The sequence below is a fragment of the Salarias fasciatus genome, chromosome 20 (assembly GCF_902148845.1).
Source record: "Salarias fasciatus chromosome 20, fSalaFa1.1, whole genome shotgun sequence".
NCBI lineage: Eukaryota > Metazoa > Chordata > Actinopteri > Blenniiformes > Blenniidae > Salarias > Salarias fasciatus.
This window is the reverse complement of record NC_043764.1, coordinates 10,712,349-10,856,527: the sequence shown is the minus strand read 5'-3', so window position 1 is coordinate 10,856,527 and position 144,179 is coordinate 10,712,349. Positions and strand designations below refer to the sequence as shown.

Here is a 144,179-nt window from a genome sequence, read left to right as displayed (position 1 = left end):
CAGCAGTTGTGCCGCTCTAACTAATGATAATCATTAGCAGGAGTGTTAGTAAACTGATGCTTTAAGGCTGAGATGATGCACTATTTGCATCACTGTTAATAAACCTCTTCTCTTGAGACTTTATGTAACCACAGTAGTGCCTGTTGTTTAAAATTGATGTGCAGCAAGCGTAATATTTACTAAAGTCACTCGTCCGGTTTATTGGGTTAGTGTGTTAAAGTTTGTTGATGCCCCACTCAATAAATAATTCACTGCACACAAGTCCTAAATAGTCATGTCTGTTAATGGTTCCTCAAATTCAATAAACTTTCTGCATCAGCCTCAAAACCCTCGGCTATCTGCACCAAATAAAACATAGGCAGGTATAAATAATGTTAATCCCACTTGTACATGGCCATAAACAAATTAAATGGACAGATTTAAAGTAATTCTCTCAACTACAATGAAAGGGAAAAGCTTATGAAAGCAGAAATGTGGCCCTTAAGGTTGCACCCACTGGTTCGTTGGTACCATGAAAGTCCATATAAAGGTTTGCACATCTAATCAGTGGTTCCTGGAACATTTCAGCTAGAACCAAAGTGGTGCGCTGCCTGCTAATCCGACATCGCCGTTTGTTATGCCATTAGCACGGCTAAACACGCCGTTAGTCCTGCCCTATCTCTCATCTCCGACTACTTCCTGACGTATTGTGTGTTATTTCCTGTCCAGACTGCGCTTAGCCGGGGCTGATTAACTACACGGGCCGTAAACTATGCGGAGGTCTTGAAGGAATGTACCGTATTTCAGCAATGTCACCTTCTGTAAACATTAAAAAACAATGCTGTGGAGGAGTGCGAGTCACAATGCCCATTAAACAGTCACACCTACCCCGGCGGCTGCTCTCAACCTGTCCCGCTCCTCCTTATAAGTCAATGTTGATGTTAATGCTGGGCAGACCACCAAGTGTCACATGCACTCATGCAGCCTTATATAGAAGCTATTAGAGGTTTATGATCGGGGAGTTCGTCATATCAGTTGGTGTGAACGTTGTCCTGTCATCTCTTGAATGTTCGAGGCACACGAAGGGAGCGTCTCATGGTGGTCTTCGATTAAAGGGGAGTTCCTCTTTAGAAAGGTCTTGAGAAATAATTGAAGTTATTTTTTTTTTTTTTTTTTTTTTTTTTTGGGAGGGGTCAAGACTAATGAGGAATTCAGAGGAAACATGGCACATGACAGGTCCGGTATCTGGATTGAGTTACATCCCAAACAAACCAACGCAAACAGAGTTGAGGGAAAGCAAAGTGTCCTCTAATGAAAGGATGCAAGGTCAGGAACATTATTTTTTGCTCCAACTGCTGTTTTTTTCCCCTCCACTTGAAACCATTGCTGAAGTTTGTGTTTAATATAGCCACTAAATTTTCCACCTGCTCCCTGAGTATATTTTTCTAACATTATGAAAAACCTATAAATAAAGGATCTGTTGATTCAAGCAGTAGATCAGTGAACTACAATAAGTAAATATAGAACGAAAAGCATGGAAAGACGTGCTCGGTATGTTATGTCTCTGCTGTAATGCCATTTCTTGTCAACAAAAGTTAAGAGCTATTGTTTGGATTGTGATGATCTTGCATTTTCAGTCATATCTTATTGTTGTGATTAGTTAATACGTTTTCAGTTACTCTTCTCCTCTAGGCCACTTTCTATTGGTAGAAATCCAACATTTCTGTTGGCCAAACTACCACGACACAACTGCACACAACTGGTGTCGCCTTTATTTCCATTCTCTTCTGTCTTGCTGTGTCCTGACTGTCCCTCGTCTCTCTCCACTCACAACACAACCAGATTGTGTTATGTCTATCTGTCCAGTTTTGTATATGTAGGTAACGTTCCTGCGCTCTGCGTTGTTTTGTCTTCTGTCTTCTGCTCACGAAAGACTCCACTGAACGTCACTTTTTGTTCTGAAATATGTGAAACTGAGACGTCTGAAAAAGCAGGGTGAAAGTGTTTCAAAATCTCTGTTCAGGTTCATGTTGTGTTTCCACCTTTACTATCACTTCTCCTTCACCTTCATTGTTTCCACCGGTGTCTCATTAAGTCCGCGTTCCCGCAGAAAAAGTGTTGCACTCGGTCTTGTCTGTATCCACTTCAGTGGTAATTAAGTCAACCTCCAGTCTTTTCAAAGTCCGTTTGTCAGGTTTATTTTGATTGTTTTCCATTTGCTTGTTCTCGTTGTGCCTTTGCTTGTTTGTCTCACATCTACGGTGCAGCCTGACTGCACAGCATCAGGAGAAATTCAAGCCTGAGTTGTTTGAAAAGCCTACACATAAAAGGTAAGAAGGACCTTTAAAAAGGAAACAACAGGTCTTTAAACTTTATTAGCAAAGATTTTTAAAAAATATATTTTTTAATCATTAGTAAAGGTTCAGGGCAAATCAATGAAAATCTTTTCAAAACTCTTTTCAGGAGGCATTTGAGATAATCTGCAAAACTTAAATCTCCCAGAAGATAAGAATAAGATTTTATTTATCTCAAATGGAGAGATTCAGTCATCTTACCAGTTCCCCACTGCCCAAAAACAACAAGACAAGACTACTCATGAATACATATTGCATTAGTATCAATATTTCATTTAAGTATATACAATGACAAACGCAACAATGCGAAATGTGTTTTCACAACATTAATAAAATACAATTGTTTCCTCAGATTGAAGGACTCCATCAGTCAAACAAGGCGCTGTACAGTAAAAATGGTTCTTTTGTTTTGCTGTCTGAAGACAGATTTATTTGAACATGTCTCTGATTTGTGGCAGCCACATTGTTTCAGTGCTCTTGGCATATTCTACCTCATGCTGCATTAACAGGAGAGTACCATGCTGCCACAGCCCGACTTTGTGACCAAACAACCCCGTTCTTCCTGCGTTTGTGTTGAGGAATGCTGTGTTGTGCTGCTCATGGATCTCCTGTTCTTAAAAGCAAAGCCGTTTTGTTTTTCACAGCTTTTTTAACGTCACATGTTGTTGAGGTGTTTATCCCTCCGTGTGAAATTGTATCCATTAAGAAGGCCGCTTTGTTTTCTGCCACTGGAAAAACATCATAATTAGACCCCCATTACTTGAAATCCAACATTACGTAACAGCGCTGTAATTATATTAATTGTGTTACATCTACAGCGCTGACAAAATGCTTTTCCTGACCGCACATATCAGACACTACTGGTAATGTAATATAACACAGCCTGGGACTTAGTGAAGACCACCTACACACTGCAGCAGCACGTTCCTGTTCCATACGGAGAAAATGACATTTATTTATTTTTAACCATTAGAGCCTCAGCACTTATTTTACTTAAAAGTAATTTAAATGAACACCCAAGAAGAAAACAGGAGACTTTTAATGCCATTAGTGATTTTCTCATGAAACAAACAGATTTAAGATGTATGTGACGATGGGAAACTATACACAATAATAGCTGGGAGAGAGACGAACACAGATGACATGAAGATCCAGGCGATCTGAAGTCTATGGAGGGACAGGTGAGAATAAATATTCTGAATCTACAGGTTCATCTCAAAAATGGTGAATATGAAGCTCAGCTATAATAAACAAATTAAAAGTCTATTCTGCTAATTGTAGTTAAGATAATAGGGAAATCTTCAGATGTTATTGCAGTTTCTAATATTATAAGATACTCTAATCTAGAATTGTGTGACTTATGGACTTAAATTTAAAGGAAAAAATGAAATTTTACGCAAATTAAATTCATCAAAAAAGTCACTTTTCTACTGTGTTCTAATGGAGGTGAGTCTCGCAGTGCGTCTGAGGACATTAACAACCTCCAGTGATAATCAGTTCTCACACCCACCGCTTTCAAGAACAGAGAATGATAAGTAATGCCTCTCCCCATGAAAAAAATGGGTTTCCCTACAAATGCTGCTTTGCTCGGGAATGAACAAAAGACAATATGGAATAAAAACATTAATTCAATACAACAAAAGATATTACTGAAAGACTTGATTTCAGCAAAGTGTGACGAGTAAATCCTGAAGTCCTGTTAAACATCTGTGGCAAATATGGAGCAAACCGTTCAGGCTTTCTTGTTATAAAACACTGAAGGCGTCACCTGAGCGCCTCGAGAAAGAACGCACCAGATAAATATTGAACAAAAATTGAATAATAAAATGAAGTACAATGTCTCAAAGCCATCATAATAAATGCTGTTATTTCCTAAATAGATCAGATTGTTCTGGTTCAAGCTTATGAAGATCTATGCTGAAGTCTTTGATTTTTTTTCACATGGTCCTCTTAAAATGTTGATATTTGAGAATGAGAAAAGCTCACAGCCCATAATATCTCAAGCTGATGGTGAAGAAAAATACAGCAGTCAAAGTAAATGCATGATTTTCATGAAGAAAACAACAATACCAAACTGCTTTTGACAAAAATAGACTAAAAGTTGACTCGTCTCAAATCCATCGGGGGGAAGTGGAAGCATTTTTCACAGAGCTGATTCATTTCCTCTAACCTGGAAATGTCTCACACCAGGAAGGAATTGACCATTCATGGAAATAAATACCTGCTTGGTTTGAAGCCCCCTGAGCACAAACAGCAGCACCTCACGTCGGTGCTAAAACGCTGATTCATTCCCTCTAATGAGTTCCTCTGGGAGGGTCCCTGCTCCCGATGTCTTATGACTCAAACCGTCTTCAGACTGCAGCTCTAAATAAGGCAGTGTACTCCTGCCGTAGTGTTTATCAGTTCCATACCCGCTCGTACTCACTGTCTGTGCTTATGACCTGATGGGGAGTACAAGCGGGCTGAAGTGGAGCCTCTGTTCTTGGTAGCCAGATGTCTCACACATGACCAGCGTAGAGTTTACGCAGTCGAAGAGACAGAAAGACGATAGAAACATGACGCAACAAAACCGAGAAAAGAAGAGTTATTTCTTGTTATTGGTTCAAACCAAACAAAAAGACACTGTTCAGCAGTTTGCAATGCGAAGTGAACACAGGATTAGTTTAATATAAGTTTCTCTAATAAAAGACAACGTAGAGAAAACAGAAACAGAAAGACATCCAAAGACACACAATGAAAACTAAGAGGGGAGACGTAATCCCATGCTCCGGTTGATGTTACTCAGAATGATACCGCTTGTAAAACCATTTCATTTAGTGGGTTCATGCAACTGAGAACTCAGTGAGGAAATTCTGCTTTAGTGGTGGGAGTGTTCATACAACAAAAAGAGTCAAAATCATAAGAAAACCATTATCATCATCATGCTTTTATACACTAACTCTTATAAGAAATAAAGCATGTAATCTCAATGCGCCTCTCTTCTCCCTAAGAACCACTTTCTCTCCATGACATGAAGACATTTAAAGACCGATATATTGGGTCAGTGATACGCCGATTTCAGAAACAAGAGGAACATGCTGGATGCGGTGCTGCAAACAGCTGACTAAATCAATCAAAAGAGACGGCCAAGCAATGTACAGAGACAGGATTCTACGTTCTTTTAAGAAGTCATTCAAAATCTGTATTAAAATGCTGAACATGAAAAGCTTTGGATGGCAGCATTAATGATGGGCTTTTGGAGAAGAAGGTGAAACTGCAGCATCAGAACAATGACAGCTAAAACCGAACAATCGAGGCAAGACATCTGCGTAAAGACACTGGAGTCTGTAAACTGCACATAAAACTATCAGTCAACCCTATTTTATCTGGCTCGAGCCACACAATAACATGTTTCACTTAGTGCTTCACGTGATGAAAACAGCCCCTCACATCCCCAACAGAAACAGAAGTAAATTAGTAATTTAAAGAATAAAAAGGGGTTGAAAACCGAATTTAAAGAGATCGGGGTTTGAGCCTGTGTTCGAAAAGTGTCAACATTCTTTATATGTGAGGAAAACTGAATCTAAGGAGGGAATATCTGAGAAGTTTAGTAAAGGTGCCCAGTGAAGCATGTGTGCACACCGAGGTGTTCATGCGGGTATTTAAAAATATTAACAGTTGTTTAAATGTTTTTTTCCCTTTTTTTTAGTCTCTGCATTTGAAAATATAAATGTGTAATTCAATCAGTTATGAATGTCTTCATTTAAAAACGCTAAACCGTTTTCCAAATATGAGCCTTTTAAAAGTGGGGTAGTCGTCTCTTAATGAGGGTCCTCATATATTCAAACCAATACAGCATGAAGAAAAACTGGTTTTATTAAGCTACTTAATGAAGTAGGCTTGGCTAAGAAAATCTGCTTTCACTTTTATCGTGATGAGGTGGATTTACTGGAGTGCTTCATTAGAAAATACTGTGTAAATGCACAAAAAGCCCGGCAGATGGATGTCACATTAGCTTCTCTTGAAGTTCCTAAAGTTCCCAGTTTGATAATGTTTACTATCAAACCACACAACCACACTGAAATCCTAATTTGGAGTCTCAAAGGGAGCGGCTCTTTGACTCCTTTCACTCCTCAGAAATGAAAACAACTCAGTATCGCACTTCGGTCTCGGACAAAGAGGTGAAGGCGGGTTATGAATTTCACAGCTTGAGGACAGAAGCTGTTTTATCAGCCTGAGTTTTTTTAAATTCGGCTGCCTTCTACAGACCAGCAGGAAAAAAAGTGATGGTTGAGGAGAGGTAAGGATGTCGTAATGAGGGGAAGGGGTCTGGTGGGCTTGAGCAAACATCTGATTCACAAAATTATGCCGATGAATCATCTGATCCAACATCCAAAATAACACAACTTCTTCCCCCTCTAATCCCACATCAAACACAGACTGTCCCTTTAAAAAAAGAGCAAAAAACACCATAACACAATTTTTTTTTTTTTTTACATTTTCTCAGCTCATGCTTATCTTCTGACAAGCTGCTGGATGGATTTCAGAAATCTGTCAGTGAGTTCGAAGTTGAAGCTGGGTGGTTATCAGTATCCGTGCATGTGGTTGCACTTAGCTACCTTATCTGCTAAGCCAAATCAATAAGATGTCAAATGGTAGAGTTTACAGCAGTTTTAACTTTAATTTTTTTTTTTTATCTCAGTTTAGTGTTGCGCTGACTTTCCTTATCAGTCAGATGTTCTCATCGTGGAAGCAAACGGAGGAATCTCAGATGGAAACGGACTTAATGCTCCCATCCCGGCCTGCCTCCGTGGGCAATTTAAGGTTAGAGGTCTGCTATCTGCCCACCGTTATGTGTGTGTGTTTTATGCTCCTCCTCCTCCTCCTCCCTCGTCACTCCTCCAGCGCAGTTAAAGCCTCACTCCTCGTGCGCCATGTGTCTGGTTTCCATTAACGATTTGGCATCGGCCTCCATGTGCATTCTGACGAGGTACGGGAGCTGTTAAGGCAGAAATTTCCCTTTTTACAAGACGGCCCCCATTCCCCCGGCTCGTCTCTCACTCACGCACATTCTGGATGAAGACTGCAGCAACACAAAATAGTCGCTCCAACATCGTCCCACCGCGGGAGGCGGGGGACGGGGACAACCCCAGGACATTTCAGCCTCCTACTCATGTTGTGTGTATGAACATGTTGGTTTCCATGAGTAACAGCGGGGTGCGGGGGGCTGGAGTCCCTGAGGAGATGCTGTCATGGGCGCGTCCGGTTTTTGTGGACTGACCCGACTCAGCTCATCATGATCTGGCCCAAACCACCGCCAGCTGAGGACTCCGCTCTGGAAGGAACACTGCTGCCTTTGTAATAAACCTATGTGAATGATAATGACCTGCGTCTGGGTGGAGGGACGGAAGAGGGGGGGAGCACTGCTCAGAGGTAAAGATACGAGGACAACCTGTTTTTTTAATTATCATCATCTGAATTCTCAAATAATTAATTACACAGAATTTATGAGAGAATAAAAGCAGCTCCCATGGGTCTAAGTAAGTGATTTTAAGGACCATATCACAAAACTCAGAAGCATCACTCTTCCATGACTCCATTAATTATGAAATGAATATATTTCATATGAATGCTGGTCACTTCCCCAATGTAAGATTGATGAGATTTTCTTATCGTAGCATGATTGAAATATAAACACATTATTCAAGTCAACACGTTGCTGTTTGACTGTGCAAACATTGGGAAATATTTGCTGGAAACCAGGTTTGGATGTTTATTCAAAGTTGCTCAAGATGTCATCTGTGTACCACAACTAAGATGATATCATCGAAGGAGGCCGAGTAAAGAAGTTGTACAGTCTGTGAATGTGAAACTGTGAAGGACTGACCATGGAAAACAAAATAAATCAACCCCCAGGAGTCTCCTCAAATGTACACCACCTTGGTCGATGGTAGTCTCCTGAGGTGAACTTTGACCTGAGCTTAGTTTACCGTGACCTGAGGAAAGGCCACACAAGGTAACCTCAACTCGAATGATATCCTCCAGTTGGTCTAATCCATCCTGACCATTTTCTAGTCCTGTCTGTCATGAGTGTAACCTAATGGAGTCTGATCAAATTTTCTTTATTCGCTATGTTTAACTTCATTTACCTTGACCAGAGTCAAGTACGTAGAGTCTATTTGGACCTTCGTCACGTTCAGTCAGGCTTCATTAACCCAAGCCTAGTGTAGACTATCTTGACCAGGATCTGATCTGATTCAGTCTACTAATCTAGTTTATCTTACCTTGACCTGAGTCAAGAGCAGCCTGTCCTTTCATCGTCTCTCGTTTATTCAGGTCGAGCCTGTCTTGGCCCAAGCCACGTCTCGTATAGTCCTTCTTGAACCTAATCAAGTCAAGCCTTCCCTTCCAAAGCCTGAGTGTCGCCTCTCTTCATCGAGATCTTAAGTCGATCTCAAAAACACGAGTCTTACATGAACCCAAACAGACAGCAACTTTCATTTGACACATTAAATATTCAGGATATTTTGAATACCCATGGCTCTAATCAGTACAAGACTTCTCTTATGAAAAATGTAAAGTCACTAAGACAGAATTCCCCTCATTTTCTGGTCCAAGATAAATAATAAAAGTCCAAGATTTTCGTCTTATGATACCACTCATCCCAATACCCTCATGATCAGTGGTTTAAAAGACTAAAACTGAGCCCCAGCTTGGATTTTCTTTATTTGTTCCTCTCAGCCTATACGCTGTGTTCCCGTGCCTGCTGCTGCTGCTATAATTGCTTCCATGTCTCTTGTGGTGCGGGCCATGCCGATGATGTTAGCGAGAGGTGGGGAGGCAGGTTTTGGATGAGGACGGCAGGGACCAGCTGGGTGGGGTCATTTACTGGCTGTGGAGGGCTCAGTCGCTCAGCTGAGCGAGCTGCACGTCGATGACACAGCTCCGGCGACTGCCCTGTGTGAGTCAGCTTTTCCTCTGCTCATAACGGGCTATTTCCACTGCAGTAATGTCAGGCATCCTTACGTCTCTCGCCACAACCTCCCACAGCAGGCGAAAAAATTACACGCGCTTAGCAAAATTAAAAGCGTGTAAACTTTTTTTAGCTTTCTGAAATGTAAAAACAGGCTGTCAAATCTGAAGTTGGTATTTTTTCATAGAAAACACATTGGAAACCATTCACAAAGCTTAAGTTTCTCAGTTAAATAAATAAAAATGGTTGAGTAAAGCCATCGAAAGATGAGCTATATTCCCTCTTATGAACATATCTCAGAATAATGAACCCTCAAACAGTGAAAGGTGGCTAAGACAACTGAATGAACTCAGCGACTACATCCAGGTGTTCTGTTGCTCCATAAATTGGCGGCTGGAGATGGAGCTGAAATCTACAGGTGTTATCTGGTTTGTCCGACCTCTGTCTGCCAGGTGTTTGCATGTCTATGCATTTGCTTAAAATATCTTTATTCAGGAAAAAACAAGTTACATCTCAATTAACTGATCTCATCTTACATCCCAACCAAACTCAAACAGGCTGCGTTAGTAACTCAGTGGGAACAACCACCTATTGTTCCCCTCGCTGAAGATGTGCTGCATTTTAATTCAGAACATTACCATTAATCTGAGGGTGGTCGGCAGTTTCTTTGCTGACATTAAACCACATGAAACGGTGGTACGTTTAGATGATCTGCTGCTGCATGTATTGTTGAATAGGATGAGGTTATATTACAAGAAAAGAAAAGAATATAAAGCTGTCCAGTTGATGAAGTGCTGCTGTTCAGGGAGGCAGAACTCGGTCTATGACTCTCCTGCTACTCACTTCCACTGTCTGAGCATTGAGCTCAGGGACGTCTGTTCAGCGAGGAGACTCCAGTGAGTCGCACACACCCGTGATGCAACACAAACATGCTGTGGTTTCACACAGGATTATACGCTGGAACTTATTCTGAATGGGCGACGGACCTCACAGGTACGTCACGACTGCTGACTCCTGCTGCGCCGGTCTTTCATACATACTTGACAGCGTGAATAACAAGGATAAATATAAAGCTTCCTCATGGGCTTACAAGTGGAGAAATGTTACGGAAAAGACTCATATGACTGCAGAGTTTTCCCTCACATGACAGACTGCACAGCCGCGATACAAAGCATCCACTATTTCTACATGTGACAGAGGAGCAGGCATCTTTTCATCAGTACATGTACACAGATTAGTTGAAAGGAGATTGACATGTGGTGAAACGCAGATATCAGCTGTGCTGTCTAGATATGATGAGAAGATCAATACAGCCCCCATACCTGTGATGCAGGAATGAGTTCAACGTTTTCAGGCTTTTCCTGAAAACAAACAAAGGAGAGCACCTAAATCATCACAGCAGGTAAAGTGCCAAGGCTAGGCTCATGTCTGGTTACTTTAACCCATGCTAAGGTATGAAGTTGCTTGTAAATCAAGCAATTATAAAGTAAGGTGTTCATAATAAATTAATCCTTCAAAAAATAAATACTTGTAGATAACTCATAAATGTGCAAGTGCTGTCCTGTGCAGTGGCATCAAATACGCTTCTCACACGACTCTAAAATTTCCACTTTTCAGGGAGTGGCGTTTGAACATGCCGAGTTGTGTTTTTTCCTCATCAGACAATAGGTAAATCTCTTTTCCAGTTACACTAGTATACACCATAACTACCTGCCAACTGCAGCGTTATATTCATCTTACATGATTAACAGAAGACATTTCATTTCACGATCAGCAAGAAAGTTTAGACTCACATTTGGAAGATGCAGATTTTTCCATTTACCGGTAATTAATTTATTCATCTGCAAGGGATTATATAGTGGTTATATAGCCAGTGTTTACCAACAACAGCTCAATGGATTGTGGATATTGTTTTTATGATGCAGAGAGGAATGCAAGAGCTGAGAAACAAGAGAAGTCAAATTCAATTCCAGGTACTTTTTATTTGGAGTTTGCAAGAAATCCCCGTGAATGTGTGTGTGGCTTTCCTTTCACAAACCTTAAACAAGCTTGTTGGAATAATTGGCGACTGAATTGCCCATGGGTGTGATTGTTCCTCTGTGGTACAGGGTGCAGCCAGGCTTTAGCCTACTGTCAGCTGGGATCAGTTCCTACTGATGAGCTAATTCAGATCTGAAGATAGAAGAGTTAACTATTTTTAGATCCGTCTATGAGAATTGACCATTGAGTTCTTTCAGGAATACCTTGATCACATGTAAACCACAACATTAAAAGAAAATAAAAAAAACTTTCATTCCACAACATACGCTGTATGACCATAATACTATGAAAAACAACAACTAAAAATCGGGGTGTATTTCATTTTCTCGTGTCCTCAAGGAAAGGTCACATTCGAGTGACCTTTTTCTCACAACTTGCTTGGTCACTAGCGATTGGTTTTGGGGAAGTTGTGGGTGGAAAACCTTTCTGGAGTTCTTTTGTTATGACAACATACAGCGCAAACAAGTGAGACCTGCCCAGAAACATTGGGCCACACAGCTAGTCATTTTTGGTCCCAGTCAAATAGAAGAAAGTTACCCAATTGTTTTGAATATTTTCCATCAGTTGGAGAATGACAGACAAAAGCAGTCAAAGAACATCTTTTGAAGGATTAACAAGTTTCATGCATCATAACAAGGCCAGTGCAACAAAGACGAGACAAAGTAAAGATACCTGAAGTATCATGGAAGCATTTTAAGACGTGCCTTGGAGCAGATACGCAGACATTTCTTCACAACAATAGTGGACACCAGCTATTTACACCTCGGTTAGATAAGTAGCAAACAGCGCAGTTGGGGTCACAATCAGGTCACACATTCTGCAGTCTAACCTACTTACACGTTAGTTTGTTTATTTAATCTGTAGAAAAACCAATCAGTGTTACTTATTGAGCTTTAGAATTGATTTTTTTACCTGCTGAGATAACCTTATTACCTCTCATTCCAGCCTTCGAGCTTAGCGAAGCCGACCAGCTGCAGGCTTCAAAGCTCTGAGGTTTGAAACTGTTTGATGACTCCAACATCCATTAGACGCACATACATGTGTCATGCCTCAAACGTTCCTCTTATTAACCTTCTTTTTTTCCAAAGGTGGAACTTTTTTCTTTTCCTTCAGTTTCCGCCCAGATCCTGCAGCCGTCTTCTCTCTCTGCTTCAGTTTTCCCGCACCTTCCTCCACGTGACGAAGCCTTCGAGCTAGCTCCAGGCCCCGGGTATCCTCATTAGCAAAACCTGGGGCTTTTAAATTCCCGTCTCCTCTGGTATGGACACGCCCTGCTCTCACCGTGATTTAAAGCCAACGAGCCAGGCAATAACTGTAAGGGTTCCCAAACCTATCACGTACATATATTACCTCTGTCATTGTTCTCCACTCATCATCGTCCTTCCCCCAGCTTCCACTCCCCGAGCAGCTCCACATTTACCCCTCTACCATTACCTGATAAGTAATTTTATTCATAACAGCATGACTCCATTTTGACCTCCAACACCACTTTGCCGGAATAGGAAAATCGAATTGTTTGGTCGGGTTAAAAGACGTGACACATTTCCACCTAAATCCAAGAATGTGTCGTGCACATCCTCAATAATGACGAAGAAAACACAAAGCTAATGAACGAGAAGCAGCTGTTAGTTAAAACCCAACAAAGGTAGTTCTGAGTCATCGGCTTTTACCCCGTAATCAGCTACAAAAAAAAAAAAAAAAAAGGATGCGGCGGGAGAAAACAGACCTTCAGGTGGTTTGACAAAGAGTGCGTTGATTCACCTGCCAGCTGCTGCGGACGAGGTCCGTCCGCCCAGGAGGGGAGGCGGTGATTAGTGAGCGGCTGGGAGATGACCTCCCCTCCCTGGGTGAGTGGCCACACTCTGTGGGAGCCTAATGAAGGGGCCTGGGTGCGCAGAAAAGCCCCGCGGGGTCACGAGGCTGATGTCAGTGAGAAACTACAGAACCCTCTAATCTGGTGACACCCAACACAGAGCAGCGAGGCGGCCCGGACACGTGTGTGAGAGCACATGTGGGAGCGTATGATTCAGCGGCTGTGTGTTTGAACCATCCGCTCACGACGCATACAGAAGGTGTAGGCTCACCCTCGTCTCCATTCTGCAGACTTTGTGAGAGGGTTCAGAAGTATATACAAAAGGATTTTGAGGATTTCTGGTCCAAAACAGGCCTCCAAGCACAGACTCAAACAAACAATAGTGCTCTGTTTGAGAATAATCTATCGCTATATTAACAACACTCTGTTTTACTGAGTCGTCAGCAATGCACTTCTCACCAGTTTCTCAGTAAATCGTCAATCCTCACCAACCCCAGTGCTACCACATCATGCCGACTGCCCTGCAGCGGGGCTGAATGGGAATGTTTGTGCTTAATTTGGGCGAACTGACCTTGAATAAAGCTCTCATAATAAACTGAGTCTTTTTAAGAGGAAAAGCATTTAGTCGTGGAACATTGAAAGAAGAAAAAAAAAAGTTGGCCAAGGATTTGAAATATGAAGTGCAGGGTTCACCCATCACTCATGGGGATGTCAGCCGTGGCGTCTGCTCAGAAAACAGTAGACATTGACCGTATGCACAGACACACACACATTAGTGGAAATATCCCTGAGAAATCTGTACTCGCCACACAGATTTTACTTTATTGCTCCATCAGATCAAAAAGAACTTCACTAACTGATTCTACTTGTGGTCACAGCATGCAATTAAGTGTTGTAGTGAAATCCTGAGGGAAAAAGTGACGGTCTGTGAGAAACTCCAGCAGAAAGTGAAAGAGGGCGGATCTGGACGTATTCATTAACCGGCTAACGGCTCGAGTTCACTTTAGTACACCGAGAATTTATGACGGTTTGACCCTCTCATCTCTTTTCAGAAGGCCCACGCTCTTTTCCCTGGAGTTTAATCTCAGGGAGGGGCGTTTTGGGTTTCCACTGAAATATTTTATCATCTCCCAGGATGCTATCTGACAAGAGAGTCAAGTAAAAATGCACGGAGATCCCGGCTACGTCCTCTGATGTTTTTCAGGAACGCCTCATCTGTCTCCGGTAACTCTTCGAGACCCAGACAGATGAGTAATCTGGTAATCAGATTACTTTGTGAATTCCTCTGGGGGCTTGGTGGGAAAGCCATCACATCTCATGAAGTGCTGAACCAGAACCTTTTTTTTTTTAACCCCCCTGGAGAGCAGCTGGGAGTGTCTGGTCATTAAAGGAAGAAGAAGGAGATCAAATTGACATTGGGCGGTGTGGTGACCCTCTTAAATCTGCCCTTTTGGTGCCGCTTAATCCGTCTTCTCTGCCAGGTTACAAAGCTCAGGTGACTCTCTGGACTACCTTAAAAATATCCCAGAAAAAAAAAAAAAAAGCCAAAAGCTTAGTTTTTTTGCGATTTGTGTTCAAAATGAAGTCAGACAAAGAAACAAGAGCATGGACACAAACCGAGTCAGCATTCCAGAGCATTACCCAGCTTAACCCCCTGTTCATTTGGCTGAACTTATCTGTTATCTATTACTGATTGCTCACACTTAAAACCTGACATCAGCTCACAGATGCAGAGCAGGTATTTTAAAAGAGCCAAACTCCACATGACCTCGCGCTGCCTTCGCTCGGTCCGCAAGTCAAAGGGATGTTCGCCAGTATGCGGGCGAGCAGTTTACTGATACTTCCACTCTCTCTGAGGGGATCTTCTTTCCACTGAAAGCCCCATGGCGGGGCTATAAATAATCTTCTGAACTCGTCCCTGATGTGTAATTAATTTTCAGCAGTGGGTCCCCCAGTGATGGAGCTCTGCGGTGTTATGACAGGCCCCTCCATCAAACCCATCACCTGTTGGACTCACGCTATGCTTGTTTTCCCAGCAGTAACTGGAGATCAAACCCCATTTCCAAGCACTTGGGTACAAGAAAGGCAGCCAGTAGAACATCTAGATGTGTGCCGGATGCAAATTTTCTTGTCAATAAACTGAGCACTTACATAATATATGCATTTATAATGATTACAGGGAACTAACCAATGAACGTAGAGAACAGCTCCCTTCAAATCATTTAAGATACATCCCATTTTACTGATTTTACTGATTCCTTTTAGGTCTCGTTTAAGTTCTGCAACACAATACATATCAGACATCCCAACCCCTCTCGTTCTGTGGTTTTTCATCCTCTGGTTGGTCCTTTTGGTCCTGAAGGTAAGAAAACCTCGCAGGTCCCACTGACAGTGCTAAACACTTGAGGACTGTGAACTCGCTCACTACTTTTGACATTAATAGCTGTTCAGGCTTTCCATCAACATTATAATTCTAAAGCTAAAATACACCTCAAACTATCAATTTGGCAAACAGCCAATCTTTTAAATTATTCCACAAAGGAAAAAAGCCTCTCCACCCTCTATTGCCCCGACACTAAACACACTTGGAGCCCCTTTCTTTTCAGCATATATAAAAAGCCCGGCACCGGCATCATGGAAAGTCTCACCAACAGAGAGCATTGTTTTCACAGGTACTCCAGAGAAGCCCTTTGCCACAGGAAATGAGGTCACTTCAAACTGTCAATATACAAAAACAAGGACTGAAAAGAGAACAAAACGTTAGCACAGCCTTTCCTACTGGGAGTGAGTACCACAGTTTTGTTTTTTTTTTTGAAGGGAGAAGAGCTAAAAGACGTGTTGCAATATGGTTTTAACTGGGGTGAAACGATTTGTCAGCTATGATGAGGGGGGGTCAAACGTTTACCACAAACTGGGATTTTTACATGATTCACATAATTGTCCGTAAGGGAAAAGGGCACACGAACAGGAAGTGAGTCCACATCCTTTCCCAGATTTTCCAAAACACAAATCTCTCTTCTTCCCACAACTTGTAGGATATGAAAGATGATATTCTCACACTACATACTGCAGATCAAATGCATCAGCAATATGTTGCTTCTTTCTATTTTCATGCTCAGAGTTTGTTGCGCTACACAACAAATATTCAGTTTCAGCTGCTCATCTGTTACCATCAACTCTCACAACAGAGCTGTCATTTTTCTAAAACATGATGATTTTTCCAACAGAGCATTCATCACTTCTGAGAAAAAAGATGCTCCACCTTGTGAAGTCAACCAGTTTCATCCAATCCATCAAATAACTGATGGCAATTTTTTTTTTATTATGAAAAACAGAGACAAGCAAGCCTTTTGCCATCACTCAGAGAAGTGGCACACTGCAGCTTGAATGAGGAATGACGAGAACAAATCTGATCTCCATCATCATGTTTGACTGAAAAAACATTTTTCAGTGATTGATACCAGAACAAAATGAGAACGCCACGTATAGTTGACAATTGTGTTCTTCTTGCCAGTGTTTTATCACAACCAACTGTGGTTTAACAGGTTCAATACATAACAATGTAGTTTGATGTGAATCAATATAACCTCAAGTATTGGTTGATGATAAAAATCAGTGAGAACTGCCGACTCAAAGACATTTAAGAGCTCAAAGAGTCAACTTGTTTTCCAACTTGCAATAGTTAGACTTGCAATACAAGTTCGAGCACCACTGTCACGTAACACAGTGCTGTCTGTGAGTTGATGGTTCAATGCCCCGTGCAGTGGTGTACGAGCACGTCTCGCAGCAGCCTTTTTTACACAGGTTTCAGAACGGCCGTGCGTGTGAACGCCACTGGTCACGTAAAAGTGCGTTGAGACTGCAATATGCTGTAATGAGCTATTAAAAGTAAAAGTCCATTTACCACAGAGGCAGTAAAAATGTATGCGCAAGTTACAAATCAACCAAATCCAATTTGTCGAAGCAATGTGTGTTCACATAAATTAAAAGCATCCTTCCAGCTGCGAGAGTGAAGCAGATTCCTTTTTTTACGGATACCTTCGATATGAAGTCACCTCTTTTTTTCTCTCCACGGGTAAGATCGAAAACATTCAGTTGAGGTTACCCACTGTTTTTTGTTAAAAGGCTAAGCAGGCATTTAGATATTTAATCCTCCACCTTGAGGAATATGGGCACACTGCCAGTTTCTTAGCTAATGGGATGGTTTTTATGACCCTAGCGAGAGGAAGGAAGAACATGTCAAGTTCCAGAAAAACCACAAGAAAACATAAAGAGAATCAAAGCTACATGCTGCTGTGTTTTTCCTTTCTCCCGTTTTCTGCTAAAATGTATGATGTTCTGGCGAGGTTGTTGTTGAGGAGCTTGGATAGCTGTGACGGACATGTCCTTGGGGACCAGCAGGCAGGACAAGACGCACCATAATTCACACAGCTGTGTGTCCACAGCTGTTTTTCTGGTTCTGTCGGGAGTTGCTCCGACTGCGCTGCCATGCTCTGCTTCACTTCTAATTATTTTAGTTTACTTTCAGGAAGTGCCATCTTGTACCCAAAGGGATATGACATAACAAAACACTTCTGATTTTAACTGGAGTGTTTCTTAAATGTCTGGATCAATGTTACAGTTGGCTGATCAAATCAAATAAAATGCAATGCTTTTACTTTGTCAGAAGAAAAGGTGAGTTATCTGTCGTGCTCTAAGAGTTAGTTCTTGTAAAGCAGGATTTCATGGATGATTGAGGTAATCAGTCCATTAAAACTACAGTTAATACAATATAATCACAACTAGTAAAAGCATTGCAAAAATATCCCTTTATAGAATCACATTAATAACACGAAACGGTTATACATTAGAGTAATTGCACTGAAGAACAACAAAATCAGATGTTTTAGTAAAAAAATATCACTCTGTCACAAATTATTTACATCTAAGAAATCCATAAAGTTCCACACAATACAAGCAGTATACTGTTTCTCCTCACAGGTGGAGTAATGCCAAACTGAATGAAGCTGAACACAGACCTCTGTTCATTTATAGGAAAAAAAGAAAGAAAAGACTACAGTGAAAGAGTGTCCTCTGACTGCACATGCAGTGGAAATGTGTGTTTCACACACCAGAACACCCACACACTCTTTACACAGTGGCATATACACATAGTGCAAGGATTCATCCATCCATCCTTTCACACACAATTTAAAGTGGAAATCATGATATACTGAGAAAAATCATGTCCTAGTTTAATTGTCATCTTTCCTGTCACAATGATAGCTCAACACTTTATCAAATATAATTAACTTATGACATTTTGATTAGAAGATCAAAGATCTTCGGTCAATGCGACCATTTTACTGCATACAATAAACACTTGACTGCAACCCATTTCCCTTCAGATCGTTCCATATGAAGGAATTTTTCATCCATTCTTCCTCCAACAATCATATATGATGATGTGTTCCCAGCCCTCGTCAGAGGTTTGAGCCTGTCCCAGCTGACTCTGGACGTCAGTCCTGATTTTCTCTCCTTCAGACGAACTTCATGGTTTCTTGTTTCAGTCAGAAGCACCAAGCTCAAGCTGAGTTACGCTTCATGGAACGACGGAAAGAAGCACAAATGAAACACCAAGTTATGGTTGTATGTTTTTGAGGGTTTATTTCTGTTGTTTTTTTATAAAATAAAATCTCATTGTTGAAAAAGCTGTAAATGACACAATTCCCAACTGCCAAGACCTCAATTAAGAGTCAAGTATGAGTGTGAGACTGTGAGAGGGAGCTGAAGCACTTTGTTCCTTTTTTATTCCTCATTTCATTCAGTGGTAGTTTCCAAAAATAATATCTGAATAAAACTCAACTGTAAATTCCAGTGATATAACAGAGAATCCATTGTTTACATGCTGACACCAAATATTAAATAGAGAAGTCATGTGTTTCACACACAAGCTTACAGATGGCCTGACACAGGAAGAGGAGAGAGCTGGCCTCACAGCTTCCTCCTTCCCGCTTTCACTTTGGATCCTCTGAATCCAGAACACCGTTCGAACTGGACTACAGGACCTGGTTTTCCCTCTCCAGCTGAGCCCGCATGTAAAGTGCAGGAGGAGACTATGAAAATACCACGAGCCGGTTTTATGAATAGTGCCATTTAAAGGAGATTGGTTTCGGTGAAGGCCTAATGATGCCATCGCCCTGGCGTCACAGAGAGACGGAGAGGGGGAAAGAAAAAGCATTCTTTCCAGGCGCTGGAGCGGCGCTTTCAGACGGGGGAGGCTGGAGCGAGGCGGTGTGGCACTTTTCCATCTCACATACGTCACTCCTAACGCCCGGCCGCTCTCCATGCCTCCGTCCAGTCACAACACTTAAATGAAAACTCTGTTGGGGCTGGTGATTTGGCGCATCTGTCGGCACACTCCGGGACAAGTGTGGGAGCAATTCCCCCTGATTATGATGTTTTTATAATGTCTTCTTGAAATATCTTTCCACGGGCTCATGATGGGCTCCGTCACGAGCTGCGAAGCTATCAGGGAGAGCTGGCTTCTTCCGGCCATTGGAGAAGCAAAACAATAGGGAGCCAGAGACAGGAAAGGTTGCACAGACGATAGCTTAGTCCGAAAAGCTGTGGACTTCTGCCGTGATTGTTCCAGAGGTTTCAAAAGCTAATCTGTTTTTAGTAGGTTTGTGGTTGTCCTGCAGTCTGAGGGACATTTTAACTGACCCCCACGGGGGAAAGACACTCCAGTGATTTACATTGTGCTTCTGTGATGTAGGTAAGATAGTTCAACAGTTTCCACTTCAAGCATCATAGAGCTGGGTGCTTCCTGTTTGTCCTCACCTGTAATCCTTTCCATTATTATTGCAAACAAAAAGGGGCTCTGGCTGATCCCAGAACAGTCTCACAATAACTCTACTGGCACCCAGTAGGTATAAATATACAGCATTACAAAGTGCTTGCAGTACTCAGAGAGATGGATTATACAGTCTGATGGCCACAGGCAGGAATGACTTCCTGCTGTCTCTGAGGATGTAAACCACTCTCCAGTCTCTCGCTTCACTATTTACTTTTTGTGTCAAAGACAGAAAACGATCTCAAGGGTTGGGAAAACAACAAATCAAACATTTGACACCAAGAGTTTTTCATCTTACCTGTTGAATCTTAAAAAAGGTTTAAAGCTGATGGGAAGTGGATTTCACTGATATAGCACTCTTCCAAGGAGAGGTGGCCGCCATGCAAAGCATTCAATCCATCCATCAGGAGTGATAGAGACGCCGGCAAAGGATGTAGAGGAAGACGAGAGCGTCACACCCGCCATGTTGGACAACTACAGCAAGAAACTCAAGCATGAGGTGACGAAATCGGTAATGAATTTCAGAGGAAATTTTGCAGTTTCCTCTTACGATTACTGGAAAGAAGCTGGAGATGACGCATGAGGAGAATATTGGTAATTCTGCCTGATGCAGTTCAGATTTCAGACCTTTGGGTGATCAGTCTTTTTGAATGATTTGGATTTTTTTTTTGCTCAAGGACACTTGGACACTCGGACAATTGAACCATCAAATTTGCAGTTAAAATATGACCGCGTCCACCAGCCGAGCCACAGAAGCCCCCAATAACGATCTTGCTGGTAATGAAACCCAATAACAGTGGAAGAGAAAATGGTATTCATCAATTCATTTTTTTCAACCAAAACTCAAGTAAAATAAATTCTAATAATGAAGTAATGTTAATAAAAAGGTAAACTGGCAAGCCTAACATTATTTGTTTTCCTGTTCTAACACACAAGATTCAACTCAACAAATGGACGAGGCTCTGCAGAAGCCTGCTAATCATTCTTTCATTTAGATCAGGTGTGCTGGAAAAGGGAAACAAGAATACGGTGTGAAACACTGCTTTAAAGTCACTTTTCTTTACTGTAACCATTCCCCCCTTTCAGAATTTGTGCTGAAGTCAAGATTACTTTTTTACAGTTGCTCACATTCAAAGAATAATGTCCAGAACAGTTTTTTTGGGAGCGGTACAAAGCTTCATGCATAAAATCTGAGTGGCCTGTCCAACCAGCTTCTGGCAGATCGTCGCCGTCTTTCAGGGAGCCACTCAATCACTGAGAGACTTGTTGTTTGAAGCAGACTTATCAGTATCTGGTTTGCTCAGCTACTAGGAGGAAACTGAATGCCAGAGCAGTGAGACAGCATCCTGCATCTCACAGCTACGACCTTCAGATGTCTGGGTCACCGTGTGGAGGCATTCATTCATTCATCCATCCATCTTCTACAGCCACTTCATCCAACTTACAATCTGGTGTGCCTGAGCTGACCCCAGCGAACAATGGCTGAAATTGAGAGTACGAACTGCAGAGTTGCACAACACAAAGAGAAAGAGAATGTGCAAGTTTTTATAAAGGCAAGACCGGAAAGATCATTTGTTCATATTATTCAAGAAGAAAACTGAATCCTCAAAAGAGATTTTGTGATTCTACTAAAGGTTCACAAAAAGGATAAAGAAACTAAACCGAATCAGATTTATGAGCTGCTACTTTAATATCTCCAGTAGTACTCTCACTGTTCACGTGCAGAATGTCAGATGTCTCCAACAGCTGCAGTGAACAGGCTGAGTCTATGCTGCCATCTAGCGGTCACAGTGCGCACCGCAATCAATTTGATGAAAAGTTTTCCAATTTGTATGCTTCTGTTTCTTTGTGTTAACACTTAATACACACATTTCTGTTATGAAACTGCATGATATTCTGGAAAAAATAATTAAACACCCCATAATTACAAAATTACTTCATATTACTTTATATATAATTTTCATTCCGTCATTTATGCTGCCCTCTGAAGTGATTTCTGTTTTTCCTTTCTTTTTTCCTGTAAATAAAAATATTTTGTGTTATTATTTCAGCAATTGCACTAGTAGATTCTTTAAAAATACATGTTTATACGACTGATATATAAATGTATTCATTTACACTATTGTTCCATCACAGGAAACAGTCTCTGAGCTTCCACCTGTCAGTAATGCGACCCCTTGTTGCAGGGGCGGACCTAGAAAAAATATTTATGGGGTGGTGAGAGGGTGGGGGGGGGCAGGCATTTTTGAGTGGTGGCAACATGTGGCAGATGAATACATACCGTATCTACTCACAGTTATCACAGTTTGATGATGAATAGAATGTACAAACTAGGGCACAGGCTGCCATTTACAAACCTCTTCATACAAAATCAATCCCATGCAATGGGGACAATATTTGCAGGCGGCAGTGCGCCAATTAACTATCATTTTTCATCAAATGTGATCAGTGGCTCAAGCTTATCACGCAAAAGCACAATGACAAGCACACGCCTCATTCTTCATCCATTCATTCATGATGACAAAGGGCTAAATGCTAAATACAAATGCAAAATCCAAAAGAACTGAAAAAGACATGAAAACAAACAATAGGATACTGGTTACATACCTCTCTAGTCACAAACACGGACGGAGGTTGGATGTGTTTATTCACCAAGAAAACAGACGAACAAACACAAATCTCCATCCTCAGTTTTCCAAACCAATCAGTCACGTGCGGCTCTGGAATCACCTCGTGCTGCATTCGCTGCAGTCGGACATTAGAGCTTCACTTTCGAAAATGTTTAATTTATCACAATTTTTTCTTTTAATTCATTGCTGCTAAAGGAGGTGACAGCAGAATAAAGCCTGGGTGTCAGGGGATCTCTTTTCCCAGCATGAGATTAACAGGTTACACTATTAATCATTTTATTAAAACATATTATTATGACTGAATATATTGATACAGTAATGGAGTCTAATTGAAATGAATTACAGCCAAATGAAAAAGCATCTTCATAATAAGACATTTTATTTCAAGACTTACATTTGTGATTTTGTAAAGTATAAATAGAGATATTTTTACAATTTGAAGATTTAAATTTCTCTACATGGGATAAAGTTAAATTTAGTTTCCGCCACAGTTATACATCCCTCAATCTATGTTATCTGCCTGGTGTTGTGGAGCACTGGAGCAAATCCCAAATGTAAATATGTGTGAAGGCGGAGTACACTGTTTATGCAAGGTTATGCACTTCTTTAATAATATTACCTCATGTTAAATTCTGATCTGCCATTTGGACCAATGCGATGCATATGCTTGACAAATGCAGTGATTTGCAACACTTTAATGTTTGAAGTGTATTTGAAGCTATGATGTGCAAAACAGAAGTATCATGGATCACTATTGTCTTACAAATCCAACATAAGCAGCATATTTTATCCCCTTATATTGTGAGAAACCACAGGTATATCTTATTTCACTCTATAAAACAACAAATCAGACACAAAAGCAATTTTCCTTTTTCGGAATGAGTGTTTTATTGTCTTTAATTTTGTATAAAAACCTTTTTTGTCCACTTTAGGCAACAGTTAGCATGAGAGTAGTTCTCACAGCTTTTAGATGACGTCTAAACTTAGTCTTCTTCTCAACAGTCTCTCGCGCACGCACACACACACACGCACACGCGCGCACACACACACAATCACAGAGTGTACTGGAGTTAATTTGGCGCAGTGGTCCCAAACCTAAGTCTATTAGTATAAAGCCGAGGACAAAAGCTCAACAATAGGCAGCTTGTAATCATCATCACTTCAAAGATGGTACTACTGTCAAGGCAACTCACACGAACACAAAGAGCCACGATAGATCTGCAGCCTCACAGGAACTACAAGAGGCCGCTTTGTTCAAAATCTGATGGATGAACGCATCAATTCATGAGGTTTGAAACCACTGCTTTGGTGCAACTCTTAAGCAGGTTTATATTAAGACAATAATAATAATTAGAATAATAATTAAAAAAAAAAGGCAAAGAAATACATCAGACAGCTCATACACAGCAGCACATCCTGTGTTAGGCGAGCCGTTGCAGCAACGGCAACAGCTGTCGGTTTCAGCAACAAAACAAAGGACTGGTTCTGTGTAAGGAGCGTCGGCACGATTACGCATTATCAGTATTAATCAGACATAGCGTTAAAAAGACATTTAGAGACGAGAAATGTTACACGATTGCATCGACATACTCAGTCACAAAACACCTCAGTCCGTGAGTCGCCACGTTCATGATTTGCAGTGCAGTAGCTATTGCGTTTCCTACAAGAGGCTCTCCGATAACTCCACTTCCTACGCCAGTCGCTGGAAATAAAACCGTCTCCAATGTAACCACGGCAGGGAGACAAATCTGTAAATTGTAAATCTGTAACATCAGCACCTTTCTGGAATAAAATATGTTTCCTCGCTAATAACACCCCCACCTCCCCCCTCCCCCCATTCCTAATACAGTACATACTCAGGTGCTTCAACACCTTTCTCTCACATACAAATGTAAAGAATACACACACACACACACACACACACACACACACACACACACACGCTCACATGATAAAACTGAACAAACAAACAACAAACAAAAAAGACAAATTCAGGTTGTTGTCCATCTGATCCATAAATTACAAACATCACATAGTTTCATATGACTACTTCCACCTGCTCAGGTCTTTTAATGCTATTCTTCTTCATATGTAATCTGACAGAGTCACCACCTTCTCACAGAGCAACATACATTTAAAAAAAAAAAAAAGAGAGACTAGGAAGATCTATTGTGGCCTTTTTCTTCACAACATGATGACATGACTGACTACATGGCGTTACAGTGTAGCAGCATGAAAGAAATACCGTTTGCTCTCATTCAAAAGAAGCGAAAAACAGACGGAAAAGGACTTCAATAACCGACAGCATCTAGTCCACAACAGACACATCACTCAAAGGAATATTATAGGCATTGCAACTACAGATTAACTTTTTTTTTTTTGTTAGTGTTTTTTAGTTTTTTTTTTTTTGTTCATTTTGATCATTTGAACTGCATTCGTACAGGCAGTCCAGAGTGAGCGACAGCAGCAACTCAGGCAAGTCCTAATCCGCCGCCGCCGTGTGTCGGTTTACCTTCATGCTTCCTTAACAGCAACGACACCTGCTGCCCCCCCTCCCGCCTCCGTTCACAACGTGCATACAGATGCAATAAGCAGCAACCTCAGCTCTGTCTTACACATTGCAAATGCATATACAGTACACAAAAAAAACCAAGTATTTCCAGGATTATTAGGTCTATTTTCAGCAGAGGATACTATCAGACGCCCTCATTTGGCTTGACTTACAGCACAGGTTCGCTGTAATAGAAAGTGAGCTGGAACGTAACACCAGTTTCTCACGCACTGCAAAACTATGTGTGTATGTAGTGTTATTAGATTTATACAACACCAGACAAAAGGCTTAAATCAGCACTCACGCTGCTGTTTTTTTTTTTCTTTTTTCTTTTTCGCCTTGTGTGTTGGGAATTCAGCCGTTCTGGTCGTCAGCTCCTACGTACAAGTGTTTTCATGTTGTTGTTTTCGTTCCATTAAGGCCGCATTCGTCACGCCCCGAACAGAGTAATGTACAACGTTGCCTTTTTAAACTGCATCCATATTACTTCCGGGGAGTGATCTGTATGTGCTTTCAGCATCTCTTCTCCCTTTGTGTGTGTTGTAACGTTCCAGATCATTCTGCAGTGTCAAGTCACTTTAAGAACCCGCGACCTGCAGTCGTTCTTGATAGTAGCAGTAATACATGTAAAATGTGTCATTTACTCATCTTAGATGAAGCTATTGTGCAAAATATCTGCAGAGAAGCCAGTATTAAACTTCAGGAGGCAGTGGATTGAATTCTTTTCCCGAGCAGGGCTCCTCGCAGCGCTGTGCTTCCAGGATGTTTTGCTGAAGACTGGAGGGCCCCTCCTCCACCGCCGCCGCCACACATTCCTCTGAGCACAGGATCACATCGGTCAAAGACTTGCCCAGGCTCTGTCTGCAGGCCGGGTTTTCATGCTTATGGTCACTGGGCTCCTCTCCGGCTTCTCGTTTGCTCGCCACGAGCTCCTCCCTCGCTGTCTCCTGCTCGCCGTCCTCCGCTCTGGGCAGCGTCTCAAACGCCCCGGGCTCGATGGAGCTCAGCTGATAGTAGAGCAGGGAGGTGGAGTCTTTGAGGAGGTCCGAGGGGCTCTCCTCCTGGTTATCTGTGATGCACAGGACGGTGGCCCCGGTGGGGAAAGGCCCCTGCAGGAGGACCTGCTCCACGCCCGGCACCTCCGCCTGCTCGGGCAGGAGGCAGAGCGGCTGCTCCGCCAGGCCCCCGGCGCCCAGCTCCGGCTCCGCCTCCTCCCGCTCCCTCCTCTCCTGCTCCTCCGCGCTCTGCAGGTGCAGCACGGCCGTCTCGTTCTCCTGCTCCAGGATGTCCTGCTCCGCCAGGAGGTCGTGGACCTCCACCACCGAGTGCACCTCGGTCTCCTCCAGCTCGGAGTCCAGGCCGGCCACGGAGGACAGGTCGGGCGAAGTGGGGCAGGTCGAGGAGGGGGAAGACAAAGGGTCGGCTTCCGCGTACTGGTCCCCGGCCCCCTGGATGAGCATCCTCCTCTTTTCCAGGTCCAGCTTCATGATGGTGTGCAGGTAGTGAGTCCTGACGCGCAGGGGGTTGAACTCGATGCGTCCGGCTACGTTACCGCAGCCGTCTCTGGAGCAGCCACACGGGAAAGACATTCGATCCACCTGCAGGACAAAAACACACAGGTTCACCGAATTTCGCTTTCATCATATACAGGATTAAACACCTTAAAATTACCCTGTAGTTGCAGCACAAACCAATCGATAACGGCAGACGGTAGCCAATCACATTAATACTGCATCATGCAAACACTGCTATCAGATTAGACTGGCTCTGTCTAAATGAAATTACAACTGGATCAGAAGAGGTGATGTAACCCTGTTTATGATCCCATCGGAGTCAGGAAATCAAAACTGATTCTGTGAGCATGTCTGTCATGTGACAGGTGGGGTTTTGAGGAAAAACAGCAGTGGAAAAAAGAAATATCCTGCTCAATTCATCAGACAGCGCTGCTCTGAAAATTCTGAATACCCGGAGTTAAAAAGCCTCCTTCCTTCTTCTTCCTGATCACATTCTGAACAAGGACATTTCTTTGCTGCTGACAGTGTGATGATTAAACGGCATGTAGACTAGTAGCACCCTCAAAACAAAGTCAGCCAGTGTTCTTCATCTGAATGTTTTATTCCGTCCTGTCACATGTCTGAAAAACTCCTCTGAGCAGAAAAAACAAATATGTTCAACAGAGGAGGCAGTTTTGAGCCAACTGAGCAGCAGATCTCCGCACTAAACCGAAGCCAACTCCTACCTGGCACTTAATCCCGGCCTGGCTGCAGCCGCAGTGGCGGGGGTCGCAGTACAGGCGGCAGTCGCAGCCGCACTCCTCCCGGGAGAGGCGGATGGCTCTGAGCTCGGCTTTCTCGCGCGCGTCGATGCGGGCGATGCCGGAGGCCCGCAGGAGGGCGCGCCGGCGCTTGGTGGGCAGCGGCTGGAGGAAGAAGCAGTCGTCCACCTCCACGCCGTCGACGTCGAGGTCCTCGTCGGACACGTCCTCCAGAGTCAGCAGGTCGGCCTGGGCGCACTCGACCGTCCCGTTCCTGGTCAGCTGCAGATGACAGTCAGTGTGGATCTGTGAGAGGTGGACAATAATAGACTGTTTCGCTGTTTGCAAGATCAAGGGGTTGAGAAGTATCTCAAGAGCGGATACTTCACAAACAGCTTCATTTAAAAACATTCTCATGTCAACTTACTCCTTTAAACACAGGTACATACAATGTCAGGATCAAAAACCAGACCTTGCGAATGTAAATGACACCAATATTTGATACCAATGCATCAATTTTCAAGTAATACTTTTCAGTTGATTCTGGTCTGCACAGATTTTTCTATTTCTGCAGTCTAGTCTTGTGGTTCCCAGGCTGCAGGCTGACCCTTCAAGGGTCACCACATAAATCTGAGGTGACAACGGCATGATTAATAGGATGCAAAAAGTAAACACAAATATTTACTCATCATTTAGGCTGCTATCTCATCAGTGTATCACCGAGAGTTTTAACTTCTTTGAATTACAAAATTAAACAGAACTACAATTTGTCAGCTTATCTTCAAGTATAATGCAGAAGATCTGAATTCTGTTCAAATTTGCAATGATTAAAAGAAGAGGGACATTAAAAGCCTGTATAATTCAAATTATATTTATAAATAACACCAAGACAATATTCATTTTTTATTGTTATTCCACTTATTTTGCAGCTGGGATAGTTCTTATTGATTTTTTTTTTCAAATATTACTTTAATATTATTAAATAAAAAAAAAATAAATAAATAAACTGCTATAAACAGTGGAAGAGCCAGCCTGTGAGGAAGAGATCCTCGGCTTAGTAATGCTCTTCTGTTATGGCAGATTGCATCAGAAGCGAATCAGGGCAGAGAACTCATTAGAAAGTCATATTGATCGGTCAGTTGTATGACATTTCTAAAACATGTCTGTGATTAACTGAGAACGACTTACACCTCAGCTGCACCGTACGTTAAAAAAAAAAACGTTCTGTGCTCACCTTCATCTTCCGGGCGTTGAGCTTCTCCTGGCGCAGGTGCTGACGCAGAGTGTGCCGGTGGCTGGTCTCCTGCTCGCGGGCGAACTCGCCCAGCGTGTAGTGTCTGATGGAGGAGTGGTGCCGGGCCATGCCCAGGGAGCTGCCGCCCTGGCTGGGCACGCTGGTGAAGCCCTGCCGCCGGGGGAAGTAGTAGACCGTCACCACATCGAAGCGCACCCGCTTCCCCCCCGGCGACGGCTTGTGCTGCCTGAGGATGGAGGTGGCTGGCGGAGTTGGAGAAGAGTAGAGAAAGATCAGAAGAGAGAACGTTTGCACTACTTGTTAACTTTTGATCCTAATGAGCGGCGTCTGCGGTTTCTTACGGGTGAAAGCGGAGCTGGAGGGGGGGGTTGAGGCTGTCGCAGCTGTCGGCGCTGTCGCTGCTGGAGATGTCATCGTCGGAGTCTTTAGGTGTGGAGAATGGGGAGCTGTTGTCCACCTCTTCATATCTTCGTTTGAGACTCAGGGACGCACCTGCCTCCATGGAAACCTGGTGTCTGCGACACAGAAGCACAGAAATCCCGGCACAGTGAGCAGAAAAAAGAAGTGCTGCAAAGCAACTTTCTCAACTCAGTGAGAGACTCAAAAATCCAAGAGAAAAAAACACAACAAAACAGCAAAAATTTGAACTCAGACTTAATTTTGATTTTGTTTTTTTTACACTGTTGCAACTGTTGTTTGAAGTTCTTGGAAGAACAGAGGTCAATTTTCACCAGGACACTCGCTCAACACTCATTTGAAACTGTCTCGTAAGATCTGTAGGAATGCAACGTTTCGCAAGACAATAGAGAATTTTTGATCAAATAAATGTAGCCTTTCTCCAGTCCAGCTAGTTATTTTGACAAATCAAACAAAAAAAAAAAAAAAAAATGGAAACAGCTGGATGAGAAGACCAGGCTGAAGATCCATCCCTCACACCGCCAGACATGTGCAACCACTACAAGACTATTTGGGAGAAAAACGTTGCGTAAGTTCTTTGTACATATTTATAATTTAAGTAACATGTTGGTGAAGCCTTGTGACTCAATGTGAGGCAAAGTACCATCGCTTGCTATTTTGGGATATTTCAGGAAGTCCGACATGAATTCTGTTTAAAATTTATCCCCAGTGAGATTGGAGCTTGGAGGGTTATGGAGTGTTTTCTTTACCTCCATTAAGAACCAGTGGTAAAGATAAGATAAGATAAGATAAGATAAGATAAGATAAGACTGTGAAAATGAGAACAATGAAGTTGAGCCAAGGGCAGTGCATAAAAAAGGCCCCCCCATATCCCACTCAACAACTTCCATTGTCCCTTTAATTTAGTGTTTTGTGCGTTCATGGTGCAAAGGTTGGGTTGACACACACAATCCCAGTTAGGGACAAAAGATTCACCTCTATTCAAATCATGAAAGTGATAGATTTCAATCCCAAAATGAAACCCCAGGAGCCCATCCGCCAGGGAACATTACCCCCACCCAGGCCCCCCTGGAGTTCCGCCTGTGACTCCAGAGACAACAGGGTGTAGTTGTTTTTTCAGAGAACTGGATATGCTGTACCAAATGATTTCTGTGTGAGGTCAGTTCCCACCGGCGACACAGAAAACAAAGCCGGCAAAAAGAGAGAGTGGCATCTGTTGTCCGTCTCCTTTCATCTGTATTCCAGCTCCATCATTCTGTTTCCGTGTGCCTCGACATCTCACATGAAATCCTACTTTGAAATGATCAAGTCTGGTAACGTCACCATGGCAACTAGACAAGCATGGTTTATACGAACAGCCTTGAAGCAAATGATCTCTGTGGCTCCGCGATCTTTCCCCACCACTACCAATTCTGCTGTAAACAGTGCGAAGGGGGAGCAATCGATAGGAGTGAATGTGAAAGATGGAGCAGATCAATCAATCTGTAGGAGAGGTCGAGCAAGGTGAACAAAGGCAGCTACAGATCCAACATAAAGTCCCTGTGGGTCTGCATCGCTAAAACTTTTGAATTTCTTGAATAAAATCCTTATATATTTACTTAAAAATCCACCGGAAGTATGAATTAATGATCTGGGCATTTACTGTGGTTTGAATTGGATTTCTATAGGGGGAGCAGAGTATATACTGTGCAGAAGACTGAGGTTCTGACGGGTCTCCAGACTAGACAAAGATATCTGAATACAATCCACTTCTTTACTGGGGAAAAAAAAAGACCCATCGACTGTAGAAAATACATACCGTCAAACGAAGCAATAACAATAAAACACTTTTTGCCAGTGATACACACAATTGACACTTTATCTGAAGCTAGGAAAACTTCATTAATCAAGCCATAAAACTACAGGCCCGCACCCGAAAAGAACTTGAATAGAGTGGGTCAACATTGTGAAGCTTCACTGATGGGTAGATCCAATCTTTGTTGCCACTGGTAATTGATCTTCTGTATCTGAAAAGCCTGTTTAGTTTCCTTTTCGATGGTGCCAAATTTGGAGGGTTATATGCAATTGCAGGTTGAGCAGCAAACGAGCAGAATTACTTGTTTAGCATTTAGACAGAGAAAACACATACTCAGCTCCAACGCTCATCCCACAAATGCATCATTCCTCCGTTAGGGGCATCATTGGAAAGGAAAATGTTTTACATGAGAGAAACAATCTAACAAGCACTCGTTACTCTTAAACTGTACTATTTCAAGCCTGTTTTATAGTATTATTCATCACTCAAACTTATAAGGCCTAATATAAAAAAAAACAGTAGAATATTTAAAAATAAAAGATGTTCCTGTTAACTTGAGGTTAGTTATTACATTTTTAATCCCTCAAATGTTTTAGTGTATGATTCGAATGAAGAAATGCATGACTAAAGTGTTACCTCTCCAATCAGCATATTTTTTTCAGATGTACCTGAATGTTAAAGTCTCCAGATGCTCCAGATGTCCCCCCCCCCCCACTCCCCCCCCCCCCCCCCCCCCCCCCCCCCCTGACAATGACATGTGATTACCACCACTGGGCATCATCATTCCTGAGTGAAACGGCTCATCCTTTCAGGTTCTCAAAGAAAAAGAAGTTCCCATGTAACATTTCTGTTTTGTTACGTTGCAGTTTGTCCTTCAGCTAAATAAAGATATGATGGTGAGATGATGTCATACAGAGACAGATCCTGGAGCTGCTCTATGAATAACTAAACAACTGCAGTCATGGTGACTCCACCAGGGACTTTTTTTAAAAAAATTGTTATGGCATGATTATGAGGACTAATGACTTCTTTCCTTGATGCTTGGGAAGATGCTGCAATCGCCTGCGATTGCGGCGTTAAAGTAAAGACATAGCGTTGATCCCTGCGCATGAGATTCTCACCTATTTTGGCACACTTGAGGATCCTGACAGTGCCTGGTGATGGAGGTTGTGTAGAAATGCTGATGTGGTTGTAACAGCGCAGGGCTCCAATGCATGCATTTTTTGTGGGGGGGTAATATATTCACTGTCATTGTACGAGTGGGACCACTACCCTCGGAACTGTCTGTGGATGGTAGTTTGATGCAGGTCTGCAGGATGCATTCATTCAGTTTTACTGTCATACTGGGCCAACTGTGGAAGGATATGCTGGACACTATCAGTCTGACTTGCAAAAGCTCGACTACCCTGTGTGTGTAGTAGGCAACCCTCCCCATCTTTATACACACACACACACACACACACACAATGGCAAACCGCCCAGTTAATGAAACACTAAACCCTCTTACCTGGGGCAGAAACAGAGACCCTTATTCCAACCACCTGGTAGGTCGTTCCTTTTTCCAGCCCGAGCTGCACATCAATCTTTGCACACCCAACCAGAAGCTTTTTTTTTTTCGGGTGGGGGGGTGCCAAAGCCTGATAATCCTGCACTGAGTACCTCAGACTGCAAAGCGTGGAGCGATGGGCTGACCCAAAAAAGTGATCTGACTAAAAGCTTGCTTGATTGTCAATTTGCAACACTTGACGTCTGGGCAGAATTAGGCTGTTTCGGCTCCATGTTCATTGTTCTGCACAGTGAGAGATCGCAGAGAAACCCGGGGCTGCCTCATTACACCGGCGGGTTTCATTTAAATGTTGCATGCCTAATCTATTTAAAGGACGGACGAGAGGAAGAGGGGCGTCATAATAGCGGCGATTTATCCCCCAAAAATTTCGGAGCAGCATGAATAATGTAAATAGCTGGATGCCTTATCTTCTGGACGTAAGCCTTTAAATGCTTGTAATGGAGAAATCCGCTGACATCTGTGTTCGTTTATCCCTTTTTTCTCGCCGGGGCGGGTTCAGTCGGCTTGGCTCGCACTTCGCTGTCTTCTCGTAGCTTTGTTTCTTTTCTTTTTTTTTTTTTTCTTTTTGCTTTTTTGTTACAGACGCGGACCGGCCTCTCTCGGTTCGGCGTCTGAACGTTGCAGGGTTTCTAAAGAGAAGACGCCTTTTTCTTCCCCCCTCTCGCCCCGGCCCCGTTTGTTACAATGTAACAATGGAGGAAGAAATTCTTCCACGGAGCCGTATTTATACTCCCAGTGACGTCACCGGCATGCACCGCGCCGAGGCATGCTGGGAAATGCGGTCTTTTTTTCGGCTTCTTTGTTCATTTTGTGCTGAAACAGATGTGAAAAATGTAGCATGGAGGCCACCGGCTTCATGAGGCAGACAGCATTTCCGTGTTAGCCCATTGTGACCCGTAAAATCTACAGCTTCAATAGAGAGAAAATAGACTTTAGTCTATTATGCAACAATTTGCAATCTTAAGATGTCATTTGATCATGTTTTTCCATGCACTCACATCACTGTGAGAAAGCCCTGGGTTCAAATACACACTCCATCTCGTTCATTTTAGTTTTATTAACCATTTTCTATCTTACCAGCTTTTACAGGGTCACTTTATCCGACTGTTTAAGGGGTTGTTTTGGCCTGTCGTATTAATTTGGATGCTTACATTTGTTTTGGATGAACGCGTGCATGTACATCCACACACACATACTGTATGTGCTGGTGTGTACGTTTCCTAAAAAAAAAACCTTTTTAATGTTAAAGAAAGACAATGTATACATAAAGACAGATTTGGTTCAAGTCTTCATATACAGTTTGCACACTGAAGCTGATTAAAATATTCCAATTTGAAACGTGACTATGAAGCTCTCTGGCATCAGTTTTATAAACTATATGACACTAAAACTCAGTTATTTTTGTCACATGATGCAAATGATTTATTAATTAGAGTAAAGGGTCTTCAAAGTCATGGAGAATGAGCCACGCCTCACAACATCTTGTGCAAACCTCCAAATCTTTTGCAGAGTATTTACATTATATTAATGGCCGTTGGGATCCATAGGAGCGAAAGTTCGACTTTTCTCCTGATTCCAGTTTGATGTTTTTTAGTCAAAATATCTAGTAAGTAACAGAGCCTATTCTATCGTTTCAATTCAACACCAAAACATGCAAGAATTCTGAAAATCGGTGTTTTAATGAATTAAATATTGTTTTCACCACCCATTTGTTTTTCTACAAAACAGGAAATACAAATCATGCTGGAAAAAACATCCCTCAACCCCATATTTTTCCTTCTTTTATGACCCACCCAAAAAGTCTTGTGCCCTTCAGGGGAGGCCCGCTGAACAGTTTGAAAACTACGAGTTAGGAATATTGTTTTATTAATTTATATATATATATATAAATTGTTAAGAAAACAGACAGCAGCCATCAGCAGCTGTGTGGGTAAGTACTTTAATAATGCTAATGAGACGGGGTGAAGGTCGCTTCCTAAAATATCAAGCTATAAATTTCATGTACAAAGGACTGAACTTAAAACTAATCATATATTTTTACATGCAACAACCCCATGACACTTTTTAGCATTTTGAAGTGGTAAACTCCTCAAAAAAAAAAAAAAAAAAAAAAGAGTAGGGGATGTCAGTATGTTAAAAACATTATTTAAAAAAGAAAACACTGTCAAAGTAATGCATGATTTCTCTCAAAAAAAAAAAAAACAAGAAAAAAAACATCTTAAAAGACTAAACTACTTAAAAACAAATCTGGAAAATGGCAAAGAAACAAACAAATTGCTGGTGTACTAAAGAGGAGGATCAGGACAGAAAGCACATGAAGACAGATTGCTGGTGTTGCCCCTATGATCAATAACTTGTGTTTAAGTAACAATCACACGTGGTCTCCACAAACAACACGGACAAGAAAAAGTATATGAACCTTGTGTCTTAGTTTTCTGCATTAAACAGCCATAAAATTTGATCAGCTCCACATTTTGCTTAATGTAACGCTGCACTGTCAGCAACTGCTTTTTTGACTATGGGAGAAAACTCAAGCATCCACAGACAATCCTTGCATGCACACGCAAACTCCACAAACTAAAGCTCCCACTAATGAATCCATCAAACAGGTTAAGGTTAGGAAAGGTTAGAAAGTCACATCAAAGACTTTAGATTCATCAATCCACAATAATTTTAAACTCTAAATAAATAAAAATGTAGAACTGCAGCTCTACTTTTACTAGAAGCGGGCTGCCTGCCGAGATGCTGCAGGAGGCCCAGTGGGGCAAAAGACAAGCCAGAAACAACAGCTTAAGACTTAAAGGAAAATATAATCTGTTCATGAGCTTATGGTGCCCAAAACATGGAACACACTTCGTCTCCATGACGACACACCGCAAATAAAGCCGCTGCTTTTGCAAAGAACCCTCATACTCCAAAACATCCACCCACCCCGTTCAGGGCAGCGGAGGGCTGGGATCGATCCCAGCCGAGTGCAGGACACGCCCTGGACAGGTCAACAGTCCACTCTCCAACACCACGGAGACAAGCCTTCTTGATGAACATTGTGGGCGTTTTTGCCATGTAGTGGATGGCACAGCTGTCATTTTTCCAGATACAGATTAATCAGCACTCTGCCATTGATGGTTTATTTACATTATCCTAACACATTGGATATGCTCTTGGATTTATTACAATTAAACTGGTCAAAATTGTAAAATCGACAAGCATTACATTATATAGGCCATTATTACACAACTGGTTGAGTCATCAGTGATGAAAACAACCTGGGATGGACGAGTGGAGCCGTTCTGAGAGGGGAAGCAGGCCAGACGAGCTGCAGAGCGCCGTGCAGGTCTGATCAGAAGCATTTGAAGTTATTTCTGCTAAAAGAATATATTTCACTAGTTCAACTAGTTAAATCAGAAGATTCACTTACGTTTGCATGTTCACTGGATATGCTTAATAAAAACACAAATTACGAAAATAGTGTGGTATTAGATCAGGCACTTTTAACTACAAATCTTATGTGTGATTAACGTTGAAAACTAAGAAATTCCCTCAGGTTCACATACTTTTCCTGCCTCTGTGTGTTGGGTGAGTCTGGAAAACTTCTTGTTTTCCTTTTGAGTAACAGACTTTTGTTTTGAACGATTCCCTTCAGATCCCGGTGGCTGATTTTGATGCACCAGGTGTTTAGGACTGATTGAACTGTGTGACTGTGCTAGCTTTAGCGTGATTCCGGTGGATTTAAAAAAAAAAAGCAACCCAGCACGAGGGCTAAAAAAAAAAAAAAAAAAAAAAAAAAAATCACGCTCAACTGCACAGTGAAAATCAAGTCCTGTCTTTCCAATTGTCGCTGTTTTTCGAGAGAGAAAAACTGTTAAAACTGTTTAAAATGTTTGGTTGTTGGTTTTCAAAGAGACCACAGACGGTTGATGCTGAAGCGCGGGGCTCTGGCGCGCCAGGTGCTCAGCTTCACCGACAAAACGACGGCAGCTGTGGTGCCAGGAGACGCAAGCGACGGAGGAAAAACGCAACCACTTGAGGGAAACGATGGCAGAACGGCGGGGAGAACGAACGCCGTCGCTCCCGCGAAAGTAAGACAGCAAGGTATAGCGAGGAAGAGGGCTTCAGTCACACGTTCCTCCTGACGCCCGGCCTGGAGAAGCCGACTGGTTCGGGTCTGGAGAGGAGAGGAGAGAAGAGGAAAGGCTGTTCTCCCGCAGAGGATTCACTTTAAGATGATGTGGTAGCCATCATTTGTGTCATCTGGGGAAAAAAAGAGAGAAAGACAAGAGAAAGGCAGGGAATTTAAAATTAAACTGAAACTTTAATGGATCATTAAGAGAAAAAAAAAATCCCACTGGGACTCGGTACCTTTCATTGTGTCCAAAATAAAACAAACTTCATCTTGAAAGTTTTGAATCATCTGTGAGGGGAAAGAGTGAGAGCGAGTGAGCGTCCACTGCTCTGAAAACATCTGTTCAGCTGAGAGCAGGGCGGGAATTCTAAAGAGCGCCGTACCTCATCGCTAACCAGCACGTGGATGCCGGTGGGACCCTGTTTAAAGATCTGATTTATCTGTCTGGGCGAGATGCTGAAGAGCTGAGCAATCTTCTCTGTCAGCTCGCCAGCTGTGAGCTCCTCCAGGTAAATGGCATGATAAACTGCAGAGGGGAAAAAAAAAAAGCAGATGAAATAAGAACAGGGGGAAGCTGGAAGATCACAAAAGAAAGAGAGGCAGATTTTTGAGTAAGACGACTCTTGGAGATTTTATTCCAGTTTTATCCCAGAAATCATGTCCATCATGATGGAGGACTGACCGAAGAACGTGCTGGCAGAAGCATCTCCGTTCTCGTGTTTCAGCTGCTGCTCGCGCGCCTGCTGAGACTCCTGACAAACGTAGATGGTCAGCCTCGGACGAACCACCCTGAATTCAAAAATCAGGGGAAAAAAAAAAAAAGTAATTCAAATAAATTTAATGTTTGTTGATATAAATTACATTTCCTGAAGCTGTCACACGATGAAGTGCAACCCACCGTCCTTTCAGTGCATTAAAGAGTCGGATACCATCAGCTGGCCCGCAGATCTGAATGACGTCTTCTCTGGTCAGCTTCAGCAGGTCTGCCCCTGAACACACAAACACAAGCTTTCATTACTAATCAAACTTTTCATGTGTAAATGAGTCTTTACGCCCAAAAACACCTATCCTGCTCTTCATTTCTATTTTGTCTGCACCGGCTGGTATTGTGTCGTCTAACAATCAGGCCTCAAACATCCACTTCACACTGGATTCACTAAGAGCAGCTCGTCATTGAGCCCTACAGGAACTTGATAATGACTCATTCATTTCAGATGTGGCCAGAGTGTGGAGATTTATGAAGCGCTGCACACTTTCACTGTTCTGCTGCATTCATTTCTTTTCTAAAACTTTCAAAAACTCATCTTTAAGGAATAATCTCAAAATGAGACAACGGCCGTCTACAAGGATAATGGAATTGTAGCAAACACAAAGAAAACTACAAAGAGCGTCGAGCTGACCTGAGAAGTTGGTGAAGAGTCGACAGAAGGGTGAGAAGCGATTTCTGTGAAGCCACTGTTGCGCGTCCTGCGGCGTCGCGGCTGGTAACAAGTTCTAAAAAAAACAGAAAAACAAGACTTGAGGCGTTTATTCCGCTGCTCCCTTTTACAGCGGCTGCTACAACATGAAGCTGATTTATACTGAGTTTGTTTTCATATTGATATTTCTATTTTTTTCCCCCACAAAAGCTTCACGAACTCATCATAACACTCTAGTCTCTTATCTAAAGACAGATCAAATCTGAGAGAAAAACCCCTTTTGAGCCATTTCCACACGTTTTAAAGGATTACAGTGACCAAAATCACAGGCTGAAAGATACCTCACTGGATTTTCAATAAAGAAGGGGTTGCATGATACCGAGCATCACTGTCCTAAAATACAATGTATTACTATTTCTATGCACCTTAAATATGAATTTCTCAAAGCACGTTTCAGAGTATGCATTAGTTTTATTTGCTGACAAACTGTATTTCAAAGATTAATTCTTAGATTTCCAAATTAAATGCATCAATCAAGCAAAACTGACTAAAGGGAAAAGATGCTGTGAATGCTCACAGTGTTGGATTATTCATAAAACTAATGGACAAAAAAAACCAAACAGAACTCCTCTGAAATATTAGGAGCCTCAAACGAAAACATTTACCAGACTGGATGGAAAGATAAATCATTTCAACTCTGAAATTGTAGCAGGATTCATTAAAACATTTGCCTGATCTTCTCTTGTGCTTCAGCGCTGCCAGGCTGAATGCATTTCAGATGCATCGTGGTAAATCCAGGCAGCCTGCTGCTCGGATTTGTCTGATCCTGGAGAAATACGGCGAAAGCCAGAAAATCGCGGCGGGCTTTCTCTGCGAACAACTGTAATCCTGCTGCACAAACACACCATCGACATTAATTCACAAAACCAGTTCTGTCACAGTGTTTCAGAACCTGTAACGAATGAAGCCGACAGTGTGTGTTTGTTTCCACAATGGCTGGATTTCTTTATTTACTTTCCACTGTTTGATTCTCTCCATTTTGAAGTGCCGTGGAATGAATCGAGCAGTGAGAGAACATACTTACATCTGCCACCTGAACCACCGGCTCCGGCTGGTGGTTTGGTGACCCGTTCCTAGAAAGAATGAAAAAAAAAAAAAAAAAAAACGACTTTAACATGGAAATCCTCACTATTCAAACACAGACACGCCGTTTTCACGCTAGACAACATCCGAGCTGCAATATCTGCTCGTTTCTGGGAGAAGTGCGGAGACGCTCCTACCCTTCAGCTACTGGGAAGCTGTTGTGGGAGCTGTTGAAGCCCGGAGACGGCGAGTTGTTCACGTACGTGACCTCAGGCCAGGGCGAGCACTGCACGAGACAAACCACTGTCACTGGGACGGCTAAATAACGTGCAACAGCTTTGTTTTTCATTTAAACGGCTTTAATGAGCCAGGCCAGTGAACTGGTCATTTTGTGTTTGTGAAAAGAGCGACAAGCTGAACCGCTGACCTCCGTCAGGATGGTGGTTTCATAGGAGGGCTGGTACTTCTCCTTCTCCTGCGGCGCTCTCTTCTCCATCTTCTCCCGGTCCGTCTTCTGCTTTCTGTCGGCACCTTTGGGCTGAAACAGGTAATGTGGAGAAGATCAAGCTGATGGACGAGAACGCCGCCGCCAGAGGGGCCAATAAAGCAGAAAAAAGCCCTTTACTGTTTCCGGGTCTGCCCTCTTTTTTTTTTTTTGCTTTTTTTCCTCTCACCTTGAAGACCTTGACCTGGCAGGAGGCGGAGTGGAGATGCTCCGTGTACTCTCCGCCTTCGTTTTCTTTAAACGTGTCGATCTGGATGCGAAACGGGACGCCTTTCTCTCCTCCGTGCTTGCGCATGGTGAATTCTGTGCTGATGCAGTGAACCTAAAAAACAGAAACAGCAACTTACACGAGCTACATAATTCGCTTCACTAAAATCAATAGATCAACATATCTTAGCAAAACTGCTATTTACTTTAAGATAAATAGATTTCACAGAAAGCTGAAAGAGAAGCGTCGCCGGCCGTCATGCTACCTGAATAAAAACCGAGGTTCTTTTCGACGGGTCCCACAGGAACTCCACGGTGTTGAGCTGCGTCGGGTTGGCCCTGGGGTCGATGATGCCGACTGACATGGGGATATCTGCGTCAGGATCAACGCAAAACAAGCGGTTAGCAAACGAGCTTTTAGATCGCCCAAATGAAGAGATTTTCAGTTTCCTGCTCACCGAGGTCGAGGATGCGATCGCCGGGCCGGTTCCAGCGCCAGCCCTCCAGCTGCTGGTGCTCCGTGTACTGAAGCCTCCGGTCGTGAAACACCACACGGATGATGCTCTGGAACCGGGACCCAAATCAGGAGCCGTTTGTCAAAGTTCACTCGGACTGGTCGTTGAAAACACACAGCCGAATATATCCCTACCTTCACCATTTTACCAGTGATTTCAGGAAGTTCCCCAATTTTCCGATTGTCAAGCATTCTTATTTCATAGGACTGTCCTGCAATCACAGAGGAAAAATAAAACTAGCAGTGCAACCTGTATTGACATGCCCCACACTGTAACAACACCAGGAACCAGGAAGCCACACACACACGGTGAGATTATAGAGCTAGAGGTTAATATTTCATGTGAATAATTTCATCACACAGTGACCGAGTGAAAAACAAACGCATCACAGGCAGAATGCTGTAGCAATTATTATTCATCAATAAACTGTATATTATTTATCATCCCTTTTCTAAGAATTCACAGAGGCCCCCTCTGATACTATGGATTTCATCCTAATTTAATTTCAGCGAAACGATTTAAAGAGCAAGATGACATTTTATTACATGATCCGGTGTCTGAAATAGAGAGACACTTTATTGAATTTTGGCATTTTTGGTTATTACTTCTGAACTTTTCAAGCTGGAGGTTTGACATTTGAAGAGAAGCTTTAACCCTTTCCTACGCCGACATTTCAACTGAATATTCTTCACACAGAGGACTATGGCAAAAGCAGAGACGACACTTTGGGAGCCATCTTTTCTGAAGTTAATACACCAAATACATTATATTCTACACAGAATAAACATGCTTTATTAATTTAATGCTCTAGATCTCTGAAAGTCTGACACTTTTTACACTGTAACACTTCAGAGATAATGTTTAATGATTGAGTGTAAAACTGCATTAAGAGGAGACACAGATCCAGTTCATTTTATCATTCAATCTATTAAACTGTCCTTGCATGAATACGTAGCTTTACATCCTAACCAAAAACAAGCTGAAACATATCTACTTTTTAAATCCCCACCTCTGATCGCAACTGAATTTAAGCATTTGACATTAGTAGCCGTGACTCTTAAAGGCTTCACACCAAGTGGAAAGTGTCTGGGATCCGGATGCTGACCTTGGTTGAGGTAGGTGAGTGTTTCGTCATGCAGTTTAACGGCCGGCGAGGTAGCTGCGCACAGAACATACTGAAAGGGAAGGATCTTGTTGTCGGAGTCTGGAGGCAGGTTGGACTCCTCCTGTTTGAAGATGGGGAGGGCGAGCACGTCGCTGGAGAACAGAGGCAGGACAAAAAGCACCGATCACCTCATGAACTCATGTCATTAAGGAATCACAGGAAACTCTGAAAACCTGATTTACTACTGCAGTAGTAAAAGGAAGATGCATTTGTGGGATAAGCAGCAGAGCTGAGTTTAAAGCTTGTGTCTATAGAAATTTGTAAAAATCTTAGTTTAACAGCTCATTCTGCTTCTGACTCTTATTTCCCGGATTCAGCAATTCAATTTCTGAAAATAAAACACAACATATTTGTAATTTGGAAAGGGATTTGTTGAGCAAACAGGAATCTGTAGCACACAGGAGAAGCGCACAGACGACAGCTGCTGCTCATGCTGCTCGGCAGCCGGCTCACACGCGGCTCTGCGCTGCCATCTCAATCTGCAATCAGCATTTGTCACTCACATATATTCAAATCCAGGGAGATTCTCCTCCCGGTTTGTGCCACGGTGAGGCTGTTCTTGGTGCATCGTTGGCGATTTAGAGATTGGTGGACAGATTTTACTTGTTCGCTCATTTGTTTTACTTTAAATCTAGCTTGTTTGTATTTTTTAGAAACCACATTCACAAGATCAAGAACAAACAAATCCGCATGAAATAGAAAACAACTTACAAACACATGGATTGAGGATGTGTTGCACAATGATAAGATAAACCTAATTTCCAGAGTAAATCTATTCCCTAAAGATAAAACTGAGTCTTACTGTCGACATGTGGAAGCAACAGTGAGAGCTTTCATCTGCATGCGGTGATTAATTTGCTTCCTGCTATCTCTCATTACAAGGCTTCACATGCTCATGCACAGATTTAAAGCGTGACACTTTTCTCTGCTCAGACTGGGTCCACTGGTGCAGACACAAAGGCCCCCGCAGTCAGGAAATGTGAAGCACTCTGTTAAGTAATCACACCCATAAACATTTAAACTGTGCTGAAACCTTTCATTTAGTAACGCTTAGTCACACGCCAGTTCAGGCTAAATTAGGGAATAAAGAATATTTTAGGAAAACAGCATGACCTACAAACAACAAAAGCAAACCACATGTTCATAAAATTACAAGGTGCTGAGAGAAAAGAAAGCTCACATACACACACACACTCACAGCTCAAGGTGATCCAGTTTCACCAACTTTAGAAAGTAAAAGGTACAAAAGCCTCTGCTTTCTCTACTGCACTCTTCTGCAGTCACAGTCCGCGAATAAAACAAATTCAGTCTTGATATAATGTAACTGTCTTTTGAATTAAAACATAGAATTGGTTAATATTTCCTATTACCCACCCCTACAAGTGAAGCCCTCACAGACTCAAATCAAGCTGAGCTGGAGTTTTAAATCCGTACTGTACCTCATGCTGTAGGCCCCCGCCCCGAGCTCCTGGCCGATGCCAGAGAGGCTGGCGTCGAAGTCCTGCACCAGCCCAGACTCGATCACCTCGTCCGTCAGAGGCAGCTTGAGAGCCCACGCCATGGCGCCCAGGTGGAGATTTGACGGAGAGCAGTCTCGGATTCAACTTTCACCTTTTCCACAAAACCTTTTCAGAATTCAAAAGAGAAATAATTTAGACCAAAAAAAAAAAAAAAAGGGGGATTTTATGTCAAGGAAGTCTGATTCTAACAATCATTTAAAAAATACAAAACATAATAACATATAAAAGACACAATTTTGTATCATTCAAAAACTGTGACTAAAGAGGCAAAGCAAAAACATAATGATATGATATAAAATTCCTCTTAAAAGTACTCAAATGAAATTACTTTTACTGAATATACTATTTTCTTTTAAACTACATTCACCGTCAGTGCAGACAGCAGACATTTCACTGAACTTACTTTTATGCTAAAAACACATTTCTGAGATAATTAGGAAAACATAAATTAGGCAACAGCTGAAGGTGTTTGCGTTTGATAGATGACAAACTGACTCTTTTTAAAACTGTGCCACATTTGTACGGAACATGCATTTATAAGATGAGCAGTACAGTTAGACAAACAGGAGCTTTAGTGGTGTGCAGAAGAGCTGCACATAGCTACAACCACCTGGCGTCTCCGCCTCACGGTCCCATTCTTTACCAGCATTTGTCACAAATCAGTCACACAGTTATGTTGGCCACTCTGGCATGAACACCAAGCTCAAGTTGATCCAACAAGTGTCGAACGGAGCTGTGGTCAGGACTACTGGCGGGCCATTCCATCCTCTCCACTCCCAGATTCTGGAGGAGGTCTAACCCTCTGCAGGAGCCAGAAATGCCATTTCGGAGGATAAAGTTTGGTCTCAGATTGCAGGGATGTGGAATATTACACTGGTTGTATGATCTTATGCTGATGTCTCCACCAACAGAAACAGTAAACACATGTTCTTTTCAAATTAAACACTTTAAAAAGGGGAATAAAAAGGCTTTTAAAAAAAAATGTACAAGATTTATTGCCAAGGGGTACTATCACAACGATACAACCTCCCAAATATACTTTTTTTTTTAACTTAATATCCATAAAAAATATATGCTGATGAAATATTACACCCTATAATACCTGTTTTATGAATGAATCTTATGGCGTCTGCACACATCTCCAGTAAAAATCACATTGGTGATACATCACGAACAGGCAATAATAAATAGGCAGACCAAATGAGCTGCATCAAGAATGGAAGAGAAGCAAGAATCAGTGTGTAAAGTAACTGTCCCTGACATAAACTCAACAAAGCAGATCCTCTACTGTTCGCTGTTTCGTTGCTTCTTAAGCATCATCCTCCACTTCTCTGTAGGAGGAAGGCCTCGAGGCCAGACTGTTATCTGCTCCTCATTGGCAGGATCACTGACTGCTTCCCTTCTCTGACCAGGAGCTTTTTACAGTCAACCCTGACTCCACAGAGGAGCAGGAGACCAAACACCTGATAGCAACATGTGTGTGAATGATAGTCTCAACAATCTGTACTATCAAGGTTGATTCTGAGGGAAGTCTGGTAAAATAACTACATGGACAGTGGGATCGTAGCCTCAGAAGTGGAGTGACATTCACTTTCATGCCATGCTTCTTCTCTGGATGTCGTATTGATTCTAACAAACATCCCTACCGAACACATCTGTCCTCCAGCTCGTCAGTCTGTCTCCACAGCAGCAGCTCACACATGTCCACGCCGAGTTCAGAACTTTCTCCTTATCTGGCTAGCATGACGGAATCCAAACTGAAATGCAAAGCTTACCTAACGGAGAAACGTGTAGCAGCTGGCTGACACACTGCGATAGTTTCACGCCATCATGTCGCGCTGCTCCGTCCAGGCACTAAAATAAACATGTCGAGCTAACGAGTTAGCCTGACGCTCCAGTGAGCGACGATGATGCTGGAGCTTCTTTCTCTGCTCTGTCGGGCCTTCACCGCACCTGTCCGTCTCTGGTAAGCACATCTATACGCCAAACCGCATCAAAATCCCGGTAGTTTTAATAAATATAGGGTAAATAATGTCCTGCTTTTGTTTGTTTATCTAGCTTCGTCGGGTGAAAGAGCTGCCGTAATTTCCGCTTCTTCTTCTTCGTGTGTTTTAACTTACAGGACTCGTTACCGCCACCTACCGGCGAGTTTCTGTATGTGCGTGCATGTTTGTGTGTCAACAAACCAACATTTTTTTTTAAAAATAAGAATGAAAAAAAAACCAACATCTAACTGGTATATGGTAAATTGTGTGTGTTTACACTGCAGTGCACATCACATTCCTGGTTTTCTAATACAATGTTGTTAACTTTAGAGATTGTGGATGTCCCATTATTACTCCTGAAAAGCTCAGCTTCACCTGGGAGACCTAAAGCAATTTTAAATAGCTGAATGAAAGATGGACGGATTTGACACGACAACACAGAGTGATTAATAAAGACAAGGTTTATTTCATTTATCTTACAGAAAATGACAAATAAAAAGCATTCGCCTGTTATTCTTCTCTCTTTCAACTGAGAACTGTTTTGTAGAGTCAAATGAATATTTGCCTTTATCTTGTTAAACTAAATTATCTTCAGCTTTATTGGGTGACCAAGTACACTAAGTAGTATTATATATTATCTGCCCATGATAAAAATGAAGGTAAAGATGTTGCAATGTTATTTTGATATTAAGGTACATCTCATAATATAGGCCTATCGTTCAAAAGGCAATAACAAAGTGGATCATATGTATCGTACAAGCGATATGTACCGGAGCGTAACTCAGTAACACAAAGACATTGTTAAATTTATGATTAATGTATATTAGCACTTATATTCTGCAGTATTTTACATTATAGCTGCATAAAAAGTCAGATAATTTGTTGCTTGTCAGGTTGATAATTGTGATTTTTCTTGTGCTGCTACATTTTGCAAAGTTCCTTTTGCTCAGAAATGTAAAATACAAATATTCAACTTTCAGACAAAACTGAAAATTCAACTTCATGTAAACCAGCTGTAATAAAACCTTCACTTTCCCTCCTTTCAATAAAGTGCAAACGACCCTTGAAATATTGACAGCTTTATAAGATTTTGTCTTCAGAAAGTAACTTCATACTGCAAATGCAAACTTTTTCTTAAAATGATTCGGGATTACATTCATAAAATAGTAATCCACAAATCTCCTTCCTTAGCTCAACACTTGATACATTTTTAATGTCGTTCATTAGATTTTTCAACTCAGAGAGTGAATCTTAAAACATTGACAATGTTTCAGGCAATAACTGACTTCATAAAAGGCCTTTCAGGCTCCTGTCTTTCAAACTTTAACTGAAGAAGAAAAAAAAATGGCAGCAGAAGTATTGTCAGGCCATTGAGGGTACAGTCAAAGCAGCAAACAAAGACAACAACAACAACAAAACAAAAAATACTCTCAGAGTAACACAGAGTAGCACATGAATAAGAGAATGTATAAAACCGAACAGACTGTAGGGGATTCACATGTGTCAGTTTTTCAAATAAACCGATCTTTATAAAAATCTCAAATAGTTGCACGAATGCAGCACCAAAGTCAATAGCTGAAGCTATTTCAGTTTTCTCTTGTCCATATTTTAAATGACTCCTTTTCAAACGGGTGACGGTCAGTCCGTCAGCGGGTGGATTTTATCCTGCACTTCTGACCGTTTCTACTCTTTAATGAACTGGAACTGAATCACCTTATTAAGACTAAAGTCTGGACTTCCAGCGAAAGCAGGTTCTTCTCCACAGTAAAGCTAGAAGTGGGTAAGAATCGGGGTGTCAAACACATACTGGATCGAAACTCAGTCGGACAAATCCAATGATGGCATAACAACCTTTAAATAATCTCAACTCCAGTTTTTCCTCTTGGTTTTCCGCAAACGGTAACGTTTTATTCAACTTCAACTGGATCGATACAGTATCTGTCTTTCATATATATCTATCTGTGAACAGCAGTCGCTTTCATTGATAAATTCCAGCTCATACCGTCTTTGTAAATGACTCTGCAGGCCAGTTTCAGCCCACGGGCCACGTGTTTGACACCCCGATGCTACAATGTTTATACTCAGCTTCACGATTATCAACTAATAAATATAACTTTAACGATTGTCCCTCAATTCTTAAGCTTGTAGTCAGTGAAATAAAAATGAATGCTTGTTATACAGATGACTCACTTGATAATGAATGTGTGTTTTTCTTGTAATCATTATAATTTTTTTAAACAGATTCCAGGTTATCAGAATCATCAGTATGCAGAGCTTCTCATGCAGGACAAATTTCTATGCACATTAAAAAAAGAACAGCTTTAAATCACACTGTCTTGTCTGGTCAAAGCACACGATTCAATTTTCAGCCGTTGTCACAAAGTAAAATTAATGTGACTTAATCTGCAACCATTTCTCATATAAAACCTCTTGTATAAAAGTTAAAATGTGTTTAAATATGACATGTTATGACTGTATTATTATCACTGGTATTAGGAGGATTGAGCAGTTTTAGTACTCTCTCATTTCAGTAATTTCCTTCATTTTCCTCATAAAAGTTTTTTTTTTAAGTCTTAATGAAGTCACTTTTACAACAATCCTCATTTATGCTGCTGTATTATATGTCCCAATTCTGATAAGAAACAAATAAAAAAACATTGTAATGAGAAACAAAAAGTTATATGTTAATTCTTCCTTAATGAAATTGCTACTAAACCTGGAAGACATTGATCTTGCTTGTGTTCTTCAGCGTCTGCCGCCGGTTGCAGAACCAAACTCTCACCACCTCCCGGTCGTAGTTCAGCTCCCGGGCGATCTCCGTGATCTCCTGGCCCGTCGGCAGAGCGTTCTTCTCAAAGTAGGAGTTGAGGACCTCGATGGCCTGCGGCGTGAAACTGGTGCGCCGCTTGCGTTTCTTCGACGGCTCGCCGCCGACGAACTCCATCAGATTCTGCTGACCTTTCTGGTTCCAGTGTTCCGCTTCGGCCAGCCACTTCTCCAGCACCGGCTTCAGCTTCTGAGCACTCTTCGGGGTAATATCCAGCTTCTCAAACCTGCCGTAAAAAAAAAGACAGAGAGTTCTTAATATTGCTCCCCGAGCTTCACTTCAGTGATACAATAAATCAGCTCCACTCCTCAGACTTCACATCCCATCACGTTATAACAGACAACGCAGTTTTTACTGCATGGGGTCTGATTCTGTTTTGGTATTAAATACTCCTAAAGTCCTCCAGTGTTGATTAAAATGCCCCCAAACCACTCAGTTCTGACACAATGAGGTTTTTCAGAGTGTGTTTGGTTAAACTCCAGCTGTAAACACTTGAAAATGATGGAAGTGTTTAACAAAACATAAACCAGAGTGACTGTGTCATCAGAATGTCTCCCCATTACATTTTGTCTCTCTTTCTTCTCAGAGTGGCCTGGGCTTGTAAGTTCCGCAGGCAGAGCGAAGCGAAGCGGACAAATGTAAATATGCTGATGTTTACAAGCTTCAACTTCTTATCTTAGCATGTTTGGTGCTAAATGGAAAGTGCAGCTTGAGGCTGACAGGAAGAGAATTACCTTTCATCATTACTCAGAAAAATGAAATTGTTTTGAAGGTGTTTATCACACCATTATCAGCACCGAGAGTCGGTGGCAGCCGGCAAACATGCACCAATATGAAGAGAATCAGATAAAACTCCTCTTCAGCTTCACTTTCAATTAAAAACTGTGATTGAAAAATCACTTCTTTTATTTCATAATTCGAGCAGCTTCCATTTCTGTATTTTATGTTTGCAATGTAAAGTCAGGTCTGTTATTTTTCTGTTTAATTTTACCTTTGCATTTCTTTTTTTTAATAACTTAACTTTTTATTAGATTGTTTTTCCACTTTGCAGTCTGCAGAGTGTAAATGCGCAGTGCTTGGAATCGTTTGTGTTTTGTGACGTTGCATACTGTGCATTTTGACACTGTTATCACAATCTGTGATACATTATCTCCCACTCTATTTTTTTCCAGAATTTTGTGAAATACACTCATTAATTCTACAATAGGGACGCCTGAATATTTCAGTCATCACGGCTTTTGAACCAGGTCGTGACACAGGGGAGGAAGACACAGAAGAAGACTGGATCAGAGAAAAGGACAATTTCACATCATGTACAATTTCATTTTATGACAAACTATTAACAAAAACATCTACGATCCAAATTCTGAAATAGATAGTCCACTATCACATCTCTCTGAAGTTTAACTGATGTTAAAAGTGGGATATAATACCAATGCACTTCTTATGGGTGAATAAATGAAGCTTTGCACGATACAATGGTGTCAAAAAATAAAGTTCCATATGGCGGGAAGCTGCAGCGGGGGAATAGTTTACCTGCAGATAGCTGACTGGCTGTAGGCCGGGCCCTCAGTCGCAGTCAGAGCCTGCCCTACTTGCGTCTGGGTAAGCCCCAAGGACAGCCGTCGGATCTTGAAATTCTTGGCGAACTCTCGAATTTCCTCCAGATTAATGCCTTCCTCGCTGCTGACTGGCTGCTGCGGCTCTACAACGGAGCGGCATCTGGTTAAAAATATCTGCCCAACATGAAACAAACAGGACTCGGACCGGAGAGGAAGCGGGTGTACGCACTGCTGACGAGCTGGCCCACTTTGGCGAGGTCGCCACAGGTGATGGGCACCGCGGAGGCCAGCGTGGTGGCGGTCTTCAGCACCGACGGCTGCGGCGCAATGACAACGGGAGACTGGGTGACATTTGTTAACGCCGCCTGGAAGAAATACATCATTTTTCAGTTGAACTAACAAAAAAAAACTAAAGCTAAACAACATACTTTGTTTCTGAACTCAAGGTAAAGACTGGGATCGTGGTTTACCGGCGGAGCGGGCTTGGAGGGGGTCGAAGGCGCCGTGGCTTTAGGCAGGACTGCGGCGGAAGACGCCACGGCAGCGGGCCCGTTGCCCACCGTGGCGATGAGCTGACCCTGGGTGTTGAGCAGCAGCTGCGGGGCGACCGCCTGCACCTGCAGACCCTGGAGGGGCAGGGTGGGCGTGGCGGCCCCCCCGGCCAGCGAGGCCGGGTTCACCAGGAGCGGGAGGGTTCCTATGACCTGGAGAAGCCACACAAATGTGACCATCTACCTACCAAACTGTGTCTTTCTTATGAGCATGACTACAAGTGGGGAAAACAACACGCAACAGCGTTTCACTATATTTTGGTCGTTTTTCTTTTAGCTCTATTATAGGCGGAGAGAAGGACGGGGTGACGGAGGCCTGGAGGTTAGAGAAGCTCACTTGACTGAGCGCTCGTTACTGTGAATCCCATTTTCTGGGTAATGACTGCAACAAGGGAGAAGGCACATGAGGATATTTCATTATCCGTCATGATCTGCGGGGAGTCCCCGACTCTGAACTCCAAACTGCGGCACCTCGCCGGTGTGTGAGCGGCCATTAGCGGGGCACTCTCTGTACTTTCTGAGGAACGTTGAAGGTGGAATCATAAAGCACAGCCAGTGAAAAATAAGAAGAGAGAAGGAGGCCTAAAGCCTCCAGTAACCGGTGTTGTGTTCCACCCACCTGTCCCTGTGCGTTGGTGATGATCTGGCTGGTGATGCCAGCCATGCTGGACATGGCGCTGCTGATGATGGGAGTGGACGTAAGGGAACTGAGGAACTGGGGCTGCGCTCCCAAAGACGCGGCGTTGATCTGATCAGAAAACCACAACATGATTTTAGAAAAAAAAATACTGGCTTCTAAATCAGGTGAAACAAACAAACAAACAAAGCGACTCTCTTACAATAGCGGGGTTGATGGACAGTCCTGCAGTCTGCAGCGCTGCCAGGGGTATGTTGGTCTGCGAGGCGGAGGTGGTGACACACGTTGCCTGGGTTGCCGCCACCTGGCCGGCGATCTGGCCGGCGGTCTGCGCGGCGGTGCTGCCGACCTGCGCCGGCTGAGTCTGCACCTGCTGCACGGCGGCCGCCTGCACCGGCTGCAGCACCGTCTGCGCGCTGGTCTGGAGTTGAGGCTGGACCGAGTTCAGGAAGGTTGCAGCTGAAGGAGAGAGTCGCTGTTATTCAACAGGATTTATAAAGTAACACCAACAGAAAAAACAATGAAAGAGGACAAAAAAAAAAAAATCTATAATTCTGATAGAAGCTCAGAGCATTCAGGCACAGTGCTGTGCAGGATTCATTCAGCACTGTAAAATGTAAAGCTGGTGCAATATCTGGCTTGATGTTGCTGAATGAAATCTGAGTGATTCACAGCATTGAGGGGGGGGGGGCGTCCGCTGTTTGGAAATTCCCCTTGATAGTACTACTGTCAAACTCATCACAGCGCTGAAGGAAACAAGGAAAGGAAACAAAACAGGGCATATCAGAGTGACTAACAGCGTCAGTATTCAGGGAGAGCGCTTCTTTGGGTATTAAAGCCTGGACCGGTGTGATGGACGGTATTATTCACGTATCAACCCCACAGCCATGAATAATAGATGCATGTTGGCAGGTGTCTTTGTGAGGCTTCAATAGGAGATGATGATATAAGCATGTCGTGCTTTAAAGCGTCGCCTGGAGGTTAGTCCAGCTGTTTCCAAAAGCGCCGCCGGTTTACCTCTTCAACATAAACCTGTTGCCTCTGATTAACTAAAACACCGCAGCGAAGGGAAGCACCGGGTTTTTCATACACTGCACTCATGAGTAACTTAGAAATGATGTGTTTCACCTTGAAGGCCAGCAAAAGGCAGTTTGAGGAGGCTGCCCGCGGGGTTAGCAGCCGCCGCCAGACCGGGGAGAGTCGCCACGTTGGTGGTGGGAAGGGTGAGGACCGCCAAGCCGCCCTGGCCGCCGATGGAGCCCGCCATGCTGAGCGGGATGAGCAGCGGCTGGCCGAGCGAGCCGGTCTGGGCCATCATCCCGGTCATCAGGGTGGCCAGGCTCTCCTGGGTCAGTACCTACGTCAGAAAAACAGCGAGTTTTATCATCATTCATGCTTGTGATGTATAATCTTTTTAACCTGAACTGCAGAATTGTCCCATAATTCACCTCACTATCCTCTCCGAGGTTTTGTTTTTTTTCCCCCACTGTGTTAAAAGGTTTTGCTGTTTGTGAAAATGTTCTGCCAGCATTTCCTCCAGCCTCAGGCTATGCATCCATATGTTTGGGAGCAACTTTGCTTACTTTTTCACATCCACTGACAATTGGCAATCAGATTGCCGCTTCAATAATTCACCCGCGACAGCCTGAGGGTCGGACTGGACCGCACAAAATTTAGCAAACTTAAGCGAAACAGCTGTGAAACCTTCCATAGTGTCTGAATTTTTTACCCCCTAAATTCTAGTTTTCATAGCGAAGCCCGTTAATTCCCTGTAAAGAAAATACACCTTGACACTTGTGCTAATTCGTGCCATTATTTTCAAGCCTGGAAACACTAAAAGCACAGCTACGGCATTCTTCCACTCAGACTGAAGTGACAAATCCAGAAAAAACCCCGGTCGTACCTGCGGACAGCCCTGCACAGTGATTGGCATGGCCGCCTGGGGCTGGGGCAGGGAAACACTGATGGGAACAGCTGGAGTCAGCGTTTGGACGGCGGGCGCCGGAGCCTCCACAGACACCACCTGCTGCTCGCCCTGCACTGCGGGAGCACAGCCAGGACAGTACTCAGTCGCGCTGGAAATGTACTCACAGCAGACGGCTACCATTCACCACAACTGTGTGAGACGTGAGGATGTGAAGAATCCACTGTTTTACACCATGAGAGGAAAGGCCATTCAGATTCTTGATGTTCACATTAACATTAACTTTAACCGAGGTGTCAAATAAAAAAGGAAAAAAAACTACACTTAAAGGATTTTTGTTTGGAGGAAGAGTTAAAGACAGAACATTAGAAGGTAAACTTTTTGCTTCGTCCTTTCCTTTCTGGAACAAATGCTGAGTTCCAGATTTATGACTAAGGAGGGGATTGTTAATCAACCTGTGGCAACGTCACAAGATGATTATCACTGCGCTAATTTATCGAGAAGTGAACCGTGGAACTGTGGTTTTGACAAATAGAATTCAAGCAGTAAGTTAGAGCAGTTTCTCGACTCTGTTCTGCTGCATTAATCTCCGTGAATCACAGACACACACACTTATTCCACCTACATTACTTGTTGAAGGCTTCTGGAGGGCCTGATGATCAGCGGCTCATTCAGATCTTATGAAATGTCCGATCATTTAAAATTCATGTGAATAACCCCTTAAGACCGAACAAAAGCTCTGAGAATCTTTAGTTTTAAATCTGCCAAACTCTTGACATTTCACGCGCACCCACCCACCCACACACACACACACACACACACACACACACAGAGCCTACAGCTACTAAGACTGATTGACGGTTCAGACTTGTGAATGATACTGTAGAATCTGGTATAACATGTTCTTTTCTTGGCCGTGCTTCATTTGTAAAGAGCTTCTTCAGATATGACAGTAAGTGGTCGTTCTCTGCAGAATGACCTTGTTACTGCGGGAACCTATTAATATTAGAAGCAACCTGCATAAGATTATCATGCAGCTTGCTCGCTCTCAAAGTACAAACACAACTAGTCCTTGCAGTATTGTTTCTGTAACGCGCAGGAACAGTGAAAGTGGAGACATCAGAATACAATATAAGACACTATGCACCGTTTGTGCTGTCATTTACAGACTACCTGCATTTAGGAGCACTTTCATTGTGTTGTTTGTTTGTTTGTTTTCTACAATGCAGGTTAAAAAAAAATGTGTAATTGCACATGCAAAACAGCATGCATGAGAACAGTGACGGCGCAGGGCTCTGATTTACCTGCTGCCCCCGTGTCGGGTGGCGCGGCGGGGCTGTCCTGGGCGCTGCCGGCGTCGGGCCGCTCTGCGGTCTGAGCCACGCCCTCACCTGCCTTGCCTTCGCTCTTCACGTCGGGCACGGACGCCGGCAGGGACGCGTCGACCTCCACCTCCAGCACACGAATGGTCTCATGGCCGGACATCACAATGACCTGCAACGACCGCGGATGAGATCTGAGAGGACTCAAAAGGACAAGGGCTTGAAATCAGGAAAGGAATTCTCTATTATTTCAGATTGCTTTAGAATTAATAACTGTAATATAAAATATATAGCGCACAGTTCACTTGTGAAACTCACAAGACAAGATAAAAACTGTTATTTTCGCCGTGAGCGTCGTACATCTCAACCTTATAAATTCCCCTAATGACAATATGCCCGAAACCTGATATTGATTTTTCAGATGATTCATGGTATGCAATAATGAGAGACTCAGCGGAGGGGCAGCAAGACAACCTGGAAGGGACAAGGTGAAGAGAGGAAGAGCGAGAGAGAGAGAGAGAGAGAGAGAGAGAGAGAGAGAGGAGGATGCATACCTGGTTGTCTTTGGCAGGGAATTTCAAAGTGCAGGTTTTAAATGGCTGAAAAAAGACTTCTGCAGTCAGACAGTGAATGGCTAAGGAGAACAGAGAAGCCGAGCACATGTTAGGACACAATGACCCAAAACAAACCAAACATAAAACAGGACACCAAATGAAAGGAGCATGAGTACACCGAAACAATGACGAGAGCGTCAGCCAACAAGCAGCCCAAGCAATGCCTTCTGCAAGCCGGCGTCCCGCGCGCCCGTCAACGGCATTGCTTTTGTTTGCCGACTACGTCTAAACAGAATGCTGAAAAACAAGCGGGGAAATAAAACCCCACTATTAATTTATCAACGGTGGCAGTTAAAAAGGTTGTAAGCCACACAAGCATTGAGCGGTCGGCAACATTAGGCGATAAAACACAAAAGTGGGTCCTAATCTAAATGGACTGCAGCAGAGCGGTTAATCATTCCATTATGATGTGGTATGTTGGCACACGGAGGGTGACGAGAGCAAACAGCGGCAGAGGAAGCCACGCAGCTATCAGCGTCTGAGTGGCTTTCCTGTCATTTGGACGAATCACTACAGGACTGTAATCTCTTCACCGGCTCCCGGCGCAGGATAGAGTAATCACCTTTCAAATCCTGCTAATTTTCTACATAAGACTTCTTAGTTTGGCTTCTTTTCACATCTACGACCTGCTCAAAGCCTCTGTCTGGTCTGCAGGCAGCGGACTTCAAGCTGTACTGAGAACAAACTTCAGCAGTGTGCGTGTTGTCAGTAAGGGATGTTGACTCGGGTGATAATTTGCATACATGATAAATAACATACAGCTAATTCACTGGCAGAAATGAACCGGATGACCTGATGAGGCAAACTAGTCAAGATTCCTCCAACCGGATGAATGAGAATATGCAAAGATATATTGCTGCTAACGTTGCAAAATATTAAGTAAACATGCAATCTGCAATAATATTGAGTATTGCAATAATGATATGATTTGCAATAAAAACAGAAGATGTTGATGTCTTTAAACTTCGGGATATGTTCCTCAAAATAACTGTGCTTTTTCTTTTGCAGCTAATTTACACCAGCTGGGAATGGAAGCTGCTTTCATTGTTTTTTTTCATCAAATATGTGTCTGCAGGTTTGTGCTTTTTTTCTTCTACCTTCCACCATGATATGCATGTTTTGCATTTTGATGATGATGAATTTCCTAAAGATTGTGTAACCCCAGCTTCTGCTTGTGGGTGTACTTTTACCTGTGTTGACTAGAAGAGCAAACAAACAATAGCAGGTCAGGTGACTGACTGACCCTGACTGATGCAAGGTGGAAGAAATAGTTTTTTCAAACTGGAGAGCATTCAACTGGCCATGAAGGGACAGTTCTGCATCTTTTAGAGGTCTCTTCTTCAGCACACCTCTATTAAAAGTCAGCATCATTAGTAAAGTCCTCAGAAGGCCCACAGAGGAGTCCCTCATCGCAATCAGTTCTGTTACAGCAGGACGGAAACCAAAACATCCAGGACAGAATATCTCCAGGACAAGCACTAGTGACACCTGACACAAACCTGACTGCTGAACTTCCGAAGCTGCATTACGGTATGATGGGTAGCACACCCACCTCTGAGTCCCGGCTCGGGAGCTTTCTTTTTGCATAGAGTTTGCATGTTCTCCCTTTACAAGTTGATTCTCAGTAATCTGGTTGCCATCAGCATGTGTTTGGTGTTATTTATGTGAAGATGTGTGGATGCATGTGACGTCCCCTGTCTTCCCCTGAAGCCGGGTAAATGAATGTCTATTATTACTGTACTGTTGTATTTAAAAAAAAGTGTGTGTGTGTGTGTGTGTGTGTGTGTGGGGGGGGGGGGGGGGGGGGGGGTACTTTGACAGACAGGTGAGTGTTACCTGCTCGTTGACAGTGAGTGGGGCATCTTTGGCAGGCAGATCCTGGGAGGTCATGGCTGGCTGCACCACCACCAGTCACTGTCTTCCTCTCATCCTGGGCGAACAAACACTGACTGAACACACTGTGCAGACAGGACACGTTTAAACCCCACATCAAGTTAAGTTTCCTGCACTGGCACACAGTTGCCACACTTACAGGGGCAACTCCTGACGGAATAGGAACCATGCAGGGGACAGATTTTGTTTTTGCTTTTTTTTTTTTTTTTTTTTAATGCATGGCTATTTCTGTCACTGCAGGAGCAGAGTATTTGGAGGGGCCTGTGAAAAAAGGCCATGCTGTGTTTTTTTTGGGATTATAAGCTGCAGAAAAACGTGATCAGGCGTGCAGATCGTGGGCACCAGGTGATAACTGATTCATCACAGATCGCCGAAAAAGGACGAGTTGAGTAGTCGAGCGGGTTTCCTGCTGCAATGCCCCGCTAGAAAGGAGGATCTGTCAAAACTTCGGCGGCTTGTGGAGGGGCTCCCCACCCCCATCCTGCCCGATAAAAGTCTCGCCGCCTCGGCCACTTTTGGGCACGGGCAGCCGGCACCGAGCGCCGGCGACACGAACCGTCCCGACCCGTGCCTGGAGACCGAATATTATGTATTTCCCTCTCTTTATCATAAATATATAAATTATGCTAATTACGAACATTGCATATTAACCAAAACTCATTTCCTCTCGCCATTTCGCCGCCGTGCGCGAGGCGCAGGCGACAACACAGTGCGATTATCATATGCAACTTACCGCTTAAATGCAGCTTATTTTCCGTAATCCCCGGCTCTTAGAAAGGTCCTTGTCACAGTTTGTTTCAGTCACACATAATTAAAAATTCAGCTCAGCTCCCAGACAGGCGCTGTGACTGCACACAAAAGAGCTATTTGCATTGATAAGGAGGCTCGCAATGTCAGGATCTCCTCTCTCTTAATATTTAATGACGATGCCCTTTTCTGCCACAGTTCAGATAGCCAAAAAATCCCGGGGGTGGCTCACAAGGTCCCGTTTGAGCCGTAAAGTCGGAGAAAATTGCCAGAAAATTGGCCTTTTTGCACTACGTCATGAACATAATTTATGCAAGGAAAAATCTTGCATTGAAAAATGTCTGCCTCGACTTGAGAGGAGCCGTGCTTCTCTTAAAGGGGCCGCAGCGCATTTCCAGCCGGGCACAACAACACGGACAGCTGCTCCGGGTGGCTCAGAATCAGACACGAAGCTCACTTAAAACACTCAAAACATGAGCAAGACAGGGTTTCTAACCCTTGACATCCACTGTTTGGCTGTACGCTTTTGTTATTCCTGAGTTACACTCTTCCAGTCCCTCTGATCACCTGACCTCATGCTTCATATTGCACTTTTTCAGGGGTAAATTCGATTATAAATCGCATATTTCAGTTTCTAACTTCTATTATAAAATCTTATTGCACTGTTTTTCGTGCCTTTATTCTCTATTTTCTTTTTTTTTTTTTTTTGGATGATGTATGTCTGCACAGAAGAAGTGCAAGTGAGATTCCAATTCCACTGTCTTTTATGTAATAACACTCACTTTGACTTTTTGTTTAACAATACAGTGCAAAGAAAATTGTCTGGTTCAGGAGAAGGCCTTGTCACAGCTTCAGTTTAAATTAAATTCTGATTTATCATTTCATTTATACAGGTATTATCACTGAGAGAAATGCTCCCAGTTACAAGACACACAACACAGATGTAAATACATTCACAGGCACGAGAAAATAAATATCTGGGTTCAAATACCAGCCGGTCTTTCTGTGTGGAGTTTGCATGTTCTCCCTGTGTGTGTGTGGGCTTCCTCTGGGTTCTCTGTCATAATTCAAAACAAGCATAGGATGTTAATAGGTGACTCCAACTTGCTCAGAGCGTGTGTGTGTGTGTGTCTGTCCAGGGTCCTCGACCATATCCACCTGAGGTTGGCCCCAGTGCCCTGCGACCCTGATCAGGATGAAACAGAATAGACGAATGGATGAATATGTGAACTGAGGAAATAGAGGGAAAGATGCAAAAACTGTTTTAAGGATAAAGTTGTACCAAGTAAAAGTATGCGATCAAGGAATAAGTGCAAAATGTTTTCACCAAGCTCCAATAAAAGAAATAATAAAGGTAAGGAATTATCATTTGTTTTATATGAACACCGGTTTACCTGAGACTAAATTCATGACATGATTCTCTAAGTGAAACAGAACAGTTACATGCTGAACAAAAAGTATCTCACCAGCATGAGACAAGTCAATTTTTTTGTCATTACCCATGGAGCAAAACATCTGCTAATAAAATCACACTTGAGTCTAAAAGAGATTAATTTAATTGAAAAAAAAATATTTATCAGCTTTTCTAGCATTCAATATATTCAGAGTAAAAGCTTTCTAAATTCTAATTATTTACGAAATATGAATGGGTGTGGGGGTGGTGGGGAGCCCTCCTCCTCAAGCACTTTGAAAAATGATGAAAAAGAAGATTTACTAAAACTGATTAGAAAAACAGCTACAAATATTCCTTGTGACATAACGCAATTTGTTTGAATCATTAGACACAATAACTGATAATAGGAATGATCTTTTCAGTGAGAGCTGAAAAAAAACAATCGTGACCCAGCAATTACCTTTGTGCTGTGTTTGGACTATTGGCAACAATTTTCATAATAATCAACTGAATACTGAAGTAACATATTCTGAATTACGTAAAAAATTATATTTTCATCAATCAAACTTAATTTATTTAGACAGCAATGGACATTAACACAAAATAAAAAGTAATGCGCTTTACTTAATAGAAAGACACTGTGATAAAAACAAGTAAACAAACAGCAAAAACCCCTTTCCAACAATGTGACCTAATTCAACCACCCAGTACGAATAAATGGACAGATAATGTTTATGCCAGCATTAGAATCAGGTGATAAGGAAAGTTTCTAAATTGCAGCAAGGTCACTCTACCCCCTGTACCCTGCACATCTCCACAGAAACACCTGAATGTATGAACCTACAAATCATTTCAAAATTGTATGACTGAATGCAAAACAACTAAGTAGACAGATACATGGGGCAAAAACAGTTCAATAATATATAAAGTAAATAGTTTATTGTTGAATGGCTGTTTGGCGCCACCTAGTGGCACTGTGGAAATCATGTGGATCAAACGCTGGAATCCTCTCGAGATAACTCGTAATAAAGAGAGAAAAGACAAAAATCCCCCAATAGAGCAGATAAAGAAACGTTACGGTGGCTCGTGTTATGAAAATAAATTAATGTATAATACCAATGTGATAGCAAAAAAAAAAAAAAAAAAAAGACAAACACAGAGCACTTTGTGATGCAATTGCTTATTATTTGCTGATAATGAAGAGATTTAGACAGTCTGACACAGAGTGATTATTTGACAAAAAAAAAAAGGATTTATCATTTAAAGATCACATTTTGCTCATACCTCTCATCAAATATGTACTCAGGTGCACAAACGGCTCATCAAATATCACATGCATCACCTATTCCTTTTTCTTTATTTTAGCATCAAAGAAACCCAGAAAATGCACCAAAAATGTAGAATTCAGTGGAATCCAGTCATCTTGCTGAACTTATTTTCTTCTCAGCCTTTTTCACCTTGAAGCTTCTTTGACAGGTCATAGATCGGGTCATTTGCGTCCGGACCAGTTGGCTGCAAAAAAGACAATATTTGCAATTGTAAAGAAAACATTTGATAATAACATTTGTAATTACAACAAAAATGCTCCAAACAACAGAAGGGGATTTGTTTAAAAAAAACCTCTCTGTAGTTTTTCAAATTAATAACTTACTTCCATGTGGGGGAGAGCACACTCTTCCACAGGAACGTTGGCAGCACTTCCAGCCTTTGGAGCAGTGTTTGTCATGAGAGCATGAACGTCGGTGAGGGGAAGCACACACAAAGTCCCCGTTATAGTGAACTGGGGGGCATCCACCTGTACAGCCGTGTGCAAAGTTAAGAAAGAGACGATCTGACAGTTTATTGCAGTTTTATGGTTAGAGGGAGAGACTTGTATAGAAATCTAATTATTTCACTAAAACTTTTGCAGCTGCAGGTGAAAACATACTGAAAAATTATGAGTAAAACTGATGAAAACCAAAAATCTTGACTTTGGAGATGGTGAAAAGTTGGATTCAAACAGTAATGCAGGAAAGAGAAACAATGCATAGATTATGAATGAAGCGTTTTAAAATCGAAAGTCTACCACATAGTAAAAATGATGACTGAAGATTAGCAGTAGTTTGAGAACAGTGCTCAGAATAACACAAATGAACATATTTTTCACCCCGGCAGTATGTATTTTTAAATTCTGGCCATTAGCAGGCTGCATTAAGTACTAAAATTATTATAATTAATGGAGAATAAAAATAACACATACATATCTTCATTTCCACATAAATCCCTTCATACTGTGCTTCAGATTTTGAAGTTGTGGCATATGTGGAGGTTGTGGTGACAGAATGAAAACAATAAGCGAGGTGCAGTGATGTACAGTCAGTTGCAGAAACTATAGGTTTCAGCTGAAGATCTGAATTCTGATGATAAATTCATCTGAAGAACAGCAAAAGCATTAATTTTATCAAATTAATTCGTGACACCTCATCACTATATTAAAAATGACAAAATACTCTCAATTACAGAAAACTCTAAACTGCACAGGGAGTATTCGATGTTATTTCATTCATGTCTCACCAGGTGCAATGCATACAGAGCTGCATCCTATCCTGCAGCACTTGTAATTCGGGGGACAACGGTAGTCATGGAAGCACCCAGACCAACTTTTGCACTTCGCAGCCGCAAGTGAAGCAACGCGAGGGCATCGTCCGGGTGTGACTGATGAGAAAGAGAAATCCACGTCAATAAATAAATACAGGTATAATTTTAATTCTTGGCAAAATGCTTAAGTTGAGATACAAAACAAGCAATATTTACTGTGCTTCTTCAGAAATACAATATACAAATAAACGCAGTGTAAAATTATTTACAGTGCAACACCGCCTCCCATAGGATTTTGAATGACATTTCATGTACATACATAATGGTGTGTTTCCACCGGACGCGACAAATTTTTCGCACGATGAGATTACATACAAAGTCAATGTAATTATGTGATTGTCGCTCAGTCTTGAGCAGCGAGCAGTGAATGCGGAGCAGGGAGCGTTTCCAGCGAAAATTCGCTCGCGATTCACCACTGGAGTTGAAATAATTGTTCTATTTCGTGATGTGCGAAGCCCACCCACGGGCTTCGCTATTGGTACTCCTGTGGCGCCAGCCAATCCACTGAGACAAAACTGAAACCTGCGCACCAATCCTAGCCGTGTGTTGGCACAGCACCACGCCCCTCCCCAAGGGTATATTACCAACAGTCCGACGGCCAAATCTCCCTTCTTCTGACTCAGCCCTTGAGACTTACAAGAAGCCAGTCAAGACCTTCGCGATCAAGATCAAGATGGACAAGCCGGCCCGCAACGAGTCGCCATCGGGCGTCGGGCCTTTTCACCTGTCGCTCCTGCGGCAACGCTGTTTATGGAGCAAGATCACCACGAGCGCTGCTTCATCTGCCTCGGCTGGCAGCATCAGCCAGCGGGCCTCCTGCCCTGCCTGCCTCGCTCCTAGAAGAATCCCAGCGGTGAGCAGCCTTCATGGGCGCCACATCACCGGCTTTCGGGAATGACAACAATGCCGAAGATGTTCCTGCCCCCGCTCTGTACGACTGGGCCGAGGCCGGAAGCATCGGCAGCAGCAGCAGCAGCATCTCGGCGTCAGAGAGATCGACTCAGCATGACTCCCTCTCCACCTTCTCCAGAGCCAGCCGCCAGAGCGCCCCCTGTGGAGCATCTCACGGGGCTCTTACCTCCTCTGCTCAACGCACCGGCCTCGCGTTTCCGCCGCAGCCTCCGGAGTCGGTGCAGCGCGACTTAGCACTCGCCCCGCCGTCACCGACTCTCCTTTCACGCTCTCGCTGCACTGCGGGCGTGGACGCGGGGCACAGCAGCGAGCTTGGGCAGCTGGCTCTCCCGCCGTGCGCGTCATGCAGGTGGAGTGCTGCCGAAATCCTGCCCGCACCTCGTAAACGCTCCAAGCTGCATTTGAGCCGGGTTATGCCTGTGTTAGCACAGCGAAGCGTCAGAGCGGCGGAACTGTGTCGGCCCGGGTTCCCGCTGATGAGTGTCCCGGTCCCGGCATCATTACTGAGGTCAGCGGCCCGAGAAACTCCGGGATTACGCCGCCTCCCAGGGCCCCGAAGTGGTCGCCCGTGCTCTTTCAGGGGACGCCCCCTCATCACGCTGCGGCCGTGGAAGCGGGTCACAGCAGGGCCGCTGGCTCACCCACCGTGCGCTACGCGCAGCGCCCCGGCCCCAGCATCATCACCGAGGTCAGCAGCCCGAGAAACTTCGCAATCACGCCGCCTCCACCGGGTTTGTCCCTAGCAAAGCGCTGGTCCACGGCCCCGAAGCGGCTGAAGCGCCTGCCTGACATATCTTACAACACCGGGCTGTCATGGAGGAGTGGCGGGAGCGGACCATGATGAAACTAATGAGTTTTTGGACGATTAAAGCTGTTTTAGGAGCGGCTATACACATAACCCCGTCTGATAACAGTATAGGGATGTGCGCTGTTCGATTTTGGATCTAAATTTCTCCCGAAGCACTGTTCGGATCAGAAAAGCATTCGGGGTGAGTTCTACTTCATTCTATAAACAATGCGAAAGCGGACCAATCACAGCCCTTGACGTTCACGTCACCACGACGCATTGTTAGGATTTTTGGGAGGTGCGCATCAAGCCCTAGCGTAGGGCCTACGTACGTCGCTGCGACGGAGAAGCATAAAAAGGCCTTTACTGTGTTGAGCGCACAGCTGACTTTCGCACTACGGACCAGCTGTTTGTGAGATATGGAGCCAGGGGGCGTGGATACCGCTGTCTTCCCAGCGTCTCGCCCACTGGGTAGGGGGCGCTATTGCGGCAGCATATGAGGTGCAGCATCTCCCGCCGGCGGCGGTGATTCGTGCTCATTCCACACGGAGTGTGGCTGCTTCTGAGGCCCTGTGCAGAGGTGTCACGGTGGGTGACATCTGCCAGGCTTCCTCCTGGGCGTCCGCGTCCACCTTTGTGTGTTCATATCTGATGGATATGTGCACAGACACTGTGGCCATGTCAGTTCTCAGCGGGAACAGGAGTTCTGCTGCTTGCCGTGTTCGTCTTTTTAGCCCGGCTCCCGCTTCCCGTGTGGGGTCGCGGACCAGGGTTTTTCCTCGCCTGCCGCTGTGGCTTCGCCCCGGTCGGCGTGTGTGTGTCGCTGTGGCGATGCTTATGCACATTGCGAGCAGCGCCTCGGTGCGGGCTGCCTGCCCCATTTTCTTGGAAGTTATTTCAGCCGTTCCGGACATACAGTTTGTTTACTTCCGTCTTTCCGCACCAATCCAGCATGCCAGCTGGGAGTACATTCATCCCTGCGGCCTCCACCTTGGTGAATACCAATAGCGAAGCCTGTAGATGAGCTTAGCATATCACGAAGTAGAATTAGTAGTTACTAAACGTAACTCCAGTTCTACGAGTGTATGCATGCCCACCTACCCAGCTGTTTGCTTCCTTCTTTGGACTGATTCAGAAGAAGGGAGATTTGGCCGTTGGACTGTTGGTAATATAGCCTCGGGGAGGGGCGTGGTGCTGTGCCAACACACGGCTAGGATTGGTGCGCAGGTTTCAGTTTTGTCTCAGTGGATTGGCTGGCGCCACAGGAGTACCAATAGCGAAGCCCGTGGGTGGGCACGCATACACTCGTAGAACTGGAGTTACGTTTAGTAACTTCTAAAACTTTTCAAGCAAATTCGCTTGTTGTTTGGTTGAGTCTTCACCTTCCTGACCAATGTTCTGTCAGCAGGAGGCGATAGCTTGCATTTTCTTCCTGATGGTGGCAGTGACAAAACAGTGCCGTGCATTGTTATGCTGTGTTTCCACCAGAAGCGGTCAACGCGAATTCATTCGCGCGACAAATGAAATCGCACCGTGCTGGACGCTCGAGTTTTACAACAGTTGGTACATATGCAAAAAAAAAAAAAAACCCTCGCTGCTCCCCGCTCTCCACTATCACGTCACTCCAAGCCCTGGAGGAGGGCTATCAGGAGGACGCTGATAGGCTGTCCTGGTGCGTCAACAAGTGAATTCACTTGAAAAGTTTGATTATAAGAAAATACAATAAAACTCATATCTGCTCCAACATAGGCTCACTTTAAAAGTTCTTTTTTTTGGGACACACACAAATGTGTTTTTTTTTCAGAATCTGGATAGCTTCAGAGGGAAATCTTACAGCATATAAAAGGAAGTGGGAAATACAAGGGTGGGAGGAGGCAGCACAGAAGAGAAGCGTAAGCTGCCGTATTAACATCACAGAAGAAGAAGATCCAACAAGCTTGTGGCCGTGGCCACAGAGAGTGCAGTTCAACACATGAGCTGCAGGGGGGCAGAAAGCCGGACGGGCAACAAAGAGCTGGTAAGAGTTTGATGATCCCCAATGGGGATCTTGGCTGCATGATTTCTGGTAGTGGGGGACTGCGTTCGCGCTCTCCCCTGTTTGTGTGTGAAAGAAAATTCGTCATATATAAACATCTTTGATGCACTGTCACAACAGTGCCTTCACAATAAACAGACCGATTAATGCAGTCTTTTGTGCAACAGCTGAACAAGCGAACGCAGTATTATCCAAACTGCAGAAAACAACAAAATTGAAGAAGACAGTGAAATCCATATATTCAGCTGTGGTCAAAAGCATCCATACGTTTGTAATGAAAACAATATCACTCCTCTCTTGAGTTTCCACTTATTTCTACAACTCTGATTTTCCTGTGATGGAGCGATGGGAACAGATTTGTCACAAAAAGCATTCATGAAGTTTGGTTCTATTATGACTTTATTATGGGTTAACAGAAGCAGTGACCAAATTTGCTGGGTCAAAAAATATACATATAGCAAACATGAACTGGTAACTTTGGTGACAAGCCGTGTCACTTAAATTGGCTTCATAGCACTTCCTCTTCACTTGTGGTGAGTGATCAGGAGTGACTACAGCTGGTGACTTCTCTGAGGCCAGTTAAAGGCTTGTTGGACACTAAACAACACTACAATCGGAAAGTCAAAGGGGCTCAGCACAGATCTGAAAAATCCAATTGTTGACTTGAACAAGTTAGGAAAGTCACTTGAAGCCATTTCAGAGCAGCTGCAAGTCCCGCGAGCAACAATGCGAACAATAAATTTATAAGTATAACAGTGCACGGCACTGTTTTGTCACTGCCACCGTCGGCAAGAAAATGCAAGCTATTGCCTGCTGCTGACAGAACATTGGTCAGGAGGGTGAAGACTCAACAGAGAAGCACTACAAAGCAGATCTGCCAAGAATTAGACGCTGTAGAAGTGAGTTGTAGAAATAACTAGAAACTGATGAAACTGACTTTACAATAAACTTTTGACCACAACTGTACACCCTGTAATGGACTGTTGAGGAAATATGAGTTTCCTATATAGTCATTGCATTTTATTGTAATATCATTTTATTTACAGATTTATTATTATTCCTCTCTCTGTGTTACCTTGCCCTTGCTCCTTATACTCTGTCCTTGCAGGAGCGTTTGTTTTGCTTTGCTCAGACAGATGGCACCGTTGTTATCAGCTCGCTGTGTAAGTATCTGGTCTGGACCCTGGCTGGGGAAGAAGACTCAGAGAATTGCCCTACAAGGCACTTCTTTGCTGTTTTCCTTCTCTTGAGAAGAATCTCATATAAACCACGCTTTACTGAGTTTTCCTCTTCATTTGAGGAATACAAGAGTTTACATGACAGGATCATTCAAGCTGACCTCCTTTTTTTGAAAAAGTAAACTAAATGAAAAAGTCAAAAGACCTTTTCTCAAGCCAGTTTTGTACTGTACATCTTGAACTATACTACTAAATGATGGACTCTCTGATGAAGGACCAGTTCTTAAGATTAAGTAAAGAGGGCTCATTTTAAGGTCTAACAAATATAACAGATCATAGTTTTTAGGATGCTACTTTAGTCCTTGAGTGTATTCAATATTATTCAAAACTTCCATGACAGAAAACTCTATACCTTGTTTATAAAGTATTTTAGAGTATGTTGTTACTTCATTCACATCTTACCTGAAATACACACCGATCTACATCCTATCCTGCAGCACTTGTGACGTCTGGGACATTCATAGTCATGAAAGCACCCAGTCCAACTTTTACACTTCACCTTTTCAGGCCAGAAAACCCGAGGGCACGACCCGGGCCTCCCTGATGAGAACAAGAAATCAAATTTGAAAAACTGTAAATGCAGCATTGCTTGCTTGTTTCTTTTAAAAATAATGTCAGGTCATGCATGCCACAGTAATCTGTTACTTAAAAAGACTTAACAAAATGAAGTTCTTAAACTTATCCTGTACTGAATCAAAGCCAGGAAACACTCCAGGCTTGATTCAAAAGATACAAAACACAAAATGTACAAAAGTATACACAAAGTTTTTGATTTCTATTCTTCGATGAAGTGTAATACTTTAAAAACAAACATACCGTGACGAAAACCGGCATCTGAGAATCCGATTGCAACCACAATCAGGATCAATGCACAGACTGTAGACAGGCGTCCCTCCATGTCTCCTCTTCCTGGATGTCTGGGCAAAAATCTCTGGACATATAAACTGCTATGGTGCAGCTCAGCCAGACGTTTCGTCTGCTCCTCCTATCTCTCTAATAATAATTAGGTGTTTTTTCTGACATGCCAGTCTGTCTATTGCTGTTTTCTTGTGGATGAAGGTTATAAAAACAGCTTTAAAGATTTTGTTTGAATTAAAAATAAAAATAGATTGAGTGCTTTCTCTACCCTTCAACAATTTTCCTCACATGGAAATTATCTAGAACATAAAAAAAAGCTTCAAAGTTAACACTTAATGACAGTCTTCTATTATATTTTGTTGATCAGTTGATGGACACCATGCTTCAAAGCTGTAATGGCGGTTGTCCTGAATTAATTAATTCAGATAACTAGACCAGGGAGGTGCAATCTCCACCCTTAATCACTTAAATTGTTTTCTCAAATAACACTAAATTAAAAGAAAACCACACCCCTGCACAATCTGAGATACTTAAACCTATCACAAAACTCAAAGTCAGACCAATTTATTATCATCTTCCTTGTTTTGATGACCTTTCACCTCCTTAGAACCAAGGCAGGCTATTAGAGACACCAATCGTCACTTATTTACGCGTCAGTAAAGAGAAAACGCCGCAAAAAAACGGCGTTTATTAAATTAAAACGCTGTAATGAACGACGTTCGTTTCCGGAAGTGACGTAAAAAGCGGCGTTTCCAGCCAGAAAAGACGCCGCTCTTGAACGCAGCTCGCGAACGCGTTTTGCTCATGGACGGCGCAGGAGTCGAGCCATGCTGCCGACGAAGAGGAAAATCTTCACTCCGTCGCTTCAGGACCAGAGACATCAGTTTGTTTTTGACCATGTGCGGCAGAACAAACCCCGCAAGGTAGTGACACTTTAACTTTGATAACAGACTTAAATTCCAAATGTAGTGATTTCTTGGTTTCAGCTATGGTTTGTTAATAAGCACCGGAAAGGTCTACCGAAGAAGAAACAGATCGACTCGTGTTTTTTTTTTTTTTTTTTTCGGAAGGCAAAATCAGATACTTTAAAAGCGACCTCGCTAAAGGGAGAGTGAGGAGTTCAGGTGAAACGGAGCAGAGAATTTAACGTAACAGGCAGTTAAATTTGAATAATTAATTTTGGTGACAACATGTGGAAATTTATGTCAGGTTTGACAGTAGTTCACAAAGGACAGTGTGACTGGGACGGCTTGATTTTCAGTCTGAGTACAGACCGTGAAAGCGGGGCCTCACGATCCTTTTGACTTTTTGGGTTTGAAGCAGAAGGTGTCAGAAAAGTTACCACACGGATAACTGGCTTGTGGCGGTCAAGCGTTCATTGCGACGGCGCTTTTTGATCCTTGGATGTCGGCTCTTCCTAACACTGTGAAACAGAATTCACCAAGCGTTGGATGGTTCACCCACTAATAGGGAACGTGAGCTGGGCTTAGACAGGTTAGTTTTACCCTACTGATGATGTGCTGTAATAGAAATAGTATGTTTTACATTATTTACAGTGGAAACCATAAAGACTTGTCTTTATGGAGTTAACAACCAAAGGACTCAATGGATACATATTCAAGCAGTAGAACTGTTTCATCAGTCAATCATGCTTGTCTGACCTTTTGTTGTTGTTGTTGTTGTTTCTGTTTTCACTCTCAAGTTTTTTTTAACCTTTGACTGGTTTTGGAGCTGTATCAGGTCTAGTGTGAAACTGTCTAAAGGATTTTGATGTTTGGCTTATGAAAGACTTCATGCTTCTGCCTTGTGTATGTGCCGTTCTTGTGGCCTTATTATAACAATGGAGATGTGAAGCCATCTTTCATACCACTTATCCTGTTCAGGGTTGATAGAAGATGGATGGATGGGTTGTTTTATAAGTACTGCATATGGTTTAAGCATGTAATCATTAAAAAAAAAAAAAAAAAACCTCGAGCTACCACTTGAAAACTAACACAGTAGTATTTGAGGACCTGCAGAACAAGAATCTGGTGGAATTTGATCAAACTGATTTGATTTTCTTTTACAAATCTGCCTATAGGAGACTTGAATGAACTATGAGGCGTATTTCACTGTACTGTCAAGGTGAAGGTCATCGTACATGTGATTGATATTGTTTATGATATAATTTATGGTGAGTAGGGGTGTAGCAGGTCGCAGATGTGGGTGTGGATATTAAGTTAATTTGATCACCTGTTGGTTCACCTGTGGGCAGAGGAGCGAGAGGTTGAGCTGGGCCACAGTACTTCTTTTCTTCAGTGAACGCAGTGTGCTTCCATAGGGTTCATCTCGCCCAGATGTTAATTGATTAATCAAACTTGGTATTTTGTCCAGGTGGCGGATTTGGGGTGCAGTGGGGGCAGTCTCCTCAGAAGGCTCAGGTTTCTGCCCGACATCAGCCTGCTGGTCGGAGTGGACGTCCAGGGAGAGTTATTGACCAGCATGAAGTATGTCTGCATAAATATCACACATATTTCGTTGATTGTGAAAAGTTGTGAAGTAATTTCATTTGACTCGCCATGTTAGCCCATTTTTGAAGTTAGTTTCCCATTAGGATGCGCACATCCGAAACACTGTAATTCAAACCTTATGCGTGAATGTGAAACATACTTCAATAAAACACTGACATAGCCATCATCAGTCAGTATTTATTATTATAGATCACTGAAGTCAAGTTTTACAAATACTTTACATTCTAATCATGCCATTTCAAAACACCCTGTTTTTTACTCAAAGAGGACAACTGTAGCTTTAAAATCTATGCCACGTCTTGAGGTGCTAACTATTCATTTCTTATCTTTTTAAAATGCTCCAGTGAAGTGATTATTATTGTTTCAACACAGGTAAGGCTAACAACATTTTAAGGCAGTGGCCCCAAAACTACGGCCCGCCTCCACATTTGGTCCGGCCCCCAGAGAGCATTTTGATTTTTTTTTCATATACCGTATTTTCCGCACTATAAGGCACCTAAAAGCCTCTAATTTTCTCAAAAACCAAGAGTGCACTTTTTTTTTTTTTTTTTTTCGAAAATATGGTAATAAAGACCACCCGGTTGTCAGTCCGAGTTGCTTGATTACGTTTCCCATAATGCTAACGACGTGATCACATGAGCAAATAACCTCTGCTTGGGCGTAGCCATTTCAAACAGAACGGCAAACATGAAGCTTCAGGCACATTCTCCACTTCGCACGGCGCGCGGCTGCTCAGCCGAGCCAGAGGAAGCTTCCTTTGCTAAGCAGCTGCCCGACACGGGGAACAGCGGCCAGCTGTGGGTGGCCGTTTGTGCCATACATCGCCTGGTACAAAACGCCAATAAGAACGGCGCTTTTAACACCGAGTGCCGCCAGGCGCTTTTAAAGCGGGATGCATGACTCACTATTTTTTTTTTTTTTTTTTTGTGCTCACTTTTTGATAACAATTTGTAAATACGCTGCATTAAGTTGTGAAGGTGTGTAGTGTTTTTCATGTTTGCATGCCTGTTTGTATCGAGTTGACATTCTGTGAATGTCATAATGTGCCTTCATTTGCAGGAGGAGGAGGGATTGCGGGATGCATGACTCACTCATTGTTTATGTGCTCCCTTTCGCAACAGTTTTTAAATAGGCTGCATGAAGTTGTGAAGGTGTGTAGTGTTTTGCATGTCTGTTTGTATGAAGTGAGTAATAAAATGTTTTTTTGCAGCAGCTTATATGAAACTGCATATTCATTTCTGTTGAGAGAGTTAAAAAAACGTACCACTTCACTTTAGAGCCGAACTTATTGTGCTGTGAGAATGGGGTGTAAAATGGCAAGCAATTTGCAATTTCAGCGTTTATTAACTGTAAACAGAGTGAAACATAACAGAATACTTGTCAGAGAGGTTTAATGGGGTCGGACCATGTTTTGTCAATAGACTGCACAACGATACCTTGCACGTGGCGGCACTAGGCGTCCAAAAGCGCCTGGCGGCGCTCGGCGTCATTCTTAACGGCGTTTTATACCAGGCGATGTATGGCACAACTGCCCGCCCACCGTGATGTGGTGAGCAGCCGGCCGGCCGCGGCTAAACTACCGCGGTGGACCGTGGTGATCAAGCGGGTCGTGGCCGCGCTGCGCTGCATGTTCGTGCAGAGGAGCATCCTCAGTCAAACTAGCTTTGATATGTCGCTTTGCTCACTATTGAACACATTTCAACCGAGAATGGAACCACCTAGATCACCAATATGTATTTCGCTCATACAGATAGTGGATAATTTTTTTCTCTCCTTTTATATTTGAATGGATATGATCGTGATGTTTCCAGAATGTTACTGTTCAGCAGTGTGGCTTCACACTTCTTTAAAGTTACCTTCAGCGTGGACAGGGCATTAATAGAAAAACTGACTATTATGTGAGTGTGTGAATAAAAGAAACGTATATGCATCGTTTAATCGTGAGGGGTGTGTGGCTCTCATTGAAATTGAAATGTATTAGTTTAAAAAAAGAGGCGTGGGACACGAAAAACTGCAAAGCGCTGCTCCTGGACATGCCTCAATAGATTAATTTACCTGACTCAGCACGAATTGCCGTGAGACTGGGTTGTCTATTCTATGCGCCGTATAATTCGTGAGTCCTGTATATGAAAAAAGTAAAAAAAAAAAAAAAAAAAACATTCATTGACGGTGTGCCGTATAATCTGGTGTATCTTATAGTGCGGAAAATACAGTATGTGTATTTGTATTTGATAATGAAGTTGGACTTTTGCAAACTGACACCGGCCCCCCATCAAATAAGGGAAAAGTTATGTGGCCCTCGCAGGAAAAAGTTTGGGGACCCCTGTTTTAAGGTGTTGTTTTAGACTGTAAAATTTTGATTGCAAAACACTTATGCATTGGTTATCCTCCTCCTGTTGTGAATCCTGTGCTGGGAGAGCTCCTGTATGACATGGTTAAACTCCCTCCTTCCTGTAACACACCCTGTAGTGGAGGAATCCCGGTTGGGGTCAGGACTAGTTCTGGAATTATCTTCGGTTCATGTCCGGTGTGTCGGCCAGAACATCACTTGCGGCCACTTCAGAGGTGCGGAGTAGGCTACTGGATGCATGTCCGTTCCGTCTTCGGCCAGAGAGGAAGCTGCTAATGCACATGCGCATTGCCTGAGGAAGCCCCAGGTCCCCCAGCTTGACCACCAGTTTTTGTGGGAGGATGGTGTTGAATGTGCAGCTGTAATCCACAAAGAGCATCCACACATAGCTTACTATTGGTCAAAACAGTATTTTTGCCTTAACAGGATATGATAATATGAAAACAGAAGGGTCACGTTCCAGTTAAAATCAACATTTTGAGAGAATATATGCCATTTCCAGTGTGGTTGGTTCTCGTTCACATTTGTCTTGGATCGTCTTGTGCGTTCCTGCAGGTATGAACTACGTCCTCTGCCGAGTGACTACCTGCAGCCGCGGGTCAACCAGCTGCGTGTCGAGCTGTTCCAGGGCTCAGTGACTCAGAAAGACTCCCGCCTCAGGGGATTTGACCTTGTGACCAGCATAGAGCTGTAAGTGTCTTGTCTGTGCCTTATATCCACAAACTCCTTTTTACTCCTTTTTACCATGACCATGGAATTGTCTCCACCAGGGTTGTTTTGTGTTTCAGGGTTTTTATTTTCCTCTGTGCCATGATTTTTGTGTCCTCCCTTTCTGTGCGCAGCATAGAGCACCTCACTCTGGACGATGTGGAGCGTTTCTCCTCAAGTCTGTTTGGATACATGAGCCCGCAGGTGGCAATTGTCAGCACCCCCAACTCTGAATACAACCCGCTTCTACCTGGACTGGCAGGTTTCAGACACAAGGACCACAAGTTTGAGTGGACCAGGGCAGAGTTCAGATCCTGGTATGGGACAACTTTTTAATACTTAATTCTTAGTGCATCTTCATAACGGTAGACACAACCAAAAGTAAAATATTATTAATCCTTCATGTTACGCTGTTAGAATTCACTATTTCTTATGAAAGTACCAAACTTTATCTGTATTTTTGTGTTAACTAAACCTTCAGGGCCCTGAAGGTGTGCTGTGACTATGGTTATGAGGTAGAGTTCACTGGAGTTGGACGGGCGCCTCCTGGTCAACAGGATCAAGTAGGTTTCTGCTCACAGATTGCTGTGTTTCGCCGGCTCCGTGAGGGAGACCGCTGCAACGTGTGGCCTGGAAACGACGCTGAAGACCTGCCATACACAAAGGTGACCGTGTTTTTTATTTGACTCATATGTATCGTCTGTTTAGCTATTATTGGATTCAAGTTTTCCTCCAAAACTGAGGTTTGAATTCTGAGTTACACCAGTGATTCACCAGTGTCATAATCAGTGACATTTGTCTTAAGAGTTTGTACAGGAACAGTTTTTCTTGTCACGTCCACAGTGTTTGCAGACTTGTTGATCAACAAGGCTGCATTTTTTTTTTTCCATCGAAATGATGTCAGGATAAGTTAGAATTTAAGACCCAAGCCACGTGGCCTTCAATTCAATATGAAGTAGAGATTTGTCAGCCTCTGCTGGTGTCAGCTGTGAACTACACACAGCGTCGCTCACTGTTCATGCATGTCACTCGCATCATACACAGCATAGTCTCCATGTTGTGTTTTCATTATAGAGTACTGAGCACTCTTTTTTTTTTTGTTTTTTTTTTTTTTAGTAATGAAACGGCATTAATGGATTTCAGACTCTCAAATATGATGTTTCTGTTATGTGAATCTTCCAGTTCATTCCAGAACAATGTTGAATCTTGACTTGTGTTTGCTTCCCTGTCAGGTGGCCAGTATAATCTACCCCAGCCTGCGTGATAGCAACCACCTGCGCGGGTTCCTGTTGTGCGAATTGTTCTCCTGTGCAAAAACCCTGATGACTGGATCGTCTGTTCAGAATGTTGTCCCTTTCATACCCAGGAAAGCTGAAGGCGTCGTCCAGACAGGTGAAAACAACTTCCAGCCTGGCAGTGATAAACTTAGAGTCTGAGGAAAGTGTGTATTTTCTGCTGTTTATTGAGACTGACAATGTGTCTTTCAAATGTGCGAAAACACATTGAAAGTATATAAATAAAACTTTATCTTTAAGCTTTTGGGGAAGAAGCGAGAAATACATTGGAGCAGTGTGGGACAGTGGAGTCAGAAGAGGGAGACGAAGCAAATGATGAGCTCCTAACAAACTGGCGATGTGGCCAGCACAGGTAAGGTTCCCGTGTGGAGACGAGAAATGAGCACTGTGAACTGTATTTCATCTCAATGAGCGCTGATTTAGTGTCAGAATACTTTGTAATGCAAAGGGACTACGGATGGAAATTAGCCTAGGCTAAATCTGGTGTGAAGCATCTTTAAATAATGTTTTTCACACATTGTCCCTGTGAAATAAACCAATAAACAAACAAACAATCCCACCGTAAAGATGAAACGTTGTGAATCCAGCAGTGTTGTGTGTTTCCCGGTAGGTTTGTGTCTGTACCTCTGAAGATCTTATGGTCCTGGTCCCCCAAAATCAGTGAGCTATGCGAAAGTCTAAGTCATCTCAGAAATCTCTTGATGGACCAACCGAAGGTCACCCTCAGCCAGGACGGCTCTGCTGTGATTGTGAAATTGGAAAATCAAGGTACAACATGTGTTAACTTGTCAGGTGTTCATATACTGTAAAAGTTCACTTGTCGATAAGCCAGATGACCTTGGGCAAAGAGCAGGTTCAAACACTGAGATGAAGATGATCACACATACAGCCACTTCAGATTCTCCAAATCTCACTGATTTCGTGAGTACATTAAAGTGTCTGCCAAAGAAATGCATAACTCACTTTACTGTTGTGTTTTCAGGCCAGGATGAGGACGAAGATGCTGATAATTGAGAGGACAGTGCAGAGGCTTGCCTGCTCTGCCACAACAGCCAGCCGGAGGGCGACTGGGATTTATGTTTGAACAATGCCATCATTTTGGTTTACCTTTTCAAAACCAAGTTTCCAATCTCCAAGTTCTCACAAAATGCTCTTCTTAATTTTTGTTAACCGAGTCATATAAAATAAGAGTTCTTCTTGCTGTGCTTTTCTGTTAGTCCAATAAAAAAAACTGTTGGGAAACTGACTGGTCTACATGGAAATGGCATTAGAAAAATGTGAGGAAATGTTTATCAAGCAGTGGACAAAAACTGAGCACTTTAAACGGTTTAATCAACAGTGCAATGAAGACATTTTAAGCATTCCAGTACACTTGTTAAGGAAGCCGACGTTGGTCAAAAACAAGTCTAACAGGAAACACTGGATGAAGTCAGAACAGCGCAGAACATCACTTTACAGGAGAATGCTCTTTACAGGTTTATTCAGACAACGGCTTCACAGAAATGAAGAAGCAACCATGTTTGTAAAAAATGTTAGTTACCAAGATGAACACACCTGTGTGGCACAGGTAAAACAAGTGAGTTTAATACACTTAAAAAAAAAGCAACATGAAAAAACAAGTTTTCACAAATACTCATATTTATAAGTTGTGAATCACAGAGGTTTCTAATGTTGATATTTTTTAGAACCAACTGCATATTCAGCAAAAATATGGCACAATATCAGCAATGAAAGATCCAACAACATACTTACACTTGAAAATGTAGCTTTTCAACAACAACAAAACTCCAAAATGGACATTTGATTTACAGTTACATGGTACATAAATATTTCTGTTGAGATTTTATATTTAATACAGGAGTTCTCAAAGTGTAGGAGGACTTCAGAAACTCCCTTCCTGCCCCCAAATATCAAGACCTCTTTAGAAATACTCTTAGTAGTTACTAAACGTAACTCCAGTTCTACGAGTTTGTGCGTGCCCACCTACGGGCTTCGCTATTGGTACTCCACTCTGCCAGCCAATCACTGAGACAAGTCCTAAACTGACGTGCCAATCCACACTGCCACGCCCCTCACCAAGGGGACATAACCAGCGCGGTGTACATGAAACACTGGAAAGTGAAGTGTGCTGAAAACGGTATGCTATTGCAAATCTTTGGAAGGCTGCAGCTCCTCCTGCTCTAAAACACAGACAGCAGCAAGAAAACACACAGCCCTGCATTAGGAGGCAAAACATGGCTCCTCCACTGTGCAGATTCCGGACAGATAGTTTTTGATTTGCGTGCATCATATAAGTTATTCAGAAATGGGTAACTGCACAAAATAACTCATTAGCAGACTGAACTCACCTGTCTGTGGTCTGTGGCAGACAAGCGTCGAGAAAACCACTGAAATTAAGTCAGTTATCACGGAAAACAGGGGAAATAAAAAAAAAAAAGCTAAATCGTGTCCTTTTAGGGCTTCCGTAATCAACATACACTTCAGATGCCGCTTTTTATCAACTGAGCGCCGTCCAAGGGCGGCGTTTTTTCCAGACCGGAAAAACGCAGTTATTGAGCAGCGTCTTTTCTGGCCGGAGCCGAGCCCAGCTGCTGCGGGTGAGGGCGGGGCACACCCTGGACAGGTCACCGGTCTGGCGCAGGGATACACTGACAGATGAACAACCACTCACACTCACATCTGGGGGCAATTTAGGGAGACCAATTAACTGTGGGAGGAAGCCGGAGTATCCGGAGGGAACCCACGCACACACGGGGAGAAGGTTCAAACTCCACACAGAAAGGCACCGAGCCCCGGCCCGACCGCAGGAGCGCTAACCACTGCGCCGCCGTCCGGCCACGCCTGCTGACCAGTTGACTGCAAAAGAGAGAATATTTGTAATTGTGACGAAAACAATTTGTACATTTGTACAATTAGTTTTTTTACAAAGAAAAAAAAATGTTCCAAAAAGCACAAGGGGATTTGTATAAAAATCCTCTCTGCAGTCTTTGAAATTAATGTCTCACCTCTAAATGGAGGAGAGCACACTCTCTTCCACAGGAACGTTGGCAGCACTTCCAGCCATTGGAGCAGTGTTTGTCATGAGAGCGTGAAGTAGGTGAGGGGAAGAACACACAGAGTCCCCGTTGTAGTGAACTGAGGGGCATCTGAATGTAACCCAGACAAAGCGTGAGAGAATATATGAAGATTATGGAATGAGTTATGCAGAGGAGTGAAATTTATGTTTGTTTGAGTAAATGTTTACCATCTGACTGAAAGAGATGAGGAATGACATGTATGAGTCGTATTTTATTTTTGTTTTGTTTTGAAGGGCGACGCAGAGGAAGTTCTGTGTCTGTGTTTTCTTATTGGCCGCCCTGGTGTATATTAGTTTAAGTGACTGAACCCGAATGAGGAGGTGTGTCCTATGCATACATACATGCTTGACGGCAGAAGCCACGGAGCAGGAGACGCTGCCGTCGGACTAATTAAGTGTTTTTCCTGAGATCGCTTGCCCAGCGGTTGTCAGGGGACACGGAGTCCTGCTTTGTGGACCGGCGGGAGTCGGCCGCCACCCGGTCTGGCCGGTCACAATCCCGTTTGGGCCATCAGTGGCGTAGCGTTCCCCAGCACAGCAGAGCAGAGGGAGAGTTTGCTGCACAGGCAAACTCTGCAGACGCTTCACCGATCCGGCCGGGAGGTGAAGACCTCGACCCTGAGGAAGGCGCTGAGGCACAGGACGGCTGACTGGGCTCCCTGGACGCTTCTGCTGATCATCACCATCATCACCGTCATCATCATCAGGACACTTCTGGATTCACAATACTGGAGCTACGGATCAGGTACTGTTTCTTTTTTTGTTGTGCTCTGAGAGCGAAGCGGCCTTTGAGTTTCTGGCCTCACCGCTCCCAAGCATCGCCCAGGTGTGTGTGTGTGTGTGTGTGTGTGTGTGTGTGTGTGTGTGTGTGTGTGTGTGTGTGTGTGTGTGTGTGTGTGTGGTGTGTGTGTGTGTGTGTGTGTGTGTGTGTGTGTGTGTGTGTGTGTGTGTGTGTGTGTGTGTGTGTGTGTGTGTGTGTGTGTGTGTGTGTGTGTGTGTGTGTGTGTGTGTGTGTGTGTGTGTGTGTGTGTGTCTTGGAGTGGGCCCCTCATACTTTACTTTAAACCCTCTAAAGCAAATGGGTTTCGGTTTACTTTATTGTTTCAGTAAATTATGATTTTTCTTTAACTTCTGGTTTGATGTTTTTGCTTCATCTGCTTCTGCTTGTGACTGATTTGACTCAGGGAGAGTGAAGAGAAGAAGCTTCATCCCATTTATTCCATAGATAAAGAGACAAGGATCTGGGAGGCCCTTACATCAGACAGTGGGTCAAGGTTACATGAACAAGACTGAAAAATAGAAATGTACAGCAGTGTGAAACATTAAGAAGCAAACATTCTTACAGTTTATTGCAGTTTGATCAAGATAAGGGAGATTCAGGTCAAGGTGCAGCAAATACAACAACTCCAACTTAACTGCACATATACATGAGGAATATTAAATGTAAGTGAGTATTTGATATTATTTCATCAACAACTCAGCTGGAGTAATACACAGATATCTACATCCTATCCTGCAGCACTTCCTGATGCCAGAACATTGATCGTCACCAGAGCACCCAGCCCACGAACTTCGGCACTTCTTGCCAAAACGCAGGTCAGCCTGAGGGCATTGTCCAGGCTTGCCTGATGAGAAAGAGAAATCAACATTGAAATAGGTTTTGGATGTTATTTCCCTGAACCACAATATCAAGTGATGTATTCCACAACTATTTATGACTGAGGAAGATTTAAATAAAGGTTTGGCAGCTCAAAAACAAAGTTTTTGATTTCTGGTCATTGTTGAAGTGTAATCGTGTAAAAAGAAACATGATGAAAACGGGCATCTGAAAATCCGATTGCAACCAGTATCAGGATCAATGCACAGACTGTAGACAGGCGTCCCTCCATGTCTCCACTTCCTGGATGTCTGGGCAAAAATCTCTGGACATATAAACTGCTACAGTGCAGCTCAGCTAGTCTAGGATTTTTTTGCTCCTCCTATCTCTCTAAAAATAATTAGGTGATTTTTCTGACATGCCAGTCTGTCTATTGCTGTTTTCTTGTGGATGAAGGTTATAAAAACAGCTGTGAAGATTTTGTTTGAATTCAAAAACAAAAATAGATTGAATGCTTTCTCTACCCTTCAACAATTTTCCACACATAGAAATTATCTGGAACATAAAAAAAGCTTCAAAGTGAACACTTAATGACAGCCTTCTATTATATTTTGTTGATCAGTTGATGGACACCATGCTTCAAAGCTATAATTGCAGTTGTCCTGAATTAATTCAGAAAAATAGACCAGGGTGGTGCAATCTCCACCCTTAATCACTTGAAATGTTTTCTCAAATAACACTAACTTAAAAGAAAACCACACCCCTGCACAATCTGAGATACTTAAACCTATCTGTAAAAATCACAAAATTCAAAGTCAGACCAATTTATTATCATCTTCCTTGTTTTGATGATACCTCCGGAGAACATTGTATTTCATCTATCTTCAGTCTAAATCTGCTCAAATGCACAGATTATGCCACTATTCTCATCACAAACACAGAGACTGAACCTTAATATGCAAATAAGGAAACTCGTTCTAACGAATTCCATTCTGTTTCACATTCATTCAACAGCTGACTCACATCTACCCTCCAGTGTAAAACCACCTAGTTATGCTGAGGCAGCGTTTCTCATCTTCAGGGTCAGCATGAGACCTCGACTCACCAAGGGATCCACACACTGGAACAGTACCCAGCCCATGTAAATGAACATATATTTACTCAAAACTAAGGATCGACCGATATGGCTTTTTTAGGGCCGATGCCGATGCCAATTATTGGTACTTATGGAAACCGATAACCGATATGTTGAACCGATATTCATTTGCAGCAAAAATGAACATTTTGGCATCAAAATGTAGCTGTGGGTGGGACATTGTTCCACAGCCCAGAGTAGTGACTTAGTAGTGAAGTGACTAGTGAAGAGAGATGTGATGTGCTCAGTGGAAAACACTTCTTCTACATTCATTATACTCAGGCCTTTTGTTTTCGTTCAGTTTATAATTGTGTGATTACTTTATTATTATTGTTGTTATTATTATTATTATTACTGATACATGTAATTATATTTATCACACACACACACACACAATAATGCAGTCATCTCATCCATAACTTCCCCAAAACTCCAATATTCAACTATCTGTCGCTGCTGCTAACACAACTCTTTCCTTCATTTTCTTGTATGTTGTCCCCTGTATGTCCTGTACTGTAGGAATAAAAAATAATAATAAAATAAACAATGGAGAATCCTGGTTGAACTGAAGTTGTAGGCTACTGTAACGCTAAAAAATATGTTAAAATCAATGTTATCACTAATCGATGCGCGCCCCCGTGGGGGGAGTCATTTTTCGGCAGGCAGTCTGTTCTCGGCACGGTAACCAGTCAACCCCCGGTCGCCCCGACCGACTCGGCCCCACGCGTCTTCTGTCACGCACTCACGCCACACATTGAAAACTGGAAAAAAAAAATCAGCGGTCGGTCTGTGACAGGCTTGTGTTTGATTCCTCCCGGTTCCACAGCAGCGCACCAGACACATTTACCGGTAATTTTTTTTTTCAGTTTTCAATGTGTGGCGTGAGTGCGTGACGGAAGATGCGTGGGGCCGACTTCACTGTAATCCGCTGCCGGTTGACCGCTGCCGGCCGACCGCTCCCGGCGTCCCAGCGAGCGGGCTGTCCGCCGGCGTCGGGCCGCTCCTCGCGGCTGTGCAGCCGCGCGCCGTGCTCTCCGGTTGGGAGACTTGAGGACAAACTGTGTGATTCTGGTGACTGACGGGTCAGAGGCGGAGAATCTGCCTCAAGCTTCATATTTGCCGTTCTTTGGAACTGGCTAGCTTAGCTACAAGCAAGCAGAAGTTGTTTGCTCATGTGATCACATCACAATGCATTATGGGAGCCGTAGTCAAGACAACTGACTGACAACTGAGTGGTCTTTATTACCGTATTTTCTGAAAAAAAGGCGCACCGAAATATAAGGCAGACAGTTGGGCTTTGAGACAATTAGAGGCTTTTAGGTGCACCTTATAGTGCGGGAAATACGGTAAAAAAAATTTTTTATCGGATATTGGTGGAAAAAAAGGCCGATGCTGATTATTAGAAAAATGCCCAATATCGGCCGATATTATCGGCCAGGCCAATAATTGGTCGATCCTTACTCAAAACCTGACTTTCACAGCCCTGTCCATGTTCGTTTGAATTTTTTTGCTTCTGTTTTGGCAGCTGTTGACAGCTGATACTGACTTTATGAAATGTTGCAAATATTGTCACAGTAACTAACCTCTGTAAAATCTGGCAGCATGTTAAAAGGAATACTCCGAAGATTTTGGACCCACGCCCAATCCCTATCATTTTTATAGTGAGACAAGATTATACATACTTTTATTGTCTCTCTGCCTCCAGCCGCTGGCTCCCAGCTGTTAGCATCGTAGTTAGCTTAGCTCAGCTGCTGGAGGTGAAGAGGAACCAGAGCTGGACTGACGAAAGTGGGCAAAATACTCCTTCCAGTGGTCCAGGGTATGGCGCATTAGCACGTGAAGTAAATCTGAATGGTTATGAAACATTTTAAAAGACGTATTTTCTTTTTAACCCGTTTAAATAACGTTTTGCTACACAAAGATCTGCACAAGCATAGTGCTCCATGCTGCTGCGGAGCTAACTCTCCTCTGCCTGGGCGAGCGGCCGTGCTCTCTGGCTGCTCCACACTTTGATTGACAACACGAGAATGCGGAAGCTCGAAATCTATTGGCTGACGCTGACCGGCGCTTTTTCGGATAACATGGGGGTCTATGAGACGAAGGCGGGGCTCATCAATAAATTTTTATATTGCTTTATGCTAATATTATATTGTAGTATCGAACCAGACTGACACATTTAAGCTCTGTTGAAAAATGATACATACATTGGAAACGAAGGAAACTCCGGACACGAGCTTTAAGTTAAAGCTGATGCTTTTCAGCAACAACAGGTGTGAATCTGTTCCAGCAGTGGTATGAGGAGCCACTGGGTGTCAGCAGAGTGCCTCAAGACATCACTGGAGGCAACTGAGCAAATAAATGGAGGCTATGATAAAAATAGGCAGGAAACCTCATGAAAAAGAAATCTAGTGTTTGTCTAATAAGGTTTTTGATTATAAAATGGTCACACAAAAGTGCTTTCATCCCACATATTTCAAAGACTTCATCCTCTGACCATGAATGATAATACTACAAGCCAGGAGGAACACTTTCAGGATCTCCTGGGAGACATATTCTGCTGGAGGCGAAGGGCTTCAGGCATCCTGGGTGAACAGTGTACTAACTCTTGATGCTCACAGATGAGCGAGGAAGCACGAGAGTTCGACAAATGTGTTTAGGTGCACTGAGAGTATGTACTGAAACAAATCGACAAGAACTTGACCAAATAAATATTCCCTGTTGTAAATTTCAATTCACTTATAATATCAGTGTAATTGTGAATATAAATGAGCACCGTGTGATTTAATTGCTTCTTTTTATTTGCTGATAAGAGATTTAGACAGTCTGATACAGAGTCACTGCAGGCTCACTGCAGGAATGGCATTGCTGAATTTATTTTCTTCTCAACCTTTTCCACCTTCAAGCTTCTTTTTTTTTTTTTTTTTTTTTGAAACTTTATATTTTCACAATATAGGTAACATACAACATAAACATTTCTATAACGGTGGGAAATCAGAAAGAAAATTACAATTACGCCACATAGTAGCTGACACATAATCTCACCATCTCCGTACTTGATATAGTTGAACCCCCAAAACACACACACGTACATAGACATGACAAAAACAGCAAGAACAAAAAACAGCACAAAAAGCAAAAAAAAAAAAAAAAAAAAAGCGCAAAAATGATGCATTACAGAGTGCATTGTTCGCTAGAAGAAAAAGTTTACAGATTGACGAATGGCAGTTTTTCCACGTAATTAATGAATGGTGTCCATGTTTTATAGTATTTGACTTGAGAACCCTTCAAACAGTATCTTAGGTTTTCTAATTGCAAGCACATCATAGTTTCTCTTACCCACTGAATAAAAGAGGGTGGTTGTGCATCTTTCCATTTGAGCAGAATTAACCTTCTTGTCATATGAGATGAAAAAGCTACTGCATTTGTCTGGTAGGCGGTTAGGTCATGTTGGTGGGGTATGACACCAAAGACTGCTGTTATTGGATTAGATCTTATTAGATTATTGGATTGGATCTCAACCTTTTTCACCTTCAAGCTTCTTTGACAGGTCATAGATCAGGTCATTTGCCTCCTGACCAAAAACCATCCATCCATTTTCTAAACCGCTTCTCCTTGTCAGGGTCACAGGTGGCTGGAGCCGATTCCAGCTGCTGCAGGCGAGGGCGGGGTGCACCCTGGACAGGTCACCAGTCTGTCGCAGGGCGAAATGAAGAACCATTCACACGTCGGAGCAGTTCAGGGTGACCAAGTAACTGTGGGAGGAAGTCGGAGTATCGGGCGGCAACCCATGTACACATGGGGAGAACATGCAAACTCCACACAGAAAGGCACCCAGCCCCAGCCGGTAATTGAACCCGGGACATTCTTGCTGTGAGGCAAGAGCACTAACCAGTGCGCCGCTGGGGTCTGCTTCCTGACCAGTTGACTGCAAAAAAGAGAATATTTGTAATTGTGAAGAAAACAATTTGTAATTACAAAAAAAAAAAAAAGATGTTCCAAAAAGCACAAGGGGATTTGTATACAAATCCTCTCTGGAGTCGTTGAAATTAATATCTCACCTCTAAATGGAGGAGAGCACACTCTCCCACAGGAACGTTGGCAGCACTTCCAGCCATTGGAGCAGTGTCTGTCATGAGAGCATGAACGTCGGTGAGGGGAAGAACACACAAAGTCCGCGTTGTCGTGAACTGAGGGGCATTTGAACAAGACTGAAAAACAGAAATGTACAACAGTGTGAAACATTAAGAAGCAAACATTCTTTCAGTTTATTGCAGTTTGATCAAGATAAGGGAGATTCAGTTCAAGGTGCAGCAAATACAACTCCAACTTAAACGCACATATACATGAGGAATATTAAAAGTCCGTGAGTATTTGATATTATTTCATCAACAGCTCACCTGGAGTAATACACAGATATCTACATCCTATCCTGCAGCACTTCCTGATGCCAGAACATTGATCGTCACCAGAGCACCCAGCCCACCAACTTCGGCAAATCTTGCCAAAACGCAGGTCAGCCTGAGGGCATTGTCCAGGCTTGCCTGATGAGAAAGAGAAATCAACATTGAAATGGGTTTTGGCTGTTATTTCCCTGAACCACAATATCAAGTGATGTATTCCACAACTATTTATGATCGAAGAAGATTTAACTAAAAGTTCGGGAGCTCGAAAACAAAAGTACAAAAGTATGCACAAAGTTTTTGATTTCTGTGTAATAGTGTAAAAACAAACTTACTGTGATGAAAACCGGCATCTGAGAACCCAATTGCAACCAGTATCAGGATCAATGCACAGACTGTAGACAGGCGTCCCTCCATGTCTCCACTTCCTGCACACCAGGATGCAACTGATGTCTGGGCAAAAATCTCTGGACATATATACTGTTCCAGACCAGTCTGGTCAGAGGGTTGGTCTGTGATCGGTCCAATCACAATTAGACGATTATTCTGACACGTCTGACACGTTGCTGTTTTGTTGTGGACGAACTTTTCACACAAAAGCTGTCATCATGATGAAGATATTTTTTAATCAAGCAACAGAATAGACTGAATTCTTTCTCCACCCTTCAACAATTTGCCTCACAAAAAAAAACCTGTAAAAGTTATTACGTAACTAATGACAGTCTTTTATTGTCTTTTGCTGATCAGATGACTCAGAAAACCTCCCAACACTCCCTTCTCACTGCATGGAGAGGAGATAGAAAGGCTTTTGGACACATGTTCACACTCAGACACACACAAATCATTATTCGTAAGTAGATTGAGTGTTATTGTTGATGTTTATACTTGGACAAAAAGGAAAATAGGGGGCATCCTTCTGGAAGTTTGGTGTCAGGTCTCCTCCGTTAATGTGAGTGAGTTCAAACATGCATTCCCCATGACATCCTGCATGGGTAGATGGTGTGGTAACCACTATTCAATGTGTCATTTCCACACTATTATCAGTGATCGGAGGTTAATAGTGAATATACACATAAAGGTGTTTCAGTTCATGCAGGTTTGTTTAAAGGTGGGAAACTGAACTGGTCGGAGCACAGATGGTCGTGTGTCATTTAAGATTTGATTGAATAAAATCTTTCCTTGAAACGAGTCCGTATCTGAATGGTGATCTCACCGTACGACTGGGCCCCCGGGAGATTTATGAAATTTTTGTACCTCACCGATCTCAGTGCTCGAATAATCAGGTGTTGATAAATGCGCCGGCTGAAATTTATCGTTAACATGTTAAGCCCTGAAATATTCACGGATTAGAAGCCCCGCCCACAGGAGAAATCTTGGCAACAAAATAAACTTTTCCAAGATGGAAATCGATCCTCTCAGGTCTGAGGTGGAGGTAAATAAGGAGGAGCTCTATGGAAGAATAAAAACTGGAATTAAAGGTGAATAGAAAAACGTCTGTGAGAAGATCAGGGCGGCAGTGAACAGCATCGTGGGGATGAACGGACACCAGAGATTGAATAAATTATAAATCTGTTAATTCAACCCTGATGTTACAAATCATGAGGCTGACACACGTAATACAGCTCATATTTTTATTGTTTCAATCAATGACGTCTCTGAGCCAGATACCAGCGGTCCCACCGAGACACACACACCCAGTACCGGGTCCGGATCCGGTGGCCAGCCAGATCTCGGACCAAGCCGGACCCGGAACTCAGGCCACCGAGGGCAGCGAGTGCCGTCTGCTCCCCGTGCTGCTGGACTGTGGCCAGACGTCATCACGGCGGAGATCCTGGAAAGGTAAACAGAAACCTGCTGCTTAATGGCCACAGTAGCAACCAGGCAGGAGGGAATCAATAATCAATAATACACTGAACAAAATTAATGACAATTACGTTGTAATAAAATGTTTGACTAAACATCATCCTCTGTCTGTATTTAATCTCCCTTTACCTACTGGCATCACATCACTGATTAAATCATTTGCTAAACTTTAAAGTATATTTTCTTTTCAGAAGTGGTTCATCAGGTCCTGTCTCCTCTGTCCAGTCCCCAGTTAGAGCCTCTGCTGGTTCCCACATCTGGTCCTCTCGCGGTGCCAGCGCATCGAAGGTCGCTCCATCGGTCAACACAATAAATTGTGTAAAACTGCAGAGGGGAAAAATAATGTCACAGACCTTTTTGGGGCTTACCAGGAGTGTTCCCCCGCTGGGTCTGAGCATCTGAAGCTGCGTTCCGTAGCAACGTGTCAGCATCTTTGCGCACAAGCTGTTAAACAGCAGTTCTGCTCTGTGGCGGAGTGCACCTGCGGGGGAATTGAATGTTGAAAATCCTTCAACAATTCCACAAGTGGGAATTTTATTAGATATTCTGTAAGGGCATTATTTTATTTTTTTATTCTTTTAATTCTGGGTTCTCCTGGGTATGGTCATGACTGTGCCTCAGTGGGTGGGGTCGGCTCTTTGACTCTTGGGGCTTGGCCCCTCGCCTCTGCCCACCCTGGGTGTCCGGTGCCTGACAGGGTTGGTGCCTGCTTGTCTCGGTCCTCTGGAGCCTGGGCCCCGTGGCTGCCAGGCTTCCCAGCCGGCACCTCCCTCTGCCCCCTTCTGGACCAGTGCGTGGACATCTGCCTGGGGAGGCTGGGATCTGAGGGCCTTTCTGGCCTGTTTCTGGTCATCTCAGAGGTCAAAGGTCATATTTGCATGATCACTGTTAAATTTGCAGGATCACGCTGATCTTTAATCACTCTTCGTATTCTGCATGTGGACTCAGTCACCTTGTTGTCTGATGGGGTGTTAGACTAATGGCTATGTGTCTTTCGCTGTGTTTCCACCAGAAGAGCTGACCGCGAATTCATTCACGCGACAAATGAAATCGCACCGTGCTAGACGCTCGAGTTTTATCGCTGGTACACATGCAAACAACTCTCGCCACTCCCCACTCTCCCCTCGCCACAGCATCACATCACTCCAAGCCCTGGAGGAGGGCTGTCAGGACACTGGCTGTCCTGGCGCGACAAGTGAATTTGCTTGAAAAGTTCAATTATTTCAACTCAAGCGTTCAGCGCTCGCCGCTTTATTGCTCGGCGCTCGCCGCTCAAGATTGAACGAAAATCATGTAATTAGTTACACTGACTTTGTATGTAATCTCAGTGCGCAAAAAATTTGTGTTGCGTCCGGTGGAAACACAGCGTTGGGTCTCTCCTGATGCCCTGTTTGTAATTTGATACCTGAATGCTCAGCTTGCAGATGTGTTCTCTTGCAAAAGTTTGTAGGATGCCCTCTGTAGTGTCTCTGTGCAGGTGTTGAGGGGAGGTGTCAAGGTCACATGGCCTATTAGGGGTTCCTCAGGGGTCAGTGCTTTCTCCCTTACTCTTCTCTCTGTTCACCACCTCATTGGTGCAGTTATTCGCTCCCATGGCTTCTCCTACCACTGTTATACTGACGACACTCAGCTTTTCCTCTCTTTTTCAAATGACAACACAAGAGTCTCAGCTCGGATATAAGCATGTTTGGCTGATATCGCCACATGGACGAAGGAACGGCACCTTCAGCTAAATCTGTCTAAGACTGAACTCATGGTCTTTCCAGCTTGTCCATCTGTTCAGCCTCAGATCAGTGTCCAACTTCACTCGAGCCTACTTGTGCCCACAAAGTCAGCCAGAAACCTGGGGGTCATGACTGATGATCAGCTGACTTTTAAGGTTCACATGGCCTCAGTGTCTTGATATTGTCATTATGCCCTCTCCAACATCAGGAAAATCAGACCCTTCCTGACCCAACAGGCCACACAACTTCTGGTTCAGGCTCTCGTGGTGTCACGCACTGACTACTGCAACTCTCTTCTGGCAGGTCTCCCGGCATGTACAGCCACACCTCTACAGATGATCGAGAATGCAGCACGTCTGGTCTTCAACCAGCCCAGCAGAGCTTATGTCACTCCTCTGTTCATCTTCCAAAACATTTACAAGAACGGTCCCAGCCTACCTGGATTCCCTGATCCAGGTCTGCTCTCCATGGCCACTTCGCTTTGCTTGTGAGAGACGCCTGGTGCTTCCAAACCAGCGCGGCTCGAAACAGACTCTTCTCCTCTGTTGTTACCAAATGGTGGAACAAACTCCCAAACTTTGTGTGTTCTGCTGAGTCCCTTTCTACCTTTAAGAGATAATTGAGGAGTCAATTGTTCAGAGAGCACTGAGGCACTGAACCTGACTCCACCTTAGGGGTAGAATAAATCTGTGTAAGTGTCAGAATAAGTCTTTGTGCAGCTCTGGAACAAGCCCAGCAGTCTATCCATGTCTGCCTGGACTCTGTCATTGTAGCAGCTGATCCTTTTTAAATCCCAACTGTGACTGGGAGACAGGAGGAGAGAGAATCACTCATTATTGATCACAGGGGTCCCTCCTTACCTGTCTCCGATGGCTTCCTTGAGGTCTGCTTCATGACCTCTCCTCCACAGCTGAGCTCCTACCACACCCCACCACCACAATGTATTATGTGTGTAAGAAAAACAGAACTATTCAATCATCATCCACGTGATATTCAGGCCAACCCTCTTATTTTTTAAATAGCGAAAGAGAAGAACAAGATCTTGACTACCACATTTCATCCCAATAATATATCACCAGATAGAGTGAAGAAAGAAACACGACTGCACCAACGGCAAAGCTGCAAGTTCTTGACAGAATATGTTGAGTGTTATGAATACAACTGTTCCTATAATGTTGATTATATATTGATTGAATATTGACTGTGAGCATAAATGACAAACACAGAGCAGTTTGTGATGCAACTGCTTCTTTTTATTTGCTGATAATATAGAGCTTCAGACAGTCTGAGACAGAGTTACTAATATTAAACAAAAAAGATTAATCACGGAAAGAGCAAATTTTGTTCATACCTTTAATCAAATTGGTACAGAAGTGTACAAACAGTTCAGTTGAAAAATATCCGATAATATATGACTTCTTACGTTTTTCTTTCTTTCTTTTTCTATTTTTTTTTGTTTGGGGGGGGGGGGGGGGGGGGGGATTTAAGCATCAAAGAAACCCAGAAAATGCACCAAGAATGTAGAATTCAGTGTGGTTGAAGATTGTAGAATCAACATGGCTCACTACAGGAATGGCAGCCAGTCGTCTTGCTGAATTGATTTTCTTCTCAATCTTTTTCACCTTCAAGCTTCTTTGACAGGTCATAGATCATTTCATTTGCGTCCTGACCAGTTGACTGCAAAAAAGAGAATCTTTGTAAAGAAAACCATTTGTAATTACAAAAAAACAAACAAACAAATAAAATGTTCCAAACAACACAATGGGATTTGTGTAAAAATGTTTTCTGGAGGTTTTGAAATTAATATCTCACCTCTAAATGGAGGAGAGCACACTCTCCCACAGGAACGTTGGCAGCACTCCCAGCCATTGGAGCAGTGTTTGTCATGAGAGCGTGAAGTAGGTGAGGGGAAGAACACACAGAGTCTCCGTTGTAGTGAACTGAGGGACATCTGAATGTAACCCAGACAAAGCGTGAGAGAATATATGAAGATTCTGGAATGAGTTATGCAGAGGAGTGAAATTTATGTTTGTTTGAGTAAATGTTTACCATCTGACTGAAAGAGATGAGGAATGACATGTATGAGTTGTATATTATTTTTTTTTTGTTTTGAAGGGCGACACAGAGGAAGTTCTGTGTCTGTGTTTTCTTATTGGCCGCCCAGGTGTATATTAGTTTAAGTGACTGAACCCGAATGAGGAGGTGTGTCCTATGCATACATACATGCTTGACAGCAGAAGCCACGGAGCAGGAGACGCTGCCGTCGGACTAATTAAGTGTTTTTTCTGAGATCGCTCGCCCAGCGGTTGTCAGGGGACACGGAGTCCTGCTTTGTGGACCGGCGGGAGTCGGCCGCCACCCGGTCTGGCCGGTCACAATCCCGTTTGGGCCATCAGCGCCGAAGCGTTCGCGAGCACAGCAGAGCAGAGGGAGAGTTTGCTGCACAGGCAAACTCTGCAGACGCTTCACCGATCCGGCCTGGAGGTGAAGACCTCGACCCTGAGGAAGGCGCTGAGGCACAGGACGGCTGACTGGGCTCCCTGACGCTTCTGCTGATCATCACCATCATCACCGTCATCATCATCATCATCAGGACACTTCTGGATTGACAGTACTGGAGCTACGGATCAGGTACTGTTTCTTTTTTTGTTGTGTGTGTCTGTGCTGTCCGTCCGTCCGTCCGTCTGGGCCCCTCATACTTTACTTTAAACCCTCTAAAGCAGATAGATTTCGGTTTACTTTATTGTTTCAGTAAATTATGATTTTTCTTTAACTTCTGGTTTGGTGTTTTTGCTTCATCTGCTTCTGCTTGTGACTGATTTGACTCAGGGAGAGTGACGAGAAGAAGCTTCATCCCATTTATTCCATAGATAAAGAGATAAGGATCTGGGAGGCCCTTACATCAGACAGTGGGTAAAGGTTACATGAACAAGACTGAAAAATAGAAATGTACAACGGTGTGAAACATTAAGAAGCAAACATTCTTACAGTTTATTGCAGTTTGATCAAGATAAGGGAGATTCAGTTCAAGGTGCAGCAAATACAACAACTCCAACTTAACTGCACATATACATGAGAAATATTAAAAGTAAGTAAGTATTTGATATTATTTAATCCACAGCTCACCTGGAGTAATACACAGATATCTACATCCTATCCTGCAGCACTTTCTGATGCCAGAACATTGATCGTCACCAGAGCACCCAGCCCACCAACTTCGGCACTTCTTGCCAAAACGCAGGTCAGCCTGAGGGCATTGTCCAGGCTTGCCTGATGAGAAAGAGAAATCAACATTGAAATAGGTTTTGGATGTTATTTCCCTGAACCACAATATCAAGTGATGTATTCCACAACTATTTATGACTGAGGAAGATTTAAATAAAGGTTTGGCAGCTCAAAAACGAAGTTTTTGATTTCTGGTCATTGTTGAAGTGTAATAGTGTAAAAAGAAACATGATGAAAACGGGCATCTGAAAATCCGATTGCAACAAAAATCAGGATCAATGCACAGACTGTAGACAGGCGTCCCTCCATGTCTCCACTTCCTGGATGTCTGGGCAAAAATCTCTGGACATATAAACTGCTACAGTGCAGCTCAGCCAGTCTGCTCCTCCTGTCTCTCTAATAATAATTAGGTTTTTTTTCTGACATGTCAGTCTGTCTATTGCTGTTTTCTTGTGGATGAAGGTTATAAAAACAGCTGTAAATATTTTGTTTGAATTCAAAAACAAAAATAGATTGAATGCTTTCTCTACCCTTCAACAATTTTCCACACAGAAATTATCTGGAACATAAAAAAAGCTTGAAAAGTTAACACTTAAAGCTGGGGTTGGCGATTTGAATGAGATACATTTTTTTAAATACTGGTTAAAATTATCTTCATGACTCGATGGGAAGCAATTCATGGCGTGTTCTTAAAGTAGTTGGGAAAATATCCGCTATCTACAGCAGGAGTAAAACGGGAAAAACAGCAACCAATATTCTTGCCGGGACACCTTTTTTTAAACCAATCAAATCTCTTCGCCGTTCGACCTGCCCCCTGCGCGTACATGTCAATGGCGTGCACTGACCCTGGTTCAGTGCGCGCGTAGAAGGACGGAGCGTCGTTGCAGAATGGCGGAGAAAGGTGTTTGGGGCTTGACTGACCGTTGAGTGCGCCATAACTTGGCGTAGTGCAAATAAAGAAAAACGAAGAAACGAAGCGCTGAGGACAGGTTACGCCAGGAACGCACTGGACGCGGAAGCGCCGCGCACGGAACGTCTCCGCATCTCCGCCCCCAACGGAGCTCCTCCAATGGGGTGGGAGCTGGGCGAAGCCTTGGGGAGATGCTCCATTCGTGCTACATGCTAGTTTTCCAAGATCGCCAACCCGAGCTTTAATGACAGCCTTCTATTATATTTTGTTGATCAGTTGATGAACACCATGCTTCAAAGCTATAATACCGGTTGTCCTGAATTAATTCAGAAAAATAGACCAGGGTGGTGCAATCTCCACCCTTAATCACTTGAAATGTTTTCTCAAATAACACTAACTTAAAAGAAAACCACACCCCTGCACAACCTGAGATACTTAAACCTATTTGTAAAAATCACAAAACTCAAAGTCAGACCAATTTATTATCATCTTCCTTGTTTTGATGATACCTCCGTAGAACATTGTATTTCATCTCCCAAACTCTCTGTTCTCAAATGACCGTCTGTTATTTAGTCTAAATCTGCCCAAATGCACAGATTATGCCACTATTCTCATCATAAACAGAGACTGAACCTTAATATGCAAATAAGGAAACTCGTTCTAACGAATTCCATTCTGTTTCACATTCATTCAACGGCTGACTCACATCTACCCTCCAGTGTAAAACCTCCTAGTTATGCTGAGGCAGCATTTCTCATTTTCAGGGTCAGCATGAGACCTCGACTCACCAAGGGATCCACACACTGGAACAGTACCCAGCCCATGTAAATGAACATATATTTACTCTAAACCTGACTTTCACAGCCCTGTCTATGTTCGTTTGAATTTTTTTGCTTCTGTTTTGGCAGCTGTTGACAGCTGATACTGACTTTATGAAATGTTGCAAATATTGTCACAGTAACTAACCTCTGTAAAATGTGGCAGCATGTTAAAAGGAATACTCCGAAGATTTTGGACCCACGCCCAATCCCTATCATTTTTATAGTGAGACAAGATTATATATACCTTTATTGTCTCTCTGCCTCCAGCCGCTGGCTCCCAGCTGTTTGCATCGTAGTTAGCTTAGCTCAGCTGCTGGAGGTGAAGAGGAAACAGAGCCGGACTGACGAAAGTGGGCAAAATACTCTTTCCAGTGGTCCAGGGGATGGCGCATTAGCACGTGAAGTAAACCTGAATGGTTATAAAACATTTTAAAAGACGTGTTTTCTTTTTAACTCGTTTAAATAACGTTTTGCGACATCCAGATCTGCACAAGCATAGTGTTCCGTGAAAGGATATAGCAGCACACAGTGGCCACACTATGGCTTCTACTGCTGTGCGCCGGTATATCCTTCCGCGGAGCACTGCGCATGTGCAGGTCTGTATGTAGCAAAACGTTATTTTAATGGATTGAAACGAAAACACGTCTTTTAAAATGTTTTATAACCATTCGGAGTTACTTCACATGCTAATACGCCATCCCCTGGACCACTGGAAGGAGTATTTTGTCCACTTTCGTCAGTCCGGCTCTGTTTCCTCTTCACCTCCAGCAGCTGAGCTAAGCTAACTACGATGCTAACAGCTGGGAGCCAGCCACTGGACGCAGCGAGACAATAAAGGTTTGCATGATCTTGTCTCACTATAAAAATGATAGGGATCGGGCGTGGGTCCAAAATCTTCGGAGTATTCCTTTAAAGCTTGTGTCCGGAGTTTTGAAAGAGAGGTTTTTTTTTTAAGCCAATGCCTGGAGGTTCCGCCCTCCCTCTGCTTTCATGAGCGACGAAGCCACGCCCCTTTAATTGTGCAGGCTATTATCTGTCGGGTGAAAATGAGAGCCTCCGAGTCCTACAGCATCCTACATATTTAGCTGTTTACGGTGGATGTTCAGCAGACAGTGGATATATCCGAGGTAAGCGCGGCGGCTGCTCCGGAGCTAACTCTCCTCTGCCTGGGCGAGCGGCCGTGCTCTCTGGCTGCTCCACACTTTGATTGACAACACGAGAATGCGGAATCTCGAAATCTATTGGCTGACGCTGACCGGCGCTTTTTCGGATAACATGGGGGTCTATGAGACGAAGGCGGGGCTCATCAATAAATTTTTATATTGCTTTATGCTAATATTATATTGTAGTATCGAACCAGACTGACACATTTAAGCTCTGTTGAAAAATGATACATACATTGGAAACGAACGGAAACTCCGTACACGAGCTTTAAGTTAAAGCCGATGCTTTTCAGCAACAACAGGTGTGAATCTATTCCAGCAGTGGTATGAGGAGCCACTGGGTGTCAGCAGAGTGCCTCAAGACATCACTGGAGGCAACTGAGCAAATAAATGGAGGCTATGATAAAAATTGGCAGGAAACCTCATGAAAAAGAAATCTAGTGTTTGTCTAATAAGGTTTTTGATTATAAGATGGTCACACAAAAGTGCTTTCATCCCACATATTTAAAGAGTTCATCCTCTGACCATGAATGATAATACTACAAGCCAGGAGGAACACTTTAAGGATCTCCTGGGAGACATATTCTGCTGGAGGAGAAGGTCTTTAGGCATCTGAGGTGAACAGTGTACTCGCTCTTGATGCTCACAGATGAGCGAGGAAGCACGAGAATTCGACAAATGTGTTTCGGTTCACCGAGAGTATGTACTGAAACAAATCGACAAGAACTTGACCAAATAAATATTCCCTGTTGTAAATTTCAATTCACTTATAATATCAGTGTAATTGTGAATATAAATGAGCACCGTGTGATTTAATTGCTTCTTCTTATTTGCTGATTAGAGATTTCGACAGTCCGAGACAGAGTCACTGCAGGAATGGCATTGCTGAATTTATTTACTTCTCAACCTTTTTCACCTTCAAGCTTCTTTGACAGGTCATAGATCAGGTCATTTGCCTCCTGACCAAAAACCATCCATCCATTTTGGAAACCGCTTCTCCTTTTCAGGGTCGCAGGTGGCTGGAGCCGATCCCAGCTGCTGCAGGCGAGGGCGGGGTGCACCCTGGACAGGTCAACAGTCTGTTGCAGGGCTAAATGAACAACCATTCACACCTGGGGGCAGTTCAGGGTGACCAAGTAACTGTGGGAGGAAGTGGGAGTATCCGGACGGAACCCACGCACACACAGGGAGAACATGCAAAATCCACACAAAAAGGCACCGAGCCTCGGCCGGTAGTTGAACCCGGGACATTCTTGCTGTGAGGCAAGAGCACTAACCAGTGTGCCCACCACGGTGTGCATTGGGGTTGAATGCTGACCCGGTGGCTGCAAAAAAGAGAATATTTGTAATTGTGAAGAAAACAACTTGTAATTACAAAAAAAAAAAAAAGATGTTCCAAAAAGCACAAGGGGATTTGTATAAAAATCCTCTCTGGAGTCGTTGAAATGAATATCTCACCTCTAAATGGAGGAGAGCACACTCTCCCACAGGAACGTTGGCAGCACTTCCAGCCATTGGAGCAGTGTTTGTCATGAGAGCATGAACGTCGGTGAGGGGAAGAACACACAAAGTCCCCGTTATAGTCAACTGAGGGACATCTGAACAAGACTGAAAAATAGAAATGTATAACAGTGTGAAACATTAAGACGCAAACATTCTTACAATTTATTGCAGTTTGATCAAGATAAGGGAGATTCAGTTCAAGGTGATGTATTCCACAACTATTTATGACCGAAGAAGATTTAACTAAAAGTTTGGCAGCTCAAAAACAAAAGTACAAAAGTATGCACAAAGTTTTTGATTTCTGTGTAATAGTGTAAAAACAAACTTACTGTGAAAAAAACCGGCATCTGAGAACCCAATTGCAACCAGTATCAGGATCAATGCACAGACTGTAGACAGGCGTCCCTCCATGTCTCCACTTCCTGCACACCAGGATGCAACTGATGTCTAGGCAAAAATCTCTGGACATATATACTGTTCCAGACCAGTCTGGTCAGAGGGTTGGTCTGTGATCGGTCCAATCACAATTAGACGATTATTCTGACACGTCTGACACGTTGCTGTTTTGTTGTGGACGAACTTTTCACACAAAAGCTGTCATCATGATGAAGATATTTTTTAATCAAGCAACAGAATAGACTGAATTCTTTCTCCACCCTTCAACAATTTGCCTCACAAAAAAAACCTGTAAAAGTTATTACGTAACTAATGACAGTCTTTTATTGTCTTTTGCTGATCAGATGACTCAGAAAACCTCCCAACACTCCTTCTGGAAGTTTGGTGTCCGGTCTTCTCCGTTAATGTGAGTGAGTTCAAACATGCATTCCCCATGACATCCTGCATGGGTAGATGGTGTGGTAACCACTATTCAATGTGTCATTTCCACACTTTTATCAGTGATCGGAGGTTAAAGCCAGGGTTGGCGATTTGAATGAGATACATTTTTTTAAATACTGGTTAAAATGATCTTTATGACTCGATGGGAAGCAATTCATAGCGTGTTCTTAAAGTAGTTTGGAAAATATCCGCTATCTACAGCAGGAGTAAAACGGGAAAAACAGCAACCAATCATCTTGACGGGACACCTTTTTTTAAACCAATCAAATCCCTTCGCCGTTCGACCTGCCCCCTGCGCGTACATGTCAATGGCGTGCACTGACCCTGATTCAGTGCGCGCGTAGAAGGACGGAGCGTCGTTGCAGAATGGCGGAGAAGAATGTTTGGGGCTTTACTTACCGGTGAGTGCGCCATACTTGGCATAGTGCAAATAAAGAAAAACGAAGAAACGAAGCGCTGAGGACAGGTTACGCCAGGAACGCACTGGACGCGGAAGTGCTGCGCGCACTGTCTCTGCGTCTCCGCTCCCAACGGAGCTCCTCCAATGGGGTGGGAGCTGGGCGGAGCCTTGGGGAGATGCTACATTCGTGCTACATGCTAGTTTTCCAAGATCGCCAACCCTAGCTTTAATAGTGAAAACACACATATAGGTGTTTCAGTTAATGCAGGTTTGTTTAAAGGTGGGAAACTGAACTGGTCGCAGCACAGATGGTTGTGTGTCATTTAAGATTTGAGTTAATTAAAATCTTTCTTTGAAATGAGTTCGTATCTGAATGGTGATCTCACCATACGACTGGGCCCCCGGGAGATTTATGAAATTTTTGTACCTCACCGATCTCAGTGCTCGAATCATCGGGTGTTGATAAATGCGCCGACTGAAATTTATCGTTATTAACATGTTATGCCCTGAAATATTCACAGATTAGAAGCCCCGCCCACAGGAGAAATCTTGGCAACAAAATAAACTTTTCCAAGATGGAAATCGATCCTTTCAGGTCTGAGGTGGAGGTAAATAAGGAGGAGCTCTATGGAAGAATAAAAACTGGAATTAAAGGTGAAAAGAAAAACGTCTGTGAGAAGATCAGGGCGGCAGTGAACAGCATCACTGTGGATGAACGGACACCAGAGATTGAATAAATTATAGATCTGTTAATTGAACCCTGATGTTACAAATCATGAGGCTGACACACGTAAGACAGCTCATATTTTTATTGTTTCATTCAATGACGTCTCTGAGCCAGATACCAGCGGTCCCACCGACACACACACACCCAGTACCGGGTCCGGATCCGGTGGCGAGCCAGATTTCGGACCAAGCCGGACCCGGAACTCAGACCACCGAGGGCAGCGTGTGCCGTCCGCTCCCCGTGCTGCTGGACTGAGACCAGACGTCATCACGGCGGAGATCCTGGAAAGGTAAACAGTTAGAGCCTCTGCTGGTTCCCACATCTGGTCCTCTTGCGGTGCCAGCGCATCTAAGGTCGCTCCATCGGTCAACACAATAAATTGTGTAAAACTGCAGAGGGGAAAAATAATGTCACAGACCTTTTTGGGGCTTACCAGGAGTTTTCCCCCGCTGGGTCTGAGCATCTGAAGCTGCGTTCCACAGCAACGTGTCAGCATCTTTGCGGACAAGCTCTTAAACAGCAGTCCTGCTCTGTGGCGGTGTGCACCTGCGGGGTTATTGAATGTTGAAAATCCTTCATTAATTCCACAAGTGGGAATTTTATTAGATATTCTGTAAGGGTATGATTTTATTTTTTTAGTCTTTTACTTCTGGGTTCTCCTGGGTATGGTCATGACTCTGCCTGAGTGGGTGGGGTCGGCTCTTTGACTGTTGGGCCTTGGCCCCTCGCCTCTGCCCACCCTGGGTGTCCGGTGCCTGACAGGGTTGGTGTCTGCTTGTCTCGGTCCTCTGGAGCCTGGGCCCCGTGGCTGCCAGGCTTCCCAGCCGGCACCTCCCTCTGCCCCCTTCTGGACCAGTGCGTGGACATCTGCCTGGGGAGGCTGGGATCTGAGGGCCTTTCTGGCCTGTTTCTGGTCATCTCAGAGGTCAAAGGTCATATTTGCATGATCACTGTCATATTTACAGGATCACGCTGATCTTTAATCACTCTTCGTATTCTGCATGTGGACTCAGTCACCTTGTTGTCTTATGGGGTGTTAGACTAATGGCTATGTGTCTTTCGCTGTGTTTCCACCAGAAGAGGTGACCGCGAATTCATTCACGCGACAAATGAAATCGCACCACGCCAGACGGTCGAGTTTTATCACTGGTACACATTGTTACGACCCAGGGTCGTTGGCAGGTCACAGGGGAGTGGTTTGTTCTGCTCTGCTGCTGCTCCTGCCTCTCCCCTCTGCACAGGTGCTCCGAGTTATACTGATTGCTCTGTGGAGCAGCATAAAAGCCAGAGCGTGCATGCGCTCGCGGTGGTCGTTGCCTGTGGGTCGTCGTCGCTGCCTGGCTCCTCCGCTCGCTCCACCCAATGACGTTCTCCTGCGGTGTCCTGCTCCCGCTTGTTGGCTGTGGGCTTCGGACCTCCTGATGGCCTCCTCCTGCCGCGTCCCGTTCCCGCTCGTCGGTTGCGGGCTCCTGACCTCCTGATGGCGTCCACCATGCACCTTTGTGTTTGGGCACTGGATCTTTTGTTTACTTTATTTTATTAAAACTTCCTTTTACGCACGTTACCCAGTCTCTGTCTCCCTCGTTTTGTTGCGGCTTTGAGCCGGCCGTAACAACATGCATACAACTCTCGCCGCTCCCCGCTCTCCCCTCGCCACAGCATCACATCACTCCAAGCCCTGGAGAAGGGCTGTCAGGACACTGGCTGTCCTGGCGTCACAAGTGAATTTGCTTGAAAAGTTCAATTATTTCAACTCAAGCGTTCAGCGCTCGCCGCTTCATTGCTGGACGCTCGCCGCTCAAGATTGAACGAAAATCATGTAATTAGTTACATTGACTTTGTATATAATCTCAGTGCGCGAAAAATTTGTCGCGTCCGGTGGAAACACAGCATTAGGTCTCTCCTGATGCCCTGTTTGTAATTTGATACCTGAATGCTCAGCTTGCAGATGTGTTCTCCAGCAAAAGTTTGTAGGATGCCCTCTGTAGTATCTCTGTGCAGGTGTTGAGGGGAGGTGTCAAGGTCACATAGCCTATTAGGGGTTCCTCAGGGGTCAGTGCTTTCTCCCTTACTCTTCTCTCTGTACACCACCTCATTGGTGCAGTTATTCGCTCCCATGGTTTCTCCTACCACTGTTACATTGACGACACTCAGCTTGTCCTCTCTTTTTCAAATGACAACACAAGAGTCTCAGCTCGGATATCAGCATGTTTGGCTGATATCGCCACATGGACGAAGGAACGGCACCTTCAGCTAAATCTGTCTAAGACTGAACTCATGGTCTTTCCAGCTTGTCCATCTGTTCAGCCTCAGATCAGTGTCCAACTTCACTCGAGCCTACTTGTGCCCACAAAGTCAGCCAGAAACGTGGGGGTCATGACTGATGATCAGCTGACTTTTAAGGTTCACATGGCCTCAGTGTCTTGATCTTGTCATTATGCCCTCTCCAACATCAGGAAAATCAGACCCTTCCTGACCCAACAGGCCACACAACTTCTGGTTCAGCCTCTCGTGGTGTCACGCACTGACTACTGCAACTCTCTTCTGGCAGGTCTCCCGGCATGTACAGCCACACCTCTACAGATGATCCAGAATGCAGCACGTCTGGTCTTCAACCAGCCCAGCAGAGCTCATGTGACTCCTCTGTTCATCTTACAAAACATTTACAAGAACGGTCCCAGCCTACCTGGATTCCCTGATCCAGGTCTGCTCTCCATGCCCACTTCGCTTTGCTTGTGAGAGACGCCTGGTGCTTCCAAACCAGCGCGGCTCGAAACAGACTCTTCTCCTCTGTTGTTACCAAATGGTGGAACAAACTCCCAAACTTTGTGTGTTCTGCTGAGTCCCTTTCTACCTTTAAGAGATAATTGAGGAGTCAATTGTTCAGAGAGCACTGAGGCACTGAACCTGACTCCACCTTAGGGGTAGAATAAATCTGTGTAAGTGTCAGAATAAGTCTTTGTGCAGCTCTGGAACTAGCAAAGCAGTCTATCCAACAGCATGTCTGCCTGGACTCTGCCATTGTAGCAGCTGATCCTTTCTAAAACCCAACTGTGACTGGGAGACAGGAGGAGAGAGAATCACTCATTATTGATCACAGGGGTCCCTCCTTACCTGTCTCTGATGGCTTCCTTGAGGTCTGCTTCACGACCTCTCCTCCACAGCTGAGCTCCTACCACACCCCACCACCACAATGTATTATGTGTGTAAGAAAAACAGAACTATTCAATCATCATCCACGTGATATTCAGGCCAACCCTCTTATTTTTTAAATCGCAAAAGAGAAGAACAAGATCTTGACGACCACATTTCATCCCAATAATACATCACCAGATAGAGTGAATAAAGAAACACGACTGCACCAACGGCAAAGCTGCAAGTTCTTGACAGAATATGTGGAGTGTTATGAATACAATTGTTCCTATAATGTTGATTATATATTGATTGAATATTGACTGAGCATAAATGACAAACAGAGCAGTTTGTGATGCAACTGCTTCTTTTTATTTGCTGATAATATAGAGCTTCAGTCAGTCTGAGACGGAGTTACTATAATTCAATGAAAAAGATTAATCACCGAAAGAGCAAATTTTGTTCATACCTTTAATCAAATTGGTACAGAAGTGTACAAACAGTTAAGTTAAAAAATATCAGATGATATATGACTTCTTACTTTTTTTTTCATTTTTTGTTTTTTGGATTTAAGCATCAAAGAAACCCAAAAAATGCACCAAGAATGTAGAATTCAGTGTGGTTGAAGATTGTAGAATCAACATGGCTCACTACAGGAACGGCAGCCAGTCGTCTTGCTGAATTGATTTTCTTCTCAATCTTTTTCACCTTCAAGCATTTGCGTCCTGACCAGTTGACTGCAAAAAAGAGAATCTTTGTAAAGAAAACCATTTGTAATTACAAAAAAACAAACAAAATGTTCCAAACAACACAAGGGCATTTGTGTAAAAATGTTTTCTGGAGGTTTTGAAATTAATATCTCACCTCTAAATGGAGGAGAGCACACTCTCCCACAGGAACGTTGGCAGCACTTCCAGCCATTGCAGCAGTGTTTGTCATGGGAGCATGAACGTCGGTGACGGGAAGAACACACAGAGTCCCCGTTGTAGTGAACTGAGGGGCATCTGAACAAGACTGAAAAATAGAAATGTACAGCAGTGTGAAACATTAAGAAGCAAACATTCTTACATTTTATAGCAGTTTGATCAAGATAAGGGAGATTCAGTTCAAGGTGTAGCAAATACAACAACTCCAACTTAACTGCACTGATACATGAGAAATATTAAAAGTACGTGAGTATTTGATATTATTTAATCCACAGCTCACCTGGAGTAATACACAGATATCTACATCCTATCCTGCAGCACTTCCTGATGCCAGAACATTGATCGTCACCAGAGCACCCAGCCCACCAACTTCGGCACTTCTTGCCAAAACGCAGGTCAGCCTGAGGGCATTGTCCAGGCTTGCCTGATGAGAAAGAGAAATCAACATTGAAATAGGTTTTGGATGTTATTTCCCTGAACCACAATATCAAGTGATGTATTCCACAACTATTTATGACTGAGGAAGATTTAAATAAAGGTTTGGCAGCTCAAAAACAAAGTTTTTGATTTCTGTTCATTGTTGAAGTGTAATAGTGTAAAAAGAAACATGATGAAAACGGGCATCTGAAAATCCGATTGCAACAAAAATCAGGATCAATGCACAGACTGTAGACAGGCGTCCCTCCATGTCTCCATTTCCTGCACACCAGGATGCAACTGATGTCTGGGCAAAAATCTCTGGACATATATACTGTTCCAGAACAGTCTGGTCAGAGGATTGGTCTGTAATCGGTCCAATCACAATTAGACGATTATTCTGACAGTCTGGCAAGTTGCTGTTTTGTTGTGGACGAACTTTTCACACAAAAGCTGTCATCATGATGAAGATATGTTTTAATCAAGCAACAGAATAGACTCAATTCTTTCTCCACCCTTCAACAATTTGCCTCACAAAAAAAACCTGTAAAAGTTATTACGTAACTAATGACAGTCTTTTATTGTCTTTTGCTGATCAGATGACTCAGAAAACCTCCCAACACTCCCTTCTCACTGCATGGAGAGGAGATAGAAAGGCTTTTGGACACATGTTCACACTCAGACACACACAAATCATTATTCGTAAGTTGATTGAGTGTTATTGTTGATGTTTATACTTGGAAAAACAGGAAAATAGGGGGTGTCCTTCTGGAAGTTTGGTGTCAGGTCTCCTCCGTTAATGTGAGTGAGTTCAAACATGCATTCCCCATGACATCCTGCATGGGTAGATGGTGTGGTAACCACTATTCAATGTGTCATTTCCTCACTTTTATCAGTGATCGGAGGTTAACAGTGAATACACACATATAGGTGTTTCAGTTAATGCAGGTTTGTTTAAAGGTGGGAAACTGAACTGGTCGGAGCACAGATGGTCGTGTGTCATTTAAGATTTGAGTTCATAAAATCTTTCTTTGAAACGGGCCCCCAGGAGATTTATGACATTTTTGTACCTCACCGATCTCAGTGCTCGAATAATAGGGTGTTGATAAATGCGTCGGCTGAAATTTATCGTTATTAACATGTTATGCACTGAAATATTCACGGATTAGAAGCCCCGAACACAGGAGAAATCTTGGCAACAAAATAAATTTTTCCAAGATGGAAACCGATCCTCTCAGGTCTGAGGTGGAGGTAAATAAGGAGGAGCTGTATGGAAGAATAAAAACTGGAATTAAAGGTGAATAGAAAAACGTCGTCTGTGAGAAGATCAGGGCGGCAGTGAACAGCATCGTGGGGATGAACGGACACCAGAGATTGAATAGATTATAGATCTGTTAATTGAACCCTGATATTACAAATCATGAGGCTGACACATGTAATACAGCTCATATTTTTATTGTTTCATTCAATGACGTCTCTGAGCCAGATACCAGCGGTCCCACCGACACACACACACCCAGTACCGGGTCCGGATCCGGTGGCGAGCCAGATCTCGGACCAATCCGGACTCGGAACTCAGGCCACCGAGGGCAGCGAGTGCCGTCCGCTCCCCGTGCTGCTGGACTGAGACCAGACGTCATCACGGCGGAGATCCTGGAAAGGTAAACAGAAACCTGCTGCTTAATGGCCACAGTAGCAACCAGGCTGGAGGGAATCAGTTCATACACTGAACAAAATTAATGACAATTACGTTGTAATAAAATGTTTGACTAAACATCATCCTCTGTCTGTATTTAATCTCCCTTTACCGACTGGCATCACATCACTGATTAAATCATTTGCTAAACTTTAAAGTATATTTTCTTTTCAGAAGTGGTTCATCAGGTCCTTTCTCCTCTGTCCAGTCCCCAGTTAGAGCCTCTGCTGGTTCCCACCTCTGGTCCTCTCGCGGTGCCAGCGCATCTAAGGTCGCTCCATCGGTCAACACAATAAATTGTGTAAAACTGCAGAGGGGAAAAATAATGTCACAGACCTTTTTGGGGCCTACCAGGAGTGTTCCCCCGCTGGGTCTGAGCATCTGAAGCTGCGTTCCACAGCAACGTGTCAGCATCTTTGCGCACAAGCTGTTAAACAGCAGTCCTGCTCTGTGGCGGTGTGCACCTGCGGGCTTATTGAATGTTGAAAATCCTTCAATAATTCCACAAGTGGGAATTTTATTAGATATTCTGGAAGGGTATGTTTTTATTTTTTTAGTCTTTTACTTCTGGGTTCTCCTGGGTATGGCCATGACTCTGCCTGAGTTGATGGGGTCGGCTCTTTGACTCTTGGGCCTTGGCCCCTCGCCTCTGCCCACCCTGGGTGTCCGGTGCCTGACAGGGTTGGTGCCTGCTTGTCTCGGTCCTCTGGAGCCTGGGCCCCGTGGCTGCCAGGCTTCCCAGCCGGCACCTCCCTCTGCCCCCTTCTGGACCAGTGCGTGGACATCTGCCTGGGGAGTCTGGGATCTGAGGGCCTTTCTGGCCTGTTTCTGGTCATCTCAGAGGTCAAAGGTCATATTTGCATGATCACTGTTATATTTCCATGATCAGGCTGATCTTTAATCACTCTTCGTATTCTGCATGTGGACTCAGTCACCTTGTTGTCTGATGGGGTGTTAGACTAATGGCTATCTGTCTTTCGCTGTGTTTCCACCAGAAGAGGTGACCGCGAATTCATTCACGTGAGAAATTAAATCGCACCGTGCTAGACACTCGAGTTTTATCGCTGGTACACATGCAAACAACTCTCGCCACTCCCCGCTCTCCCCTCGCCACAGCATCACATCACTCCAAGCCCTGGAGGAGGGCTGTCAGGACACTGGCTGTCCTGGCGTCACAAGTGAATTTGCTTGAAAAGTTCAATTATTTCAACTCAAGCGTTCAGCGCTCGCCGCTTCATTGCTGGACGCTCACCGCTCAAGATTGAACGAAAATCATGTAATTAGTTACATTGACTTTGTATGTAATCTCAGCGCGCGACAAATTTGTGTCGCGTCCGGTGGAAACACAGCGTTCGGTCTCTCCTGATGCCCTGTTTGTAATTTGATACCTGAATGCTCAGCTTGCAGATGTGTTCTCCAGCAAAAGTTTGTAGGATGCCCTCTGTAGTATCTCTGTGCAGGTGTTGAGGGGAGGTGTCAAGGTCACATAGCCTATTAGGGGTTCCTCAGGGGTCAGTGCTTTCTCCCTTACTCTTCTCTCTGTACACCACCTCATTGGTGCAGTTATTCGCTCCCATGGTTTCTCCTACCACTGTTACATTGACGACACTCAGCTTGTCCTCTCTTTTTCAAATGACAACACAAGAGTCTCAGCTCGGATATCAGCATGTTTGGCTGATATCTCCACATGGACGAAGGAACGGCACCTTCAGCTAAATCTGTCTAAGACTGAACTCATGGTCTTTCCAGCTTGTCCATCTGTTCAGCCTCAGATCAGTGTCCAACTTCACTCGAGCCAACTTGTACCCACAAAGTCAGCCAGAAACCTGGGGGTCATGACTGATGATCAGCTGACTTTTAAGGTTCACCTGGCCTCAGTGTCTTGATCTTGTCATTATGCCCTCTCCAACATCAGGAAAATCAGACCCTTCCTGACCCAACAGGCCACACAACTTCTGGTTCAGGCTCTCGTGGTGTCACGCACTGACTACTGCAACTCTCTTCTGGCAGGTCTCCCGGCATGTACAGCCACACCTCTACAGATGATTCAGAATGCAGCACGTCTGGTCTTCAACCAGCCCAGCAGAGCTTATGTCACTCCTCTGTTCATCTTCCAAAACATTTACAAGAACGGTCCCAGCCTACCTGGATTCCCTGATCCAGGTCTGCTCTCCATGCCCACTTCGCTTTGCTTGTGAGAGACGCCTGGTGCTTCCAAACCAGCGCGGCTCGAAACAGACTCTTCTCCTCTGTTGTTACCAAATGGTGGAACAAACTCCCAAACTTTGTGTGTTCTGCTGAGTCCCTTTCTACCTTTAAGAGATAATTGAGGAGTCAATTGTTCAGAGATCACTGAGGCACTGAACCTGACTCCACCTTAGGGGTAGAATAAATCTGTGTAAGTGTCAGAATAAGTCTTTGTGCAGCTCTGGAACAAGCCCAGCAGTCTATCCAGCAGCATGTCTGCCTGGACTCTGTCATTGTAGCAGCTGATCCTTTTTAAATCCCAACTGTGACTGGGAGACAGGAGGAGAGAGAATCACTCATTATTGATCACAGGGGTCCCTCCTGACCTGTCTCCGATGGCTTCCTTGAGGTCTGCTTCACGACCTCTCCTCCACAGCTGAGCTCCTACCACACCCCACCACCACAATTTATTATGTGTGTAAGAAAAACAGAACTATTCAATCATCATCCACGTGATATTCAGGCCAACCCTCTTATTTTTTAAATAGCGAAAGAGAAGAACAAGATCTTGACTACCACATTTCATCCCAATAATGCATCACCAGATAGAGTGAAGAAAGAAACACGACTGCACCAACGGCAAAACTGCAAGTTCTTGACAGAATATGTTGAGTGTTATGAATACAATTGTTCCTATAATGTTGATTATATATTGATTGAATATTGACTGTGAGCATAAATGACAAACACAGAGCAGTTTGTGATGCAACTGCTTCTTTTTATTTGCTGATAATATAGAGCTTCAGACAGTCTGAGACAGAGTTACTAATATTAAACAAAAAAGATTAATCACGGAAAGAGCAAATTTTGTTCATACCTTTAATCAAATTGGTACAGAAGTGTACAAACAGTTCAGTTGAAAAATATCCGATAATATATGACTTCTTACATTTTTCTTTCTTTCTTTTTCTATTTTTTTTTTTTTTTTTTGGTTGGGGGGGGGGGGGGGGGGGGGGGGGGGGGGGGGATTTAAGCATCAAAGAAACCCAGAAAATGCACCAAGAATGTAGAATTCAGTGTGGTTGAAGATTGTAGAATCAACATGGCTCACTACAGGAATGGCAGCCAGTCGTCTTGCTGAATTGATTTTCTTCTCAATCTTTTTCACCTTCAAGCTTCTTTGACAGGTCATAGATCAGGTCATTTGCGTCCTGACCAGTTGACTGCAAAAAAGAGAATAATTGTAAAGAAAACCATTTGTAATTACAAAAAAACAAACAAACAAACAAAATGTTCCAAACAACACAAGGGGATTTGTGTAAAAATGTTTTATGGGGGTTTTGAAATTAATATCTCACCTCTAAATGGAGGAGAGCACACTCTCCCACAGGAACGTTGGCAGCACTTCCAGCCATTGGAGCAGTGTTTGTCATGACAGCATGAACGTTGGTGAGGGGAAGAACACACAGAGTCCCCGTAGTCGTGAACTGAGGGACATCTGAATGTAACCCAGACAAGTGTGAGAGAATATATGAAGATTCTGGAATGAGTTATGCAGAGGAGTGAAATTTATGTTTGTTTGAGTAAATGTTTACCATCTGACTGAAAGAGATGAGGAATGACATGTATGAGTCGTATTTTATTTTTGTTTTGTTTTGAAGGGCGACACAGAGGAAGTTCTGTGTCTGTGTTTTCTTATTGGCCGCCCAGGTGTATATTAGTTTAAGTGACTGAACCCGAATGAGGAGGTGTGTCCTATGCATACATACATGCTTGACAGCAGAAGCCACGGAGCAGGAGACGCTGCCGTCGGACTAATTAAGTGTTTTTTCTGAGATCGCTCGCCCAGCGGTTGTCAGGGGACACGGAGTCCTGCTTTGTGGACCGGCGGGAGTCGGCCGCCACCCGGTCTGGCCGGTCACAATCCCGTTTGGGCCATCAGTGGCGTCGCGTTCCCCAGCACAGCAGAGCAGAGGGAGAGTTTGCTGCACAGGCAAACTCTGCAGACGCTTCACCGATCCGGCCTGGAGGTGAAGACCTCGACCCTGAGGAAGGCGCTGAGGCACAGGACGGCTGACTGGGCTCCCTGGACGCTTCTGCTGATCATCACCATCATCACCGTCATCATCATCATCAGGACACTTCTGGATTGACAGTACTGGAGCTACGGACCAGGTACTCTTTCTTTTTTTGTTGTGCTCTCTGTGTGTGTCTGTCTGTGTGTCTGTCTGTCCGTCTGTCCGTCCGTCCGTCCGTCCGTCCGTCTGGGCCCCTCATACTTTACTTTAAACCCTCTAAAGCAGATAGATTTCGGTTTACTTTATTGTTTCAGTAAATTATGATTTTTCTTTAACTTCTGGTTTGGTGTTTTTGCTTCATCTGCTTCTGCTTGTGACTGATTTGACTCGGGGAGAGTGAAGAGAAGAAGCTTCATCCCATTTATTCCATAGATAAAGAGATAAGGATCTGGGAGGCCCTTACATCAGACAGTGGGTAAAGGTTACATGAACAAGACTGAAAAATAGAAATGCACAACAGTGTGAAACATTAAGAAGCAAACATTCTTACAGTTTATTGCAGTTTCAGTGTTTCCCCTAGGTTGAGAATTTACTTGTGGTGGTGGGCCGGGCGGTGTAGGAAGACGTTGCGGTCTTTGATAAGTGCATTCACAGGAACCTAGTCAAACTGGTTTATGAACCATGTATTATTCATTCTAGATACATCTTAAGCCTGCTTTAACATAAACAGAACCAAAAAGAAAAGCGAAATAAAAAAAATGAAGGAAAAATAGCCATTTAAAGCCACTTGCAAAGCTAGTTGCAAAGCTGACAGTTTGTGTCAGAGCAGTGTATTTTTCTTGGTTTAGTAAAAAAGATCTCCAATGCCTTTCGGTACGGAAAGGATCGGGGGTCAGGTCCATTTATGCTGATGTGCATGCATGCAGCAAGATGCTCCCCTTGCAGCCTGTTCCTCAATTCAGTTTTGATCTAAAAGAGAAAAAAAACTTGCATAACCATAATGCAAAAGAGCACAAGAAAATTAACTGAAATTATTCACATTGTGCTCTTATGCATTATGGTTTAAACCACTTACTAGAGCTGGGCGAAATCAATATCACGATAATATTAAGCAGTTCACCTCGATAACGATAAATGGACGATAATTATCTACTTGGGGGGCATTTAATCACAGCTTTTTATTGTACTGGATTAAATTTATGACAGTTTACTGTGGGCTCAGGTGGTGCAAACATTATTATTATTTTATTTCTCATTAAATGGGGTCAATTTTCTTGAAATGCTAGTACATTTATCAAGATTAGGGTACAAAACATATCTATGTATCCTAACTTTCACAGCAACAGACGTCCAAATCCGACAGAACTCTGCTGGCAATGTAAATGTCTTCTCTGTGGGCTTTAGGGAAAATCCGATGACTGGAATACTATAGAAAATTATTAATGTTACGAGGTTCCAGATGTTTCCAGTGTGATGTGGTGTTATGAGCAGCTGAGAATGGAACACAGCTGGACGTCTACCTGTCCCTGAATTACAAATGAGCCCAACTTATTTGTTTAAAATCTCCTTCTCAGTTTCCTGTCCATAAAGCATCGCTTCAGGAAATATCTACATCCACGCAACATAACAAGGACTCAAAACGATGTAGTTCACCCGCCAGGCCTTCAGATGGCGCTGTCACTCTGACACAGCAACTCCAAAATAGAGAAGACACGGAGCAGGACTCGGAGCTGCACATGCAGCGTGATATAAACAGACATAACACCAGAACATACAGCCTGCTCAATAAAACAGCATGAGGAGCTTCTGCAGGAAAAATCAGCCAATCGAGCTGATTATAAGTTTTACTGTCCGGGACGGTCGACCAGCATTAATCTGCAGCCTGCAGGCTGTTAGCCTGTAGCCGGTAGCGGCTAAACTAGCATGCTTCCATGCTATGTGTCCAGAGATCAGAGTACACGGGGGTGCGCGAGCCTGACACCCAGTGTGAGAGACAGACCGCGCGTTTTTTTTTTTTTTCCATTCATCTTCTTGGGCGGGTGTCAATCTACTTGGGCGGCCCGCCCAAGTAAAGTGTATGTAGGGGAAACTCTGAGTTTGATCAAGATAAGGGAGATTCAGTTCAAGGTGCAGCAAATACAACAACTCCAACTTAACTGCACATATACATGAGAAATATTAAAAGTAAGTAAGTATTTAATATTATTTAATCCACAGCTCACCTGGAGTAATACACAGATATCTACATGCTATCCTGCAGCACTTTCTGATGCCAGAACATTGATCGTCACCAGAGCACCCAGCCCACCAACTTCGGCACTTCTTGCCAAAACGCAGGTCAGCCTGAGGGCATTGTCCAGGCTTGCCTGATGAGAAAGAGAAATCAACATTGAAATAGGTTTTGGATGTTATTTCCCTGAACCACAATATCAAGTGATGTATTCCACAACTATTTATGACTGAGGAAGATTTAAATAAAGGTTTGGCAGCTCAAAAACAAAGTTTTTGATTTCTGGTCATTGTTGAAGTGTAATAGTGTAAAAAGAAACATGATGAAAACGGGCATCTGAAAATCCGATTGCAACAAAAATCAGGATCAATGCACAGACTGCAGACAGGCATCCCTTCATGTCTCCACTTCCTGGATGTCTGGACAAAAATCTCTGGACATGTAAACTGCTACAGTGCAGCTCAGCCAGTCTGCTCCTCCTATCTCTCTAATAATAATTAGGTGATTTTTCTGACATGCCAGTCAGTCTATTGCTGTTTTCTTGTGGATGAAGGTTATAAAAACAGCTGTAAAGATTTTGTTTGAATTAAAAAACAAAAATAGATTGAATGCTTTCTCTACCCTTCAACAATTTTCCACACAGAACTGATCTGGAACATTAAAAACGCTTGAAAAGTTAACACTTAAAGCTCGGGTTGGCGATTTGATTGAGATACATTTTTTTAAATGCTGGTTAAAATGATCTTCATGACTCGATGGGAAGCAATTCATGGCGTGTTCTTAAAGTAGTTTGGAAAATATCCGCTATCTACAGCAGGAGTAAAACGGGAAAAACAGCAACCAATATTCTTGCCGGGACACCTTTTTTAAACCAATCAAATCTCTTCGCCGTTCGACCTGCCCCCTGCGCGTACATGTCAATGGCGTGCACTGACCCTGGTTCAGTGCGCGCGTAGAAGGACGGAGCGTCGTTGCAGAATGGCGGAGAAAGGTGTTTGGGGCTTGACTGACCGTTGAGTGCGTTAACGTTTTGCAACACCCAGATCTGCACAAGCATAGTGTTCCGTGAAAGGATATAGCAGCACACAGTGGCCACACTATGGCTTCTACTGCTGTGCGCTGGTATATCCTTCCGCGGAGCACTGCGCATGTGCAGGTCTGTATGTAGCAAAACGTTATTTTAACGGATTGAAACGAAAACACGTCTTTTAAAATGTTTTATAACCATTCGGAGTTACTTCACATGCTAATACGCCATCCCCTGGACCACTGGAAGGAGTATTTTGTCCACTTTCGTCAGTCCGGCTCTGTTTCCTCTTCACCTCCAGCAGCTGAGCTAAGCTAACTACGATGCTAACAGCTGGGAGCCAGCCACTGGACGCAGAGAGACAATAAAGGTATGCATGATCTTGTCTCACGATAAAAATGATAGGGATCGGGCGTGGGTCCAAAATCTTCGGAGTATTCCTTTAAAGCTTGTGTCCGGAGTTTTGAAAGAGAGAGGTTTTTTTTTTTTAAGCCAATGCCTGGAGGTTCCGCCCTCCCTCTGCTTTCATGAGCGACGAAGCCACGCCCCTTTAATTGTGCAGGCTATTATCTGTCGGGTGAAAATGAGAGCCTCCGAGTCCTACAGCATCCTACATATTTAGCTGTTTACGGTGGATGTTCAGCAGACAGTGGATATATCCGAGGTAATCGCGGCGGCTGCTGCGGAGCTAACTCTCCTCTGCCTGGGTGAGCGGCCGTGCTCTCTGGCTGCGCGCACATTTTGATTGACAACACGAGAATGCGGAATCTCGAAATCTATTGGCTGACGCTGACCGGCGCTTTTTCGGATAACATGGGGGTCTATGAGACGAAGGCGGGGCTCATAAATACATTTTTATATTGCTTTATGCTAATATTATATTGTAGTATCGAACCAGACAAACACATTTAAGCTCTGATAAAAATTGATACATACATTGGAAACGAACGGAAACTCCGGACACGAGCTTTAAGTTAAAGCCGATGCTTTTCAGCAACAACAGGTGTGAATCTATTCCAGCAGTGGTATGAGGAGCCACTGGGTGTCAGTAGAGTGCCTCAAGACATCACTGGAGGCAACTGAGCAAATAAATGGAGGCCATGATAAAAATTGGCAGGAAACCTCATGAAAAAGAAATCTAGTGTTTGTCTAATAAGGTTTTTGATTATAAGATGGTCACACAAAAGTGCTTTCATTCCACATATTTAAAGAGTTCATCCTCTGACCATGAATGATAATACTACAAGCCAGGAGGAACACTTTCAGGATCTCCTGGGAGACATATTCTGCTGGAGGAGAAGGGCTTCAGGCATCTGGGGTGAACGGTGTACTAGCTCTTGATGCTCACAGATGAGCGAGGAAGCACGAGAGTTCGACAAATGTGTTTAGGTTCACCGAGAGTATGTACTGAAACAAATCGACAAGAACTTGACCAAATAAATATTCCCTGTTGTGAATTTAAATTCACTTATAATATCAGTGTGATTGTGAATATAAATGAGCACTGTGTGATTTAATTGCTTCTTTTTATTTGCTGATAAGAGATTTCGACAGTCCGAGACAGAGTCACTACAGGAATGGCATTGCTGAATTTATTTACTTCTCAACCTTTTTCACCTTCAAGCTTCTTTGACAGGTCATAGATCAGGTCATTTGCCTCCTGACCAAAAACCATCCATCCATTTTGTAAACCGCTTCTCCTTTTCAGGGTCGCAGGTGGCTGGAGCCGATCCCAGCTGCTGCAGTCGAGGGCGGGGTGCACCCTGGACAGGTCACCAGTCTGTTGCAGGGCTAAATGAACAACCATTCACACCAAGGGGCAGTTCAGGGTGACCAAGTAACTGTGGGAGGAAGTCGGAGTATCTGGACGGAACCCACGCACACACGGGGAGAACATGCAAAATCCACACAAAAAGGCACCGAGCCTCGGCCGGTAGTTGAACCCGGGACATTCTTGCTGTGAGGCAAGAGCACTAACCAGGGCCCCCACCACCGTGCGCCATGGGGTTGAATGCTGACCCGGTGGCTGCAAAAAAGAGAATATTTGTAATTGTGAAGAAAACAATTTGTAATTACAAAAAAAAAAAAAAATGTTCCAAAAAGCACAAGGGGATTTGTATAAAAATCCTCTCTGGAGTCGTTGAAATGAATAACTCACCTCTAAATGGAGGAGAGCACACTCTCCCACAGGAACGTTGGCAGCACTTCCAGCCATTGGAGCAGTGTTTGTCATGAGAGCATGAACGTCGGTGAGGGGAAGAACACACAGAGTCCCCGTTGTAGTGAACTGAGGGACATCTGAACAAGAGTGAAAAATAGAAATGTACAACAGTGTGAAACATTAAGACGCAAACATTCTTACAATTTATTGCAGTTTGATCAAGATAAGGGAGATTCAGTTCAAGGTGATGTATTCCACAACTATTTATGACCGAAGAAGATTTAACGAAAAGTTTGGCAGCTCAGAAACAACAGTGCCAAAGTTTACACAAAGTTGTTGATTTCTGTGTCATAGTGTAAAAACAAACTTACTGTGATGAAAACCGGCATCTGAGAACCCAATTGCAACCAGTATCAGGATCAATGCACAGACTGTAGACAGGCGTCCCTCCATGTCTCCACTTCCTGCACACCAGGATGCAACTGATGTCTGGGCAAAAATCTCTGGACATACAATGGGGGAAATAAGTATTGAACGCATTAACTGTCATTACATTTATTTCCAAAGATGCAATTCATGTGACATTTCTTCCAGACACTGGTATTAACTCAAATAATCCACACATGAAAAGAAATCACAACATTCAAATCCATAAATAGTGATTATGTGGAATTAAGTGCAATAACACAGGAAAAAAGTATTGAACACACCATGGGAAAGCTGTATAGTTTGTCAAGGAAAGGAACCATACCATCTCACACCTGAAAGTAATTAGTCTTTGTACTTCCTATAAGTGCAAACCAACATCAGCTGGGTTAGTGCTAATTGATGGCCCTATAAACAGGTTGTTTTTTCACCAAGTAGTCAAACAAGACACATCTCATGATGGGTAAAAGCAAGGAGCTCTCTCAAGACCTTCGCAGCCTGATTGTTGCTCAGCATCAGAATGGAACTGGTTACAGACGTATCTCAAAGAATCTGAGTATTCCAGTAAGCACCGTTGGGGCCATTATCCGCAAGTGGAAGAAGCATCACCTTATCATCAACAGGCCGCGCACAGGAGCTCCTTGCAAGATTTCTGACCAGGGAGTCAGAAAGATGGTCAGAAGAGTTCTCAAAGAGCCAAGGACCACCCGGAAAGCACTCCAGCAAGACATGGAGGCAGCAGGTACAAGTGTTACAGAGAAAACGATAGGCAATGCACTCCACCGCCATGGCCTCTATGGACGCTCAGCCCGCAAGACTCCGTTCCTCAAAAAAAGGCATGTTGAAGCTCGTCTAAAGTTTGCTAAACAGCATCTGGATAAGCCTGTGGAATACTGGGAGAATGTTGTCTGGTCAGATGAGACCAAAATTGAACTTTTTGGCTGTCAGACTACACACCATGTTTGGAGGAGAAATGGCACTGCACATCACCCAAATAACACTATACCAACAGTGAAGTTTGGTGGTGGAAACATCATGGCATGGGGTTGTTTCTCATCTCGTGGTACTGGCAGACTTCATATAATTGAAGGAGCAATGAATGGAAACATCTATCGGCAAATTCTTGAGATGAACCTCCTGCCATCCACCAGGATGATGAAGATGAGACGGGGCTGGACCTTTCAACAGGACAACGATCCGAAGCACACGGCAAAGTTGACTCTCGAATGGTTTAAAAAAAAGAAAATCAATGTGTTAGAATGGCCCAGTCAATCACCTGACTTAAATCCGATCGAACATTTGTGGAAAAAACTAAAGATAAGGGTTCACCAGAGGGCACCAAAGAATATTCAGGATTTGAAGACAATCTGTGCGGAGGAATGGGCAAAAATCACACCTGAGCAGTGTGGGCGATTAGTTCATACATACAACAAGCGTCTGGAAGCAGTCATTGCAAACAAAGACTTCTCCACAAAGTAATAAACGAGTCTCCGATAGTGTGTTCAATACTTTTTTCCTGTGTTATTGCACTTAATTCCACATAATCACTATTTATGGATTTGAATGTTGTGATTTCTTTTCATGTGTGGATTATTTGAGTTAATACCAGTGTCTGGAAGAAATGTCACATGAATTGCATCTTTGGAAATAAATGTAATGACAAAACAGTTAATGCGTTCAATACTTATTTCCCCCATTGTATATACTGTTCCAGACCAGTCTGGTCAGAGGATTGGTCTGTAATCGGTCCAATCACAATTAGACGATTATTCTGACACGTCTGACACGTTGCTGTTTTGTTGTGGATGAACTTTTCACACAAAAGCTGTCATCATGATGAAGATATTTTTTAATCAAGCAACAGAATAGACTCAATTCTTTCTCCACCCTTCAACAATTTGCCTCACAAAAAAACCTGTAAAAGTTATTACGTAACTAATGACAGTCTTTTATTGTCTTTTGCTGATCAGATGACTCAGAAAACCTCCCAACACTCCCTTCTCACTGCATGGAGAGGAGATAGAAAGGCTTTTGGACACATGTTCACACTCAGACACACACAAATAATTATTCGTAAGTTGATTGAGTCTTGTTGTTGATGTTTATACTTGGAAAAAATGGAAAATAGGGGGTGTCCTTCTGGAAGTTTGGTGTCCGGTCTTCTCCGTTAATGTGAGTGAGTTCAAACATGCATTCCCCATGACATCCTGCATGGGTAGATGGTGTGGTAACCACTACTCAATGTGTCATTTCCACACTTTTATCAGTGATCGGAGGTTAAAGCCAGGGTTGGCGATTTGAATGAGATACATTTTTTTAAATACTGGTTAAAATGATCTTTATGACTCGATGGGAAGCAATTCATAGCGTGTTCTTAAAGTAGTTTGGAAAATATCCGCTATCTACAGCAGGAGTAAAACGGGAAAAACAGCAACCAATCATCTTGACGGGACACCTTTTTTTAAACCAATCAAATCCCTTCGCCGTTGGACTTGCCCCCTGCACGTACATGTCAATGGCGTGCACTGACCTTGATTCAGTGCGCGCGTAGAAGGACGGAGCGTCGTTGCAGAATGGCGAAGAAGAATGTTTGGGGCTTTACTTACCGGTGAGTGCGCCATACTTGGCATAGTGCAAATAAAGAAAAACGAAGAAACGAAGCGCTGAGGACAGGTTACGCCAGGAACGCACTGGACGCGGAAGTGCTGCGCGCACCGTCTCTGCGTCTCCGCTCCCAACGGAGCTCCTCCAATGGGGTGGGAGCTGGGCGGAGCCTTGGGGAGATGCTACATTCGTGCTACATGCTAGTTTTCCAAGATCGCCAACCCTAGCTTTAATAGTGAATACACACATATAGGTGTTTCAGTTCATGCAGGTTTGTTTAAAGGTGGGAAACTGAACTGGTCGCAGCACAGATGGTTGTGTGTCATTTAAGATTTGAGTTAATTAAAATCTTTCTTTGAAATGAGTTCGTATCTGAACGGTGATCTCACCATACGACTGGGCCCCCGGGAGATTTATGACATTTTTGTACCTCACCGATCTCAGTGCTCGAATAATCGGGTGTTGATAAATGCGCCGACTGAAATTTATCGTTATTAACATGTTATGCCCTGAAATATTCACAGATTAGAAGCCCCGCCCACAGGAGAAATCTTGGCAACAAAATAAACTTTTCCAAGATGGAAATCGATCCTCTCAGGTCTGAGGTGGAGGTAAATAAGGAGGAGCTCTATGGAAGAATAAAAACTGGAATTAAAGGTGAATAGAAAAACGTCTGTGAGAAGATCAGGGCGGCAGTGAACAGCATCGCTGTGGATGAACGGACACCAGAGATTGAATAAATTATAAATCTGTTAATTCAACCCTGATGTTACAAATCATGAGGCTGACACATGTAATACAGCTCATATTTTTGTTGTTTCAATCAATGACGTCTCAGAGCCAGATACCAGCGGTCCCACCGAGACACACACACCCAGTACCGGGTCCGGATCCGGTGGCCAGCCAGATCTCGGACCAAGCCGGACCCGGAACTCAGGCCACCGAGGGCAGCGTGTGCCGTCTGCTCCCCGTGCTGCTGGACTGAGACCAGACGTCATCACGGCGGAGATCCTGGAAAGGTAAACAGAAACCTGCTGCTTAATGGCCACAGTAGCAACCAGGCTGGAGGGAATCAATAATCAATAATACACTGAACAAAATTAATGACAATTACGTTGTCATAAAATGTTTGACTAAACATCATCCTCTGTCTGTATTTAATCTCCCTTTACCTACTGGCATCACATCACTGATTAAATCATTTGCTAAACTTTAAAGTATATTTTCTTTTCAGAAGTGGTTCATCAGGTCCTGTCTCCTCTGTCCAGTCCCCAGTTAGAGCCCCTGCTGGTTCCCACATCTGGTCCTCTCGCGGTGCCAGCGCATCTAAGGTCGCTCCATCGGTCAACACAATAAATTGTGTAAAACTGCAGAGGGGAAAAATAATGTCACAGACCTTTTTGGGGCCTACCAGGAGTGTTCCCCCGCTGGGTCTGAGCATCTGAAGCTGCGTTCCGTAGCAACGTGTCAGCATCTTTGCGCACAAGCTGTTAAACAGCAGTTCTGCTCTGTGGCGGAGTGCACCTGCGGGGTTATTGAATGTTGAAAATCCTTCAACAATTCCACAAGTGGGAATTTTATTAGATATTCTGTAAGGGCATTATTTTATTTTTTTATTCTTTTAATTCTGGGTTCTCCTGGGTATGGTCATGACTGTGCCTCAGTGGGTGGGGTCGGCTCTTTGACTCTTGGGCCTTGGCCCCTCGCCTCTGCCCACCCTGGGTGTCCGGTGCCTGACAGGGTTGGTGCCTGCTTGTCTCGATCCTCTGGAGCCTGGGCCCCGTGGCTGCCAGGCTTCCCAGCCGGCACCTCCCTCTGCCCCCTTCTGGACCAGTGCGTGGACTTCTGCCTGGGGAGGCTGGGATCTGAGGGCCTTTCTGGCCTGTTTCTGGTCATCTCAGAGGTCAAAGGTCGTATTTGCATGATCACTGTTATATTTACATGATCACGCTGATCTTTAATCACTCTTCGTATTCTGCATGTGGACTCAGTCACCTTGTTGTCTTATGGGGTGTTAGACTGTTACGGCTGTCGCCGTATTCTCAGTCCCCCCCCCCCCCCCCCCCCCCCCATGTGAGTGTGTGTCTGTGTCAGAGTGCGTGATCCCAGGCTGCTGCTGCTGCAGGAATCATCTCCATTGCCTGCGCCTGGGGAGCTTGGCCCGAGAGCACCTCGTCAACCAACCCTGCGGAGCAGCTGAGGGGATAAAAGCGGCCAGCAGGACACAGACTGGAGCTGGCTGTAGCTCGCCATGCTCACGTGTCTCTTGAGCTCTGAATTAGTATCGTGTCTGCTGTTTGGTAGTGAGGCACTCGTTTTGGTTTGACTATTTGTTGTTTTGGTTCTGTGTTTTGAATTATCCTTTTGGTTTGTGTTTGGCTTCAGGAATCCTTTGAGTTTTTCTATATTATCTGTTTTTAGTTACCTTTTTGGTTTTGTGTTTTTGGTTTTACAACTCTAGGTTAGTCTCTTTTTGTTGCCGTTTGATCTTACTTTTGTTAAATAAATAACTTTAATTTCCACGTTCAATCTGTGGTCTTTATGTTACTGCCTTCACCCGTCTCCCAAACGAGCTGGTCGTAACATAAGTGGGGGCTCGTCCGGGAAATCATTTCCGTTAAAGGAGACCCGGACACTATTAAGTTATTTGTTTATTAAAAATAAGACTTTTTGTGTTTGTAAAATGGCATTTTTGATTTAAAGAGTTTCTTGGCGGCTCCCTCATTTGATTTAATTAATAAGTGCACAAAGGATCATCTAAAAGAAATAGCTGTCCACTTAAGTGTCTCTTTTGATAGAAGTGTTTTGAAGAGAGATTTAAAGACTCTCGTCGTTGGTAAATTGGTGGAATTGGGGTTAATTGTTTTGCCGGTGCTCCCTGATTCTCCTGTGTGGGCACCTGAGACTGGGGTGGCTGACAGCCACAGACCGGCAGCTGCAAGACGTGCTGCTGATCATGCTGCACCTGGGGAGATCATTGAGGTGGCTGAAAAGCCCAAGACTCCATTCACCGTGCCTCACTTTGATCCTCGCTCCCCAGCGAGTGCAAGCTCTCTGGATGAAGCCAGAGTGAAGGTCAGACTGGCACGACTCCAGATGGAAGCCCAGGAGCGGGCTGAGAGTCGGCAGGCCCAGTTAACACTGGAGATCAGGAGGATGGAAATCGAGGCTGACAAAGAGGTCCGCCTGCGTCAGCTGGAGCTCGAAGCTCAGCCCAGAGCAGCTCTTGCACCGAGCGCGTCTGCACATGCAGACGGATCCCACCTTTCCACCAGCTCTACCCATGACTCGTTTGATCTTGGTAAGAACATACCACTTGTGCCATCATTCAGAGAGACGGAAGTTGACAGTTATTTTTCTGCATTTGAACGAATTGCTTGTGCCCTACGTTGGCCAAAAGATGTGTGGCCACTTCTGCTGCAGTGTAAAATTCATGGGAAAGCCCAAGAAGCTGTTGCAGCTCTTCCTCTAGAGGAGAGCCTAAATTATGAGAGTGTAAAGATGTCCATTTTACGCGTTTACGAACTGGTTCCTGAAGCATATAGGGAAAAATTCAGAAAGCACAGAAAAGCCCCAGCTCAGACCTACGTCGAGTTCGCACGGGAAAAGGGAATCCTCTTCGATAAATGGTGCAATGCTTGTAAAGTGGATGACTTTGATTCAGTGCGTGAGTTAATTTTGCTAGAGGAATTCAAAGCATGTCTTCCTGAGCGCATCGTGGTGTACCTAAATGAACAGAAAGCCTCAACTCTGTCCTCCGCTTCCATACTAGCCGATGAGTATGCGCTTACACACAAGTCTGTGTTTCAGCCTGGCTCAGAAAAATCCAGTACTCCAGCAGTACCCAGTGTATCGACTAGGGTCATTAATAAAAGGGATGAGAGAGACTGTTTTTACTGTCACCGTTCTGGACACCTCATCGCAAACTGCCCCGCCTTAAAAAGAAAACAAAGTGGTTCTGGGTCGCCTCCTAAAGGCCTTGGGTTCAGTAAAACTGAAACTTGTTCTGATTCCAATCCAGTATCTCCTGTGTATCCAGATCCATGTTTTGAACCGTTTCTCTTTGACGGGTTTGTGTCGCTGACAGGTGAGTCCGCTGATCAGTGTCCCATACGCATTTTGAGAGACACTGGTTGCTCTCAGTCTGTCATCCTGGCAAGTGCATTGCCGTTTTCCGAAGAGTCCTATTGTGGTTACAGCGTTCCTTTGAGGGGTATTGAAATGGGTTACACCCCGAGGCCTGTACATAAGGTGTACATTAATAGTAAGTTAATGAGTGGGATTTTCCCAGTGGCTGTTTGCCCTGCTCTGCCCATAGAGGGTGTTGTTTTGCTAATGGGTAACGAGATAGCTGGTGGTAAGGTAATTCCTGTGCTGGAAGTGTTGGACTCTCCAAAGTATGCCGAGACGGTTAAACCTGAGGCTGACTCAAAGCTGTTCCCATCTTGTGTGGTAACACGAGCACAAGCTCGCAAAAGAGACGAATTCTCTCTGTCGGATACTGTGCTCATGTCTGCTTTCTCGGGTGAGGGGGATGTGGACACTGTGTCAGAGAATGCTCGTCCTTCTTCATCTCTTGGGGGCGCCGAGTCTACTCATCCTGGTTCATCCCTGTCGGACGGCCCGACACTGCCAGTGAACAGTGAACGTCTCGCCACTGCGCAGAGGGCTGATCCTACTTTGAAACGTTGCTTCGAGAGTGTGGTGAGCGCTGACAAAGCAGGTCCTGGAGCAGTAGCTTATCTCCTAAATAAAGAGATACTGGTGAGGAGGTGGATTCCTGTGTCTGGTCCTGAACATAGCGTTTATCAGATTGTTGTTCCCTCTGTGTATCGGCAGCATGTGCTGTCAATTGCACATGAGAGTAAATGGTCAGGTCATTTGGGAGTTAACAAAACGTACAATCTCATCCTCAGACATTTCTTTTGGCCTGGATTAAAATCTGATGTAGCCAAGTTTTGTCGCTGCTGTCATGTGTGCCAGTTAGCGGGCAAACCGAACCAGAAAATTCCTCCTGCTCCACTCCATCCCATCCCTGCCATAGGGGAACCCTTCGAGCGTGTGATAATAGACTGTGTGGGTCCACTGCCCCGCACTAGGTCGGGAAACCAGTACTTGCTTACCATTATGTGCACCGCCACCCGTTACCCTGAGGCTGTCCCACTGCGTAAAATCACCTCAAGCTCCGTGGTCAAAGCCTTGACTAAGTTCTTCTCAACGTTTGGCCTTCCCCGAGTGGTCCAAACCGACCAAGGCACAAATTTTCAGTCGCGGCTTTTCAAACAAGTCCTCAAAACATTAGAAGTTAAACATTCAGTCTCTAGTCCATATCATCCTGAGTCCCAAGGAGCTTTAGAACGCTGGCATCAGACGCTAAAGTCTATGCTCCGCAAATACTGCTTAGAGTCAGGAAAGAGTTGGGACGAGGGAGTTCCGTTTGTTCTATTTGCTGCTCGCGATGCTGTCCAGGAGTCCTTAGGATTCAGTCCAGCAGAGCTCGTTTTCGGCCATATCCCACGTAGTCCGCTTAAGTCCTTGAAAGAAAAACTCCTTTCCTCTGAAGTCTCCAGAGAGGAAAACGTGCTCACTTTCGTGAGCAAATTCCGAGAACGGCTGCATTGTGCAAACTCCTTCGCTAAGAAGTGTCTTCAGTCCTCCCAAAAGGTGATGAAGCGTCGTTATGACCGTTCCGCTGTCCCTCGACGTTTCCACATGGGCGACAAAGTTGTAGCCTTATTACCTATTCCGGGCACTTCTCTCTCCGCTAAGTTCGCCGGTCCTTATGAGGTCCGTAGCTGTCTCAGTGACACCGACTATGTTATCACAACACCCGAGAGAAGACGTAAAACGCGCGTTTGTCACATAAACATGCTTAAGCCGTATTTTACCCGCGAGCCGAACCCTACTGCTGTACCACTGGTGACTTCGTCAAAGTCTAATCCCGTAGCTGTGAATGCACTGGTAGTTACTGAGCTCTCTGCTACCGTCGACGGTTTAGCATCACATCACTTCCATCAGCAGACTGCTCGCCTACCGAACTCTGAGATGCTAAAAGCACTGCCGGCCCAGTTAGGTCACTTAACCTGCGCGCAACAGAGTGACATAACTGAGTTATTAGGTCAGTTTACGTGTCTTCTTAATGATGTTCCAACCCGCACCACCGTTCTACAGCATGATATTGACGTCGTAGACGCCAAGCCCATCCGACAGCCGCCGTATCGGGTAAATCCAGCTAAACGCTCTGTGATGAAGAACGAGACCGATTACCTTCTAGCAAATGGCCTAGCCATTCCCAGTTCCAGTTCGTGGAGTTCCCCGTGTTTGTTGGAGACGAAACCAGATGGTTCCCCACGCTTTATTACCGACTATCGCCGTGTGAATTCTGTCACTAGTCTTGACTCGTATCCCCTTCCTCGTATGGAAGATTGTGTTGACACTATTGGGACTGCGAAATTCGTCAGCAAATTAGACTTGTTAAAGGGATACTGGCAGGTCCCATTAACCGAACGTGCATCCGAAATTTCCGCCTTTGTAACGCCCGACTGTTTTCTGCAGTATACCGTAATGGCTTTCGGAATGTGTAATGCCCCGGCCACCTTTCAGCGTTTGGTCAACACTGTTTTGTCCGGGCTACCCAATTGTAATGCCTATTTGGACGACCCAATTGTAATGCCTATTTGGACGACTTACTTGTGTATACAGAGACGTGGGAGGAGCACCTCCACATCCTTGAACAGGTATTCACTCGGTTGGCACGTGCCACGTGCCACCTTAAACCTTGCGAAGTGCGAGTTTGGCAAAGCAACCGTTACATACCTGGGGAAGCAAGTGGGCCAAGGCCAAGTCAAACCTCTTGCAGCTAAGATATCCGCCATAACAGAATTCCCAGTTCCGAGCACCCGGAAAGCTCTACGCCGTTTCCTGGGAATGGCAGGATATTACAGGGGCTTCTGCCGTAATTTCTCCTCTGTCGTTCAGCCTCTAACTGCGCTGCTTAGTCCAAAAGTTGACTTTGTTTGGTCCCCTTCTTGTCAGCTTGCTTTTGACAGTGCCAAGTCCCTCCTCAGCCATGCGCCCGTCCTCACTGCGCCCGACTTTTTGCGACCCTTTAAACTGGAGGTAGATGCCTCCGCGGTTGGTGCCGGAGCTGTTCTCCTGCAGGAAGATGGTGATGGAGTTGACCATCCAGTCTGCTACTTCTCAAGGAAGTTTGATAAACACCAGGTGAACTACTCCACCATAGAAAAGGAAACTCTTGCTTTGTTGTGGGCGCTCCAGCACTTCGAAGTTTACATCAGTTCTCGTCCTCAGCCGGTGGTGGCCTTCACTGACCACAACCCACTAGTTTTTCTCAAACGCATGTATAACCATAATCGGAGACTCATGCGGTGGGCACTGGTCATGCAAGACTACAACCTGGAAATACGACACAAAAAGGGGTCAGAAAATGTGGTCGCTGATGCGCTGTCCAGAATTTGGGACTGATTTGTGTTTTTGAAACTTTTTTTTTTATTGTTGCAAGCCATGCTCTGGCTTGCAGCTTAAGGGGAGGGGTGTTACGGCTGTCGCCGTATTCTCGGTTCCCCCCCCCCATGTGAGTGTGTGTCAGAGTGCGTGATCCCAGGCTGCTGCTGCTGCAGGAATCATCTCCATTGCCTGCACCTGGGGAGCCTGGCCCGAGAGCACCTCGTCAACCAACCCTGCGGAGCAGCTGAGGGGATAAAAGCGGCCAGCAGGACACAGACTGGAGCTGGCTGTAGCTCGCCATGCTCACGTGTCTCTTGAGCTCTGAATTAGTATCGTGTCTGCTGTTTGGTAGTGAGGCACTCGTTTTGGTTTGACTATTTGTTGTTTTGGTTCTGTGTTTTGAATTATCCTTTTGGTTTGTGTTTGGCTTCAGGAATCCTTTGAGTTTTTCTATATTATCTGTTTTTAGTTACCTTTTTGGTTTTGTGTTTTTGGTTTTACAACTCTAGGTTAGTCTCTTTTTGTTGCCGTTTGATCTTACTTTTGTTAAATAAATAACTTTAATTTCCACGTTCAATCTGTGGTCTTTATGTTACTGCCTTCACCCGTCTCCCAAACGAGCTGGTCGTAACATAGACTAATAGCTATCTGTCTTTCACTGTGTTTCCACCAGAAGAGGTGACCGCGAATTCATTCACGCGACAAATGAAATCGCACCGTGCCAGACGCTCGAGTTTTATCGCTGGTACACATGCAAACAACTCTCGCCACTCCCCACTCTCCCCTCGCCACAGCATCACATCACTCCAAGCCCTGGAGGAGGGCTGTCAGGACACTGGCTGTCCTGGCGCGACAAGTGAATTTGCTTGAAAAGTTCAATTATTTCAACTCAAGCGTTCAGCGCTCGCCGCTTCATTGCTCGGCGCTCGCCGCTCAAGATTGAACGAAAATCATGTAATTAGTTACACTGACTTTGTATGTAATCTCAGTGCGCAAAAAATTTGTGTTGCGTCCGGTGGAAACACAGCGTTAGGTCTCTCCTGATGCCCTGTTTGTAATTTGATACCTGAATGCTCAGCTTGCAGATGTGTTCTCTTGCAAAAGTTTGTAGGATGCCCTCTGTAGTGTCTCTGTGCAGGTGTTGAGGGGAGGTGTCAAGGTGACATGGCCTATTAAGGGTTCCTCAGGGGTCAGTGCTTTCTCACTTACTCTTCTCTCTGTACACCACCTCATTGGTGCAGTTATTCGCTCCCATGGTTTCTCCTACCACTGTTATACTGACGACACTCAGCTTTTCCTCTTTTTTTCAAATGACGACACAAGAGTCTCAGCTCGGATATCGGCATGTTTGGCTGATATCGCCACATGGACGAAGGAACGGCACCTTCAGCTAAATCTGTCTAAGACTGAACTCATGGTCTTTCCAGCTTGTCCATCTGTTCAGCCTCAGATCAGTGTCCAACTTCACTCGAGCCTACTTGTGCCCACAAAGTCAGCCAGAAACCTGGGGGTCATGACTGATGATCAGCTGACTTTTAAGGTTCACATGGCCTCAGTGTCTTGATCTTGTCATTATGCCCTCTCCAACATCAGGAAAATCAGACCCTTCCTGACCCAACAGGCCACACAACTTCTATTTCAGGCTCTCGTGGTGTCACGCATTGACTACTGCAACTCTCTTCTGGCAGGTCTCCAGGCATGTACAGCCACACCTCTACAGATGATCCAGAATGCAGCACGTCTAGTCTTCAACCAGCCCAGCAGAGCTTATGTCACTCCTCTGTTCATCTTCCAAAACATTTACAAGAACGGTCCCAGCCTACCTGGATTCCCTGATCCAGGTCTGCTCTCCATGGCCACTTCGCTTTGCTTGTGAGAGACGCCTGGTGCTTCCAAACCAGCGCGGCTCGAAACAGACTCTTCTCCTCTGTTGTTACCAAATGGTGGAACAAACTCCCAAACTTTGTGTGTTCTGCTGAGTCCTTTTCTACCTTTAAGAGATAATTGAGGAGACAACTGTTCAGAGAGCACTGAGGCACTGAACCTGACTCCACCTTAGGGGTAGAATAAATCTGTGTAAGTGTCAGAATAAGTCTTTGTGCAGCTCTGGAACAAGCCCAGCAGTCCATCCAGCAGCATGTCTACCTGGACTCTGCCATTGTAGCAGCTGATCCTTTTTAAATCCCAACTGTGACTGGGAGACAGGAGGAGAGAGAATCACTAATTATTGACCACAGGGTCCCTCCTGACCTGTCTCCTATGGCTTCCTTGAGGTCTGCTTCACGAACTCTCCTCCACAGCTGAGCTCCTACCACACCCCACCACCACAATGTATTATGTGTGTAAGAAAAACAGAACTATTCAATCATCATCCACGTGATATTCAGGCCAACCCTCTTGTTTTTTAAATCGCAAAAGAGAAGAACAAGATCTTGACGACCACATTTCATCCCAATAATATATCACCAGATAGAGTGAATAAAGAAACACGACTGCACCAACGGCAAAACTGCAAGTTCTTGACAGAATATGTCGAGTGTTATGAATACAATTGTTCCTATAATGTTGATTATATATTGATTGAATATTAACTGTGAGCATAAATGACAAACACAGAGCAGTTTGTGATGCAACTGCTTCTTTTTATTTGCTGATAATATAGAGCTTCAGACAGTCTGAGACGGAGTTACTAATATTAAATAAAAAAGATTAATCACAGAAAAACAGTTGACTGCAAAAAAGAGAATATTTGTATAAAAAAACATTTGTAATTACAAGAAAATAAACAAACAAAATGTTCCAAACAACACAAGGGAATTTGTGTAAAAATGTTTTCTGGGGGTTTTGAAATTAATATTCACCTCTAAATGGAGGAGAGCACATTCTCCCACAGGAACGTTGGCAGCACTTCCAGCCATTGGAGCAGTGTTTGTCATGAGAGCATGAACGTCGGTGAGGGGAAGAACACACAGAGTCCCCGTTATAGTGAACTGAGGGGCATCTGAACAAGACTGAAAAACAGAAATGTACAACAGTGTGAAACATTAAGAAGCAAACATTCTTACGGTTTATTGCAGTTTGATCAAGATAAGGGAGATTCAGTTCAAGGTGCAGCAAATACAACAACTCCAACTTAACCGCACAAAGATGAGGAATATTAAAAGTACGTGAGTATTTGATATTATTTCATTAACAGCTCACCTGGAGTAATACACAGATATCTACATCCTATCCTGCAGCACTTCCTGATGCCAGAACATTGATCGTCACCAGAGCACCCAGCCCACCAACTTCGGCACTTCTTGCCAAAACGCAGGTCAGCCTGAGGGCATTGTCCAGGCTTGCCTGATGAGAAAGACAAATCAACATTGAAATGGGTTTTGGATGTTATTTCCCTGAACCACAATATTAAATGATGTATTCCACAACTATTTATGACCGAAGAAGACTTCACTAAAAGTTTGGCAGCTCAAAAACAAAAGTACAGAAGTATGCACAAAGTTGTTGATTTCTGTGTAATAGTGTAAAAACAAACTGACTGTGACGAAAACCGGCATCTGAGAACCCAATTGCAACCAGTATCAGGATCAATGCACAGACTGTCGACAGGCGTTACTCCATGTCTCCACTTCCTGCACACCAGGATGAAACTGATGTCTGGGCAAAAATCTCTGGACATATATACTGTTCCAGAACAGTCTGGTCAGAGGATTGGTCTGTAATCGGTCCAATCACAATTAGACGATTATTCTGACAGTCTGGCAAGTTGCTGTTTTGTTGTGGACGAACTTTTCACACAAAAGCTGTCATCATGATGAAGATATTTTTTAATCAAGCAACAGAATAGACTCAATTCTTTCTCCACCCTTCAACAAGTTGCCTCACAAAAAAACCTGTAAAAGTTATTATGTAACTAATGACAGTCTTTTATTGTCTTTTGCTGATCAGATGACTCAGAAAACCTCCCAACACTCCCTTCTCACTGCATGGAGAGGAGATAGAAAGGCTTTTGGACACATGTTCACACTCAGACACACACAAATCATTATTCGTAAGTTGATTGAGTGTTGTTGTTGATGTTTATACTTGGAAGAAATGGAAAATAGGGGGTGTCCTTCTGGAAGTTTGGTGTCAGGTCTCCTCCGTTAATGTGAGTGAGTTCAAACATGCATTCCCCATGACATCCTGCATGGGTAGATGGTGTGGTAACCACTATTCAATGTGTCATTTCCTCACTATTATCAGTGATCGGAGGTTAACAGTGAATACACACATATAGGTGTTTCAGTTAATGCAGGCTTGTTTAAAGGTGAGAAACTGAACTGGTCGTAGCACAGATGGTTGTGTGTCATTTAAGATTTGAGTTCATAAAATCTTTCTTTGAAACGGGCCCCCAGGAGATTTATGACATTTTTGTACCTCACCGATCTCAGTGCTCGAATAATAGGGTGTTGATAAATGCGCCGGCTGAAATTTATCGTTATTAACATGTTATGCACTGAAATATTCACGGATTAGAAGCCCCGCCCACAGGAGAAATCTTGGCAACAAAATAAATTTTTCCAAGATGGAAACCGATCCTCTCAGGTCTGAGGTGGAGGTAAATAAGGAGGAGCTCTATGGAAGAATAAAAACTGGAATTAAAGGTGAATAGAAAAACGTCTGTGAGAAGATCAGGGAGGGAGTGAACAGCATCGTGGGGATGAACGGACACCAGAGATTGAATAGATTATAGATCTGTTAATTGAACCCTGATATTACAAATCAGGAGGCTGACACACGTAATACAGCTCATATTTTTATTGTTTCAATCAATGACGTCTCTGAGCCAGATACCAGCGGTCCCACCGACACACACACACCCAGTACCGGGTCCGGATCCGGTGGCGAGCCAGATCTCGAACCAATCCGGACCCGGAACTCAGGCCACCGAGGGCAGCGAGTGCCGTCCGCTCCCCGTGCTGCTGGACTAAGACCAGACGTCATCACGGCGGAGATCCTGGAAAGGTAAACAGAAACCTGCTGCTTAATGGCCACAGTGGCAACCAGGCTGGAGGGAATCAGTTCATACACTGAACAAAATTAATGACAATTAAGTTGTAATAAAATGTTTGACTAAACATCATCCTCTGTCTGTATTTAATCTCCCTTTACCTACTGGCATCACATCACTGATTAAATAAATCATTTGCTAAACTTTAAAGTATATTTTCTTTTCAGAAGTGGTTCATCAGGTCCTGTCTCCTCTGTCCAGTCCCCAGTTAGAGCCTCTGCTGGTTCCCAAATCTGGTCCTCTTGCAGTGCCAGCGCATCTAAGGTCGCTCCATCGGTCAACGCAATAAATTGTGTAAAACTGCACAGGGGAAAAATAATGTCACAGACCTTTTTGGGGCTTACCAGGAGTGTTCCCCTGCTGGGTCTGAGCATCTGAAGCTGCGTTCCACAGCAACGTGTCAGCATCATTGCGCACAAGCTCTTAAACAGCAGTCCTGCTCTGTGGCGGAGTGCACCTGCGGGGTTATTGAATGTTGAAAATCCTTCAATAATTCCACAAGTGGGAATTTTATTAGATATTCTGTCAGGGCATTATTTTATTTTTTTAGTCTTTTACTTCTGGGTTCTCCTGGGTATGGTCATGACTGTGCCTCAGTGGGTGGGGTCGGCTCTTTGACTCTTGGGGCTTGGCCCCTCGCCTCTGCCCACCCTGGGTGTCCGGTGCCTGACAGGGTTGGTGCCTGCTTGTCTCGGTCCTCTGGAGCCTGGGCCCCGTGGCTGCCAGGCTTCCCAGCCGGCACCTCCCTCTGCCCCCTTCTGGACCAGTGCGTGGACATCTGCCTGGGGAGGCTGGGATCTGAGGGCCTTTCTGGCCTGTTTCTGGTCATCTCAGAGGTCAAAGGTCATATTTGCATGATCACTGTTATATTTCCATGATCAGGCTGATCTTTAATCACTCTTCGTATTCTGCATGTGGACTCAGTCACCTTGTTGTCTTATGGGGTGTTCGACTAATAGCTATCTGTCTTTCGCTGTGTTTCCACCAGAAGAGGTGACCGCGAATTCATTCACGTGACAAATGAAATCGCACCGTGCTCGACGCTCGAGTTTTATCGCTGGTACACATGCAAACAACTCTCGTCCCTCCCTGCTCTCCCCTCGCCACAGCATCACATCACTCCAAGCCCTGGAGGAGGGCTGTCAGGACACTGGCTGTCCTGGCGCGACAAGTGAATTTGCTCGAAAAGTTCAATTATTTCAACTCAAGCGTTCAGCGCTCGCCGCTTTATTGCTCGGCGCTCGCCGCTCAAGATTGAACGAAAACCATGTAATTAGTTACATTGACTTTGTATGTCCGGTGGAAACACAGCGTTAGGTCTCTCCTGATGCCCTGTTTGTACTTTGATACCTGAATGCTCAGCTTGCAGATGTGTTCTCCAGCAAAAGTTTGTAGGATGCCGTCTGTAGTATCTCAGTGCAGGTGTTGAGGGGAGGTGTCAAGGTCACATGGCCTATTAGGGGTTCCTCAGGGGTCAGTGCTTTTTCCCTTACTCTACTCTCTGTTCACCACCTCATTGGTGTAGTTATTCGCTCCCATGGTTTCTCCTCCCACTGTTATACTGACGACACTCAGCTTTTCCTCTCTTTTTCAAATGACAACACAAGAGTCTCAGCTCGGATATAAGCATGTCTGGCTGATATCGCCACATGGACGAAGGAACGGCACCTTCAGCTAAATCTGTCTAAGACTGAACTCATGGTCTTTCCAGCTTGTCCATCTGTTCAGCCTCAGATCAGTGTCCAACTTCACTCGAGCCTACTTGTGCCCACAAAGTCAGCCAGAAACCTGGGGGTCATGACTGATGATCAGCTGACTTTTAAGGTTCACATGGCCTCAGTGTCTTGATCTTGTCATTATGCCCTCTCCAACATCAGGAAAATCAGACCCTTCCTGACCCACCAGGCCACACAACTTCTGGTTCAGGCTCTCGTGGTGTCACGCATTGACTACTGCAACTCTCTTCTGGCAGGTCTCCCGGCATGTACAGCCACACCTCGACAGATGATCTAGAATGCAGCACGTCTGGTCTTCAACCAGCCCAGCAGAGCTCATGTCACTCCTCTGTTCATCTTACAAAACATTTACAAGAACGGTCCCAGCCTGCCTGGATTCCCTGATCCAGGTCTACTCTCCATGAACACTTTGTTCTGCATTTGCGAGACGCCTGGCGCTTCCAAACCAGCACGGCTCGAAATCTCTAAACAGACTCTTCTGCTCTGTTTTTCCCGAATGGTGGAACAAACTACCAAACTTTGTGTGGTCTGGTGAATCCTTTTCTACTTTGAAGAGATAATTGAAGAGTCAATTGTTCAGAGAGCACCCAGGCACTTAACCTGACTCCACCTTAGGGGTAGAATAAGTCTGTTGAAGTGTAAGAATAAGTCTTTGTGCAGCTCTGGAACAAGCCCAGCAGTCTATCCAGCAGCATGTCTGCCTGGACTCTGCCATTGTAGCAGCTGATCCTTTTTAAATCCCAACTGTGACTGGGAGACAGGAGGAGAGAGAATCACGAATTATTGATCACAGGGTCCCTCCTTACCTGTCTCCTATGCCTTCCTTGAGGTCTGCTTCATGACCTCTCCTCCACAGCTGAGCTCCTACCACACCCCACCACCACAATATATTATGTGTCAGAAAAACTGAACTATTCAATCATCATCCACGTGATATTCAGGCCAACCCTCTTATTTTTTGAATAGCGAAAGAGAAGAACAAGATCTTGATTACCACATCCCAATAATATATCACCAGATAGAGTGAATAAAGAAACACGACTGCACCAACAACAAAGCTGCAAGTTCTTGAGAGAATTTGTTGAGTGTTATGAATACAATTGTTCCTATAATGTTGATTGTATATTGATTGAATATTGACTGTGAGCATAAATGACAAACAGAGCAGTTTGTGATGCAACTGCTTCTTTTTATTTGCTGATAATATAGAGCTTCAGACAGTCTGAGACAGAGTTACCACTATTAAACAAAAAAGATTAATCACGGAAAGAGCAAATTTTTTTCATAATCAAATTGGTACAGAAGTGTACAAACAGTTAAGTTGAAAAATATCAGATAATATATGACTTCTTACATTTTTCTTTCTTTCTTTTTCTATTTTTTTTTTTTTTTTGTTTGGGGGGGGGATTTAAGTATCAAAGAAACCCAGAAAATGCACCAAGAATGTAGAATTCAGTGTGGTTGAAGATTGTAGAATCAACATGGCTCACTACAGGAATGGCAGCCAGTCGTCTTGCTGAATTGATTTTCTTCTCAATCTTTTTCACCTTCAAGCTTCTTTGACAGGTCATAGATCAGGTCATTTGCGTCCTGACCAGTTGACTGCAAAAAAGAGAATATTTGTAAAGAAAACCATTTGTGATTACAAAAAAAAACAAACAAACAAAAAAATGTTCCAAACAACACAATGGGATTTGTGTAAAAATGTTTTCTGGAGGTTTTGAAATTAATATCTCACCTCTAAATGGAGGAGAGCACACTCTCCCACAGGAACGTTGGCAGCACTTCCAGCCATTGGAGCAGTGTTTGTCATAAGAGCATGAACGTCGGCGAGGGGAAGAACACACAGAGTCCCCGTTGTAGTGAACTGAGGGGCATCTGAACAAGACTGAAAAACAGAAATGTACAGCAGTGTGAAACATTCAGAATCAAACATTCTTACATTTTATTGCAGTTTGATCAAGATAAGGGAGATTCAGTTCAAGGTGCAGCAAATACAACAACTCCAACTTAACTGAACTGATACATGAGAAATATTAAAAGTAAGTAGGTATTTGATATTATTTAATCCACAGCTCACCTGGAGTAATACACAGATGTCTACATCCTATCCTGCAGCACTTCCTGATGCCAGAACATTGATCGTCACCAGAGCACCCAGCCCACCAACTTCGGCACTTCTTGCCAAAACGCAGGTCAGCCTGAGGGCATTGTCCAGGCTTGCCTGATGAGAAAGACAAATCAACATTGAAATGGGTTTTGGATGTTATTTCCCTGAACCACAATATCAAGTGATGTATTCCACAACTATTTATGACTGAGGAAGATTTAAATAAAGGTTTGGCAGCTCAACAACAAAGTTTTTGATTTCTGTTCATTGTTGAAGTGTAATAGTGTAAAAAGAAACATACCATGATGAAAACGGGCATCTGAAAATCCGATTGCAACAAAAATCAGGATCAATGCACAGACTGCAGACAGGCGTCCCTCCATGTCTCCTCTTCCTGGATGTCTGGGCAAAAATCTCTGGACATGTAAACTGCCACAGTGCAGCTCAGCCAGTCTGGGATTGGTTTGCTCCTCCTATCTCTCTAATAATAATTAGGTGATTTTTCTGACATGCCAGTCTGTCTATTGCTGTTTTCTTGTGGATGAAGGTTATAAAAACAGCTGTGACGATTTTGTTTGAATTAAAAAAAAATAGATTGAATGCTTTCTCTACCCTTCAACAATTTTCCACACACAGAAATTTTCTTGAACATAAAAAAAGCTTCAAAAGTTAACACTTAATGACAGCCTTCTATTTTATTTTGTTGATCAGTTGATGAACACCATGCTTCAAAGCTATAATACCGGTTGTCCTGCATTAATTTAATAGACCAGGGTGGTGCAATCTCCACCCTTAATCACTTGAAATGTTTTCTCAAATAACACTAACTTAAAAGAAAACCACACCCCTGCACAATCTGAGATACTTAAACCTATCTGTAAAAATCACAAAACTGAAAGTCAGACCAATTTATTATCCTCTTCCTTGTTTTGATGATACCTCCGTAGAACATTGTATTTCATCTCCCAAACTCTCTCAGTTCTCAAATGACCGTCTGTTATTTAATCTCAATCTGCTCAAATGCACAGATTATGCCACTATTCTCATCACAAACACAGAGACTGAACCTTAATATGCAAATAAAGAAACTCGTTCTAACGAATTCCATTCTGTTTCACATTCATTCAACAGCTGACTCACATCTACCCTCCAGTGTAAAACCTCCTCGTTATGCTGAGGCAGCATTTCTCATTTTCAGGGTCATCATGAGACCTCGACTCACCAAGGGATCCACACACTGGAACAGAACCCAGCCCATGTAAATGAACATATATTTACTCAAAACCTGACTTTCACAGCCCTGTCTGTGTGGTTTTTTTTTTTTTTTTTTTTTTTTTGCTTCTGTTTTGGCAGCTGTTGACAGCTGATACTGACTTTATGAAATGTTGCAAATATTCTCACAGTAACTAACCTCTGTAAAATGTGGCAGCATGTTAAAAGGAATACTCTGAAGATTTTGGACCCACGCCCAATCCCTATCATTTTTATAGTGAGACAAGATCCTTTACCTTTATTGTCTCTCTGCGTCCAGTGGCTGGCTCCCAGCTGTTAGCATCGTAGCTAGCTTAGCTCAGCTGCTGGAGGTGAAGAGGAAACAGAGCCAGACTGACTAAAGTGGGAAAAATACTCCTTCCAGTGGTCCAGGGGATGGCGCATTAGCACGTGAAGTAAATCCAAATGGTTATAAAACATTTTAAAAGACGTGTTTTCTTTTTAACCCGTTTAAATAACGTTTTGCTACACACAGGACACACAAGCATAGTGCTCCGTGGAACGATATTGCAGTGCACAGTGGCCGAGTCTATTTCTTCTACTGCTGTGCTCCGGTATATCCTTCCGCGGAGCATCTGGGGTGAACAGTGTACTAGCTCTTGATGCTCACAGATGAGCGAGGAAGCATGGGAGTTCGACAAATGTGTTTAGGTGCACTGAGAGTATGTACTGAAACAAATCTACAAGAACTTGAACAAATAAATATTCCCTGTTGTGAATTTCAATTCACTTATAATATCAGTGTGATTGTGAATATAAATGAGCACTGTGTGATTTAATTGCTTCTTTTTATTTGCTGATAAGAGATTGAGACAGTCCGAGACAGAGTCACTGCAGGAATGGCATTGCTGAATTTATTTACTTCTCAACCTTTTTCACCTTCAAGCTTCTTTGACAGGTCATAGATCAGGTCATTTGCCTCCTGAACAAAAACCATCCATCCATTTTGTAAACCGCTTCTCCTTTTCAGGGTCGCAGGTGGCTGGAGCCGATCCCAGCTGCTGCAGGCGAGGGCGGGGTGCACCCTGGACAGGTCACCAGTCTGTTGCAGGGCTAAATGAACAACCATTCACACCTCGTGGCAGTTCAGGGTGACCAAGTAACTGTGGGAGGAAGTGGGAGTATCCGGACGGAACCCACGCACACACGGGGAGAACATGCAAAATCCACACAAAAAGGCACCGAGCCCCGGCCGGTAATTGAACCCGGGACATTCTTGCTGTGAGGCAAGAGCACTAACCATTATGCAGACCACCGTGCCCAAAGGGGTCGCCTGCTGACCCGGTGGCTGCAAAAAAAAAGGGAATATTTGTAACTGTGGCGAAAACAATTTGCAATTGCAGAAACAAAATTAAAAAAGGTTCCAAAAAGCACAAGGGGATTTGGATAAAAATCCTCTCTGGAGTCGTTGAAATTAATATCTCACCTCTAAATGGAGGAGAGCACACTCTCCACAGGAACGTTGGCAGCACTTCCAGCCATTGGAGCAGTGTTTGTCATGAGAGCATGAACTTTGGTGAGGGGAAGAACACACAGAGTCCCCGTTGTAGTGAACTGAGGGGCATCTGAACAAGACTGAAAAACAGAAATGTACAACAGTGTGAAACATTAAGAAGCAAACATTCTTACACTTTATTGCAGTTTGATCAAGATAAGGGAGATTCAGTTCAAGGTGATGTATTCCACAACTATTTATGACCGAAGAAGTTTTAACTAAAAGTTTGGCAGCTCAAAAACAAAAGTACAAAAGTATGCACAAAGTTTTTGATTTCTTTGTCATAATGTATAAACAAACTTACCCTCATGAAAACCGGCATCTGAGAATCCAATTGCAACCAGTATCAGGATCAATGCACAGACTGTAGACAGGCGTCCCTCCATGTCTCCACTTCCTGAACACCAGGATGCAACTGATGTCTGAGCAAAAATCTCTGGACATATATACTGTTCCAGAACAGTCTGGTCAGAGGATTGGTCTGTAATCGGTCCAATCACAATTAGACGATTATTCTGACAGGTCTGGCAAGTTGCTGTTTTGTTGTGGACGAACTTTTCACACAAAAGCTGTCATCATGATGAAGATATTTTTTAATCAAGCAACAGAATAGACTCAATTCTTTCTCCACCCTTCAACAATTTGCCTCACAAAAAAAACCTGTAAAAGTTATTACGTAACTAATGACAGTCTTTTATTGTCTTTTGCTGATCAGATGACTCAGAAAACCTCCCAACACTCCCTTCTCACTGCATGGAGAGGAGATAGAAAGGCTTTTGGACACATGTCACACTCAGACACACACAAATCATTATTCGTAAGTTGATATCGTGTTATTTTTGATGTTTATATTTGGAAAAAAAGGAAAATAGGGGGTGTCCTTCTGGAAGTTTGGTGTCAGTTCTCCTCCGTTAATGTGAGTGAGTTCAAACATGCATTCCCCATGACATCCTGCATGGGTAGATGGTGTGGTAACCTCTATTCAATGTGTCATTTCCACACTATTATCAGTGATCGGAGGTTAATAGTGAATACACATATAGGTGTTTCAGTTAATGCAGGTTCGTTTAAAGGTGGGAAACTGAATAGGTCGTAGCACAGATGGTTGTGTGTCATTTAAGATTTGAGTGAATAAAATCTTTCCTTGAAATGAGTTCGTATCTGAACGGTGATCTCACCGTACGACTGGGCCCCCGGGAGATTTATGACATTTTTGTACCTCACCGATCTCAGTGCTCGAATAATCGGGTGTTGATAAATGCCCCGACTGAAATGTATCGTTATTAACATGTTATGCCCTGAAATATTCACGGATTAGAAGCCCCGCCCACAGGAGAAATCTTGGCAACAAAATAAACTTTTCCAAGATTGAAATCGATCCTCTCAGGTCTGAGGTGGAGGTAAATAAGGAGGAGCTCTATGGAAGAATAAAAACTGGAATTAAAGGTGAATAGAAAAACGTTGTCTGTGAGAAGATCAGGGCGGCAGTGAACAGCATCGCTGTGGATAAACGGACACATGAGATTGAATAAATTATAGATCTGTTAATTGAACCCTGATATTACAAATCATGAGGCTGACACACGTAATACAGCTCATATTTTTATTGTTTCATTCAATGACGTCTCTGAGCCAGATATCAGTGGTCCCACCGAGACACACACACATCCAGTCTCCTCTGTCCAGTCCCTAGTTAGAGCCTCTGCTGGTTCCCACAGCTGGTCCTCTTGCGGTGCCAGCGCATCTGAGGTCGCTCCATCGGTCAACACAATAAATTGTGTAAAACTGCAGAGGGGAAAAATAATGTCACAGACCTTTTTGGGGCTTACCAGGAGTGTTCCCCCGCTGGGTCTGAGCATCTGAAGCTGCGTTCCACAGCAACGTGTCAGCATCTTTGCGCACAAGCTGTTAAACAGCAGTCCTGCTCTGTGGCGGAGTGCACCTGCGGGGGAATTGAATGTTGAAAATCCTTCAATAATTCCACAAGTGGGAATTTTATTAGATATTCTGGAAGGGCATTAATTTATTTTTTTAGTCTTTTACTTCTGGGTTCTCCTGGGTATGGTCATGACTGTGCCTCAGTGGGTGGGGTCGGCTCTTTGACTCTTGGGCCTTGGCCCCTCGCCTCTGCCCACCCTGGGTGTCCGGTGCCTGACAGGGTTGGTGCCTGCTTGTCTCGGTCCTCTGGAGCCTGGGCCCCGTGGCTGCCAGGCTTCCCAGCCGGCACCTCCCTCTGCCCCCTTCTGGACCAGTGCGTGGACATCTGCCTGTGGAGGCTGGGATCTGAGGGCCTTTCTGGCCTGTTTCTGGTCATCTCAGAGGTCAAAGGTCATATTTGCATGATCACTGTTATATTTCCATGATCACGCTGATCTTTAATCACTCTTCGTATTCTGCATGTGGACTCAGTCACCTTGTTGTCTGATGGGGTGTTAGACTAATGGCTATCTGTCTTTCGCTGTGTTTCCACCAGAAGAGGTGACCGCGAATTCATTCACGTGACAAATTAAATCGCACCGTGCTAGACACTCGAGTTTGATCGCTGGTACACATGCAAACAACTCTCGTCCCTCCCTGCTCTCCCCTCGCCACGGCATCACATCACTCCAAGCCCTGGAGGAGGGCTATCAGGACACTGGCTGTCCTGGCGTCACAAGTGAATTTGCTTGAAAAGTTCAATTATTTCAACTCAAGCGTTCAGCGCTCGCCGCTTCATTGCTGGACGCTCGCCGCTCAAGATTGAACGAAAATCATGTAATTAGTTACATTGACTTTGTATGTAATCTCAGTGCGCGAAAAATTTGTGTCGCGTCCGATAGAAACACAGCGTTAGGTCTCTCCTGATGCCCTGTTTGTAATTTGATACCTGAATGCTCAGCTTGCAGATGTGTTCTCCAGCAAAAGTTTGTAGGATGCCCTCTGTAGTATCTCTGTGCAGGTGTTGAGGGGAGGTGTCAAGGTGACATGGCCTATTAGGGGTTCCTCAGGGGTCAGTGCTTTCTCCCTTACTCTTCTCTCTGTACACCACCTCATTGGTGTAGTTATTCGCTCCCATGGCTTCTCCTACCACTGTTATACTGACGACACTCAGCTTTTCCTCTCTTTTTCAAATGACAACACAAGAGTCTCAGCTCGGATATCAGCATGTTTGGCTGATATCGCCACATGGACGAAGGAACGGCACCTTCAGCTAAATCTGTCTAAGACTGAACTCATGGTCTTTCCAGCTTGTCCATCTGTTCAGCCTCAGATCAGTGTCCAACTTCACTCGAGCCTACTTGTGCCCACAAAGTCAGCCAGAAACCTGGGGGTCATGACTGATGATCAGCTGACTTTTAAGGTTCACATGGCCTCAGTGTCTTGATCTTGTCATTATGCCCTCTCCAACATCAGGAAAATCAGACCCTTCCTGACCCAACAGGCCACACAACTTCTGGTTCAGGCTCTCGTGGTGTCACGCATTGACTACTGCAACTCTCTTCTGGCAGGTCTCCCGGCATGTACAGCCACACCTCTACAGATGATCTAGAATGCAGCACGTCTGGTCTTCAACCAGCCCAGCAGAGCTCATGTCACTCCTCTGTTCATCTTACAAAACATTTACAAGAACGGTCCCAGCCTACCTGGATTCCCTGATCCAGGTCTGCTCTCCATGGCCACTTCGCTTTGCTTGTGAGAGACGCCTGGTGCTTCCAAACCAGCGCGGCTCTAAACAGACTCTTCTCCTCTGTTGTTACCAAATGGTGGAACAAACTCCCAAACTTTGTGTGTTCTGCTGAGTCCCTTTCTACCTTTCATAGATAATTGAGGAGTCAATTGTTCAGAGAGCACTGAGGCACTGAACCTGACTCCACCTTAGGGGTAGAATAAATCTGTGTCAGTGTCAGAGTAAGTCTTTGTGCAGCTCTGGAACAAGCCCAGCAGTCTATCCAGCAGCATGTCTACCTGGACTCTGCCATTGTAGCAGCTGATCCTTTTTAAATCCCAACTGTGACTGGGAGACAGGAGGAGAGAGAATCACTCATTATTGATCACAGGGGTCCCTCCTTACCTGTCTCCGATGGCTTCCTTGAGGTCTGCTTCACGACCTCTCCTCCACAGCTGAGCTCCTACCACACCCCACCACCACAATTTATTATGTGTGTAAGAAAAACAGAACTATTCAATCATCATCCACGTGATATTCAGGCCAACCCTCTTATTTTTTAAATAGCGAAAGAGAAGAACAAGATCTTGACTACCACATTTCTTCCCAATAATATATCACCAGATAGAGTGAAGAAAGAAACACGACTGCACCAACGGCAAAACTGCAAGTTCTTGACAGAATATGTTGAGTGTTATGACTACAATTGTTCCTATAATGTTGATTATATATTGATTGAATATTGACTGTGAGCATAAATGACAAACACAGAGCAGTTTGTGATGCAACTGCTTCTTTTTATTTGCTGATAATATAGAGCTTCAGACAGTCTGAGACAGAGTTACCACTATTAAACAAAAAGGATTAATCACGGAAAGAGCAAATTTTGTTCATACCTTTAATCAAATTGGTACAGAAGTGTACAAACAGTGAAGTTGAAAATATATATATTTTTTTTTGGTTTGGGGGGGGGGGGGGGGGGGGGGATTTAAGCATCAAAGAAACCCAGCAAATGCACCAAGAATGTAGAATTCAGTGTGGTTGAAGATTGTAGAATCAACATGGCTCACTACAGGAATGGCAGCCAGTTGTCCTGCTGAATTTATTTTCTTCTCAATCTTTTTCACCTTCAAGCTTCTTTGACAGGTCATAGATCAGGTCATTTGCGTCCTGACCAGTTGACTGCAAAAAAGAGAATAATTGTAAAGAAAACCATTTGTAATTACAAAAAAACAAACAAACAAACAAACGAAATGTTCCAAACAGCACAATCGGATTTGTGTAAAAATGTTTTCAGGGGTTTTGAAATTAATATCTCACCTCTAAATGGAGGAGAGCACACTCTCCCACAGGAACGTTGGCAGCACTTCCAGCCATTGGAGCAGTGTTTGTCATGAGAGCGTGAACGTCGGTGAGGGGAAGAACACACAGAGTCTCCGTTGTAGTGAACTGAGGGGCATCTGAATGTAACCCAGACAAGTGTGAGAGAATATATGAAGATTCTGGAATGAGTTATGCAGAGGAGTGAAATTTATGTTTGTTTGAGTAAATGTTTACCATCTGACTGAAAGAGATGAGGAATGACATGTATGAGTCGTATTTTATTTTTGTTTTGTTTTGAAGGGCGACGCAGAGGAAGTTCTGTGTCTGTGTTTTCTTATTGGCCGCCATGGTGTATATTAGCTTAAGTGACTGAACCCGAATGAGGAGGTGTGTCCTATGCATACATACATGCTTGGCAGCAGAAGCCACGGAGCAGGAGACGCTGCCGTCGGACTAATTAAGTGTTTTTTTTCTGAGATCGCTTGCCCAGCGGTTGTCAGGGGACACGGAGTCCTGCTTTGTGGACCGGCGGGAGTCGGCCGCCACCAGGTCTGGCCGGTCACAATCCCGTTTGGGCCATCAGTGGCGTAGCGTTCCCCAGCACAGCAGAGCAGAGGGAGAGTTTGCTGCACAGGCAAACTCTGCAGACGCTTCACTGATCCGGCCTGGAGGTGAAGACCTCGACCCTGAGGAAGGCGCTGAGGCACAGGACGGCTGACTGGGCTCCCTGACGCTTCTGCTGATCATCACCATCATCATCATCATCAGGACACTACTGGATTCACAGTACTGGAGCTACGGACCAGGTACTCTTTCTTTTTTTGTTGTGTTTGTGTGTGTGTGTGTGTGTGTGTGTGTGTGTGTGTGTGTGTGTGTGTGTGTGTGTGTGTGTGTGTGTGTGTGTGTGTGTGTGTGTGTGTGTGTGTGTGTGTGTGTGTGTGTGTGTGTGTGTGTGTGTGTGTGTGTCTTGGAGTGGGCCCCTCATACTTTACTTTAAACCCTCTAAAGCAGATAGATTTCGGTTTACTTTATTGTTTCAGTAAATTATGATTTTTCTTTAACTTCTGGTTTGGTGTTTTTGCTTCATCTGCTTCTGCTTGTGACTGATTTGACTCAGGGAGAGTGACGAGAAGAAGCTTCATCCCATTTATTCCATAGATAAAGAGATAAGGATCTGGGAGGCCCTTACATCAGACAGTGGGTAAAGGTTACATGAACAAGACTGAAAAATAGAAATGTACAGCAGTGTGAAACATTAAGAAACAAACATTCTTACAGTTTATTGCAGTTTGATCAAGATAAGGGAGATTCAGGTCAAGGTGCAGCAAATACAACTCCAACTTAACTGCACTGATACATGAGAAATATTAAAAGTACGTGAGTATTTGATATTATTTAATCCACAGCTCACCTGGAGTAATACACAGATATCTACATCCTATCCTGCAGCACTTCCTGATGCCAGAACATTGATCGTCACCAGAGCACCCAGCCCACCAACTTCGGCACTTCTTGCCAAAACGCAGGTCAGCCTGAGGGCATTGTCCAGGCTTGCCTGATGAGAAAGAGAAATCAACATTGAAATGGGTTTTGGATGTTATTTCCCTGAACCACAATATCAAGTGATGTATTCCACAACTACTTATGACTGAGGAAGATTTAAATAAAGGTTTGGCAGCTCAAAAACAAAGTTTTTGATTTCTGGTCATTGTTGAAGTGTAATAGTGTAAAAAGAAACATGATGAAAACGGGCATCTGAAAATCCGATTGCAACAAAAATCAGGATCAATGCACAGACTGTAGACAGGCGTCCCTCCATGTCTCCACTTCCTGGATGTCTGGGCAAACATCTCTGGACATATAAACTGCTACAGTGCAGCTCAGCTAGTCTAGGATTTTTTTGCTCCTCCTATCTCTCTAAAAATAATTAGGTGATTTTTCTGACATGCCAGTCTGTCTATTGCTGTTTTCTTGTGGATGAAGGTTATAAAAACAGCTGTGAAGATTTTGTTTGAATTAAAAAACAAAAATAAATTGAATGCTTTCTCTACCCTTCAACAATTTTCCACACATAGAAATTATCTGGAACATAAAAAAAGCTTCAAAAGTTAACACTTTTAAAGCTCGGGTTGGCGATTTGAATGAGATCCATTTTTTTAAATACTGGTTAAAATGATCTTTATGACTCGATGGGAAGCAATTCATGGCGTGTTCTTAAAGTAGTTTGGAAAATATCCGCTATCTACAGCAGGAGTAAAACGGGAAAAACAGCAACCAATAGTCTTGCCGGGACACCTTTTTTTTAAACCAATCAAATCTCTTTGCCGTTCGACCTGCCCCCTGCGCGTACATGTCAATGGCGTGCACTGACCCTGGTTCAGTGCGCGCGTAGAAGGAAGGAGCGTCGTTGCAGAATGGCGGAGAAGAGTGTTTGGGGCTTGACTGACCGTTGAGTGCGCCATAACTTGGCGGAGTGCAAATAAAGAAAAACGAAGAAACGAACGCTGAGGACAGGTTACGCCAGGAACGCACTGGACGCGGAAGCGCCGCGTGCATCGCGCGCGCGGAACGTCTCCGCGTCTCCACTCCCAACGGAGCTCCTCCAATGGGGTGGGAGCTGGGCGAAGCCTTGGGGAGATGCTGCATTCGTGCTACATGCTAGTTTTCCAAGATCGCCAACCCTAGCTTTAATGACAGCCTTCTATTATATTTTGTTGATCAGTTGATGGACACCATGCTTCAAAGCTATAATACCGGTTGTTCTGAATTAATTCAGAAAAATAGACCAGGGTGGTGCAATCTCCACCCTTAATCACTTGAAATGTTTTCTCAAATAACACTAACTTAAAAGAAAACCACACCCCTGCACAACCTGAGATACTTAAACCTATTTGTAAAAATCACAAAACTCAAAGTCAGACCAATTTATTATCCTCTTCCTTGTTTTGATGATACCTCCGTAGAACATTGTATTTCATCTCCCAAACTCTCTCAGTTCTCAAATGACCGTCTGTTATTTATAGGGCTGTCCCAAACGATTATTTTTCTCCCGATTAATCTATCGACTATCTTTACGATTAGTCGATTAGTCTAACGATTAGTTTTTTTAGCTACTCCAGCGAATATTTTTTGGTTGACGATTATTAATTCACAAAAACACTTCTGAACAGTTATCCAAATACTTTGTTTATTAAAGCTCGTGTTCGGAGTTTTGAATGAGAGGTTTTTTCCGCCCTCCCTCTGCTTTCATGAGCGACCAAGCCACGCCCCTTTAATCATGCAAATTATCTGTCGGGTGAAAATGAGAGCCTCTGAGTCCTACAGCATCCGACATGTTGAGCTGTTTACGGTGGATGTTCAGCAGACAGTGGATATATCCGAGGTAAGCGGGGCGGCTGCTGCGTTGCTAACTCTCCTCTGCCTGGGCGAGCAGCCGTGCTCTCTGGCTGCTCGCACATGTTGACTGACAGCACGAGAATGCGGAAGCTCGCACTCTATTGGCTGACGCTGACCGGCGCTTTTTCGGATAACATGGGGGTCTATGAGACGAAGGCGGGGCTCATAAATAAATTTGTATATTGCTTTATGCTAATATTATAGTAAAGTATCAACCAGACTGACACATTTAAGCTCTGTTGAAAAATGATACATACGTTGGAAACGAACGGAAACTCCGGACACGAGCTTTAAGTTAAAAAAAAAAAACAACTTGAAATTGAATGAACAGTCATATCTTTTAGGCAGGCATCATCAAGTGTGAACATGAACAAGGTATTTCTGTATGCATTACAGTGAAACAATGTGTGAGTGCATGTTCAGCAGCCCAAGTAAAAATAAATAAATAAATCACTCTTAAATAAACACAAAGTCCAAAGAAGTCAAATACTGAAGACATTGACTAACTCTTTTTAAGTGACTGTTGTTCAGTTTGCTTTAACCTGAAAAATAGACGGATAAAGCAGAATGCATACTGAAATATTACCACAATGATTTTGAAAAGGCACACATTATAAATTAGTGCAGTCACGGACTATGGTGAGCAAGTCAGTGTTTCCTGTCGTTTTTTTTTTTGGTTTGTTTGTTTTCTTAAAGCAGCGAGAGCAACACAC

At 43.7% G+C, this 144,179-nt stretch overlaps 4 protein-coding genes and 2 long non-coding RNA genes across 9 annotated transcripts; 1 reads left to right on the top strand and 5 right to left on the bottom strand.

The window, feature by feature from the left end:
• Positions 1-24,965: 24,965 nt before the first annotated feature.
• Positions 24,966-33,164, bottom strand: csrnp2 (cysteine-serine-rich nuclear protein 2). The gene is given in 6 exon segments (XM_030118867.1): positions 24,966-26,752; positions 27,394-27,690; positions 28,643-28,905; positions 29,005-29,029; positions 29,031-29,178; positions 32,383-33,164. Coding segments are annotated over 5 exon segments (1,626 nt in total). The 5' UTR covers positions 29,166-29,178; positions 32,383-33,164; the 3' UTR covers positions 24,966-25,846.
• A 1,462-nt stretch (positions 33,165-34,626) lies between these two features.
• tfcp2 (transcription factor CP2) lies at positions 34,627-45,062 on the bottom strand. The gene is made up of 16 exons (XM_030119516.1): positions 44,754-45,062; positions 42,898-43,083; positions 41,399-41,550; positions 40,428-40,504; positions 40,237-40,342; positions 40,045-40,151; positions 39,741-39,893; positions 39,494-39,604; positions 39,264-39,352; positions 39,068-39,116; positions 37,966-38,059; positions 37,464-37,554; positions 37,248-37,354; positions 36,949-37,091; positions 36,802-36,853; positions 34,627-36,693 (listed from the first exon to the last, which is right to left on the bottom strand). Exons 2-16 carry the CDS (start codon positions 43,017-43,019, stop codon positions 36,656-36,658), a joined length of 1,491 nt encoding a protein of 496 aa, XP_029975376.1. The 5' UTR covers positions 43,020-43,083; positions 44,754-45,062; the 3' UTR covers positions 34,627-36,655.
• A 363-nt stretch (positions 45,063-45,425) lies between these two features.
• Positions 45,426-67,377, bottom strand: LOC115408771 (uncharacterized). The gene is made up of 3 exons (XR_003933795.1): positions 67,366-67,377; positions 59,891-59,900; positions 45,426-45,499 (listed from the first exon to the last, which is right to left on the bottom strand). It is a non-coding gene; the product is annotated as an uncharacterized LOC115408771 (long non-coding RNA).
• On the bottom strand, positions 45,442-57,358 carry pou6f1 (POU class 6 homeobox 1). 4 transcript variants are annotated; one of them, XM_030119681.1, is made up of 12 exons: positions 57,027-57,343; positions 56,237-56,330; positions 54,341-54,385; positions 53,769-53,958; positions 52,444-52,580; positions 51,669-51,897; positions 50,743-50,999; positions 50,523-50,651; positions 49,823-50,056; positions 49,582-49,717; positions 49,327-49,495; positions 45,444-48,016 (listed from the first exon to the last, which is right to left on the bottom strand). In XM_030119681.1, the coding sequence occupies exons 2-12, from the start codon at positions 56,288-56,290 to the stop codon at positions 47,674-47,676; spliced, it is 1,923 nt and encodes a 640-aa protein (XP_029975541.1). In that variant the 5' UTR covers positions 56,291-56,330; positions 57,027-57,343; the 3' UTR covers positions 45,444-47,673. The 4 variants fall into 4 exon arrangements, with proteins under 4 accessions (XP_029975544.1, XP_029975541.1, XP_029975543.1 ...); XM_030119683.1 differs by having other exon boundaries at positions 47,674-48,016; positions 54,341-54,420; positions 57,027-57,358; XM_030119684.1 differs by lacking the exon at positions 49,823-50,056 and having other exon boundaries at positions 45,442-48,016; positions 57,027-57,344.
• Positions 67,378-67,727: 350 nt separating the features above from the next.
• On the top strand, positions 67,728-74,777 carry henmt1 (HEN methyltransferase 1). The gene is made up of 8 exons (XM_030119515.1): positions 67,728-67,823; positions 69,274-69,386; positions 72,316-72,450; positions 72,603-72,785; positions 72,950-73,133; positions 73,701-73,801; positions 74,374-74,531; positions 74,746-74,777. Exons 1-8 carry the CDS (start codon positions 67,728-67,730, stop codon positions 74,775-74,777), a joined length of 1,002 nt encoding a protein of 333 aa, XP_029975375.1.
• Positions 74,778-75,440: 663 nt separating this feature from the next.
• On the bottom strand, positions 75,441-92,145 carry LOC115408847 (uncharacterized). Its single transcript, XR_003933801.1, has 3 exons — positions 92,135-92,145; positions 91,928-91,932; positions 75,441-75,510 (listed from the first exon to the last, which is right to left on the bottom strand). It is a non-coding gene; the product is annotated as an uncharacterized LOC115408847 (long non-coding RNA).
• Between the last annotated feature and the right edge of the window lie 52,034 nt (positions 92,146-144,179).

Coding starts and splice junctions, on each gene's coding strand:
- tfcp2 (XM_030119516.1), bottom strand. CDS start 43,019: ATGGCGTGGGCTCTCAAGCTGCCTCTGACGGACGAGGTGATCGAGTCT. Junction 40,343..40,427: donor TCACTGGTAAAATGGTGAAG/GTAGGGATATAT, acceptor TCCCGGTTCCAG/AGCATCATCCGTGTGGTGTT. Junction 39,117..39,263: donor AGCTTCCCAGTAGCTGAAGG/GTAGGAGCGTCT, acceptor CATTCTTTCTAG/GAACGGGTCACCAAACCACC.
- pou6f1 (XM_030119681.1), bottom strand. CDS start 56,290: ATGACCTCCCAGGATCTGCCTGCCAAAGATGCCCCACTCACTGTCAAC. Junction 52,581..53,768: donor ACCCGACACGGGGGCAGCAG/GTAAATCAGAGC, acceptor GTGCTCCCGCAG/TGCAGGGCGAGCAGCAGGTG. Junction 49,496..49,581: donor AGTGGGCCAGCTCGTCAGCA/GTGCGTACACCC, acceptor GCTCCGTTGTAG/AGCCGCAGCAGCCAGTCAGC.
- henmt1 (XM_030119515.1), top strand. CDS start 67,728: ATGCTGCCGACGAAGAGGAAAATCTTCACTCCGTCGCTTCAGGACCAG. Junction 67,824..69,273: donor GGCAGAACAAACCCCGCAAG/GTAGTGACACTT, acceptor TATTTTGTCCAG/GTGGCGGATTTGGGGTGCAG. Junction 69,387..72,315: donor GAGTTATTGACCAGCATGAA/GTATGTCTGCAT, acceptor GCGTTCCTGCAG/GTATGAACTACGTCCTCTGC.